This window comes from Lontra canadensis, unplaced genomic scaffold (genome assembly GCF_010015895.1).
Source record: "Lontra canadensis isolate GAN:19392208 unplaced genomic scaffold, GSC_riverotter_1.0 scaffold6, whole genome shotgun sequence".
In the NCBI taxonomy this organism is placed as follows: domain Eukaryota; kingdom Metazoa; phylum Chordata; class Mammalia; order Carnivora; family Mustelidae; genus Lontra; species Lontra canadensis.
The window spans coordinates 33932831-34077009 of NW_022631000.1; the positions used below are offsets into that span (position 1 = coordinate 33932831).

The window sequence follows — 144179 nt, forward strand, 5'->3', positions numbered from 1 at the left end:
TCCTTAAAATGTAACCCTCCTTATCATTAGGGGAAAAAATTCACTATTTCAAAAACAATGAGGCTCCAATTTTTACTTCAGGGTTGTCAAAAGGTAACTGTAAAGTGTTTATAAAGATAGATACATAATATGAAACTCCTATAATGGACTAAGGCTTTAGGAATATTAATTCCAATACCAGCAATATCTTACTATAATTAAATATATATTTCCTCTAGCATAATACCTTTAAAATGTTTTTGGACTATAGAATTAGGACTTTTTTTTTTAAATTAGCATATCTTAAAATAGAAAACATAAAGAGTAAAATAAGAGCTACCAAAATCCCCATTTATTTACTGTATATTTCCTTTCAACATTAAAAAAAATAAGTCAACTCATTTTTAAATAGACTCCTATATTTCCAATTATAATACCTCTGACATTAAATGTACATTCATTATAACAGTAGAGAGCTGTTTTTTTCAAGGCATTCATTTCCATACCAAGCATTAATATCATTCATTAAATTTCACATTTATTAGAATTTTTCTAATTTACTTAATTCTTTTCAAGATTCCAAGATGTTTAGATTACTTTGAAATCAGATTTGATATCATCACACCTTTTAAAACAAATTTCATAAACAGAAAGTACTGTTTTTTATCGTTACATACTAATAGTAGTGGAAAGGAACTTATGATATGAAAAGGCAATCGAAGTATTTCATGATATTGGTAATTATAACAGGGTGGTACATTTGCTTTATAATAAATCTCTTACCTTTGCAGTTAGAATCAGAAGGCAAAATGTCAGAACTGCTGGCATTTTTATAATTGCAAAAAGCAACTTGTAAGTATCAGTGATTCCTTGGGTTTCTTCTTTTCCTACTGATACTTCTTTGTTTTCTTTTTTCAGAAGGGCAACTAGAGTTGTTGTTATCAAAAATACAGTTCCCCAGAAAAAAAGGAAATCTGAAATTAAAAATGTTAACATCTATAACTAACTTTTGAAATGACATATCTGCATCGATACCAAATTTTGTATAAACAACTTTTCTTCCACTAAATCTGTTAGAAGATCAAATCATGTTCAAGGGAACATACTGAGCATACTAGATGAACAAGACAGTCCTGCCTCTGTTAAACATATACTACATAGACAGGGATACTTAACAAGGAAAAAGAAAAGGAATACAGACATTTGTGGGGTGAATGAAACAAGTCTGTCGTGTCATTTTCTTCAAGGAAAGTGCTAGGGATGACCCATGATTTTCATATCCCATCAGATCTATCAGTCATACTTCTTTTTTTTTATAAGTTTGTTTATGTAATGTCTACACCCTATCCATCTATTTACTTATTTACTTATATGTGTAATCTCTACACCCAGTGTAGGACTCAAACTCACAACCCTCCGCTCTTCTCCATCAGTGATACTTAAGCATATAAACCATTTCAGTTCTTTATTAAATTATAACTTAAACAGATGCTCATTTATATTAGATCTTCCAGCTTTTATTTTTAAAACTTTTTAATGTTTCTAATCTGTTTAGAATAGGCCTCAGTAGGGGCACCTGGATGGCTCAGTCGTTAGGTGTCTGCCTTCTGCTCGGGTCATGATCCCGGGATCCTGGGATTGAGCCCCTCATTGGGTTCACTGCTCAGCAGGGAGCCTGCTTCTCCCTCTCCCTCTCACCCTGCTTGTGTTCCCTCTCTCGCTGTGTCTCTGTAAACTAAATAAATAAAACCTTAAAAAAAAAAGAAAAAGAATAGGCTTCAATAGTGTGACACAGAAGGAATTTCCTCATACTTGTACATGCACAACGGGGACACATGAAGAGTACTGTTTGGGTTGTTTCAGTGAAAGAGAGCTTGGCCATTAGCCATTTTTTTGAACAAATCAAGCAGAGGGAGTGAATAATGTTAGAAAGGTTCTGTGCAATAATTAAAAGTGATAGTAATATTAGAGGCACCACTTATTGAGTGTATATCTCCTTTACTACAACAATCCAATAGATTTAGTTAACTAAGCCCCAATTTACAGATAAAGAAATAGGCTTAGGTTACATTGCCTGAAGCTACATTCTAAGTCGGTGGTAAAACTCTGATTTCAAACTTTTATACAACTACTTTCAAAACCTGTATCTCCTTAACCACCCTAAGAATTGCATCTTTGTTTGCCACTACAAAGCTTATTGGATAACCCTGTCTTAGTTTCTTCATCTGTAAAATAAGAGGACTTGGCTAGAAAATCCCAGATGCTTGTTAGTTCTAACATTCTAGAACTGTAGTCAGTTTTATATTTGTTTACTTTTCATTCTCATGCTCATATAGCATGACTAACTGTTCATGGAGCCTATTCACCTTTTTTCAAAAACAAGGAGAGCGAGCATTCTACACTCAGGGTTATTCCTATTTAATGGTCTTGCTCTGTTGCTGTGCTAACTGCAAGCTAACCGCTGTGTTCACTACAACTTGAACCTCACTTATGATGGAGGCAAATGAATTGTTTAGACCAATTACTTTAGACCACCTTACTATTTTTTTTTTTAGGTTTTATTTTTAAGCAATCTTTATACCCAACATGGGGCTTGAACTTACAACCCCAAGATCAAGAGTTCCTTTCCTTGCTCTACCAAATAAGCCAGCTAGATGCCCCTCAACTTACTGTTTAAATGCTTCCTTTTTTGTGTTATCTCATTGGATTTTCATAGCAAACATGTGAGACAGGTATTATTACTATGCAGTTAGAAGGAAAAGAAGCTCAGAATATTTAAATCTTTGCCAAAGGTCAAATAATTAGAGGCAGAATTTGAACCTAAATCTTCTAAATTTGGGTTTCATATTTTTTCCATTATTTTATACTGCTTATATAATGATTATTTTAAGTTAATGTTGAAGACTCTACTAGAATTGGCTAATTATTTAGTCTCCACAAGCCTAACCAAAACGGAAGTCTCTGCTATTCAAATTATGCAAATTAAAGAAGCTCAAAGTCTTCAAATATATATGGGCTCCTCGCTCAGCAGGGACGGTGGTCTGCTTCTCCCTCTGACCTTCCCCCTCTCATGCTCACTCTCTCTCATTCTCTGTCTCTCAGATAAATAAATAACATCTTTAAAAAAATATAGAAACTTGTGTTCTGGAGTGAATTCTCCACCATAAGAAATCTGTAATTAATTTTATTTTTTATTTTTAAAAAATATTTTATTTATTTATTTGACAGACAGAGACCACAAGTAGGCAGAGAGGCAGGCAGAGAGAGAGGGGGAAGCAGGCTCCCTGCTGAGCAGAGAGCCAGATGCGGGACTCGATCCCAAGACCCTAGGATCATGACCTGAGCTGAAGGTAGAGGCTTAACCCACTGAACCACCCAGGCATCCCTATTTTTATTTTTTAAATTAATTTTAGTTACAAAAAGAAAAATATGATTCTTAAACACAAAGATATCCATTTAAAAAAAATGCAGCCATATATATAAGTCTTATGCTTAAGGTTCATCAAAATAACATAATTTCTAGTTTATGTTAATGTAGTGTTTTACAATCTGGTTCAAAAGGAATGAACAACAATTTAAGGTTATTCTTTTAAGTGAGGCTAATTTTCGTTATTTTTGCATTCTTAATTCTGTGAATGTGACAAATAATGGCTTGTTTACAGTATTTCATCTACAATACTATTCTCATTCAGACATTTTTTATTCATCATTTGGTTTAAATTAGCAATTTAAGAAATCCTGAGGGGGACCTGGGTGGCTCAGTCAGTTAAGAGTCTGACTCCTGATCTCAGCTCAGGTCTTAATTTCAGGGTCTTGAGTTTAAGCCCTCTGTTGGGTTCCACACTGGGCATAGAATCTACTATAAAAAAAAAAAGAAAGAAAGAAAGAAATGCTGGAAAAAAAAAAGAACTATGCTACTTCCACGGTCACTAGAAATTTCAATTAATGGTCTCTAATTAAATGTGAAATTAATTAAAAATTTTTATTTTAATTTTAAGTTATATGCTACTTCAAGAGTTCCAATTCACTAAGCAAAACATTTTTAAGTTTGCTTAGTATATTCTCCCAATTTTCATGAACAAAATATTCACCTAGAATCTAAACTTCAATACCAGGAGAAAAACATAAGAACAAGTTAAACAGGTTTCAATGCTGTTTGCAGGTAAGATTATTTCTAATTTCTTTGTGCTCTTTGGATAAAGTAACAGTACACGTAAAAAGAAGGCGTTGACAATGCATCACTTCAGAGCTCTCATTCAAAGGCTTTCCCAACGGCCCACACAGAGAGAAGAATGAAGCTAATAGCTCAGAAAAAGAGACTTGACTACTGCCAGAAAATATATTAATAGGTTTTCTGAACACAATTACCAAAAACAGTAATAATCACTAGATTGCTGGTTATTATTAACACTACTTTGATGCTAGAGAATATCCATAGGCTGATATACCAACCATTGTAAAGATATTGTTACCAAAAATGATCTAAGTATTTCACTACTAACATTTTAATTAATTTTGATTTACGTGTTTCATCTGTAAAAGCAGTATGATGTGTGTGTGTGTGTGTGTATGTGTGTGTGTGTGTATTAAGATGTCAAAGCTGATGTGCAAGTTTCATATATATGATTTTTAGGCAAAGACCATAGGTCAAACTAAATATTCATAAGTGGCTACTAGATTTTATCTAGTACTTCCATGAATGCAAAATTTAAAAGCATGTGCCAATTCACCAGTAACCAAGAAGAATATAATAGCTAGCACCTGAGTGCCTATTATGTCAAAGCGAAACAGAAACATAGGACAGTGCACTAAATCTCACTCTCCAAATATTATTATTTCACTTTATACACAATGAAACAGTATTACAGTTCACAAAGTGCCAGAGGTGGGTCTAAACTCAGATCTGATCCTAAAGCAATAATGTTTTCCAATGTACTACCCAGATGCTCAGACGACACCTATCTGTAGCAAGCAGGCTCTCTTTCCTATCAAGCAGATATGCCTGAGAAGATACCCATTTTATTTCCAACCACAAAGTCTGGGACACAGATACTTCAGCATACGTGTACTCCCCTTCCCCACATCCATCTCCCCATACAGTAGTATGCCAAAGGGTACGCAAACCCACAGGATAAATAAACATGGTGCATCTTCTTAAAGAGTTCACTTTACTCAACAGTTTAGAGGGAAGCCTTGTTAATGAAAAAAAAATATACATAGAGGGAAGGCAAAATTTCCAAGAATTTTTAAAGATAAAACATCAGACTACAAAAAGCTTTCATGACTTTTAAGGCTTTGGACTAGGTCCCCAGACCCTTTAATTAGGTATAGGTTCACTCTCTGCCACCACCATAAGAGACAGATTAGGAAGCATTGTCTGATATCCTTGACTCAGATCAAATTCTCTCTCCCTGGACCTCTCACACTACGGAAATTAACTTTAGTCCTTCAGAAGTCAGTGACAGGAAAGCAAACTTTCAGTTTGTTCTCAATGTTAGGTCTTCCTTTCACCTTCTTGCTTTTGGCACAGCAATCTATTTCACAAGTTAGAGCATGAAGGGACTTTAGACACCCATCATCCAGTCCTACACTCTCACTTTCACAGTGGAGGAAACTGAAAGAGAAACAGTGTGACTGGCCCTGGGTCACTGGCTGAGTCTTAAAAGAAATAGACTTTTCTGTGCCACAAATCTCTCTCTGAAGCATTTACTCAAAATATCCATGCTGTTGTACAGCCCTCACAGAAAAAGCTATTTGACTATATAATATATATAGTCATATCTGATTTGGGGATTAGGATGTTAAAAGATAGCATATAATGCAAAAATCAAGTAAATATAAAGCGAATTTTGAAACCTTTCTAATCTCTTATTTTTCCTAACCCCTTAGGAAGATAAAGCTATGTTTGAGATCACATACCTTTTCTTTTCTTTTTTTTTTTTTTTTTTAAGATTTTATGTATTTATCTGACAGAGAGAAAGACAGCAAGAGAGGGAATACAAGCAGGGGGAGTGGGAGAGGGAGAAGCAGGCTTCTCATTGAGCTGGGAGCCCATTGCAGGCTCGATCCCTGGACCCTGGGATCATGACCTGAGCTGAAGGCAGACACTTAACGATTGAGTCACCCAGGCATCCTGAGATCACATACCTTTTCATTAACTCCAACAATGTTAGGTTTTCCTCTGGGGTAGAAGTGATTGTTTCTTCAATCAAGGACTGGATTAAGCAGCTATCTTACTATTAAGGACCATCTTGTCTGAAAATTTGGGCTCAAATTCTGCCCAAGATGCAAGGCTGAGAAATCAATAGATTTAGAGTTCCCATCTTATGCTAACACTGCGCCTCCATCACCGGATAAAAGTAAATCACTCTTTAATTTTTTAAAATATGTTCTGGCCAGGCACAAAATCCTAAAATGGATTTTAATTAAAATATTAAACATATATCATATATCTCTACTCTGATGCTATGATAGGTTCTTGCATTCAGCTTTTGTATAACCTATATCCTGACACTCCTATATCATTTTTTGTGAGCTGAATTTAGACTTTTATAAAACAGCAGACAAACGTTCCAAACCAGCCCATGAAGATGAAGAGTACATCAGAAGAGTTAACATGAAAAATGATGGTAACATCAAATGCTGACAAGGATGCAGAGAAAATTGATCATTTATATATTTCTGATAGGAAGATAAAATGGTATATCCATTCCATTCTGGAGAAAAGATTGGCAGTTCTTTTTAAAACTAAAAATGGACTTACTAGAAACCAGCCTTTGCACACTCAGGCATTCATCTCAGAGAAATGAAGACTTATTTTCACATTAAATAGCCAAAAACTGGAAACTACTCAGATTCCCTCCAATGGAAGGGTGGTGAAATAAACCATGGTATGTCTAAGAAGTGGAATACTTCTCAGCAATAAAAAGCAACAGATCATTGATAGATGCAACAACCTGGATGAACCTCAAAGAAATTACGCTAACTGAAAAGAGCTAATCTCCAAAGGATACATACTGCATGATTTCAATCCTGTAACATTTCTGAAAAAACATAATTATAAAGATGGCAAACAGATCAGAAGCTCCCAGTGGTTAGGGATGGAAGAAGTGGGTATAGCTATAAACAGGCAACAAAAAAAGTAGCCTTGTGGTGATGATACAGTTGAGTATCATCATTGTGATAATGGTTATACAAGTACTTGTATAATACAAGGCTACACATAGGATAAAATTACATAGAGCTATTCACATGCACTCACACATACAAGTATAAATGAGTACATGTAATAATTTGGTGAAATCTAAATAACTGTATGAATGGTACCCACATCAGTTTCTTGGTTTTGAGATTGTACTATACTTATGTAAGAGGTTAACAGTGGAGGAGCCTAGGGAAGGGTGCATGGGATATCACTCAACATTTCACTGCCCTACTGTGAATCCATAATTATTTTAAAATAAAAGTTAAAAAAATTAATGGGAAATTTAAGAATGCAAAGGTTCCTTTTTTTTTTTTTTTTTTTCTTTTTTCTTTTTTAAGAACACAAAAATTCTAGGGACGCCTGGGTGGCTCAGTGGGTTAAAGCCTCTGCCTTTGGCTCAGGTCATGATCCCAGGGTCCTGGGATGGAGCCCTGCTTCTGGCTCTCTGCTTGGCAGGGAGCCTGCTTCTGCCTCTCTCTCTCTGCCTGCCGCTCTGCCTACTTGTGATCTCGGTCTGTCAAATAAATAAATAAAAATCTTAAAAAAAAAAAACAACACAAAAATTCTAAAACTGTGTGAGGAGTAAGAAATGTAGGTCTCAAATGTAAGATAATATAAAGCAACCAAAAAAGATAAAAGTCTTTAGGTATTTTTGAAATCACCTATTCTATAGCTTTAATTGATCACCACTGGACTTCGGCCAGCAAGGACTGTGATCAAAAGAGAGGAGAAAGAACGATTAAAAAAAAAAAAAAAATTCTTAGATAACACCAAACCAAGGAATAGAAATGGTGGACGAGAATATCATCTTGCTTTTTGTATGTGTACCCCATCCATAAAAAAGTTATAGCATGCACAGTCATATATAAATTATATATTTGTTACCACCTACACTAATACAGTATATACAATGTAAAATATAAACCCACATTTAAAAATATGATGTAATTTTTTAGAAGAATGAAATTGAGGAACACATATGGGGCACATGGCTCGCTCAGTCAGTAGAGCCTATGACTCTTCATCTCAGGGTTGTGAGTTTGGATCCTACACTGGATGTAGAAATTACTTAAAAATAGATTCTATAAAAAAACATATAAAGAACATGTATAAAATGCCAGATATATCTAAGATTGTATCTTTAAAAAATAGGTACAATAAGAGTTTTATATTCCTTATTTCTAGTTTTCTAGGAACAGAACATCTCCTTTTATAAGGTAAGTCTATTTTGCTTTCTCAAATTAGTTTTCAGGAAGACTATAAATGAAAAGTAGGAGACTGCCTGTAATTAGAGAGGTTCTATGATTCTATCATTCATAACTGTATAATAAAGGCCAATTTAATTGGCCTCTACATAAATTTCAATAAAAGCAGAAGTGAAATTCAGAGTAAAATATATGCCAAATAAAATCAAATAATTTTTTGGTTTAGAGTATATCTTATAAATTGACTTTTCCAAACAAAAGCAATCCCACAGTTCTTTACTGGACAAAGAAAGCACATAGTATCATTTCTCCTTTGCCTTGTTCTAAAAACAAAAAAGGCTTTAAGACCTTCTTTAGGGATGTGAGCTCCAGTTTTTAATATCTAATCCTTCCTGAATCTTCTAGGCCTAGTATTCCTCTACTTTTCTCACTTTACTACTAGGGTCCCAACATTTGAAAATAAGTTCTAGACAAATGTGTGTCTAGAGATGTAAGATCCACCAGATTTATGAACTTGTCCTATTCAAAGCAAAATGATAGCTAAATTCAAGGATTTCATATCACATACTTTGTATGATATTTACCCAGAGATTGGCTTTTAAGGCAATGGATTATAATGTTGGTTTTTTTTATTTTTATAAAGACTCCTAAAATTATTATACAGTAAAACTAATTTTTTTTTGGTTTGCAGTTCTATGAATTTTAACACATACATAAATTTCAAATCACCACCCCTTAAGCAAGATACAGAACAGTTCCATCACTTCCCAAAACTCCCTCATGCTACCATCCAAACTCACCTTCTCCTCATCCAATCTCTAGCAACTGCCCATCTGTTATCTACCTCTATAATTTTACCTTCTGAGAATGCAGGAGAATATTTTAAGTCTAAATGTACATGCTAAAGAATATATTACAGCCTATTTAAAAATACCTGGTCTATCTAGAAATGGGTTAGTCCTTGCCACCTTCTAAAGAGCATTTCTGGTCATGCAAAAAATATATTGAGTCCTGCTTCAGGAAGCAGGACAAAGAAAGTTGTCACTAAGTAAGAATTAATTGGTCCTGCTCTCTTCTGAGTTCTAAGAATACCTTACAAATACTGTATTAAGTATATTCATTGCCAGTTTAATTAGCTTTTCTTTCAACATCAGTTTTTTTCAAAATAGTTCCTTTTTTCCTGATTGACTCTTATATGTTCATGCCTACCTATGTGACAAACAAATTCTTAAGGTCTAATACGTTTAGCTCTCTTCTCCAGTATCAGACTAACCTGCCCCCAACCCAAATACCCCACTCCTTACCCTATTCATTACTGTTATCACTGCTTCTAGAAGAGTAGGCCTTAATTACCAGTTCAGAGATTAGATCTAGACTAAAGACCTATTTCATCTGAGTCTAATAATGTTTTAAAAATTACAAAATCAACAAAAAAAGGAAGCTCCGGCTTCTCTTGAATACTGGTAAGATTTGGCAATCCTAGGATCCTACTGCCACAAGACACCAATTTATTGAAAACCGAAGCTCCCCACCCTTAGATGGGCATGAGCTTTTCATTCATCACTGTCCCCTCCAAACCCTACAGTCCTCTACCAAATCACGTGATTCCTTTACATTGTTCATCTACCTACTCCAGCATTTTTTTTTGTTTTTTTTTTTAAAGATTTTATTTATTTATTTTATAGAGAGAGATCACAAGTAGGCAGAGAGGCAGGCAGAGAGAGAGAGAGAGGGAAGCAGGCTCCCCGCCGAGCAGAGAGCCAGATGCGGGACTCGATCCCAGGACCCTGAGATCATGACCTGAGCTGAAAGCAGCGGCTTAACCCACTGAGCCACACAGGTGCCCCTACTCCAGCATTTTGGTTTGCCAAGTCCCATTATAAATTCCTTGGGAGCAGAAAATTCTCAAATTTTAACACCTATCACATGGCTAGAACCAAACAGGCACTAAGTGAATAAATGCCACTGGTCACTTAAAAAACAGAACAAAAAAATTCTTGTCATTTTTAGGCCATCAGGTATTCCAGAAGTGGGCTGATGTTTTTAGACATCAGCAGTTAAGAGTGCTACTTTTCTCTGGTAGAAAAGCCCAATCAGCACAAATTATATTTAGGTTTCAAGGTTTTCCCTAGTTTCCTACGAACCATTAGAAAGATACTAGTAGGTCTTTTGTAAAATAAAGTGTGGATACTCTTTGCTTTATGCCATTTTAGCTTACAAGTTTTCTAAGAATGCTCTACTTTCAGATAGTGGGGGGAATCCTATATCTCTACCTCCAACTAGGCACTGGACCTCAGTTTCTTCACCTATAAGAATGAATTGAGATGGCTGGGGTGCTTGGGTGGCTCAGCTGGTTTGGCATCCGACTCTTGATTTAGCTTGTGTCATGATCTTGGGGTCATGGGATCAAGCCCCATGACAAGCTTCAGCCTAAGTGGGGAGTCTGCTTGAGATTCTCTCCCTGTCTCCCCCTCCCCTCAGTTTGTGTGTGTACGCTCAAGATCTCTCTCTAAATAAATAAAATATTTGAAAAAGAAAAGAATGAATTGAGACGGTAACTAGACTTACTGTGGTGACCACTTTATATTGTATACAAAACCTGAATTATGTTGTACAACTGAAACTAATACTATTAATACCAATGTTACCTCAATTAAAAAAAAATCAACTCCCAAAAATACAAATCAGAATCTAAATTATTAAAAAAAAAAAAGGAATATATTATCTTTCCAAGTCATAAAACTATGTTCTAATATCTGTGTTCTTCTGGGTTACTTTCATCACCTCTTGCAGCTCAAAAGGTTGTCTTTTTTTTTTTTAAGGTTTTATTTATTTGACACACAGAGATCACAAGTAGGCAGAGAGGCAGACAGAGAGAGAGGAGGAAACAGGCTCCCTGCTGAGCAGAGAGCCCAATGCAGTGCTTGATCCCAGGATCCTGAGATCATGACCTTAGCGGAAGGCAGAGGCTTTAACCCACTGAGCCACCCAGGTGCCCCAAAAGGTCGTCTCTTTTTGCTCATAAGATCCCTGAAAACCAAAGGGGGCAGGATAGAAAAAGCTCCCTTCTGAGTTCAGGACTGCCTTGGATCCCTGACGTACCAAAAAGCCAATCTCAGCATAATCAAGGTTTTGTTTCTAAGGGATTTTTCTCATCTTATCCTTCATGTTCTAAATTTATTATTTAGATTACTGCTTTCTGAATGGCAAAACTGTCTTTTCTCAATACATTCCATTTCTATTTATCTGTAACTCAAAACAAACTGTTAATCAGACAATATATTTTACAGTTCTAAAATATGCCATAATTCATTTTTATAATTCATAATTAGGCTTATAATTTTCTGATTTTTCTAAACATCTGCCTCAGTGTTTGAGCTCTTCTTTTACTACCTAAACAATTTTACTTCCTTCATGATTCCTTCTGTGCTCTTAAAATTCCTAAAAACTGCTGTTCTTTCCTTCCTTCCTTTCCTCTTATTCCTTTCTTTCTTTCTTTTTTGTTATACTGCTACTAAGTTCCAGAAAGATCAAAGCTATAAATATAATATGTACTATCATAAAGAAGAAAATGAAAACTCTTCAACTCTTAACTTACTAAAATGTCTGAACTAAAAACAGCAGCCTACTACACACAGAAAAAACTAAATAGTAAGCTATTTTTACAATTTCTGGAAACAAAGTTCAAATTTCACAGAACAAACAGCTATTCAAAAGGACAAATCAGTGTAAATAAAAATCCAACATGGCACAATTTTGATCTTCCCATTGGGGAACAGTTGTGACTAAGAAAGGATATAATTAACATGGCTACTGGAATGCATAATGGCATTCTGTGGAATGATGTTTTATCAATCATTCTTGTAGAGAAAGCTCTAATTTACCTAGTCACTAATTTAGTTTCCACAACCTCTTAAATCTTGACATCTGCTGTGAGGCTTTCCCATGTTAAATAATACATCATTTCATTAGTCCTTCCTGGTGACATCAATAGTCACAGTACAAAATGAAAAGTTGCATCAAAAGCAGTAAGATGCTAATACAATGCATTCACAAAATATTTCTAGGCAGAGAATTATCCATAGAGCAGGAGTGGGGCTCCAGAACACTTTGAGACCAATCTATTTAAGTGCAAAGCAGTATCTCTCAACCATTTTCAGCCAATTAAGGAAATTATAATCATCATTTCTTCAGTAGCAGTAGCTCAACAGCAGTTTGAGGAGGTAGATAAGGGGGTCCCTTACAGGGCATTTCAAGAGATGAGTAGTGCAGGTGTGAACCCTCCATCCTCCACACCACTGAAATATTATATAACCCTCATACTTCCCTCACCACACAGCTACCCCTGACATTTACCCTGTCTGGAATCCCCAAGCTAGTACTGGGAAGATGGGAGAAAGCTGAACTGCTTAAATTTCAAGAGAATCACTTAAATACATCATTATCAGAATAAAGAATTCTACCACATTCCTGATGTTGATTATTCCTGATATTGTTAATTTTTACTTTTGTTTCCTAATTGTTAGGAAAGCTTTTAAAAAAAAAACAACTCAGAAAACCTTCCAAGGACATATATTTTACTCATTCAGAAAAAGGAGAAATTTTGCAGAACTTACACAAACTTGCTTACTGGATAAACTTCAAACTTCTTCTCATAGCAATTCAAGAAAATCTTACTAACTGGGTCACAACTTTTCTTTCATCACTGTTTCCCAAACCTGGTCCGCACAATTACTGCTTCAGGCACTCTGAACACAGTAGGTACTGTCCTGTACCTTTTTGTACTTTTCAGCTTCAGCGCACTTTCACCTGGCATTGTGCATTCTAGAATTCCACTTATTCAGTTCACAGAATTTTATAATTCAACAAGGTCAAATGTTATCTGCAGTGTGAGGCCTGGCTCTCACAAGCTAGCAACACTGAGCTCCCCAAAAATGTTCATTTCTCCTATTTCTTGAGGGTTGGACTCTGCTTTATTCATAGGAGGCCCTTAGAACTCTGTCACTCTGTCAACTCATTAATGCTGAATAAATTAACCCTATTCTATTCACCAGAAGGCTAGAAGAGGCCTCTTGGTATACCAGCAGAGGCAGAAATGAACCAGAATTAGAAATATCAATCCAATAAAAGGAAAATGTAAACCACAGGAGTTGGGCTGGATACATGTCTTCACACTCACCAGACTTCTAAAAAATGTGCATCTATGTATAAAGCAAATGTCAACAGCTTCCTAGACTGGCAGTTTTGTTTGTCATCACACAACAATGTTACTGGATGAGCTGTCTCTCCCTGCTCACTGCAGGGTACTCATCAATTATGACTGCTTTCCTGTACTCATTCTGGCTGAAGCTCATCTTAGCAGAAAACTTAACCTCGGATAATCTCCCACAAAATAATTCCCAGCAAATTAAATTACGAGATTGCCTTCAACGTCCCACACTCTGTCAATAGGATTCATAAACGTAAAATAAACCTGACCGCATAATAGCTTAAATACACTACCTGAGAGAGTAACGATTCCCTTGGGTTGAGGCTGAAATCGCAAATATTTGTTACAAAAATCGGCAGATTCAAGGGCCAAAAACAAAACATTGCCCAAAAAATAGCCCGCTGTCTGGCCCACTGAATTGCAAGTAGAAGCATAACCCACGTTTTCCCGGGATAACATAGTTAAAGCCCAGCCATCCACAGCGATGTCCTGAGTGGCGGCCAGGAATTCAAACAAAAAGAATGTCACAGTGAGAGCAATCACATCGGGCGTTCTGCCATTAGTGTTCCCGAGCAAACGGTCCACTTGAGTGGATAAATAGATCATAAACAGTCCCAGTATATACTGTGTAGGGACAAGCCAAGATTTGCGACGACCGAAGTTCCTAAAGTAAACTGCATCAACCAGCGGGGCCCAGAGTAATTTGAGGCTGAAGGGCCAAAAGACGAAGCTGAAGAAAGCTTGATCTGTATAGCTAACGTTTTTGCTCTGCAAAATGAGTGGGATGCTTCCCGCCAGGCCCAGTGGAATGCCCTGAAGCACGTAAAGAAAAAGCAACAGCAAAATGCTGCTTAATTCGGCCCGGCAGCTCCGTGGGGGTTTTGAGACGTCACCCGTGCCGGTATCCCGCAGAAAAGCTTCTCTGTCCCCTTCCCCGCCCACCAATTCTTGATGACTGTCATCCCAGCCGCCTGGTGGCAGAGGACCGCTCTTCATATCCAGTGAGTGACTGAAATTCCCTGGTCGTCGTTGCCGACTGTTGTCCTTGTGGGAGACGGTGGGTGACATATCAGAGACGATGCAGAGCCCCGTTTGTGGGGTGCCGGGGCTGAGCGTCTTGGAGCGCCTAGTCCCAGGTCCAAGGCTATCGCTCTGGACCAGGGTCTCGATGGTTCAGGGAGGAGGAGGACAGGGCGAGGGGTGATAAGGGCACTTCTTACAGTGGCCCGGGGAGCTGAAGCCGGGAGTCAGTCCCCCGGCTGGAGGCCCAGGCGATGCCCAGGTAGATGCCCCTTGGAACGGCGTCAAGGAGCCTGAAGGAGCCCGCCGGGCAGCCGCACCGGGCTCGGGGCTGGAGAAGAGGGCCGTGGTGCTACGATGGAAACGGGCCCTTGGCTGCGGCGAGACCGAACGGCCAGTCTCCCGACCCACCTCCAGTTCTCGCCGCCACCACTGCAGCAGACAGCACTTTCTCCACAGGACTCCAGAGAGACCAGATAACTTCCTGCCTCGCGCTTCAGGAAGTGGTCCTAGACTCAAATGAGTCCTGTCCCCGCCTCCAGAGCGAGCCAATCAGGGCATGCTCCCGAGGCCGCCTTTCGAAACAACGCTTACTAGGAACCCCAACTCCGGTGATCGGGACCTCATGGGAGGATTAACGCGGAAGCACCGTGCGGCCTGGGCGGGGCGCCGCGCGAGTTTTGGCTCTATGAGCGCATGCGGCCGTCTGGAAAGCGTGGGCCTCGGTGATTGGGACCCTGAGGCCACGTGAGGGCTGGTTGAGGCAGGCCTGCGCCGGTTGCCGAGTGATCACACCGTGCAGCTTCTGCCGGCGCTTGTTGCTACTTTGGGGAAGGGCAGTGCCCAACCTCAGGGTCAGGAATTGTGTGATGCCACTGCTTTCGTGGACAAGACAGAAGCGGGGAGGAGGAGGGTTGAAGTTTACGCAGTGGCTTTATCAGCAGGCAAGGGTGTCCCAAAAGGGTAGGGAGAGACCTGGCTAAATGGAGAATTGCGTGCCTCACAGTGCCTGTCTATTTATGGAATGATTGAAACTGCTTAGAGGGGCTAGGTTTCTCTGTAGTCCGTTTTTTGTTGTTTTTTCTCCAGCGTGGTTGAAGAAATGTGGAACTGGGGTCTGGATAACTAATACGTTAGAATGGGTAGATTGGTTCCTTCCATCCCTCTTACTGTTGAGCCACCTAAAAGGTCTTGTAAGAGCCAAATATTAAAATTTTGTTTCATGTTAACTGGATATATATGCAGCATTGAAATGATAAGAGAAAATAACGTTAGGGAACCAATAGCATTAATTGTAATGTGTAGGAAATATATATATATATATATATATATATATATATATATATATAATGTTTATTTATATTGCATACTGTTTTCCATTGGATAACGAATACTAAAAACAACCTATGCTTAAAAGTTAAACATACCAGGGGCGCCCGGGTGGCTCAGTGGGTTAAGCCTCTGCCTTCCGCTTTGGTTATGATCCCAGAATCCTGGGATCTAACCCCGCATCGAGCCGCGCATGGGGCTCCTTGCTCAGCGAGGAGCCTGCTTCCTCCTTGCTCTCTACCTGCCTCTTTGCCTACTTGTGATATCTGCCTGTCAAATAAACAAAATCTTAAAAAAAAAAAAAAAAGTTAAACATACCAAACCTCACATCATTTAGAAGATAAAACATGTTATTGCTGGCTTTTCCCAAATAGTCACAAGTTGTAATAACTTACTCATCTCAAAATTAATAAGAAGGAAAAGGTTGGTTTCCTGAAGATGGACATTAAAATTTGAATGCAAAAAGTTACGCATTTATGGGGCACCTGGGTAGGTCAGTGGTTAAGCATCCAACTCTTGAGCTCCCCTGTGGTCACCATATCAGGGTGAGGAGGTCAAGCCCCCTTTGGAGCTCCACACTCAGTGCTCAAGATTCTCTCTCTCCATCTCCCGCTACTCCCCTACTGGTGCACACACTGTCTCTCTCAAATAAATAAAAAATTTTTTTAAGTTACACCTTAGTTAAATGTAGTGTAGATTTTGGACAGGAAACCAAATTAATACAAATACTACACTTCTGAAAACTAATTTTATGCAATGCTTCAGGAAATGCTTTGCAACTCTTTAAGGACTGGTCTTGAACCTGTGTTCATTCTTTCTTCATTTTGAGCAAGAGAGAGAGAGACCAAGTGGTGAGGAGGGGCAGAGGAAGAGAGAATTTTAAGCTGGCTCCAGGCCCAGGAGGGCTTGATCGTATGAGCCTGAGAGATCATGATCTGAGCTGAAATCAAGAATTTGGTGCTTAACTGGTTGAGCAACCCTTGAGCAAAGCTGAGCAAGGCCTTGAACCTTCATTCTTAAAAAATGTCTTCAAAGTACACAGACTTGCTGAAATGTCTTTTTAAAGTACATGGGCATGATAAGTTTTAGCAAATACTTGTTGAATGATGTATTATGTATTAGAAAGTTTACTACTATGCTATGTAGGTGGAAATTATTTTTATTTCAAAACTCATATTACAAATTATTCATACTGTTTCCAACCACTTAAATATTGTAAAATAGCTTTTTCTGTATTCTTTATCTTTCCCTAGGATCTTCAAGGTGGTCATGATTAAATTCTATTCCATTTTTATATAATTTGAAAATTTCTTCATTATTTTTGAAAAGAGGATATAGTGGCAAACTGAATCTTTGCTTATCCAAATGTCGTTGTTGACTTACAACTTTAATTATTACCATCAAGATGTTTTCATCAGATTTTATTTCTAAGTAGCTTGTTCTCTCTGGTGTTTGTTTGCTTTTTTTTTTTTCTAATTTCTAGATGTGCCCTTATTTTTTAAAATCTTCATCCTTCTTGGGTATATTTATGATCTACTGCTGGGTTACATATTATTCCAAAATTTAGCACCTTAAAACAATGATCATTTTATCCCATAATTGCTATTGGCTAGGAATTCAGATATGACTTAGCTGGATGGTTCTGGCTAAGTATTTCTCATGAGGTTTCTGTGAAAATGTGAGCTGGGGCTTTAGTCATCTGAATGCTTGGCTGGAGCTAGAGGATCGACTTCTAACATGGCTCAATCACATGGATGTTGGCAGGAGGCCTCAGTTCCTTGTCATGTGAGTCTCTGTAGAGATGCTTAGTGTCTTTCTGAAATGGCAGCTGGCTTCCCTCAGAGCAAGTGATTTATGGGAAGGAAGAAGGAAGAAGTTACAATGCTTTTCAGACACAGTGTCAAGAGTTACATACTTCATCATATTCTATTAACTACAAGCAAGTCACTAAGCCCATCCTACCTTTAAGGGAAGGAGAATAAAGTTTTACTTCTTGAAGGGAGGAGTATCAAGGAACTTGTAGATATACTTTAAATTTGTCGTACTGGGTATCAGTGAATCATTTCAATCTAAATATAAAAGTTTCTCAAGTTCAAGGAAGTTTTCTATTATTTTAAGAATTGTGTGTAATTTTTATTTTATTTTTATTTTATTTTTTAAATTTATTATTTTTTAAAGATTTTATTTATTCATTTGACAGACAGAGATCACAAGTAGGCAGAGAGGCAGGCAGAGAAAGAGAGAGAGAGGGCGAAGCAGGCTCCCTGCCAGTCAGCAGCATCAACTCGGTTGCCATGTACAAGAGCTACACTGAAAATGAATCCTCCAGCCCCAAATTAAGCTCTGCTTGCTGATGCCACATGGAGCAGAAATAAGTCTTCACTGCTAAGTGATGCCCAAATAGCGATTTCTTTCTCAGAAGACCTCCTAGTACTCTTGTGGGACAGACTGAAACACATCCCTATAAACAGGCATGCTCTCCCACTAGGCTCTCAGGGTACCTCCGCAAACGTGGAGCAACTCTCACTATGAAAACCAGACTGACGCTGCATGGAAACTTTAGCCACTACTATTACAAACAGCTGTTCCTTTTGCATACTTAATGCCCCTCACTCACTTCTGGTAATACCGTTCTTTTTCCTGGTCTTCCCTGATTGAGGTGTTCTGGTGAAGCTGGTGCAACTGCCAAAGCACCCCTCCTGGTGGTAGCCACAATCCCTTCTTGCTTTCAATTGCTCCACTCTGTACTTTCCCATTCTCCCTTGCACATGCTCCAGTGACCAGAATGATGAACACAGGGTCCATCCTAGGCCTATCAGAGTCCATTGTATGAATTTGCTAAAATTCACCGACAAATCTCATATTGATGATATGACGTATCATATTGATGATACGGTCCATTTAGGTTCTTTCATGTTTGATGGTTTGTTTTCACTATCCCTCACACATACATATATTTTAGAAGTATTTTAGAAGTAAAATTTCTGGGTGAAAATGTATATTTAAAATGTGATAATAGTGTCAATAGACCTGCAAAAATTTTTGTGCCAATTTACACTTTAACTGTGATTAATCACATCTGCTTGGCCACATTAACCCTTTATATATCAAATCTGTCAGTCTATACCAGTTGATAAGTACGAATGTGATGTTATTTTAGTTTGTATTCTTTTTTTTTTTAAGATTTTATTTATTTATTTGACAGACAGAGATCACAAGTAGACAGAGAGGCAGGCAGAGAGAGAGAGAAGCAGGCTCCCTGATGAGCAGAGAGCCCGATGCGGGACTCGATCCCAGGACCCTGAGATCATGACCTGAGCCGAAGGCAGCGGCTCAACCCACTGAGCCACCCAGGCGCCCCAGTTTGTATTCTTTTAATGATAAAAACATATGTTTACATTTATATGTATACATATTTTTAAAAAAACTTCATATATTTTTCTTGCAATCTGAGCCTGAAGCTCTCAAAAGTAAGATATGAACTACATCAGAAAAGTTCTGAATGGAGAAAGAAGATGTGGTTTATATATACAGTGGAATATTACTCAGCCATCAGAAAGGATGAATACCTACCATTTACATAGATGTGGATGGAACTAGAGGATATTAGGCTAAGTGAACTAAGTCAGTCAAAGAAACACAATTATCATATGGTTTCACTCATATATGGATTATAAGACATAGCGCAGAGGACCATAGGGGAAGGGAGGGAAAACTGAATGAGAAGAAATCAGAGAGGGAGACAAACCATAAAAGACTCTTGACTGGGAAACAAACAGGGTTGCAGAAGGGGAGGTGGATGAGGGATGGGGTAACTGGGTGATGGGCATTAAGGAGGGCACGTGATGTGATGAACACAATTTATACATAACTAATGAATCAATGAACACTTCATTAAAAACTTATGATGTACTGTATGTTGGCTAATTGAATTTTAATAAAAGAAAAGTTCTTATCACATACTATTATATTATGGTTAGTTAATATCAACCCAATTTTTGATCCTTTGCTGGTATCTTGTTTTTCCACCTCGAGGCTTTCCACCTCTTTCCTTTTCTTAGAGTTCAAAATTTTTATCACAACTGGATTTCTCTCTTTTCTCTCATAACTATCTTTTTTTCTTTTTGGTCTACGTTATTGGGAACTTCCAGACTAAGTCCTTCAAAGACAAATCGGAATTCTTTTTTTAAATTTCTTTTTTAAGATTTTTTATTTATTCATTTGATAGAGAGAGATCAGTAGGCAGAGAGAGATGGAGAAGCAGTCTCCCTGCTTGTGGAGCAGAAAGCCCGATGCGGGGCTCGATCCCAGAACCCTGAGACCATGACCTGAGCCAAAGGCAGAGGCTTTAACCCAGGTGCCCCGTCTTTTTTTGAATTTTTAAGTCATCACTACACCCAACCTGGGACTCAGACTCACAACCCCAAAATCCAGCGTCACGTGTTCTACCAACTGAGCTAGCCAGGCGCCCTGATAAATTGTAATTGTACAGTTAAAATTTCTGCACTTTGGCAGGACTTAGGGGAAGGTAGGGGTGAATAGATGGAGAACAGAGGAGGTTTAGGGGACTGAAACTGGTCTGTATACTAAAATGGTAATTACATGTCATAATGTATTTGTCCAACCTGTAGAAGGTACACCAGCAAGAGTCAGCCCCGATATAACCTATGGGCTTTGGGTGATAATGATGTGTCAGTGCAGGTTGTGGGGGATGTGCATGAGTGGGGACAGGAGTATATGGGAAATCTCTGTACTTTCTGCTCAATTTTGCTATGAACCTAAAACTGCTTTAAAAATAAGGCTATTTTAACATATGTAAATTTTATCCCATTAAAAAGAAGGACTGTAGAAAATTATTTGTATGAGGATTGGAGATGGTGGAAGCTTGCTGAATTAAGAACAGCAGATTATCAATGACTCAGAATTGATGGGTTTATTGGGGGATTATTTTACCAGTCTGTTTATTCTGTACATACTCAAAACTCTCCATAATGAAGAAAAACAAACAAAAAATAAATTGGTTAATGACTGTTATTAGTTCTTCTATTCAGTCAGTTTTAGAAAACAAAAACAGAAGCAGGGAGACAGAGTTTTACTGGAAGGATATTGACGGTGTCCCAGAATCAGCAGAAGGCTGGGAGAACTGGCTTAGCGAAGACTCAGAAACTATAGCTCAAGGCTAGACAGAAGGAGCTGTGGATTACAGGCAATCTGCCAAAAAACTGCTCCTCTGGCAGGCCTGTGATCTCTTGAGCTTCCAAGTTTTTCCTGGGCTCTGTTACAAAAATGAACACCACCATCTAGTGGCCCCTTTTACATCTATGTGTGGTTGCAGATTTCTTGACTGGTTTTCCAGCTCACTGTCATCTGACTGTTATCTTTTATACATCCTTCAGAATTTTTTCATTGCTTTTTTGGCAATGTTGTTTGTGGAGAAATCAGGTTTATTGTGGTATAATTTAGAAAAGTAAAATTTTACTTTCCAGTTCTATACGCTTAGATAAATACAACCTATTTTGACAAATAGTTATGTAACCAACACCACAATCAAAATATGGAAGATTTATCACTCCAAAAAGTCTCTTGCCCTATTTTGAAGACCATCTCTCCATCTATCCTCCAGCTCCCAAAGCCCCACTGACCTGTTTTCTCTCCCTATAGTTTTGCTTTTCTAAAATGTCATATAAATGGAATCATACAATACATAGCCTTTTGAGTCTGGCCTCTTTCAGTTAGCAAAGCGCATTGAGATTCATCTATGTTGTCACTTGTATTGATAGTCCTCCCCCACTCCTCACCCCCTTTCTTTGTTTTGGCTGAGTAGTACTTTGCTGTATGGACATGCCAGCATGTGTTTATTATTCATTCACTAGTCCAAGGACATTTGAATTTTTTCCAGTTTTGGCAGTTATGAATAAAGTCACTATAAATACTGTGTACAGGTGTTTATGTAAACATGTTTTCATTTCTTTTCTTTTTTAAAAGATTTTTAATATTTATTTATTTATTTCACAGAGAGAGACATAGTGAGAGAGGGAACACAAGCAGGGGGAGTGGAAGAGGGAGAAGCAGGCTTCCTGCTGAGAAGGGAGCCTGATGTGGGGCTCGATCCCAGGACCCTGGGATCATGATCTGAGCGGAAGGGAGACGCTTAGCAACTGAACCACCCAGGTACCCCAGTGTTTTCAGTTCTCTTGGGCAATTACCTTGAATAGGGGATTGCTGAGTTGTGTGATATATGTATATTTAACTTTCTAAGAAACTGCCAGAATGCTTTCTAAAGTGGTTATGCCATTTCACACTCCAACTACCAACATTTTTTTTTTCAGCTTGTGACCTCCTACATGATTTTCCAATATTGCCATGTTTGACTCCTAAATTTTTTTTTCTGTTATATTTTGCGATTTTTAGATTGGGAAGATGATACCAAAATATTTTAAGTAGCACATTATGTTTATTAACTATTTGTAAGGACTAATTTTTGAATTTTATCTCCCCCTTTCATGACTGGGGTCTTGATGTTGTTTGTTTTCATTTTAATATTGTTTTAGAGATTCACATATCTTTTATTTTTCTGTAAAAATTTCCCCATATCGCGCCTGGGTGGCTCAGTGGGTTAAGCCTCTGCCTTCAGCTCAGGTCGTGATCTCAGGGTCCTGGGATTGAGCCCTGCATCAGACTCTCTGCTCAGCAGGGAGCCTGCTTCCCCCCACTCTCTCTCTGCCTGCCTCTCTGTCTACTTGTGATCTCTCTCTGTCAAGTAAATAAATAAAATCTTTAAATAAAATTTCCCCATATCTTGCCATGTTTTAATGTACACGGTTTTCAAAATAAGGACAGAGTATATAATCCTTTAGTGAAACATTTCACAATCGTATGTTGTATATTTACAATGTGTTAGTCATGACACCATATTCTGAAAATAACTAATATTTTTATGGTGCTTTATCATTTAGAAAAAGTGTTTTCATATACCTATTTAATTCTCTGAAAGTTAAAATACAACCACCCCAAACCAAACATTCTTTGTGTGTGTTTGTGTGTTTGTGTGTATGTGTGTGTGTGTGTGTGTGTGTGTGTGTAAAATAGCAGGCAGTTAAAGGGCAGAGAGAAATATGAGAATGAATGATAGGACAGACAAAAGATGAGTTTAATTGGTTAAGAGATGAAGTAAGTTGGAGAAAGAGGTAACAAATGTGTGAGGGGGAGGTTGGGAAGTGACTACCAGATTGTTTTACCATGTTTGTCCCACCCTGAAATTCCCTTGGGTATCCTTAGGAAGTACCTTCACACTTTTTATAGACTTTTGAAATACTAATTAACTGGTTACCTACCTTTTCCAACAAGCGAGTCGCAGAGAAAGAATTTTACTTTGGGCAACTAACACTACCAATAAGGAAAGACATCTTAGATAAAACAGGAATAGGTATGGAAATGCAAACTTTGTGAAGTTTCTCCTTTTAGGAAAAGCAGCTATTCTTATAACATGTCCTAAGAAAAGTGGGGTCATGCTGCTTTTTTCTAGTCACCTAAGATTTGTGGTATCTGGGTTGAAATGAGGCTCTGAATGCGCAGCTGATTCCTAGGAAAAGGTAAAAATAAAAACTTCAAACCAGGGGCACCTGGGTGGCTCAGTGGGTTAAAGCCTCTGCCTTTGGCTCAGGTCATGATCTCAGGGTTCTGGGATTGAGCCTCACATCGGGCTCTCTGCTCAGCAGGGAGCCTGCTTCCCCCTCTCTCTCTGCCTGCCTGCCTCTCTGCCTACTTGTGATTTCTGTCAAATAAGTAAAATCTTAAAAAACAAAAACAAAACCAAAACATCAAACCATTGTTTGCAAATCGAGCCTGGTATTTGTATGAATATTATGATGCCTACTGCCAGTATATTAAATTCATGGATGTTATGTGAAGATAAGTGATTTTAACATATGAAAACAGCTTAAAGTCCTAAGTTTAAAAATTCCATGCAGGGGCTCCTGAATGGCTCAGTCAGTTAAGCACCTGCTTCCAGTTCAGGTCATGATCCCAGAGTCCTGGGTTCCAGCATCACATCCTGCATTTGGTTCCCTGCTCAGCAGGGAGTCTGCTTCTCCCTCTCCCTCTGCTCCTGCCTTCCACTCATGCTCTCTCTCTCTCACTCACAGTCTCTCTTAACTAAATATTTTTTAAAAAATTAAAAAATAGTGGGGCCTGGGTGGCTAAGTCGGTTAAGAGTCTGCCTTGGGCTCAGGTCATGATCTCAGGGTCCTGGGATGGAGTCCCACGTCAGACTCTCTGCTCAGCAGGGAGTCTGCTTCTTCCTCTCCCTTTGCCCCCTCCCCTGTTCATGTGCTCTCTCTCTGAAAAATAAATAAATAAATTAATTAATTAATTAAAAAATAAATAAAAATTCCACAGAAAGCATTATCATTATTTGTGCAAAAACAGAAAGCATACTGCATTTCAAAACCTGAAGGACTTAATTTTCTTCACCCTCACTGCAAGTTGTTTTATGAGTCACTGTGTTTCATTCCTATATTTTTTATTTTTAATATACAAATCCTCCAACAGCAATATTATTCACAACAGCCAAAAGGTGGCAGCCATCCAAATGTCCACGGACAGATAGATGGATAAATAAAATGTGGTATACACACACATACACTCAGTAGAATATTATTCAGCCTTAAAATGGAAGGAAGTCCTGTCTCATGTTATAGCATGGATGAAACCTGAGGACATTATGCTAAGTGAAATAAATCAGTTATTAAAAGATGAATACTAAAAAAAAAAAAGACGAATACTGTATGATTTCACTTATATGAGGTATCTAAAGCTGTCACATTCATAGAAACAAAAAATGGAATGGTGGCCACCAGGGCTAAGAGAAGAGGGAAATGGGGAATTGTTCATTGGGTAGAGTTTTAGTTTTCAAGATAAAATATGGAAATCTGCTGTACACAATGTGAATATACTTAGCACTACTGAACTATTCACTTAAAAATGGCTCAGATGGTAAATTTTCCATTACATATTTTTACTATATATATATATATATCTATATATATATATATATCTATATCTCCCCCATTGAATTTATACCCATGAGTTTTATAAAGGATAACCAGTTAAAAAATCCATCAAAATTATAGCACTGCAAATAGATGGAAGAAACAGTGGTAATAGGGCCATTAGTCTGCTTAAATATATACCCAGTGATACTTGTGGCTTTAAAGAATATTTTGCAAAGTGTATTTTGAATGCTTAATGAACAATAAAAAGGCTAGAGTCAGTTGGCCTGTTTTGAATCTCAGTTTTCTGGTTTACTGACTGTATAACCTTATGCTAGTTAATTTGTCTCTCAGTTTTCTCAATCACAAATTAAGAGGACAAGGAGATAATGATAGTACCCATGTCATAAGATCGTTGTATTAAATGTGCTCATATATATAATAATTTATAATAGTGCCTCAGCATATGAAGTGTTCTAGCAGGTTTATTCAATGGTCTTCTGCTTTAACAAAACAGTACGTTTAAAGATAGGGATGTCTCATATATCTGTGGTTATTTTTATCATAATTATTCCTTTGTGAAAAGATTAACTGCAAGATTAAAAAAATTATTAATTTATTAATTAGAGAGAACACAGAGAGAGAGAGGAAGAAGCAGAATCCCTACTGAACAGGGAGTCTGACATAGGTCTCGATCCCAGGACCCTGGGATCATGACCTGAGATGAAGGCAGACCCTTAACTGACTAACCACCCAGGCACTTCTAACCGCAAGATTTTTAAACAGTGAGATTCTATGGTGTGTGTTGTCTTTTAAAATTTTGAAGTGATTTCAAACTTATAGCAAAGTTGCAATAATAGTACAAAGAGCTCGCATATATCCTTCACTTACAGAGGGCCTTTAAGTTTTGCCAGTTATCCTACAATACCCTTTGTAGCAAGAAGATTCAATCCAGGAGCATGTATTTACTCAGTTGTCATTTCTCTACTCTCCTTCAATCTAGAACAGTTCCTTAGCCCTCCCATGACCTTCATTTTCTAAGATGACTGTGCTAATTGTATTTTTCTGAGCATTGCACCACATTTCCAGTTCCACATGCTCTTCTAGAATTCTGTCTCTTAATCTAGACAATTGCTGTGCCTCAGTCTATGAACAAAATATAGAGCAGTAGACCTGTGTAACTTATGAGGCTAGGTTAAAAAGGCCATATAACCTTCTATCTGGCTCTCTCTTTCACACAGACACATATACACACTCCCTGGGAGTCCTGAGCTGACATGCAGAAAATCCAGTTACCCTAAAGCTGTGATGATGAAGAGACCATAGAGAAGTAGACATGTCAGAGGGGCTGCAACTGTTCCAACCCTCAGTTGTGTGAGTCTTCCAGATCAGGTGTCACAGGTGTGAGTGCAAAAACTTTCACATGATTCTAGCTCCCAGCCTTTAAGCCACTTTAAGGCCGAGCAGAGCCAGGCTCTGGGCTGTACCAGATGACAGCTTAGAACTGAGAAGGCTATCCCTGCTGAACCTTGTCCAAATTGTAGCAAAATAAATAGTGTTGTTTTAAGCCACTAGGTTTTAGGGTGTTTGTTACAAACCCAATAGATAACTGGAATAACTGTAGACTCATTATTTTGTGGAATGTCCCTCCAATTGGATTTGCTTGATGTTTACTCACAGTTGGGTTATGTATTATAGACAAGACCACTGAAGTGATTCGGTGCTTGGTTCACTGCATCCATCGGATAATGTATGATGTTTATTTGTTCCACTACTGTTGATGTTAACTTCAATCACTTAAATAAGGACATACCTTCAGGTTTCTCCACAATAAAGTTACTCTTTTTCCATGTATGATTATTTTGTAGGGAGATACTTTGAAACAATGTAAATAAACCCTGTTCTTGATCCATCTTTCTTTTTTCTTTCTTTTTTTCTTTTTTAAAGATTTTATTTATTGATTTGAGAGAGAGACAGTGAGAGAGAGCATGAGCAAGGAGAAGGTCAGAGAGAGAGAAGCAGACTCCCTGCGGAGCCGGGAGCCCGATGCGGGACTCGATCCGGAGACTCCAGGATCATGACCTGAGCCGAAGGCAGTCGTCCAACCAACTAAGCCACCCAGGGGTCCCTTGATCCATCTTTCATCCATTAATTTTGCCATCCACTGATGTTTCTTGCCTGAATTTATTATTTCTATGAAGGTTGAAAATGATTTTTTAAAAGATTTTATTTATTTATTTGTCAGAGAGAGAGCACACACGAGCGCACAAGCAGGCAGAGTGGCAGACGAGGCAGAGAGAGAAGCGGGCTCCCTGCCGAGCAAGAAGCCTGATGTGGGACTCGATTCCAGGACCCCGGGATTATGACCTGAGCCGAAGGCAGTGGCTTAACCAACTGTGCCACCCAGGCATCCCCAAAATGATGATTTTATAATTCAATTATTCCTTTGACTTTTATTAGTCGACGTTGTTCCTTGTATTACAAGAAAGCGTTTCTATTTAATCAACCATCCAAGGAAGGGTTTTCTGTCTATTTAATCATCCATTTATTTATATCATCATACACTGATGGGCCCCTAATCTAATCAGTGGATGTAATTTGTTTACCAATCTTTTATTTTGATATATTATCCCAGATTTGGCTAGTAAAAGTCCTTTCAAACTGACTTCTGTATCCCTCCAACATGGCCCCATTATTCTCTGAGCAGGTCCTTACTTTCTGGCCCCAAAAGATGTTCCTGGTCATCCTATCCCTCCTCTGCCCCTGAAATCAGCCTTTTCTCCAAGAAGACACGGTTCCTCTTGTTGAATAGTATTTAGAAACCAGTATCTGGTGGCTTGGTTAGCTCATTGCTACTGGGATCATACTACTTCCTGGACTTTTCTGTGCACAGAGACAAGTAAATATAGTAGAGGGTAGTGAGTACTAACGAAAGGGAAAGGGATATGAGAGCACAAAAAAGGAAAAGACAGAGTTTTGGGGACGGGAACAGAAATATTCTAGACAGAAGATATTTATGTGCAGAAGGCCTAAGTCAAGAGAAAATATGTAATTTTTAAGGAACTAAAGCACTATGGCTAGAGTAGAGAGAAGGGGTAATGATAAGAGAGAAGGAAACAAGGTAAACAGGGGATAGCCAAAGCTCAAGACAAAGACCAAATGAGCAATGCTTAGAAGTTTTAAGTTCATCCTGAGAGCGATGGAGAACTATTAAGAAGATTCCAAGCAAGGGATATATGATCAAAATAATTTTTAAAAAGATTTTATTTATTTATTTATTTATTTGAGACAGAGAGAGAGAATGAGAGAGACAGCATGAGCAGGAAGGGCAGAGAGAGAGGGAGAGAGAGAATCTCAAGCAGACTCCACACAGCATAGAACCCAATGCAGGGCTCAATCCCATGACCCCAAGATCAGGACCTGAGCCGAAACCAAGACTTAGATGCTTAACTGACTGAGCCACCCAGGTGCTCCCCAAAATTATTTTAAAACAGTTGTCTTTAATTACAAAACAAACAATTCACATATCATCCTAAAAGGATTTTGAAATACTAAATACTTTCTTCCATATTTTAAGTTGGCATCTAATATTTTTTATAAACATTAAAGTTAATTTTTGTAATGGAAGGTTTAAAATATTTCAGTTTGAGAGATGAAATGACCTTGGATTATACCTGAAGTAAGTATTTTATGATATGATACTCACCAAATCTGAAAAGTCATGTGAAATTTCTATCTGTGGATTTTATCAAATGTTATCTAAAAAATGTGTTAGTTTCAGAGACTACAAAATTACATTTAGAAGTATCAACATCACTAGTCTTTGTTGCCTATGTTGTTCTGAATTCCGGACAATTTTCACCCTTAACAAAACTATGTATGAGACAGGTAAAGGACTTATATGTTCAAGATACTTCAACTACTCATTAAAAGAGGTTTCCAGACTTCCCCCTTTTGCCAAAGATGGAGTATCAGGAACTGGATTTACCCTCCTGCTGAAACAACAACAATAACAATAAAAAGTCAGACAAAATAAATGAAACAATGGTTTTGAAATACTGAATATCAAGCATTAAAGGACAGTGAACCCTGAGAGACAGGAAACAAGAGATGAGCCCTTCCATTGTCCCAGCTTACTGTCTTGAGAATCTCTAAACTATAGACATAACTTAACTATTAATAGTCACATTAAATGTAAATAGTCTAAATGCTCTAATTAAAAGAAATTAGCAGATCAGACAAAAAAACAAGATCCCGTTATTTGCTGCCTTTAAAAAAACGCTTTAAAACATAACATAAATACAGAAACAGGTTAAAGAGTTGCAAAAGATAGATCATACAAATAACCAGTCAAGAAAGCAGGTATGCTATTTTATTTTATTTATTTCTTTTAAAAAGTAAGTTCTAGGCCCAATGTAACACTTGAACTCCTGACCTTGAGATCAAGAGTCACATGTTCTACCAACTGAACCAGCCAGGTACCCCAGGCATGCTCTTTTAATATTGGACAAATGTCAGAATAAAGAATATACCAGGGATACAGAATGTCATTTCATAATAATAAAGTAATCAATAACAATTCTGAACATTTACGACCCTAATAATAGTATTTCAAAATGCATGAAGCACAAACTGATCGAAGTATAAAAAGTTGATAAAATCACAATTATAGAGATTTTAGAACCCCTCTCTCAATAACTGATAGAATAAATGAACAGAAAATCATCAAGAATAGTCTTGAACAATATTATCAACCAACTTAACCTATTTGCCATATATACAACACTCTACACAACAGCAGAATACACATTCTTTTCAAGTACCCACAGAACATTCACCAAGACAGACTATATTCTGAGCCATAAAACAAACCTCAATACATTTAAAAGGATTCAGATCATGCAAAATATATTCTCTAATCACAATGGAATTAACTTAGAAGCCAATAACAGAAAGAGCTCTGAAAAATCCTGAAATATTTGGAAATTGAATAACACACTTTTAGATAACCCCTGGATCACAGAAGAAATCAAAAGAGAAATTAGACACTGTCTAGAATCAAATGGAAATGAAAATATGATATATCAGAATCTGTGGGATATCAGTAAAGTAGTTCTTAGGGGGAAAATTATAGAGCTAAATACCTATAATAACAGAGGAGAAAGATCTCAAATTGATGATCTCAGATTCCAACTTAAAAAACTAGAAAAAGAGCAAACTAAACACAAAGTAAGAAGAAGAAAGGAAATAAAGATTAAAGTGGAAATCAATGAAATAGAAAACAGAAAACAGTAAATAAAACTAAGAGCTGTTCTTTGAATCAATAAAATTGGTAAACTTCTTTCTAGACAGACTGTTGAGGAAAAACAGAAAGCAAAATTACCAATATCAGGAATGAGAAATTTGATATCACTACAAAATCTAGATATTAAAAGGATAATAAGAGAATATTATGAATAACACTTTGTCTATGAATTTGACAACTTAGACAAAACTGACAAATTCTTTGAAAGACACAAATTGCCAAAGCTCAGTCAAGAAAAAATAGATAACCTGAAGAGCCCTATATCTTTTAAAAATTTACTTTGAGTTAAAAACCTTATTACAAAGAAAACCTTAGGCTCAGATGGCCTCATTGGTGAATTTTACCTGACATTTAAGAAAGAAAGAACAATTCTATACTAACTCTTCTGGAAAGAATAATTCTACACAAACTTTTAACTTTATTCTTTGAGGCCAGCATTGCCCTGATAACAAATCTAGTTAAAGACATTACAACAAAATGGCAAGCTAATATCCCTCATGATCATAGATGCAAAAATTTGAAAGCAAGATTTAGCGAATCAAATTCAGTATATAAAAAGGAAAATATATAGGGATGCCTGGGTGGCTCTGTTGGTTGAGCATCTGACTCTTGGTTTTGGCTCAGGTGATGATCTCAGGACTGTGACACTGGACTGAGTCAGGCTCCACACTCAGCATGGAGTCTGCTTGAGGATTCTCTCCCTCTGCCCTTCCCCCCACTCACTTGTGCACGTGCACGCACTTGCTGGCAGGTGCTCTCCCCCTCTCTAAAATAAATATCGCTTAAAAAGTGAAGAGGAAAATATATCATGATTACTTGAAGCTTATTCCAAGAATGTAGGGCTAGCTTGACATTTAAAAGTCAACCAATCAATATAAATTACCACATTAACAAACTGAAAAAAGAAAAACCATATAATAATCTCAACAGACACAGAAAAAGCATTTGACAACATCCATTCCTGATCAAAACTCTCAGCAGAACAGGAATAGCGGAGAACTTCAACTTGATAAAGGGAATCTATGAAAAACCTACAGCTTATGGATGAAAGACTGAATGTTTTCCCTCTAATGTCATTGTTTCAGTGAAACTGGGTACAGAAATTTGAGAAATTTTGTTTTGGACTTGTTGAATTTAGGGCCCAACATGCCGTTGAGCATTTGACTGGGGATTTGCAGAGTAATATGTATCTGGAACTCAGAGGAGAGAGCTGTCATAGAGCCTATTAAAAGATATTTTAAAACTAGTTTTTATTTTTATTTTATTTTTTAAAGATTTTATTTATTTGAGAGAAAGAGAGAGCACAGAGAGCGAAGCAGACTCCCCACCAAGCAGGGAGCCAGATGTAGGACTCCATCCCAGGACCCAGAGATCACGACCTAAGCCAAAGGCAGATTCTCAAGCAACTGAGCCACCCAGGCGCCCCTAGTTTTGATTTTTAAACAAGTACCCCAAAGAAACACAGCTGAAGAGTAAGATGAGAAGAGGGTAGGGAATGGAAATATTGAGGAAAAGTGATACATAAGCTTCCTCTTGTAGGACAGATACAGAAAGAGGGGGAAGAAAAGGTGACTGAAACAATATCAATTATCATTAAAAACAAAACAAAACAAAAAGACCAAGAACAATCTTACAGGTGAAAAGACACTTCTATGATATACTAAGAGAAATCCAGTTTCAAGAACAAGGGAGGGGTCAATAGAGTCAAAAGCTGCAGAAGAACTTTAGATATAAGGATCCTGGTACCTTAGCAACAAACACAGGTGACCACTAGAATATATTTAAAATAGGTATTATCTAGTATAGATGGGCTTTAGCCAATCCTTAACGCTGGCACATCACATTCCATTCCATTCCATTCTGCGTGGATATTGATGTAAGCTGAGTCTCTCCTATTGGTTACTACACTGGTCTCTTGACGCTCATGCAGACCTACCAAGAGAGCACAGTATCCATGGCGTTAGAAACTTCAAGTATCCCCTTTTCAGCCCAAAAAAGGGTAAGTGAAATACATTGACTCAGTGGTCAATGGATTTTGGAACTTTTGTTCCCAATGGTAATAAATTGTCTATCCTTTTCCAGATCAAGTACCCCCTACCTCCTATTCCGAGAGGCAGAGAGGCACATTACCTCACTAAGCCTCAATTTCTTTATTATTTAAAAGCAGAGGGGCGCCTGGGTGGTTTAGTAGGTTAAGCCTCTGCCTTCCGTTCAGGTCATGATCTCAGGGTCCTGGGATCGAGCCCTGCATCGGGCTCTCTGCTCAGCTGGGAGCCTGCTTCCCTCTCTCAGCCTGCCTCTCTGCCTACTTGTGATCTCTCTGTAACTAACAAAATAAAATCTAAAAAAAAAAAAAAAAAAAAAAAGTGGGCAAGAACGTAAATCCTACCTCACTACCTTCATGAAATAGCTTAGAATAAAAAGAGTTCTTGTAAGTCAGGGTTGTCTTACTCTAGCTCCTTGATACTTGGACCCTGACCCAGAGCATGAGCTCAGCAAATGGCTGTATCGTAGTAATTGAATATTTGTTAAAAGGCTTTGTGAATTTGGAAGCTGTTCCAAGTGTTATTTATTCTCCAACCCCGATTTAGTTTCCCAGGTGACCAAATTTAAAGTAATACCTGATCTTGCCGGTAGCCAAGGAGTGGCTGGAAGGACTGTAGCCTCTTTCCCACAAACCATCTGGATAAAAATACTGGGCGCTGTGCAGAGTTTCATGGCCAGTTCCCTGGCCCAGCATCCCACCAGATTGCTGCTCGCAAACCTCTTCCTTTTGGAAATTCTGCACCCCATGTAGAACTTTTGCGGACCCACATGATCAAATTTCACTTTGACATCCCTTGAGAGGTCACGACGAAACCCTTCCCAGTAGCCTTGGCTGCCCCATCCATGCCCCACAACCTGAGATGGGGCCGCGACAATGGCTAAGAGTTCCCCCAGGGGCCCAGCTCTCGGGAGGCTTCCTACTCCGCTCCCCCAGCCTCTAACAGAGGTCCAAGGCTGCCGGCCCGCAAGCCTACTGAAAGCTTTCTGAGGCTCGGGTTTTCCTCAGAGGAGGGCCTTCGCGGCGGAGGAGGGGCCGACAGTCTTGGGCTCCTCCTCCTCCTCGCCAGGCCCCTTGCCGGGTGCGGGGGCGGGACACGAGCAGGGCTGTTGGGTGCGGGCTCCTCCCCGCCAAGGGCGGACTAGAGGAGGCGAAGGCGGGTGGGGTTCCTACTGGGGGGCGGACTTTGGCGGCGGAGGCGGGGCCGGGCGGCAAAGGCCCTACTTCCCAGGGCCGGGAGGGCCGGAGAAGCAGCGGGTTTATTTTCCCGGAGGCTGACCTCGGCGGCGGGAAAGGACTTGGGGGCGGGGCCGGACCCGAAGGCCCCTCCTCCCGAGGCGGGCTTATCTGGCCTCCGCGGCCGCTGCCGGGTGTCCGCGGTTTGGCTACTTAACCGAACGGGCTCTGGCTCCTCCCAGTGGCCGGCCGGGGCGGAAGCAGGAGGCGGGGGCAGCGTGCGTGCTGCTGGTCTTCTCTCCCGCGGCGCTGGGGCCCGCGCTCGGCGGCTGCTGCTAGATTCGGCGCCTCGCAGTCGGCTAGCTCCTCTCCGCGCCCTCCCGCTTCTAAAACCAGGCCTCCTGCTCAAGCCCCAGCCCGCGGCGTCGACCCCGCCGGCCCTCTCCCGCCCCGTCTCATACTGTGGCCACCGCTGCCGCGGCCCCGGCCCCGGCCCCGATGGCTCTGTGCAACGGAGACTCCAAGGTCAGTTCTTTGGCGCGGGGCTCCCTGCCCCACCGCCTCCGGGCGTAGGCGAGGCTTCGGGGCCAGGGAACCACCGCTCGACCCCCCTCCCCCCAGCCGTCTGCGCAGCCCTGCGGCCCGGGCAGCTGCGCGTCGGAGAGTCCCCGGTCGGGGCCTGTGGCGTGTTTTCTCTTCGGGAGCGGCAGGTGCTTTGTTGATTTTTGTCTGCGTGTCGGGGTTCCTGCGCCCGCTCGTCTCCCGGCGTCGGGGAGGGCGTCAGCTGCAGCGGCCGCGCCGCTAGCCCTCGCCTCCCCCGCTCCGCTGTGGGGCTGGGAGCCCGAGGAGCGCGGCCGGAGGGCGGAGGTTGGGAGGCAAGCGGGTGTGTGTGTTTGCTTCCTCAGCCCTCACCCCGTCCCTTCGGAGGCTGGGGGCCTTCTGTGGACCTCCTGGGGTCCGCGGAAGGCAAGGCAGGGTCGGGGCCTCGCGTGCGGCGTTTAAGCTGTGCTGGCCTCCAGTCTTCCCGCCTCCCCATTTCCCGCCTGCCCTCGGTGAGGCCCTCCGCGTTCCCCAACGCCGGCCTTGGGGTCCGCGGCGGCGAGGCCGGCCCTCGGCGAAGCCGCGTGATTGGAGCCCTCCCTCCTCTCCCCCGCTCCCCGGTCCTCCGGTCAGTCCCTGGTCAGGGCCGGTGACCCGAGGGTCGCTCCCTCCGCTGCACCCCCCCCCATCCTTCTCCGAGGGCAGCAGCGTGGGTCTAACCCCGCCCCTAGCTGCTAGCTGCTGCTTTGGCACGTTTGTTTGCGGTGGATCCGCTCCCCGCGGTGGCGAGCCCTCTCCCGGACGTGAGCCGCGGCCACCGCGTTGCGAGGGCTGGGGCACTGGGGAGTCCCGGGGTGTTGGAAAAGTTGCCAACTTGATGTGGGGAGAGCACGTTTGGGTCGCCGCTGCGCTTCTCATCGCTTCCAACTCACTTTTTTCTATAGACCCTCCTGTTTGGTCTCGCTTCTGAATGGAGCACCTTCGCTTTCACTTCTGTATTGAAATTTTCGTTGGCTTGGAGTTTTCAGACCCTCACAAAGTCGATTTTGTCTGCGATAAATGCATAGTTTTGAACTGGAGATTAACTTGAGCAAGATGTATCTCCTGCACACTGTTTAGAGCCTGGCTTTAAGAGATTACTTAAATTTTATTCATGTGTGTGGGATTTTAAAAGTCAGGTGGGAGTTGGTGTTCCAAGTCAGTTACCTTATTCAGGTGGTGGTCTCTTTAAACGGTGCTAAGTGTCACATTATTAGTAGGTTCTCTCCTACTAAGATTGCTTAGTACTTTCCAAACATTAAAAAACCTTTGTTGAACAAATGAGAAAAGATAAGGTACCGATATGTTCTTTTATTTATTTATTTGTTTATTTTTAAAGATTTTGTTTATTTGAGAGAGAGAGAGATCACAGGTAGGCAGAGAGGTAGAGAGAGGGGGAAGCAGGCCCCCTGCCGAGCAGAGAGCCTGATGCGGGGCTCAATCCCAGGACCCTGAGATCATGACCTTAGCGGAAGGCAGAGGCTTAACACACTGAGCCACCCAGGTGCCCCTGATATGTTCTTTCAAATCGAGAAAATGCGTAGACTACGTGAAGCTCTTTTCTCAGGATTATAAAGGGAAATGAAGACAGTCAAACTTGGCGTTTTGGACCTCAGAAGCTAATGTAAACCTCATTGTACAGCTTTTTCCTGTACATTAGCTCACTTGCAAAGCATTTTTCTATTTTGAGACTTAAAACTTATCTTTGTGCTAGTGGAGGAAATGACTGTACTAATAGGAGGACTCAATCCTAATTTATAGACTTTGAAAAATATATGGTGATTTGAGAAGGGTATTTTCACAAAATTAAGTTCAAGACTCAGTTTCCAAATTTGTTTGTCCCAGGAGTATAAACATCATTTTTTTTTTCCTAGTTGATGTTTTTGTTTTAATTTGCTTTTTAAGGAGAGTCTAAAAAGCCTCAAGTGAATTGCTGATTAATTTTATTTCAAGGTCCTTTATGTTTTATAGCATACTCAAGCATGGTTTTTTTTGTTGTTGTTGTTGTTTAGTTTTTGTGTTTGGGAGTAACAATTAGATGTGAACTGAATTGGAAGCACTTTGAGGAGGGGTCATCAGGGAAATAACGTATTTCATCAAATCTATTATTATTTCATGTACTCTTAAGGAGGAAAAAACTCCAGTTAAACTATGATACGTCATTGATCATAAGAAACATTTCAAGTAAAGAGATGTGTAAACATGAGATAATATGCATAATAAATTAGGTGAAATAAGATATTTTTAAGAGATCCACTTGGAAATCTGAGTAGGCATCTCTCTTCCATAGTTTACCGCTGAACCACCTTTCCCTCTGGAGTGAAATATAAGTACTGTGCCCAGGCTTGCTTTGTACATCAATTTGACTCTGAAAGTTCTGTGTAAATCCTGGTTCATAAATTAAAGTGGGAAGAAAGAGCTGATTTTGATTCCTATTCTGGTACATTTCAATTCGTATTAGGATTTTCTAAAATGACACTTTTGCACGATAGAAATTAGGGAGAGACCTAAAATCTATAAAAACATTTGGGCTGATTAATTATCCAAAGTAGAGGTTATAGTTTTCTTAGTTAAGGAGTTGAGATAATGTAATTAAGAAGTTAAGATTTTATGTAATGGTTTATTTAAAACGTTTTTTTATAGCTACTCCGTGTTATATATGAATAATATATAGGTCAAGTATCAGACATAGTAACTATTTTCTGTTTTATTAAGGTAGGATTATCAGAATTTTGTTCTGGGCTACTTGGACTACTTGTCAAGTTTCCCACTTTTTGGCCTTATCTAAGCCTCAGACTCTGGAGGGACCTGCTGTATCACCTTTACTGAAATGTTGACTGGGGTAAATCATACTTGAATTAAAGGTGTTTTATAAATTGTGTGTGATATAGAATCTTTAACGACATCTGTTAAACTTTTAAAATTGGCATTTTTAAATTTTTTTTTTTTAAATAAGACAAACCAAATTTTATTTTTTTGTTAAGATTTTATTTATTTGAGAAAGTGAGACAGAGGGGTGCCTGGGTGGCTCAGTGGGTTAAAGCCTCGGCCTTTCGGCTCTGGTGGTGATCCCTGGTTCTGGGATACAGCCCCTTATCAGGGGCTCTGCTCAGCGGGGAGCCTGCTTCCCTTTCTCTGTCTCTGCCTGCCTCTCTGCCTACTTGTGATCTCTGTCAAATAAATAAATAAATAAATCTTTAAAAAAAAAAAAAAAAAGAAAAAGAAAGAAGTGAGACAGAGAGAGAGCATGAGCTGCGCGAGGGGTAAGGCTGGATCCCAAGACTCTGGGATCATGACCTGAGCCAAAGGCAGATGCTTAAATGAGTGAGCCACCCAGGCGCCCCTTTAAAGTTTTTGAATTGAATTGAGAGATAACATTTTTTACCTGGGTTGCATGAGTATTAAACAACTGTCCTTTTATGATAACTTTATAGAACGTTTATTTAAAGGTCAAAGGTTTTTGTTTTTGTTTTTTTCCTGCTTCAGATTTTGTTCAGATATTAAGATATTTATCTAGGTGCTCAGTTGGTTAAGCATCTGGCTCTTGATTTCGGTTCAGGTCATGATCTCAGTGTTGTGAGATTGAGCCCCTCATCAGGCTCTGCGCTGGGGAGGGAGCCTGCTTAAGAGAGTATGTCCCTTTCCCCTTCACACTTACCTCCCTGTCTTTTTTCCCTTCCCCCACCTTAAAAAAAAAAATCTTCATCTAGAATGTAAGAGCTGTTACAGACAGAAGAAATAGTTTTTTTTTTGTTTCCTGTTAGACTTGGAAGGTTTTGAAATTCCTCCAGGAACCTCAGATAGCCTTGTCTTTATCTGGGCCAACTTGTTACTTAGGGAAGATAATTGTCTTTTAAGTATTTTTTTTTTAAATGTAGACTTGTTCAAATGTATTTGATACTTTTAAAAGGCTGTTTAATGATTCCTATTTCAAAGGATGCTATTTAATGTAATGAATACTTATTTGCTATACAGAAGAATAAAATTTACCTCTGTCATGGTGCTTACAGTGTGTCTTCATGTTTCCTACTAACCTAGACTGTTTAGATACTCAAAATGAATAAAGTCCTTAGGGATAAAACATAATTCTGAAGATCTTTGTGAATCAACAGAAAAGTAATCATTTCATAGAAATTTGAATTTTTGTATAGCATGTATAATTCTGGGTTGTGTAGAATACCTTTTTCATTCTTATTGTGAAATAGAAAAGTTTCTGTATTTTCTTAAGAATCACAGTGATTCAAAAAAATAGCTCTGCTATAGTAGTAATGTGGTGTTAGTTGGTTTTCTAGTGGTGGACCCTTGCCACGGCTTCGCGGTCATTGTTTTGAGGACCAAGGAGATGGTTTATATAGTTGTGTGTGCATTCCCTAATATGGTACATTATAATGTCATAGGGAGCAAGGGGTTTGGTTATAGTAGTGTGACCTTATAATTCTTTGTCTAAACTGGGGCACTTAAACATAAAAGGAATTGCTAAAAATTGATAATTGATGTAAAATAAAATATTACCAAAGAAAAGAAATACTTGTGGTTTTATACAATAAAGTAAATAAATGGCAAAACTCTTTTAGCAAGAATGCTCAAATTACTCTCTCTGGACATCATGCACAGGAACATATATATCTCTTCCCTGCATATACTTTACAGATGCCTTATTCATATTTCCCAGTGACCAGATGATGGTGGCCTGAGGTTTGGTGCAACTTGCAAGCTGAGCAATGGCTGTGGCACTCAAGGCTGGATAGAGTTGTCTACCCTTAGATGTCCCTGTCCAAGTGTACTTCATTTTATTAGGAAAGGATCTGGAAAAAGAAATGGGGTATCAGTGGTTGGCTTTCAGATTGAACCTGAAGTTAGAAGTGAGAACTCTGTGTTCATTGTACCTGTACTCCGCAGAACTAGAAGGTAGGGAGTATAAAGTGAAAGTGTAACAAACCCCATCCTATGTTACTTTAATGCAGTTATTCATAGGTTAAAAATTAACATGTTAAAAAATTAAGACTGAGATAATGGATAGGTGTGGGAATAACTTGTAAATTAGGACAGTCCTGGCAAACTGGGCCATATGGTCACTCCAGTTATAGAGCACATATTGCCCTGAGTTTGGATCTTGATTTCAACAGTGACATCCTGTTTAAAATTTGGCTAAAATTTAATCCTAATGTGTATATTAGAATAATTATTTCTGAATTAGTAACTATACTAAGAGTTTATGAAATTCTTAAAAACTGAGTGTCAAGTTACTTGTTTTCTAAAAGGTAAGAACCAGCACTGTTGAAATTGACCAACAGGTAAAATAATCTGCTCTAAGCTACCATAACATTTGCAGGGGATATTTCCCCAAACTTAAAGCTGCTTGGACCTGCAAAATTCTGTTATTCTTGTTTGTCACAGGAGGACAGAATTCTTTTTGTCTCTTAAAACTTAACTGAGATCTATGTAAATTTAAATCGCTTTCACCTTGTCTGTAATTGGGGAGAACTAGTTTTAAGTAATTTTTATCCTCTAAGTCTAATTATGAATATAAATCTAAGACTCCAGTATTGTAAAATGCAGCTTTGAACAAATTTTGGATGAAGAATCCCTAACTAATTTGGGAAAATTTAGATGAATATAAAAATACTTACGGGGGGGTGCCTGGGTGGCTCAGTTTGTTAAGCATCTGCCTTGGGCTCAGGTCATGATCTCACGGTCCTGGGGATCAAGCCCCACATTGGGCTCCTTACTCAGCGGGGAGTCTGCCTCTCCCTCTCCCCCTACCCCCCCAACTCTTGCATTCTCTCTCTCATTCTATCTCTCTCAAATAAATAAATTAAAAATAATTAAAAAAAATACTTACAGGGGTGCCTGGGTGGCTCAGTGGATTAAGCCTCTGCCTTCAGCTCAGGTCATGATCTTGGAGTCCCGGAATCGAGTCCCATATCGGGCTCCCTGCTCAGCGGGGAGCCTGCTTCCCCCGCTCTCTCTCTCTGCCTGCCTCTACACTTACTTGTGATCTCTGTCTGTCAAATAAATAAACAAAAAATCTTAAAAAAAAATACTTACAGATAAATCATTGTTTTTGTTTGTTTATTGGTAAGAGTGAAACTTTTTAATGCTGTAATTTTTCCCCTTTAACATTTTCTGAAAAATTTCAAACTGACAAGTTAAAAGAAATTTTAGTCAGCATTTAGGTATACCACCTAGATTCTACTCTTTACTTTTCTTAAAAAAATATTTTTATAACTGCTTTATTGAGATACTCATATATCATAAAATTGTGCTGTATAAAGGGCACCGTTCAGTTGTTTTTAATGTACTCATAGATTTGTACAACCATCAACCACAGTTAATTTTAGAACATTCTCATCACCCCCAAAATAAATCCCTGTACCTTTTAGCAATCAGTCCTCCTGTTACCTGGCCTGCCTTTCTCTCCCAGCCCTAGGCAACTACTAATATATTTTGTCTCTACAGATTTGCCTATTCTGAACATTTTATATGACTAGAATCTTGCAGTATGTAGTCTTTTGTGACTGGCTTCTTTTATGTAGTGCAGTGCTTTCAAAGTTCATCTTTCTTTTGCATGTGTTAAGTACCTTATTTATTACCAAATAATATTCTGTTGTATGGATATATCACCTTTTACTTATCCATTCATCATTTGATGGACACTGGGTTTTTATACTCTTTGCGTATTATGGATAATGCTGCTATGAATTTTTTTTTTTTTTTTAAGATTTTATTTATCCATTTGACAGACAGAGATCACAAGTAGGCAGAGAGGCAGGCAGAGAGGGGGGAAGCAGGCTCCCTGCCGAGCAGAGAGTCTGATGTGGGTCTCAATCCTAGGACCCCGGGATCATGACCCGAGCTGAAGGCAGAGGCTTTAACCCACTGAGCCACCCAGGCGCCCCTGCTATCAATATTCTTGTACAAGTTTTTGTGTAGACATAAGTTTTCATTTCTTTTTGGTATATACTAGGTATATAATTGCTGGGTCATGTAGTAATTCTATATTTAACCTTTTGGTGAATAGTCAAACTGTTTTCCAAAGCAGCTGCAGTATTTTACATTTCTGTCAGGAGTGCATGAGGTTCTAATTTCTCCACATTTTTGCAACGCTTGTCTTTTGGATTATAGCCATCATAGTGGGTATTAAGTGGTATCTCATTGTGATTTTGATTTGCATTTCCCTAATGACCAATGATGTTGAACATCTTTTCTGAAGATTTCTATTTATTTATTTGACAGAGGGAGAGATCACAAGTAGGCAGAGAGGCAGGCAGAGAGAGAGGAAGGGAAGCAGACTCCCTGCTGAGCAGAGAGCCGGATGCGGGGCTCTATCCCAGGACCTTGGGATCATGACCCGAGCTGAAGGCAGGGGATTTAACCCACTGAGCCACCCAGGCTCCCCTAGTGACAAGTTTCTTAACAGAAATGTGCTTTGCAGATACTTTCTGCCATTCTCTGGGTTTTTACTTTCTTAATGGTGTCTTCTGAAACATAAAAGCTTATAATTTTGATGTTCAACTTATTTTCTTTTGTCATTTATCTTTTAGTATCTCATTTAAAGAGCGTTTCCTCCCACTCCCCCCCCAAGTTCTTTTTTTTTTTTTTTTTTAATTCCAGCTAACATATAGCCTAATATTAGTTTCAGGAGTAGAATTTAGTGTTTTATCACTTATGTATAATTCCCAGTGCTCATCACAAGTGCCTCCTTAATACCCATCACTCATTTAGCTCATCCTTCACCCTCCCATCTAGCAATCCTTTTTGTTCTTTATAGGTAAGAGTCTGTTTTATAGTTTGCCTCCTAGGAGCATTTACTGATGACCTTAAATCTTGTATAATTGTCTGTTTTCTTCTAAAAGCTTTGTAGCTTCAGCTCTTATGTTTAAGTCTTTGATCCATTTTTGTTGTGAGATCCTAAGTTATAATTTATATATATTATAATTTATGTAAGTTATAGCATTTTCATGTTGTTGCATTATTGTCATGAACTGTGAGATATGGTCCTCCCAACTCCTGACATCTGATTGGGTGAAATAAGGCACCAGACTTACAGTGTTAGTCTGAGGAGATAACCTTTTAAAAGGAAATTAAAGGTAATTAGGAATAAAAGTATAAACTTTTAATGGACGGTTAATTGGATGCTTAATTCACTTAAGTGGATTTAACCTGGTAGATTTTGGTTTTGTAATGGAGTGGCTCTTAGATTTGAAGTTTGGCCTTGTTTTTGACACCATGGCTGGGCTCGACCATCTGGTGCTCCTGAAGGCTGAGGGTAAACAATTGCTTATTGTAACATTGTTTTTCAGTTTGTGGAGACACATGGTTTGAAAAAGGTCACTAGTAAGTATTTTGTTTTGTTTGTTTTTATTGAGGTAAAATGTTCATATGCAAATTGTTTGTTTTTATTGAGGTAAAATGTTCATATGCAAATTGTATAGATCTTTAAGTGTACAATTTGAATTTTGACAAATGTATATACCTGTGTAACCACTACCCCAGTCAAGATAAAAACCATTTCTGTCACTCCCAAGTTCTTGCATGTTCCTTGGTTCCTTCAGCAGCAACCACTGTTCCAATTTCTATAGTCAGACATTAGTTTTGTCTGCTTTGAACTTTATATAAATGGAGCCATCTAGTGATTTTTGGCTTCTTTCACACAGCATAATGTTTTTGAGATTGATCTATGTTATTGTATCAGTAGTTCATTTTTATTGTTGTGTAGTATTCCACTATAGGATATGCTAGAATTATTCCATTCACATGTTGATGGCCATGTGGACTGTTTCCAGATTTTGTGGACATAGATGTTCATTACTTTTGGATAAACCTAGAAGTGGAATTACTGGGTCAGAGGATAGACCCTAATAGGTTTTGGTATTTTTATTTTGTACAGTTTAGAATATTTAGGTTATAATAATCTTGATGCCCAGAAGTTGGTAGAGTAAAATAAACTTAAAAAAAATTGCATCATAATATTTTGTCCTTAAGGGTATTTTGAAAAGTACCTTGTTCAGCTGTATTTTAATGGAAGTAGGATGTGGTTTGTGGGCAGACAGGCTACTTTTAGATTGGCTTTTTAAACCTGTACCAGTAGGAATGAACAACTTCTTTATTTAATAATAGCAATCTGAATTTTAAATTCAAAAATAATTTGAGGGTGGCTGGGTGGCTCAGTCAGTTAAACGTCTCTTGATTTCTGCTCAGGTCCTGATCTCAGGGTCATGAGATTGAGCCCTGTGTTGGACTCCATGCATAGTGGATAGTCTGCTTGAGATTCGCTCTCTCCCTCTTCCTCCGTCCCTCCCCCTGCTTGCATGCAAGCCTGTGCACTCTCTCTCTCTGGAATAAATAAAATAAAAAAAATAATTTGACAGTAAAGCTGATGAAAACAGAATTGGAAGCACTCGGGATTTAATAAGGCTAGGTTTTAATTTCTTTTTTTTTTTTTTAAAGATTTTATTTATTTATTTGACAGAGATGACAAGTAGGCAGAGAGGCAGGCAGAGAGAGAGGAAGGGAAGCAGGTTCCCTGCTGAGCAGAGAGCCCGATACGGGGCTCGATCCCAGGACCCTGGGATCATGACCTGAGCCGAAAGCAGAGGCTTTAACCCACTGAGCCACCCAGGTGCCCCCTGGGTTTTATTTCTTTCTTTCTTAATGCAGCCTTGGCATTAGTGCAGTATTTGCATATGTTTTATAAGAACTTTTCTGTCTGTTCGTGAGGCATATTATCCTGGTATGGTAAATCTTGGGTTCACCAGGCCTACCTCTCCAGAGGTTAATTAATAGTGGTTCCTTTTCCCTGATGTCTTTCCTTCATTAGTTACCCCCTTAAAAAAAGATAAGTATGCATTTATATTTTAAATTTCTAAAGCTAGAGAATCAGTATAATGTGTATCTTAAGGACAAGGTCATAGAGAGCTAAGCATGATTATAGCCATTTTGAATAATTTTGCCTTGTATTCTTATGTATTTCTACTATATATGACTAGGGAAAGCAGAATCATAGTATGTTACAGATTGAGAACCTGCCATGGATGCTTTGGTGTTAAACAGTTTTTGTAAAATTTTACTTTAGGTGGTATTAAAAATTTTCAGAAGGACATGTGAATTAATTTAGTGCTGATGAGTTTGTGGGTCAGCTCAGCATTGCTGAGCTCCACTACTGTCACCTGTCTATTGGACTACTAGGTTGATGGTGTTTTCATAATGGCAGACTCACAGGATGCAAGTAGAATCACCATTTCAGCCGTTATTATAGTGGTCAAAACAAATCTCATGGTTGAGCCCAATGTCAAGAGTGAGGAAATACATTCTGCCTAAAACAAGATAAACTGCAAAGTCATATGAGGAATGGCATGGATATAGGGAATGGTGAAGAATTAGGGCCAATGATACAATGTTACATATAGAATATTAAAAACATGCATAAGTTGGGGTACCTGGGTGGCTTAGTGGGTTAAAGCCTCTGCCTTCGGCTCGGGTCATGATCCCAGGGTCCTGGGATCAAGCCCTGCGTTGGGCTCTTTGCTCAGCAGGGAGCTTGCTTCCCTTTCTCTCTCTCTGCCTGCCTCTCTGTCTACTTGTGATCTCTGTCTGTCAAATAAATAAAAATAAAATCTTTAAAAAAAAAAGTTGTTTAAAAAACATGACTAAGTAGAGCAAAGGCTTTAAATATAAAGCTCCTAATCAGGGGCGCCTGGGTGGCTCAGTGGGTTGAGCTGCTGCCTTCGGCTCAGGTCATGATCTCAGGGTCCCAGGATCGAGCCCCGCATCGGGCTCTCTGCTCGGCGGGGAGCCTGCTTCCTCCTCTCTTTCTGCCTGCCTCTCTGCCTACTTCTGATCTCTCTCTGTGTCAAATAAATAAATAAAATCTTAAAAAAAAAAAAAAAAAGCTCCTAATCAGCTAAACAGATGTAAGCATGTGGTCAAACTTCTTTCCTATACATATACGTAAAATGAACTGCTACATAACTGTCACCTGTATTCAATAATTGCACCTAGAATTTTTTATATATATCATAAAAGATTTAGACTTTTTTGAGAATTATATACCATTTACAATTAAAAAGATATGAACTAAATTAGTTTTGATATTTTTTAAGCTTTCTGCATGTTTAGTCTGACACTTTTAAGTTAGTTTTTGATCTGAGTTGTCTAAAATCTGTTTTTCCACACATCTATGCCATCAAGAATTTTGATGATTCACCATTTCTTGAGAGTGCTCAGTTACTTCTGGAATTTTTTTCCAGGCCATTGATGACTCATTCTGCAAGTTTTGATGCTTCCTTGATCTTACCAAAAGATGTCAATGGAAGTTTTTTAGGTAGTAACCAGAATTCAGTCCTCCTTCAAGTGGTTTTTAAATGTTAAAGGGGTGCATTTGTCCAGCGATACTACTAGGGTAAGAGGCCACTGTACTCTCCAGGGGTCTTGCTCAGTGTTTATAGAATACATAGAGAAATGACATACTTGGTGAGTTATATAAAGCTTCAGAATGTCTATTCTAGATGAATTTCAGCCAAGCTCAGCTATATATTTTTTTTGCTTAATCCTTGGGGCATCTTTCTGCTTTAAGGGAAGTTTTCTGAGACTCCAGGGAATCTCTTTCTCTTGAGGGATTTTATGTCAAATTGTACATAACTATGGCCATGGCAGTGACAGCTGTGTCACTGAGCTAATAGAAAATTTAAGATATAGTGTGATTTTAGAGATGTCTGGCTTTCAGTTGGCATGTCTGAGATTGATTTATCCATGTTGGGATTTTTCAGCTAAAGAGGACATTACCCTCTGTTGGATCATGGGGGTGTTTAAATAGCAATTTAGGTTCAAGATTAGATCAAGGCTTTATAGGGCTTGGAAGGTATTTTGGACTTAATTGAACTTTTTTCTGAGGGGGAATCATTGTAGGATTTTTAAGCAGGGGGAGGACTTAAAATCAGATTTTTTTTTTTTTTTTTTTTTAACTTTTAAGCACATAGACTTGTTAATGAACTGATCAAAGTCTGGATCATCAATAGTGGAACAAAATGACATTGTGTCCTTGCCATTGTGTTTTATTAGGAAGAGGCATAGTTACATCACCAGTGTAAGATTGTTGCCAAAAGTTTATCTGGAATCTAATAATAAGGCAACAAATAGATCCTGGTTGAGGCATATTCTACAAAAAGCTGATTTGAATATTTAAAAAAATGTCCATGTCCTAAAAGACTGTAAAAAGGTGGATAGATAGTTCTAGATTAAAGGAGACAATGACATGACAGTGTGAGTATAGAGTCTGTGGTTTTTGATAGGGTTGTGGAATTCAAAACAAAACAAAAAAGCCAGGGACACCTGGGTGGCTCAGTTGGTTGAGTGGCAGACTTTGATTTGGGCTCAGGTCATGATCTCAAGGTCCTAGGATCAGGCTCCACCCTCAGTGGATGGGGATATCTGCTTCCGGATTTTCTCTCTCTCCGTGTGCTCCTCCCCACACTTGCTTGTGTGCTCTCGCTCTACAGTCTGCAAAATGAAACAAAACCAAACCATAAAGGACATTAGTGGTGACATTTAAGGAAATTCGTGTGTAGATACCATTAGTGTTAAATTTATTGGGTGTGATTGTGTATTGTAATATAAGGGAATGTCTCTGTTAGTAGGAAGTAAGTACATGCTGCGAAAGTTTTTTGGAAGAGAGGTATCTATAATTTATTTCCTAGTAATTCAGAGGAAGAAGTATATATAGATAGAAATAATGCAAATGTGGCAGAACGTTACTACTGTTGAATTTAGGTGGACGGGGGGGTTATTGTGCCATAGCTTTTTTTAAAGTTTATTTAAATCTAAAATTTTTTTGAGTTTATTTTATTTTATGATTATTATGATTATTATTATTTTTTGTAATCTCTACAGCTAGGGTGGGGCTTGAACTCACAACCCCAAGATCAAGAGTTACATGCTCCTCTGACTGAGCCAGCCAGGCACCCTATACCATATTTTCAACCTTTCTGTAGGTTTCTGTAGGTTTAGAATTTCTCAAAAATAAAAAAAGGAGGGGAGAACACAAGCATATGATAAGGTCAAGAGCTGGAGAGTCTAACTCTTTGACTTAGCCCTTTAACTGAAGGCTCCAACTTCATTCAATGTTGTATGTGAGATGATAGTTTCTTAAGAAAAACCTTCAGTGGAGGGTATTATGCTAAGTGAAATAAGTCAATCAGAGAAAGACAATTATATGATCTCACTGATGCCAGGAATTTGAGAAACAAGATAGAGGGTCATAGGGAAAGGGAGGGAAAAATGAAACAAGATGAAACCAGAGAGGGAGAAAAACCATAAAGAAGACTCTTAATCTCAGGAAGCAAACTGAGGGTTGCTGGAGTGAAAGGGGGTGGGAGGAAATAGGGTGGCTGGGTGATGGACATTGGTGAGGGTATGTGCTGTGGTGAGTGCTGTGAGTTGTGTAAGACTGATGATTTGCAGACCTGTACCCCTGAAGCAAATAATACATTATATGTTAAAAAAAAAAAAAGCCTCCAGTGAAGTTTGTTGACGTTTCTAAAGTACCTAAGGTGTTAGATAATTCTGTGAAGAAAATGTAATTTTTCCTGAGTTATAGGTGTGGTGAGATTAAATAAGTAAATATGCTACTTCCAGTCGCCTTCTGGAAATGAAATGATTATTCTCGGTAGTTGAGTATTTCAGATGACTAAAATGTCTGTGTGTGTGTGGTGGTGGTGGTGGTGGGGTCTTAAAAATCTCTTTTAATCCTAAAACTTATTTTGGCAACTGAAGTTTACTCAAGTGTCTTTTTGAAGAGCAAATACCTGAATAAGTTTAGTACTGATGAAATTCAACTTCCAAAATCATTTATATAGTGTAATACTACTTTTCTCAGACATCAACAGAATATTATTTCATTCATGTAAGCAAACTTTCTAAAGTATTAAAGCTTACTTCTTTTAAGTACCAAAATATTAGAAATTAAGATAACTTTGAAGGTAGTCTTCCAATATAGTGAATATTTACCCACTTTAATTCTATAGTGTTAATTCTTTTGGGGTTTGAAAGGCCTGCATTTACCTTTTGCTTCTGCCATCGTGTCCCTAGGCAAGGGATACAGTGAGTCTCATTTTCTTCATCTGTAAAATAGAAATACATATCATGAATAAGATAATATGTAAAGCACACGAAATACTAGGTGTGAAGTAAATGTTCCTTTTTGTTTTATTTTAAAAATCTTATTATAAAATAAAATATGGATACAGAAAAGTACACACAACAAATGTATAGTTGAGTGAATTATGAGTCATGTGTGCTTTTTATCCAAAATATTGTAAGGTTTGTTTTCTTTAAAGCCCAGTAATTTGTTAAGGATATATGTTGGTACAGGGAAGATTAGCATGGTCCCTGTGCAAGGATGACCCTCAAATTTGTGAAGCAGTCCATATTTTTCCATTTGCAGCTATGTGGATGACGCTAGAGAGTATTATGCTAAGCAAAATAAGAGAAGACAAATACATACATATGATTTCACTCTTACGTGGAATTTAAGAAACAAAACAAATGAGCGAAAGGGGAAAAAAGAAAGGCAAACCAAGAAACAGACTCTTAGACTTTTGAGATTGGTGATTCTGGGTTCATAGTCTAATTTTGATTCATAATCTTTTATGCCTCGTATAATTTTCGTAATATCTTTTAGTTCATTTAGAAATTATACTTTCCAGTTTTGATCTGTTGTTTCCCTTTTTGGCTTGCTCTTGTAGAGATGTTTTTATTCCTTATTCTCTCTTTTTTTATTTTGAGTAACTTTGAATGGGATTTGACTTCTAAAAATTTTTTTCTCTTGTATGTGAATATAATTTTCCTGAGTTTTTAGAAGCAATTTCAATTCAGATAACTTTTATGGCTTTATAGAGCCCCCCTCCTCCGTTAAAGTTACGGCAGCTTGTTTTCTGAGGATTCCTTGCTCTGATTCTTCCCCCTATTTTAATTAATTAATTAAAAAAAGATTTTATTTATTTATTTGATAGAGAACTAGCCAGGGAGAGCGGGAACACAAACAGGGCGAGTAGGAGAGGGAGAAGCAGGCCTCTCATTGATCAGGGAGCCCCATGCTGGGCTCAATCCCAGGACCCTGGGATCATGACCTGAGCTGAAGGCAGATCCTTAGTGACTGAGCACCCAAGCGCCCCTCATCCAGCTATTTTAGTTTGACCCTTCTATTTCCTTCTTCCTTGCCCTTGTCCTGCTTAATTTTGATTCTGCTCCTAGCAGTTGGTCCTCATTTGTGAGCCTTGTTCTAGAAGGGAACCTGGTCCATTAGTTGAGTAGGTTCATGGGGATTAAACTCCTTCCATCCCTTTAAACCTTACCTTGGGTCTCCTGCTACCCATTGTACTATTCGGTATGCACACCTTCTCCCAGTGCAACTGCTATAGTCGAATGGGCCCCTGTGCTTTCTTTTCTTTTTTAAAAATAAAGATTTATTTATTTATTTATTTGAGAGAGTGTGCATGTGTAGGGGGAGGGGCAGAGTGAGAAAATCTTTGAGCAGACTCCCCACTTGAGTCTGTATCCCAAATTGGGACTTAATCTTAGGGCCCTGAGATCATGACCTGAGCTGAAAACAAAAGTCAAGCACTTAACTGACTGAGCCACCTGCCGCCCTGACCCCTGTGCTTTCTACTGAGTACCTGTTTGACTATCTTGGAATTCTTTTCTCAGAGTTATTCAGTGAAACTGGGTTGTTTTCCACCCAAATGCTGTTACACTGCAGTTTGTGATAATGGTAATTTATTCCAACCAGATTGATTTGGGGAGATAAATTGTCATTTAGTTTTTGGTTTTGCTGTCTAGTTGTTCAGTGATACATGGAAATTCAGGAATATCCCAAAATGATTCCATCTTAGGATAATCTATCAGATTCTTTTGCCTTATTTGTTAAATTAGGGTACTGATGTGGTTTGTTTTCTTAATATTGTTTATTAATGTCTTAAAAGTTACGTTTATGAACATCTTTTACTTTTTAAAAAAATTTAAAAAAATATTTACGATTTTATTTATTTATTTGACAGAGAGACCGCGGGAGAGGGAACACAAGCAGGGCGAGTGGGAGAGGGAGAAGCAAGCTCTTGGCTGAGCAGAGAGACAGATGCAAGGCTCATCTCAGGACCCTGGGCAGACACCTAGCGACTGAGCCACCCAGGCACCCCCATTATTTACTTTATTATGATGACTTGAGTCAGTTGAGAGGGGTGTGAACCTTTTAGGCTTTTGTGTTTCTTTTTCTTTTAAGGATTTTATTTTTAGGTAACCTCTACAACCTAAGACCAAGAGTTGTGTACCCTACAGATTGAGCCAGCCAGGTATCCCTGTGTTTACTTTTTAATTGTATACATAGATAATAGATTTTTCTGTTGTGTAGTATTGAATTTTGTTTATCTCTACTATTGAAGTGACTAACAGTTTCTTTTCTCATTAGGGTCCTTTTTCTAATCTGTTAAGGTTTGGAAGTCTATCAAACTTTATAACTCTGAAGTAGGAGTAAATGGAGCCTAGGTTTTGAGGGAAAGGAACTTTTGCTTACGTTACGGGTGACCTTTTTGCTTTTTCCCCCTGAGTCATTGAAGTTTCTGCCAGTTAAGCAGGTTGATGGCTGAGGTAGAAATAATGTGCCAAGGATTTCCTCAATGACCTCTGATGTCATATGATTGAACATTTTCAAAAACTGGTGAGAAAACAGTATGTTTTTCTTTAAAAATTCAATTAAGTAAAAATAAGTTGATTCAAAGAAATACAGACAACAGTCTTCACTATATAATAGTAGAATGACCATAAAAATGATTGTGCAAGCTGAAACCAGGAGAAGTAATTTCTTTCTTTCTTTTTAGAGAGAGAGAGAGAGAGAGCGCATGTGCATGTGCACACGTGCATTTGCACACATGCAGAAGAGTTGGGGGAGGGGCAGAGGGAGAATCTTCCAGCAGAACCCTTGCTGAGTGTGGAGCCTGATGCAGGCTTGATCTCATGACGGGCGCTGACACTAGGAGTCCGACGTGTAACTGACTGAGCCACCCAGGCACCCTGAAAATCTTAAACAGGCTCCCTGCCCAGCACAGAGCACGTTGCAGGATTCAGTCTCACCACCTTGACATCATGACATCGTGAGGTGAAATTAAGATTTGGATGCATAGAGGCACCTGGGTGACTCAGTCGGTTGAACATCTGCCTTTGGCTCCGATCTGGGATCAAGTTCCACATTGGGCTGCCTGCTCCACGGGGAGCCTGCTTCTCCCTCTCCCTCTGCCTGCTGCTCCCCCTGCTTTTGTGCACTCTCTCTCTCAAATAAATAAAATCTTAAAAAAGTCTCTGATGACTAACTGAGCCACCCGGGTGCTCATCATGCAAAGCAATTTTAATCAGTGGAAAGATTACGATGTTTGGGACCTTTCAAATATTTCATTAAAACATCAAATCTTCCTGTTAATTATACAAGTATAGAGAAATAAAATACTGTAACTGTTTAGTATAAGTTAAAACACAGTGAGAATTGTTATTTTTGTGAAATATGAATCAAGAGTAGTTTGAATCGTGCTTTCCTTTGCATCTTTTCTATGCCTTGTTGGCTTTTGACTTTTTATTCTTTACGATTGAAATGTCATGAAATATGTCCAAGAAGTTTTTTTTTTTTTTTTTTTTTAAGATTTTATTTATTTACTTTTGATAGAGAGAGAGCACAAGTGGGGTCAGGGGCAGAGGGAGAAGCAGGCTCCCAACTGTGGGAACTGATCCCAGACCCTGAGATTATGACCCGAGTCAAAGGCAGACACTTAACCAACTGAGTCACCCAGGCGCCCTTCCAAGAGTTTCTTTAATGTGAAGGATTTTCCTGGAGTTACTTTCTCTGGGACATTGTAATCCTTTTCATCACAGTTGCTTTGCCCATTGATAATTGGTAAATTAACGAAGTTCCTCTGGCTGCACATTTAGAGGCACTCAAACCACAGCAGTGTCAGCACTGCCATGGCCAGCAATTTCTTCTGTAACTGCATTCACAGTGGATTCATATTTCACTTCCAGTGTAAAAGTTTTCATTTCTTTGCTGTACTTTCATTTTTGTTGGTCTACCCCCACTTTGGATTATCCGTAGGTGTAAAATGTCATGTGGATTTATCACTGGGCAACAAGTACGTAATACAGCTGTTCTCTGGCTATTTATTTTCTAGTATCCAATTGCATTAAACTCTAAAAGAAAGGACACATTGATCATTGACCATCATATTTGTTATTTATGTGATGATTTTTGGATTGAAGAGCTGATAGCGAAATTTGTACTTAGTGTAATTACAGCTAATATATGGTAACTGAAATTTGAGCCTTGTTGCAGACTGATGTTAGTTAACTAACCTTGATATAAACTGTGATAACTGAAATTTATTCATGTCAGAATCATGCAAAGTGAGAACTCTGCCTACAATGTAAAAAAAACAAACAGGTTGTACTGATTTGGCAAAAACTTTGACAGTAATAAAGGAACTGAAATCTGAGAAATTTACATACTAACAAAGTAGTCCTTCAAAAACACTCTTCAAAAATTTTTAAGTAATCTCTATAGCCAACATGGGGCTCAAACTACAACTATGAGATCAAGAGTCATGTGCTTCATCGATCAAGCCAACCAGGCTCCCCAAAACCTTCCTTTCTTTTTTTGCTCTGCTCCCCACTTCTCCTCCTGCCTTCTTTTCCTCCACTAGACATGGAGCTCCCTGTAGGACTTGAACTCCCTATCCTGATATCAAGACCTGAGCTGAGATTAAGAGTTGGACACTTAACTGACTGAGCCATCCAGGCACCCCAACACTTTCTATTCTTTATAAAAAAAAAATAGATTAAGATTAAGGAATTTTAGATAAATTCTTTAAAGAGTAGTATGTGCGTTTGTGTGTAGACTAAGGACAAAGGTTTGAAAGGAAAAAGATTTAGCATTTCTTGTACTCTAATATATTTAATGGACTTCTTTCTGTGATCTGATTTTTCTACACTGTTCAGTATTCATATGGTTGTGATCAGAGTAGTTCTTTCTGGCCTGTGGTTCGGATCTTCTCACAAATCGTCCTCTATAAGATAGCTGTGATTGTTGCTTTTTTCATTACTGTAGCAGAAATGTTAGTGATGTTGTGAGGTCTGCATTTATTTTTTCTTATAAATAGAAAAGGAAGAGGCATGGATACAGATACATAATTTCAGATTTCAGATTTCATAATATATAATTTCAGATTTCCGATACGTAAGTATCTGAAAGACAGGTTTACTCTTTTTTATGTGCAAATTTTACAGCTGGAGGGGGGATCCCCAAAAATGTTTATTGTAAACATTTAAAACATACTGAAGAGTATGAGAAGGAAAAATTGTAGGTTGACCTGTAACTCATTGCTTAGACACAACTGCTGTTAATATTTTTGTGTATATCTGTTTATATGTTTTTTCTTCATACTTGTATATACATTGTTGATGAAATATTTTAAAATGGGATTAGATTATATGCTTCCTGCAAGTGTTTTTCCAGAGTACATACATGTTTTTAAAGTTTTGTCTTATGTAAAATGTACAAAAACAGAGTAGAAGCTAGCTGAAATGAAGACTGTATGTATCATCCAGCTTTGGTGATTTCAGTGCATAGGCAAACAGTCTTGTTTCATCCACATCTACCTACTCTTACAATAATTTGAAGCTAGTTCCAGGTAACTATTCCAGCACACATAGTTAAAAATTTTACATTTTGCCAAATTGCTTTCCAGAAAAGCCTTATCGATGTATAGGTGACAGAGATAAGATTTAAAAACCTTTTTAAAATTCTAATGTTATGGGTTGGATATATAGATATAGATATATACACACACACACACACATATATGTATGTGTGTGTGTGTATATATATCTGTATATATATAGCCTTTTCCTCTGGCAAAGCAAAAAAATCCCGATGAAGTGAATTTGAGCATGCTTATATTCTGGCAGCAAACTTCAGTTCCTCATCAGTATATCCCTCATAGGAATGCTGTGACTGTTATATAGGGTGACCATATATAATTCATGGTTCAAGTTAGGTTGCTTTTGAGATTCAAAGGAGGCCCTGTTAGTAATAATGCCAGTATATCAGGCATAAACTAGGACTATATTTTGGCATAGCTGGGTTGTATGCCTACCATGTTAGATAATATATCTAAGATGCTTTTATACATAAAGTGACTATATTACATAGTCAGTAAACGCTGGCTTTCATTAAAGTGTTTGTGTATGCCCACGAACGGATATGTATAAGTTAATAGTTTTTTGGTTCTGTATGTTTTTGGAGCTGACAGTGACCACTTTTTTTAAAAGGGACTCTAATTTTTATAACTAAGAGGACATTTTCTTTAATATTTGCAGCTGGAGAATGCTGGAGGAGACCTTAAGGATGGCTGCCACCACTATGAAGGAGCTGTTGTCATTCTGGATGCTGGTGCCCAGTATGGGAAAGTCATAGATCGAAGAGTGAGAGAACTGTTTGTGCAGTCAGAAATCTTTCCCTTGGAAACCCCAGCATTTGCCATAAAAGAGCAAGGATTCCGGTAGCCCTTTCACTTCTATTTACTATGAGATTGAGCTTAGATTGTGGAATTTTTTATTTATTTGCTTGAGCACTGAATTTTTTTTTTTTTTTTAAAGATCTATTTTGAGAGAGAGGGTGCGTTTGAGGTAGGAATGGGGAGCGGTGGTGGGGCAGAGAGGGAGAGAGAGTCTTAAGCCAGCTCCATGCTGAGTGTGGAGCCTGACCTGGGGCTTTTTCTCAGGACCATTAGATCACTACCTGAGCTGAAACCAAGAGTCAGACACTTAAATAACTGTACCATCAAGGTGCCCTGGGCACTGAATTTTTAAATGAAAATAAGACATGAGATGGTTTTACAAAAAATTTTCTTCTATAGTTCTGATTAAAACAAAATTAAAGGAAAATTTTTTTAGTTAAAAAGATTGCCTTAGTTTTAATTGCATAGTTTTAAGAACTTCTCATTTGAATATTTTATATTTTTTTGGATTTTTGGGTCAGACTTGTATTTGGCTATTATGGTCATTCATTCATCCCAGAACATTTGACCAAAGGAATATATACAGTGGCCAGAATACCTAAATGAGAAGAATTCTGTGTTCACTTTGTCTCTTTTGCCTCTTATCCCAAGAGACTAAGTTTCTTTTTTTCTTCTTGTAAAAGTTTGTATTTATTTATTTGACAGAGACACAGCAAGAGAAGGAACACAAGCAGGGGGAGTGGTAGAGGGAGAAGCAGGCTCCCCACTGAGCAGGATGCCCAATGATGCAGGGCTCAGTCTCAGGACCCTGGGCTCATGACCTGAACCGAAGGCAGAGGCTTAAGGACCGAGCCACCCAGGCATCCCCCAGGAGACTAAGTTTCTAAAATTATGAAGGTTTCTCAAGTCTAATATAAGTTCTAATTCAATAACTTACATACTCAGAACTAGTCAAAATGATAGCCACCTTATATTAGTTTCTTCCTTTAACAATTTCTGGTTAATGCTATGCATTTTCTCATGGAATTGATGCTCTTTGTTTATTAGAGTGTTATCAAAAGCAAACAACTGCAGTTTGTAACTTTAATTGGGTCTTAAACATTAATGCTCTATTTCTTCCCAAATATAGTATATTTAATTTTTCTCAAAAACATAATTTTTTTCCATTAGAGAAATGGTTAACATTTAAAGGCTTCATAGACCTGTTTATCCTGTGATTCTTGTTTCTAAAATAGAGTGAATTGGAAAGCAGAAAAGACAGGTTGAAATTTAACTGTGTCGTAGACTTAAGATACAGTTAAAAACAGTCCTCTCTTTTAAACTGTAGATTCTTTAAAGTAAGAAGGGACCCTTGAGCTTCTCTAATGCGACTGTCTCATGTTTGCCAGTGAGAACCAGTTTTAGGGAATCAAACTGAGAATTCTGAATGGCCTTGTCATACCTAAGCTCTTTCATTCCTTTCACTCAAAAAAAAAAAAAAAAAAAAAAAAAAAGTCTTCAGCAGACTAAGCCAGGCTAAATGTTTACGACTAAGGAAGCCAAAGGGCGCCTGGGTGGTTCAGATGGTTAAGCCTCTGCTTTCGGCTCAGGTCATGATCCCAGGGTCCTGGGATCGAGTCTTGCTCAGCAGGGAACCTGCTTCTCCCTCTCCCTCTCCTGCTTGTGCTCTCTCTCTCTGTCAAATAAATAAAATCTTTAAAAAAAAAAAAAAAGAATAAAGTAGTCAAATACTTGGCAATAGAATGCTAATTGTTTTTCCTACCACCTGATTATAAACAATTCCTAGGTCCTGCTTGTGTCTTTCTGTGTTCTGCTTGGGTTCTTTCTGTGTAGGAGTGTAGGAACTATAGCCCTGTGGCTTTGCTTACTATAATTCTGCCTGCTAAGATACCTAGTTGATCATCCTTTTCCTAGAATATTAGTATTAGGAGAGACCTCTTAACCTACTTGTTTTTAGAAGTTTGACCTGCTTAAAATTCCTACCTGGAATGCCTTGTGGCTTTATTGGCTTTGTAATTGCAAGTTAGTTTCAAAATAATTGCAGGGTAGAACTAGAAGACTCAGAAAGAGTGATTAGCTCTCCTTGAGAGTTACTGAGATAAGAATTTTCATAATTGGCTTAAGTACTGCTTGAGTTTCATCCTTCACTAAGTCCATTCCCTTTTCTTTTTAATAGTCTTAAGAATCTTGCAGTCCTGGGGCTCCTGGGTGGCTCAGTGGGTTAAGCCGCTGCCTTCGGCTCAGGTCATGATCTCAGGGTCCTGGGATCGAATCCCGCATCAGGCTCTCTGCTCAGCGGGGAGCCTGCTTCCCCCTCTCTCTCTCTGCCTGCCTCTCTGTCTACTTGTGATCTCTCTCTGTCAAATAAATAAAGTCTTAAAAAAAAAAAAAAGAATCTTGCAGTCTTGAGTTGTTTAGCAGATTAATGAGGGATGCTGGGCAGTCCCATGGTGGTTATCTTTTATAAAACTAAGTATAATATACTGAAATTCAGAGGTCTTGTTTATTAGGTATGTTTTAGGGAATTTAGGTTATGCATTTTTAAAGACCTGAGTTGCATATCTACCCTTAAGGCTAACTACACCCTTTTAGGATTGTTATCTTAAAGATGTTACATTTATCATCTGAGTTGGTTGTCTTTAGTTTCTTTTGCAGGAGATAGACTAACATGATGAATAGCATAATTCAAGTTAGCAATACAAAGTTCAAAGAGTGGGGCCTTTGAGCTCACTTGAATTGTTAATATTTTTTTTAAAATGTCAAATCTTGCTGAATAATTTTTATGAATTTGACTAGTACATCATTCTTCTGGATGTATTATAAGCTTGTAGTTTGTGCATGTGTGTGTGCTTTTTTAAAGGTTTTATTTATTTATTTGACAGAGAAAGAGAGACAGTAAGAGAGAGGAGTGGGGAGTGGGAGAGGAAGAAGCAGGCTTTCCGCAGAACAGCGAGCCCGATGCTGGGTTTGATTCCAGCACCCCGGGATCGTGACTAGAGCCGAAGGCAACCACTTAACAACTGAGCCACCTAGGCGCCCCTAGTTTGTGCGTTTTTATATGGCAAGCAGCTGCTAATTATAAAGTGAATTGCCTAAATTTGTAAGATTTTGGTTAGATATTAAAATGCGTTGTCCTTTAGGAATGTAGATAAATCAGGATTCCTGCAAAACTCAAATCTCAAATGAGTTCGAAGATACTTTAGATTAAGTGATGAGCATAGGTATGCCTCTATTGTATAAGAGGGCATGTGTGGCAGACTGGGGAGCAGTAGTCTGAAGGTTCAGGTCTCTCATTGATTCCAGTTGTTTGTAGCCATGAGTGAAGGTCAAGTGCTGCTAGATATTTTCCCCATCTTCCTAAAGAAAACCCAGAAATCTGGATTTTTATGTAAAATTCGTAATATTAAAATGTTCTCAATCCTTTGAGTGTATGCTGAGGACCAGATTAGATCTGTCAGTGGCCACGTGAAGAGCATAGGCCTCAGTTTGGAGACTTTTCCGTAATAACAGTTCGACTCCCAAGTTAACCCATAGAATGCTCTATAAATTATAATCTTAGTGAAGTTAGAATACCGATCTGGGTTCTGAGAGAATGCCATATGGGCAAAATTCATATATTAACTTCTTTTCCTGGGTCTCAGGTACACCTGTTGGAAGTGCTGGATAGGTTTTCAAAGACAAAGTTAGGTTATTTATATTCTGTGTCATCCAGGGCCTTTCTTAGACCTGCTCTACTCCTTGCTTCCCGGAAGATCTATGTTTTCTCTGTCTCCGTTTAGAATTTTCATTTCTCCTTTGTTAATGCAGAGGACAAAACAAATTCATGCTAAACCTTTACAGCTAGAAACATTAGTGTTTATGTATTTGAAGTTTGTACTTATTAACAAGCAAATGTTGAATTGATGGACTTTCACATATTGCAGTGAAGCAGAGTACAGGTGATTGAGTTGTGTAGGAGGCTGGATCTGCTACAGGATACTGAAAACATAACAGAATCTTTGCATCTGTACTGAGTCTCCCTCAGTGCTTCAAGGGAGAGAGGGCATGGACTTAGGGATAAAAGTGAGCAGTTAGCGGATTCTTCACTGACTCTCTTCCTTAAATCCACAGTGCAATTATCATCTCTGGAGGACCTAATTCTGTGTATGCAGAAGATGCTCCCTGGTTTGACCCAGCGATATTCACTATTGGCAAGCCTGTACTTGGGATTTGCTATGGCATGCAGGTACATCTGTGAATTCGCCTTAAGAGTTGACCTGATTATTCTGTTTGTGATTCTTATTGTATTAATATTTTCTGTCTTTAGAGTACTTCGGATAATGGATGAGCTAATTTGTGCATGTTGCAATTGTTTACAAATTGTTATAGCAGTATGGCAGAACTGACCTGGGTGGTAATCTGTTTTTAGAGAATTTAACTATATTCTGCATACAACATAACACTGTCCTTTAAAAAAAACTTAGACATTCAAATTTACATGTTACAGAAATAGTGCACAGAGCTCCTCTATATTTTTACTCAACTCTCTTACTGTTGACATTTTAAAAAAGATTTATTTATTTACTTTAGAGAGAGCATGCCTGCATGTGTGCATGAGCCAGGGGAGGGGCAGAGGGGAGAGTGAGAGAATTTCAAGCTGACTCCGTGCTGAGTGCAGAGTCCCAAAGGTTGGGGGGCGGGGGGTTTGATTCCATGACCCCACACCCTGAGATCATCACCTGAGGCAAAATCAAGAGTTGGATGCTTAACCGACTGAGCCACCCAGGTGCCCTCCTTGCTGTTGACATTTTTAACTATTTGAAGATAAGTTGCACACATGATGTCCTGTCACTTGTTGTATTTCCCAAGAACTAGGACTCTCTCCCATGTAACCACAGTCCAGATATCAAAATCAGGAAGTTAACATTGATTCAGTTTTGCCTCTAATCCACAGGCAGCATTCACATTTCACTGTTTGTCTCCTTAATGTCCCTTGTAGATACTGTGTCCAGTCTAGGATCATGTGTTATATTTAGTTGTCATGTCTCTTTATTAGACTTCTTTATTTTTATTTTATTTTATTCCTCAGTCGTTTCTTCTTTCATGATCTTGACATTAAAAAAAAAAAACATTCTAGTTAACAGATTATCCTTCGGTTTTGATTTATTTGATGTTTCCTCCTTGTTAGGTTCAGGTAATGGATTTTTGGCAGGGGTAGCTCAGAAGCGAGGCTGTGCTCTTCTCAGAGCAGCTCATTAGGAGGCACGTGATGTCAGTGTGTGCCATGACAGGTGATGTTAGTTTTGATTAGTTGGTTACGGTGGTGTCTGCCAGGTGTCTCCACTGTATCATTAATGAGTATGAATACCTTAGAATTGTATCAAAAACAAGAATAAATAGGGACTGAGGTCTAGGTATAAAACTATTCTTCTCTAAGTGAAGTGTTTAGAAATCTGTTTTGGCTGCTTTGTTACCTTTTTAGAGGAGTATAGGTTTATTTGACAAGTAGAATGTGATTACTGAGTAAGATGATAGAAAGATAATACTGAGCCAGTAATATGCTAAGTTCTTGCTTAGAATGATTTGTTTAGTAAGATCTGTTTCCTAAGGAGGTGGTAATAGAAATAAGTACATTTAAGAAAAGTTATCCCTAGTGATTGTTAAAAGTTATCTCAACTAGAAAATCATTTTGCTTACAATATATCTTACTTAACCATATCGTCTGAAAATTGAGCTAGCTGGGATAGTATTCCCTGAGTAATATAATTATTGATTGACATGTTATAGTATTTTGCCTTTTCTAGTGTCAGAAGCAAGGTAGTTTTATTTTTTTAAACTCAGAATTCTCTGCTGTGACAAGAATAGCCAAATAAATGTAGTGACTGGATTCGTTTGTTTGTGAATGATCTTGATCTCTTTCCTTTTGCCTACCTTTTTGCTTTAGCCTGTACTAAATCAGAAGGGAAGACAGGGTCAGAATACAAGTGGGATATCTAATTGTAAGATCCTAACTGACCAAATGGAATTGGTGTTAATTAAAATATCACCTTTTTAATTTCATCATGATACTCTGGTCCTCCCTAATTGATTATAGAGAATTGTTCATTAACTTTTGATTTCAGATATATGTGGCTTAAGATGATGTGTTCTTTTTCCCAATGACTAAGTTGTTTCAAGTCCTCGGATTGAAGATAATCTGAAATTTTAGTAAGCGAGCAAAACGGAGTCTTTTTTTTTTTTTTTAAACAATATGGTTGAAATTGCTGAGCTTTAATATGAATATTGTACAGAAGGAGGCTGTTTAAAAGGTAGAAAGTGAGCAGACTGGTATATTTTCTTTTATCTGGCTCTGGAGCATTCAGCAAAGAAAAAAAATAAAGATCAATGTTTGCTTAGGAATGAATATTTTTATTGTTCTAATACATGATACAAAAGCAGAATATTAGGAATCACCCCTCTGTGAAACAGCTTTACCAGATTTCATTTCTTGCTAATTGTTCATTATAGTTTTCCACTTTGATTTAGAGGAAAATACTGATCATATGTGATGTATGAAGTACAAAAGCTACAACAATGGCTATTTTCTTCTCTAGGCAACAAGCATTTTCTAGTAAAAGACTCTTTTTCTCCTGGTAAAGTTCTCTGAAAAGTGAAGTGGTGGGATTATGAATTTGACTTGGATAATAACTTATTTTTGGATATTCTTATATAGTATTCTAAAGAATACATTTTCTTAGAAGAGCCTACATCTTGATTGAGTTGAACATTGGAAACTGGTTGGCTTTTTTTTTTTTTTCCTTAAATATACCTTTGCCCTAGGATGTAAAGTTTTTACATAATTTATTGATCTCCCATGCCAGAGTAGTCAGTATTAATCATGTAGCACAACTTAAGTTAAATGATGTTTGGTGTACTGAAAGGTATTATAAACATTCTGTAAGGAAGAGTCTCACATATCTTTTTTTATGACCCCTTATAGTGAAATATGTCTGGAAAATGATGCTTAATTTAAGTGCTAGTGACTGACTGTTTCTCCCTTTTTCCAGTCCCCTATGTAATTGTAAGGCCTCCCTCTTCTGTCATTCAGTAGAGATCTTATGGTAGCCCTAGGTAGGCCTACTCATGTTAAATACGTAAAACTGTTTGCCTTCTGTCCTGTGAATTTACATATGTTAGGACAATAAAATAGGCTGATCTTGGTCCTTTAGATAATAATTGTCTTTCCATGAAATATTGGTGTAGAGGATACCCTCTAGCTAATATGCTGTTTTTAAAGGCCATTTCTTAGTGACTGTTAGTTGGGTAAGTTTAGCACCAAAGGTTTCATTCTAGTGTTTGCTTTTACTTCCAGTAGCATCCTGAAATTTTAGTATATTTCAATTTCTTATGTACCATCTTTCCCATTCACTGGTGAGAGCCTTTTTAATAGCTTTCTGGTAATTCTTTTCTTTAGAAGAAAAAAGTCTGTCTTGCCCATTGCTCCTTTTATCTCTATATCCCCTCACGCAGAGTGAGAAATAGAGTATTAGTAGAACTTTTGAAACTCTTTATATTTTTCTCCATTCATGTTGTTCTCTTTTCTTACCAGAGGCAGCACTTTCCCTGAATTTTGTTATTCATTCCCTTTTTTTCCCTTTACAGCTTTATACATAAGTTTATATCTCTAAGTAACGTATTTAGTTTTGCCCATTGACCTTTTTATAAATGAAATCCTGCATGTATTATTACGAGCTTTGGGATTTGTTTTTTTTTTTTTTTTTAAGAATTTATTTATTTATTTGACACAAAGAGAGGAAAAAGCAGGGAGAGTGGAAGAGGGAGAAGCAGGCTCCCCGCTGAGCAGGGACCCTGATGTGGGTCTCGATCCCATGGCCCCAAGATCATGACCTGAGCGAAAAGTAATTGCTTAACCAACTGAGCCACCCAGGCACCCCATGAGCTTTGGTTTTAAGATTCACTCATGTTAATACATTTAATTTTAAGTTACTCATTTTCACTATTGAATTTATTGTTCAAATAGCACAGATTAATTATATATTTCACTGTTAGTATTGCTGATCTTTTTCATTTTTTGCTATCACAGACAATATTGCCATGAATATTTTTGTATTTGTCTTCTGGTGTTATACATACTCAAACTTTTCTCCAGGGTAACCTTGAGTTAAAATGCTGAATCTTGGCTTCACTAGGTTATATTTTCCTCTAATTTACATTGCCACAACTGTCTATAAAAATTCCTTGTGCTCCGTATCCCTGTCAAATCTTAACATTGTCAGATTTCTTTTTGTGTTTGCCTCTCTGAAGAGGTGTTAAATGGGATCACATTGTACTCTTAATGTTCGTTTTCCTGCTTATTGTAGAATTTGTATGTTTATTTGCCAGTAATACTGCTTTACTGTAAAGGCATGTTTAAGAGTTTTGCTCATTTTTCTGTTACACGGTCTTACTGTGTTTGTATATGCTAGATGCCAGTCGTTAGCCAATTATATATAGCAGATACCTTTTAGATTGTGACTTGTCTCTTCATTGTTGTAATTTTTTTTTTTTTTTTTGCTTTCTACGAAAGCATAAGTGTTTATCATAAGTGTTTGGTTTCTTTTCACACTGTCTTACAAGATTTTTGTCAAATTACTTTTATTTAAAAGGGAATTTCTTTCCATTCTTCATTCCGAAATCTAAACCTTATTGTAAAACTGACAAGACAGAGGAGCTGATCTGATTGGGATGGTGGATCTGGAGTACTACATGCGTTTTCTTTTGAGGCATTTAGGACATTGGGTTTATGAGGAATCCATACTGAGAACCATTTCCTTAGGTTAAAGTAGAATATTAAAACAAAAATTTGAGAAGGCAAATTGTTTCATTATATATAAAGTTATCCCTTCCTCCCACAAACACAAGCTTAGCTGGTTGTTCAGCTCTTTGCATTTCAACCATAAGTAGTAGTTAAGAACCGGAAATACACAGGAAAGCCTTCTTTTTTGGGGGTTGTTATTTATATATTTATTTATTTACTTATTTATTTTAAATTAACATGTAATGTATTACTTGTTTCAAGGGTATAGGTCTGCGATTCATCAGTCTTCTACACTTCACAGCCCTCACCATAGCACATACCCTCCCCAGTGTCCATCACCCAGCCACCCTATGCCTCCCACCCCCTTCTCCAGCAACCTCAGTTTGTTTCCTGAGACTAAGAGTCTCTTATGGTTCTGAACAGGTGAAATAGCTTTAAATTTTATTGCAAGCCCTTGGCTTTGTAAAAGCATTTAGTTTAGATTTTGTGGACTTTTAAATTGTATTGAGTTCCAACAGTTTTACTTATCTTGATCATTCAGCTGTCTTCTAATTAAGAACCGCAAATTAAGGGAGGTAGAGTTACATAGGGTTCACTGAGTATATAGGAGAAAGCACTTAATTTTTTTTTTTTTTTTAATTTTGTTTATTTGTTTGACGGAGATCACAAGTAGAAAGAGAGGAGGAAGCAGGCTCCCCGTGGAGCAGAGAGCCCAATGTGGGGCTCGATTCCAGCACTCTGGGATCATGACCTGAGCCGAAGGCAGAGGCTCTAACCCACTGAGCCACCCAGGCGCCCCACTTAATTTTTCATTTAGTAACTTTTAGTAACTACTTTGGGCCACATACTTTGTTAGGCCTCTGGGACTGTGAAGAGACCTGAAGACAAGGGGGAGAGAACATGGTCTGTTTTGGCAATTACACTAGCTTGAATGGCTGGAGTACAGAATAGGGGGGAAGAAGAGAAGTGACTAGAGGCAGGGGGACTGGTTAGTCTGTAGCAGTGTTCCTAAAATGTGCTTCAGAAAGTATTTGATAACCTGAGTTTGGGTTTTTTGTTTGGGAAGTACTGGGCTAAATGGGTTAACAGGTTTTTTCCCTGCTGAACTTAACCCAACCTTTATTGCAGTAAGCTTTATTGTCAATGTCTTTTTTTTTTTTTTAAGATTTTATTTATTTGACAGAGAGGTCACAAGTAGGCAGAGAGGCAGAGAGAGAGGGGGAAGCAGGATCCCCATGGAGCAGAGAGCCTGATGTGGGGCTTGATCCCAGGACCCTGGGATCAGGACCTGAGCCGAAGGCAGAGGCTTTAACCCACTGAGCCACCAGGCGCCCCTTTATTGTCAGTATCTTAAGAGGAGAATGTAGAGGGCAGCATTTGCTGATGATTTGAAGGATATTCCACTGTGCATTATAAGAATGAACACTTATTTAGCCCTGTGCCTGCCTGTTTGTTGGAAGCTTGGTCAACCTGTATCCTGCACGGTTATGGCAGGTATCTTATGATGTGGAACAGATATACCAAGATGAGTTGTGGTGATTATATCAAGGCAGAATTAACGACTGTAGAAATTTTGTGTGTGTTTATTTGGTGTTGGATGGGGCGTGTCGGGCACATGTGAATGATAAATAAGAAGGTTGATTGGCACAAGGAGGGGCAGAATGAAGAGATAATTTGATATAAGTGTCTGTAGGTATATGGAATTTGTACAGATGAGTTTAATTGAAAGACCAGATTTTCTTGCCAATGCTCTCTCCATAGCATAGCCTCTGCAGACTTTCAGACTGTTCCTTTGTGGCCAAAGGGTGGATTACTTGGAGAAATTTGTACCTGCCTAGTTTTAATACCACAGCTCTTCCTATCACCTGCTCTAGCTTTTTCTAAGCTCAGAGTACCTTTTAAAAGGTTTTTAAATTAAACCCAGGTGTAAGTATTAAATACCTATTTTTCACAGATGAATTAAAGTACACTAAATGGAAAATCTGCCAGTGTTTAATAGAAATTAACCTCAGGTCAGATTTCTAATCTAGTTTTGTTTTAAAACTATTCCTCTTAATAACTATATAATTACATTTAATAATACCAAGCTATCTACATTTATCTAACTCTTTATTTTGGGGGCATGAACATTAGCAGATATCCTGCAAACAGGAATATAAATTATTAAATTAGCATAATAAAATGATTGGGTAATTCTTTTTGGTTCATATTAATGTCAATTTATTTTCTCTTTGAACAGATGATGAATAAGGTATTTGGAGGTACTGTGCACAAAAAAAGTGTTAGAGAAGACGGAGTCTTCAGTATTAGTGTGGACAACACGTGCTCATTGTTCAGGTATTATAAATATTTTTAGATGTGTAAGAACAGTTAGAGTGACTGACTTAAAGTTGGGATTGTTATTCTTAAGAATTAGAGATTCATAATTCCTAGACAAATTAAGACCACACTAGTGGCCAGAGGTGTAACTGTCATATTTGTTTTCCGTTTGAGTGTCAAGGTGGCAGAGGATGGTGGTGATGCTAAGTAGGGATAAGGAAAGCACTTACGACATAACTTAAAAGCACCTGTGCATTCTTGGATCCCTGTTTGGGATTGCATACCATGATGCCAGCATTTGTAGTTTTTCCTTTTCACTCTTTGGAGTGTGATTCTAAACATTAATGTGCCAGAAGTGGCAAATGGGTAATGTTTTAAACTCTTGGATATACCAAATGTGTGTATATCTCTTCCCTCATATTTTGCTCGGTACTTAGCAAACAGCCAATTTGTTGGAGTCATTGTTGAATATATGTTTCCCTCCTTCTCACTTTCTCTGTGTTGAGCATAACTATACCTAGTGTACTATCTTTTAATAAAGTGAATGTATTAATTGATTTTTTGTTCTAGGTAACAACAGATTAGGTGCTTTAGCTCTAATCTATTTAAAAATTGGTGGATGGGAGGGAGATAAATCATCCACCAATTTTTAAATAGATTAGAGCTAAAGCACCTAAATCTGTTGTTACCTAGAACAAAAAATCAATTAATACATTCACTTTATTAAAAGATAGTACACTAGGTATAGTTATGCTCAACACAGAGAAAGTGAGAAGGAGGGAAACATATATTCAACAATGACTCCAACAAATTGGCTGTTTGCTAAGTACCGAGCTCTTAATCTCACAAAACAAACTGAGGGTTGCTGGGGGGAGGGGGGTTGGGAGACGGGGGGTGGGGTTATGGACATTGGGGAGGGTATGTGCTATGGTGAGTGCTGTGAAGTGTGTAAACCTGGCGATTCACAGACCTGTACCCCTGGGGAAAAAAAATATATGTTTATAAAAAATAAAATTAAAAAAAAATAACTTACATAAGTCAAACAGAGGAAAAAAAAAATTGGTGGATGAGCTAATCACTAGTTTCCTGGAAACATTTATCTTCTGCTTGACTTTAAAAAAAAAAAAAAAAAAAAAAAAAAAAAAGGCTGCATTTTCATTCAGTTTTCCAGAGGACCAGAAGCTTTTTTGGTGGTGGTGGTGGTGGGAGGGTTTCCGTGTTTTGGGTAAAGCTCATTTTACTGGCCTATTGATAGGATTACTCACTTGCCTTTTTTTTTTTTTTTTTTTTTAATTAATTTCTGTGTCCAGTGTGGGGCTCAAACTCACACCCCAGAATCAAGAGTTGTTTGCTCTGTTGACTGAGTCAGTCAGATATCCCCTGTCTTGCTTCATTTTGACTTAAATTTCATTTTTAATCATTTTTTTTTAAAGATTTTATTTATCCATTTGACAGAGATCACAAGTAGGCAGAGAGGCAGGCAGAGAGAGGGGGAAGCAGGCTCCCCGCCGAGCAGAGAGTCTGATGTGGGGCTCAATCCCAGGACCCCGGGATCATGACCCGAGCTGAAGGTAGAGGCTTTAACCCACTGAGCCACCCAGGCGTCCCATAATTTTTGTTTTTTAAAATATTTCAAGTAATCCTACACCTAAGGTGGGGCTCAAGCTTAGAACCCTGAGATCAAGAGTTGCATGTTCTACTGGCAGACCCAGCCAGGGACCCCTTAAATTTCATTTTTACTTTAAAATTACATTTCCCTCTAACTGCATTAAATGCAAGGTGATGTCAAGTTAGTGAGCCAGTTACCCCTTTGTGTGTTAATCCAAGAAATTTACTTTTATCTATTAATAACTGAATTAGAGTTGATACAATGTTAGCATTAGTTTCAAGTGTACAGCATAGTGATTCCTAAAGTCTGTCTATTATACAGTTACTTACTGTTATCATTTCTTTTAATTGAGCTAATTATTTTTAGTTATAGGTATGTTTTGTTTATTAACATACTTGTACCTAAATTAATTCTTAATGAATAGTTTCCTCCAAGTTGGACAGATCAGAAATTTTAAAAGCCAAGTTATAAACTTAATATCTGAAATGGAGATATCCCAGTTTATACACAAAACTGGCTGTGACTGGCTTCTCTTTCATTTTGAGGTAGAGCAAAAATAAATATATCTGTTCAAAGATTCTTGTTTTTCAAGATTAATAAAGATGAATAAAAGAGCCATGGTGGCTCAAAATAATCTTATGAACTGAAGCTACTCATTACCAAAATGAACTTGAAATCCAGTGCTTCTTCCATTTCATAATGGAGAGGTTCTGCTTACATTCTTCTGTATCTAAAGTGACTAGTCTTGAAAACCATTTTAGGAATCATGGTGGTATGATACTGCAGAAGCTTTATATCTAAAGATCTGGTTAAAATTTAAAGTTTTTTTCTGTCTTCCTAGTTGTAAAATTCTGGAACTCATTCACAACCTGCATTAATCCTAAGCAACAATGATGACAACACTAGTAAACATGAAACATCCATTTGGCTTTAATGTAGTTTATCTTCTTGCTTTATTTTTAACTTACTTTTTTTTTTTTTTTTTTACTTCTCAATATTTAATATTCAGTCCTCTGTCAGATTTTCTCATAATGTAAGAAATATCTTTTTATAGTTGATTTGTTTAAATCAGGATCGAGAGAAAGTCCACATGTTGCATTTGATAAATGTTACTTATATCATCTTTAAACCATGCCTTTAACTCATTTGGCATGAGAAGTAGAGGTCCACATTGCTACTGGATTGTCTTTGTTTCTAGGCCTTTTTAGTGAGTAAAGTTAGTCAGTATATATTCTTACAGAGAAAACAAAATCTGTGTATACTCTTAATTCCATTTAAAATGAAAGTTTATGGGTTTTTATCTTATAACTTTGATTTTTTTATCTCCTTACTCTAAGGCTGAAAAATCCTCAATTCCTAATTATTTAATATTTGTTTTAACCTGTAACATGCATATATTTATCCTATATATAGGTGTAAAATAACATCAGTGTTGGTACTATCACTTTCTGATACAAAACTACCGACTGTTTAGATCTCTGAAATGCCTTCTGTTCTTAAGATAAATCCTAGTAGAGATAAAATGTTGAAATTATTATTTTGTAGCTTCTTGAAATAATTTTTTATGCGTGTGGTTATACCACCAACTTTTAAATATATATTTTTTCAGTTTTCAATTTTTACAGATTGCCTTTTTTGAGATTTAGTACTCCTATTGGCTTTATTTATAATGCATAGAATAAATTTAAATTCTAACAGTGTTGCACTCCTACATTATTTCTGCACTCCTACATTATTTCTATTTTTTTGATTTACACATATGGTGAGTTAGTATTTTAAAGGAAAAGAACAAATTTTAGTTATAAGATGAATAAATTCTGGGGATCTAATAATCAGGCATGGTGACTAAAGTTAACAGCACTGTCTTGTATACTTAATAGTTGCTGAGAGTAGGTCTTAAATGTTCTTCCATATACATAAAAAAATAGTAACTATGTGATGTGTAAGGTATGTGTTAACTAACTTTATTGTGGTAATTATTTCATTATCCATAGCAAAATATCATATTGTACATCTTTAACTTACACGGTGGTATATATCAATTATATTTCAATAAAGTTGGAAAAAATAAAGCATAAGATCCCATTGACCATGTTTTTAAGATATTTCTGTATTGTGTTTTATTTTTTGTATGTTTAGGGGTCTTCAGAAGGAAGAAATTGTTTTGCTTACCCATGGAGATAGTGTAGACAAAGTGGCTGATGGATTCAAGGTTGTGGCGCGTTCTGGGAACATTGTGGCAGGTGAAAATTTTAAAACTTTTGCAGATTTCATTTTAAAAAACTTACCTGAAGAGTCTAAGAATATGTTTCTCTTTGAGGTGCTGTTTCCTACTTTTTTTATTTCTAAAAGTTATTGTTAATGTCATAGGATCAAATATTAATTTATGAAGAGAATTTAATATTAGATTATTTAGAAGTCACTGGTTTGCTCCGAAATACTTTAAAAAATGTTCATTCTAATAAAAGTTCTCTTGATGTAAAAGACTACTTTTATGGCCCAGGAAAAATTTGAGAATTGTCTGTTTTTCTAGTGTGCTTTATTCATAATTGGGTTTTTAAATGCCTTTCTTAGGTATACATAGGCATATATCTTAGACATCTGTGAAACACCAGACTAAGCATTCAGGATGTTTCTCTGATGCAGGGTTGGCAAACTGTGAGCTGTTGTTCAAATCTAGCTTATAGACTGTTATGTTATTAAAGGGTTATAATAAAAGACAGGAACTGTATGCATGTGTCCCACAGAGCCTAAAATTTGTACGATTTAGTCCTTTGTAGAAATTTTGCCAATCTGTACTTTATTATTTTTTTATTTTTTATTTTTTAAAGATTTTATTTATTTATTTGACAGAGAGAGATCACAAGTAGACAGAGAGGCAGGCAGAGAGAGGAGGAAGCAGGCTTCCCACCAAGGAGAGAGCTCGATGTGGGGCTCGATCCCAGGATGCTGGGATCATGACTTGAGCCGAAGGCAGAGGCTTTAACCCTCTGAGCCACCCAGGCACCCCGCCAATCTGTACTTTAAAGCCATTTTTATTCTCTTTTTTGAGGAAGAGGAATTGATTTTATGGCTTGCTTATTTGAATAGTTATGTAAATAATAACCAATAATCCTGGAAGTCAGTAAAAAAAAAATGGATTTATCAATAAAGTTCTTTTTGTTTGAAACACCACTAAACAGTAAGTCGAAATGTTTTTACTTAAGATTAACAGTGGTAGAGGGCTTACGTATTTGTATTCATTCAGCCAATATTTGTGTGCCTACTTTGTGCCAGTAATATTTCCAGGTGCCAAGGGTAAAGAAATGAACAAAGTGGACAGAAATCTCTGTTCAGCATTCTAGTTGGAGGGAGTGGTGGGACAGCTAATACACAAATACAGAATATGTCAAGTGTCAGATAGCATTTAAGTGCATTGAAAAGAAATACAGGAAGAGAATAGTGTTGCAGACAGAGTATGTATGATTAAGGTTGTTATTGTTTTATATAGGATATTCAGGGAAGGTATTCCTATAAAATGATACTGAACATGAAGGAAGTAAGTGCTGACCCTTCTAGATATTTGGGGGAAGAAGAAATAGCAGTACAAAGCTCCTGGGATGGGACCGTGTTTGAGGAACAGCAAGGAAGTCTGCATGGTTGGAGGAGAGTAGTAGAAGATGAAGTTAGAGAGGTTATCACAGGGGCCAGGACACAGGCCATTTGAGGCCACTATGAAATTGTTGGCTTTACTCATCATTGATTTCAGGATGACCTTGGCCATAGTGAGGAGAAAAGAGAAAGGGTCAAATGTAGAAGTAGGGAGGTCAGCTAGGAGTCTCCTGCAGCAACCAGGAGAGGGGACAGTAGTGTAAAGAATAGTGTGGTAGAGGTGGAAGTGGTCAAGAGTGATTGTTTTCTCATATAGATCTTGTACATATTTTGTCAGATTTATGCCTTCATATTTCATTTATTTGAAATTGTTTTTAATTTCAAATCCCACTTGTTCTTTGCTGGTATGTAGGAAAGTTGTGAGCTTTTGTGTATTAACCTTACATCCTACAACCCTGCTGTAATCACATACTAGTTGCTGGAGTTTTTCTGTTGATTTTTTTTTCTTTCCTTCAGATTTTCTATACAGATGATTATGTCATCTGTGAACAAAGCTTTATTTCTTCTTTCTCAGCCTGCATACCTTTTACTTCCTTTTCTTATTGCGTCAGTTAGGACTTTTATTTGGTGTTGAAAAGCAGTGGGGAGAGGGAACATCCTTGCCTAGTTCCTGATTTTAGTGGGAAAATTTTCAGTTTCTCTTCAGTATGATTTTAGCTGTAGGATTTTAGAAGATATTCTTTATCCCGTTAAGGAAGTTCCCCTATATTCCTAGTTTACAGGGAGTTTTTATCGTGAATGGGTGTTGGATTTTTTTTCAGATGCCTTTCTGCATCTATTGAATCAGATCATGTAACTTTTAAAATTGATAGAGGCTTATTGAAATTATCTATTTCTTATGTGAGTTTTGGTAAGTTGTGTCTTTTCAAAGAATTGGTCCATTTCATCTGTGGTATAAAATTTGTGGACATGGAGTTATTCATAGTATTCCTTTATTATTTTAATGTTCACGGGACCTGTAGTGATGTCTCCTCTTTCATTTCTGACATTAGTAATTTGTGTCCTCTCCCTTTTTCTTAGTTAACCTAGCTAGAGGCTTATCAATTTTATTGATCTTTTCAAAGAACCAGCTTGTGCTGCTGGTGGTGGTGGTGGTGGTGGTGGTTGCTGTTGATTTCCTGTTTTCAGTTTCATTGATTTCTGTTTAACTTTTATTATTTCTTTTGGTTACCTTAGATTTAATTTGCCCCTCTTCTCTCCTTTCTTAAAGTAGAAGTTTAGGCTATTGTGTTTAAATCTCTTTTTTCCTAATATATGTATTTAGTGCTGAAAATTTCCCTCTAAGCACTGTTTTTGTTGGTCTTTTGGTGTTCTGAGAGCAATTTCCAGAGTGTGGGGAGGGTTGGGGAGGGTTTCCTCACCACCAAGCAGTTCTTATACACCAGTATGGTATTTGAGCAGTCACTTCAGCTCATCTCAGTTTTGACATTCTGTACCCAGAGGTAGCATTAGATTGCATGGATTGAGGGCTGCGTTCCACGAGATCGTCTCCCCTTCCCTACCCACATACTTTTCATACACTAGTTGCAAGCCCAGGCTATCACCTGTGCCTCTGACTGAGCAGCTGTTGATTGGAAGTTCCAGTGACCCCCTACTTGGATTTCAGACACCAGTCAGAGGTCCAACTTACTTATATTCTTACTGACTGGCTGTAAATCAGAGGTTCGCATCACCTCTTTCTCGGTTCAGTTAACTTTCTAGAGTGGCTCACAGAACTCAGAGAAACATTTACCACTAGATCCCTGCTTTATCATAGAAGGATACAACTCAGGAACAGCCAGATGGAAGAGAATGGAGAAAGACATGGAGCTTCCATCCCCTCTCCAGGTGCACCATTCTCCCCAAACTCCACGTGTTCACTAACCTGGAAGCTCTCCAAACATCATCCTTTTGGGTTTTTATGAAGGCTTTATTACATAAGCATGATTGATTAAATCATTGCTTCCTGGTAATTGATTCATCCTCCAGCACCTCTCCCCTCCATGTAGGCCAGGAGGTTGAGACTGAAAGTTCCAAGCCTCTAATCACATGGTTTTCTCCCCTGGCAACCAGCCCCTATTCTTAGGTGCTTTCCAAAAGTCACCTTACTAATATGAGAGATACTGTTACGCTCTCATCTCTTAGAAATTCCAAAGGTTTTGGGATCTGTGAGCCAGGAACTTTGAGTGATGTTCTTTATGTAGACTAAAGTTTCCGACCCTTATCATTTTCCTTCTCTCTAAAGAAATTCTTTTGTCGTTTCTTGCAAGTCCGGTGTGCTGACTAGAAACAGCTTCAATATTTGCTTGTCTGAGAAAGTCTTTATTTTTCTTCACTTTTGAAGGATAATTTCTCAGGGTACAGAATTCTAGGTTGCTAGTTTTATTTTTCCCCCCTCTCTCAACCTTTTAAAAAATTTTTTAGCTTTATTAAGGTTAATTGACAACATTGTAAGGTATTAAGTATACAATGTGATTTGATATAGGTACACAATTCCCTCATGGAATTAATTAATTAACTAATTAACATCCATCTCCTCACATATTTGCCCTTTTTGTGTATGATAACATTTAAGTTCTGTTTTCTCAGCAAATTTAGATTACCCAATACAGTGTTATCAATTACAGTCACCATAGTATTAATTAGGTCCTCAGACTTTATTCTCACTCATCTTACAACGGAAAGTTTGTACCCTTTTACCACCTCTCCCTATCTCCCCCAGCCAGGCCCTAGTGATCACTTTTCTATTCTCTCTTTCTGAGTCCAACTTTCTATTTTTTTTTTAAGATTCCACATATAAGCAATGCTGTACAGTATTTGTCTTTGGCTAATTTCACTTAGCCTAATACTCTCCAGGTTCTTCTGTGTTGTTGCAAAGGACAGGGTTTCCTTCTTTTTAAAAGCTGAATAATACTCCATTTTGTGTATGTATGTTATGTGTGTGTTTATGTATATAAATTTTCTTTATCCATTCATCCATTGATATACACTTAGCTTGTTTCCATGTCATGTCTGTTGTGAGTAATGCTGCAGTGAACATACAGACATCTATTTGAGATAACGGGTTCATATCCTTTGGGTGTATACATAGAAGCAGAATTGCTGGATCACATGGTAATTCTAGTTTTAATTTTTTTGTGGGACCTCCATACTTTTTTCTTTAGTGACTATACCAGTTTATATATATCCCACCAGCAGTTTACAAGGAGTTCCTTTTCTCTGCCTCTTTGCTAGCATTGATCATCTTCTTCTTCTTTTTTTTTTTTTAATAGACGTCCTAACAGGTGGGAGAGGACATCATTGTAGATTTAATTTCCATTTCCTGATGCCTAGTGATATTGAGCATTTTTACCTATGTGTTGGCCATTTGTAGGTCTTCCAAGTTTTTGTAGATCTATTCAAGTCTTTTGCCCATTTTTAAATTGGGCCATGGGTTGTTGGTTTGTTTTTTTTTTTTTTAAGTTTTAGGAGTTCCTTATTTATTTTGTATATTGACCTTTTAGTGGCTTGCAAAGATTTTTTTTCCATTCCATAGGTTGCCTTTTCATTTTGTTGATGGTTTCCTTTCCTATACAGAAGCTTTTTAATTCGATACAGTCCCACTTATTTTTGCTTCTTTTGCCTTTGCTTTTGGTGTCAAATCCAAAAATCATTGCTAAGACATGCTAAGTCAAGGAGCTTTTCCCCTGTGATTTCTTCTAGGAGTTTTGTGAGTTCAGGTTTCGTGTTTAAGTCTTTAATCATTTTAAGTTGATTTTTGTATATGGTATAAGGTAGGGATCCAGTTTCATTCTTTTGTATGTGGCTGTCTGGTTTGCACCATTGTTGAAGAATTACCCTTTCTTCATTGTGTATACTTGGCTTCTTGGTTGTAAATTGCTCATACATACAGGGGTTTATTTCTGGGCTCTTGATTCTGTTTCTTTGGTTTCTGTGTCTGTATTTATGCCGATATTGTACTGTTTTGATTACTATTGTTTTGTAATATTTGAAATCAGGACATGTGATGCCTCTTGCTTTTTTTTCTCAAGATCGCTTTGGCTCTTTGAGGTCTTTTGTGGTTTGATACAAATTTTAGGATTCCTTTTTTCTATTTCTATGAAAAAGCCATTGGAATTTTGATAGAGATTGAATTGAATCTGTATATAGCTTTGGGTAGAATGGACATTTTAGCAGTTTCTTCTAATCTATGAACATAGGATATTACTTCATTGATTTGTGCCTTCAGTCTCTTTCATCATTGTCTTAGAGTTTTGAGTATCTTTCACCTACTTGGTTAAGTTTGTTCCTAAATATTCTATTGTTTTGGTGCTATTGAAAATGGGAAGGTTTTCTTAATTTCTCTGGTAGTTTAACTTACAGAAACACAACTGACTTTGTTATGTTGATTTTCTATTCCACAACCTTACTGAAATTGTTTATTTGTTATAAAAGTTCTTTTGGTGAAGTCTAGGTTTATTTGAGATCTTTTGTTCGTGGTGTAATTATTAATTGCCATAAACTTCCCTCCTAGAATTGTTTTTGCTGCATCCCATAAGTTTTGGGTGTTATGTTTCCATTTTTATTTGCCTTTTTTTTCCTCTTTTGATTTATCCTTTGACCCATTCCTTTGTCAGGAGCGTGTTTTTTAATCTCTGTGGGTTTGTGAATTTTCTAGTTTTGTTTTTGTAATTTCTAGTTTTTTACCATTGTGGTTGGAAAAGATGTTGGATAGGATTTTAATCTTCCTTTTTTTTTTTTTTTAAAGATTTTATTTATTTATTTGAGAGAGAAAGAGAGAGCATGAGAGGGGGGAGGGTCAAAGGGAGAAATAGACTCCCCTCTGAGTGGGGAGCCCAGTGCGGGAATTGATCCCGGGACTCCAGGATCCTGACTTGAGCTGAAGGCAGTTGCTTAACCAACTGAGCCACCCAGGTGCCTGGATTTTAGTCTTAAATGAGATTGGATTCTGATATCTTTTGAAAGCAGAGACAAAGAAATTGCTGTTGGATTGCATTTGGAATGGGGACAGAAGGGTATAATTGAGTTTTAACTCCCAGGTTTTTTTGTACAACCATCCAGAAAGTTTAAATTTCTGTTTACCTGAAGGGAAAGAATGCAGTCATGCAAGTTTGTGGATTAAATTCAAGATGCCTTATTACACATAGGAAAAAAGGTATGAGTAAGCAGTTGTATATAGGAGTCTAGACTGTAGAGTAGAAAATTGGGCTGGAGGTATAAATTTGGGGGTGTACCATCATATGGGTAGAATGTAAAGTTATGAGAGTTGCAGATCACTCAATGTATAGAGAAGAGATTTAAGGGCTGAGTGAGTACTGGGCAACTTTCATGAGATGAGTAAGATGAGAAGGAAACAACAAAGATTAAGAAGGAGCAGACAGTGAAATAAATGAACCGAGAGAGGTATCCTAGAACCCAAGTAAAGAAAATGTGAGGGCGCATGGGTGGCTCAGTGGGTTAAAGCCTCTGCCTTTGGCTCAGGTCATGGTCCCAGGGTCCTGGGATCGAGCCCTACATCGGGCTCTCTATTTAGTGGGGAGTCTGCTTCCCCCTCTGCCTCTCTGCCTACTTGTGATCTCTGTCTGTCGGGTAAATAAATAAAATCTTTAAAAAAGAAAACATGAGATTCCTTTGTATAGTAGAATGGGTATGAATTTGGGAGCTTGCTCGGCCTGGTTTAACTACCTAACCAGTTGTAAGTTTCTTGACACCTCAGAGCCATAAACAGGGGTAATGCATATATAGGTAAAACATCTAGTCTATCCTCTTTTGCTTAGTAAATAATCCATAATTTGTCAGAAACACATTAGTCAAATCCATGAAGTTACTTTTGTGGTTAATAGTATCTAAGAAAGGAATATGTAGAATATTCTGACAGGCCTAATACATGAGGATTTTCTAATACATAAAATTGATAGTTGCATATTGCATATGGAAGCCCTGTGGGACTGAGAGCCAAAATTGAGTTATCATTGTATTAAATAAACAAAGTAATCATGGTGGAGAAGTGAAAGGACTATGAGGTAATCCCTGTAGAACCTAGTTCACTGTCCTATATAGTTCACTAATCGGTACCCAAAGACCTTTAAAGAAAAATTGTGGCTATGTAGTTTTTGTTTGTTTTACGTTTTTTTGTTTTGTTTTGTTTTTTCCTGTAGCTAAAAATGCACTAAGTTGTATCAGTTTTTACATTTATAGAGAAAGAAATTGTGAGGAATTAATATGGGTACTTAGCTGAGTCTTCCACATGAAAACATTTTTAATTTGTGATTATTTTCTCTATAAAGGTATAGCAAATGAATCTAAAAAATTATATGGAGCACAGTTCCACCCTGAAGTTGGCCTTACAGAAAATGGGAAAGTAATCCTGAAGAACTTCCTGTATGATATAGCGGGGTGCAGTGGGACCTTCACTGTGCAGAACAGAGAACTCGAGTGCATTCGAGAGATCAAAGAAAGAGTAGGCACATCAAAAGTTTTGGTAAGGAATTTACATCTGAAAGTCTACAAATTTATGTCAATAATGTTAGAACTCAGAGCTAGGTTCATCACCATAATCCTTAAATGCTGGCGGGGTGATCGGATGTTTTGTGAGTTGCACTGTTTCGGAGCGATTTTTCAATTACTACATCTACTTTCGATAAAAACGATGTTTTTAAAGGTACTGATTTAAGCTGATAGTTTTTATTTTACTTTCTTGTTTATTGTATTCAACATGATTTTTCTTTTAATTTCACCTTGTAGGTTTTACTCAGCGGTGGAGTAGACTCAACAGTTTGTACAGCTTTGCTGAATCGTGCTTTGAACCAAGATCAAGTCATTGCTGTGCATATTGATAATGGCTTTATGAGGAAACGAGAAAGCCAGTCTGTAGAAGAGGCCCTCAAAAAGCTTGGAATTCAGGTCAAAGGTATTGATGAGCGCCAGAAAAGTCTATATGTGAGGACTTACTTGACAAATCATATCTAGCCTATGGTTTGAGTGAGCTCGTTGTCTTAACCAAGTACAGGTTTCAAAGGGTGCCTGGGTGCTCCAGTTAGCTCTTGATTTTGGCTCGGGTCATGATCTCAGGGGTGTGGGAACAAGCCTTGTCTCCTCTTCCACAATCAGTGGGGAGTCTGTTTGAGATTCTCTCTCTCTCTGCCTTTCATCCCTCCACCCCAACCCCTGCCCTTGTGTGCGCTCACATAGGCACGCACACACTCTCAAATCTTAAAAACAACAACAACAACAACAAAAAACACCCAAAGAAGCACAGGTTTTCCAATAAACTTATAATTATTTTTTTACTTTTACATTTTAATTATCTGTTTCAAGAGGGGGTCCCAGTATAAATTTAAAAAATGAAATCAGTAGAAATTCCAAAATATCAAATCAATAAAAAAAATCAATAAAATTACAGCTATCATTCTGTTCTCTTCTATGCATTCATTCTTTTTTGAGTACTCTTTTCCTATTCATAATATTATTTATGTATGAGAATTTCTAAGTCTTCCTACAACAGCTGTGGATGTATAGATTACTTTACAATCTGAAAGGCTTATACAGAGAAGAGAGGTGAAGAGCTAGTCACTTTTTTTTTTCTAGTTTTCTTGAGAAATAATTGACATACATCACCATATAAATTTAAGGGTACTTAAAGCATGATGATTAGCTTTTGCAATATATTTTGAAAGGATTATCCCAACAGTGTCAGTTAACATCCATCTTATAAAAAAACATTTTCTTTTTATGATGTGAACTCTTAGGATTCACTCTTAACTTTTCTGTGAATCAACCAGCAGTATTAGCTGTAATTGTCATGTTGTACAATACAGCCTTAGTACTTATTTATCTTGTAACTGGAAGTTTGTACCTTTTAACCACCTTCTTCCAATTCTCCTTCTCCTCACCCTCCACTTCTGATAAGTCTGATCTCTTTCTGTGAGTTTGATTTTTTAGATTCTATATATAAGTGAGGTCATACAGTATTTGTCTGACATATTTCATTTGACATAATGCCTTTAAGATCCATGCATTTTATCACAAAGAGTAGGTTTCCTTGTTTTTTATGGGAAAATAATTTTCCCGTGTGTGTGTGTGTATCATCTTTATTCATACATGGATGGACACTTAGGTTGTTTCCATATCTTAGATATTGCAAATAATGCCACTAAGAATATGGGAGTGCAGTTATCTTTTTGTGTGTTTTCATTTTCTTTGGATATATCTCCAGAAGTGGAATTGTGGATCACATGGCAGTTTTATTTGTAATTTTTTGAGGATCCTCCAAAAACTCCTTTTTTTTTTTTTTTTTTTTTTTAAAGATTGAGTGAGTGTGAGCTGGGGTGGAGGGGTTGGTGGGGACACAGAGGGAGAGAGAGAATCTCACGCAAACTCCAAACTCCACGCTGAGCATGGAGATCAATGCAGGACTCTATCTCATAACACTGAGATCATGACCTGAGCTGAAATCAAGTTGGACACTTAACTGAGCCCCCCAGGAGGCCTCCAGAACTCTTCTGTAGTGGCTGTATCAATTGACAATCTTACTAACATTGCACATGGATTCCCTTTTTTCCACATCGTCGTCTGTGTTTATTATCTCATCATTTTGGTGATGGCCATTCTAACAGGTATGAGGTGTTATCTCACTGCAGTTTTAATTTGCATTTCCCTAATAAGTAGTGATATTGAGCATCTTTCTATGCGCCTGTGTTGGCCTTTGTATATCTTCTTTGGAGATAAGTGTATTCAGGTACTCTGTCCATTTTTTGATTGGGTTATTTGTGTTTTTGCTGTTGAGTTGTATAAATTCCTTATATATTTTGGATATTAATCCCTTGTCAGATACATCCTTTGCAATATCCTCCCATTTAGTCGATTGCCTTTTCATTTTGTTGATGGGTTCCTTTGTTGTGCAAAAGCTTTTTATTTTGTTGTAGTCCCAGTAGTTTATTTTTGCTTTCCTTCACCTTGTCTTAGGAGACATATCTGGTAATATGTTGCTAAGGGGAGGAAACTAACAAAAGCAGGACTTGTGGGGAGGCTCAAGATTTGGAAACATTGGCTTCCCTGTGTGATGTGGTCCTCTGGGTGAGCCTAAAACAGATTGGTTGAAAATCTGAGGAGATTCTTTTCCTTAACAGAGGACTAAATTGCTGCTATCCCTCCCTATTGGAAGACTGTGGATTTATTCTCTAAAGAGGCTACATAAAAGAAACTTGGGATTTGGGCATAGCAATACCAGGCATAATTGAGGAGAGGAATAAGATTCTACATTAAAAAAAGTAGGAGTAAGCAAAAATCTGTATAATGAATGATGACTCTCTCCCTGCCACTTCTGGTGTTTCCTTATCAGATGCTGATAGGCAGAAGATTGGAGGTGTCTTTTCTGGGGTAATTGACCAGTTTAAGAGAAACTACAAATTCACTGGTGTCCCCCAGTGAAATAGCCCTCTGTATTTCAGTGAAGTTCATCAGTTGTTCAGCCTTATTACCAAGTAGAGATCTTAGTAAGTTTTTAAGTACCTTGCTCTTAAAAAATAAAAGGATAGCCAGTGATTGCTAGTGCAGTTTGGAGGACTTCGATCCCACTGTATGTACCACTACTTTCAGTTCCCTTGGGGCTATGGTTCTTCCTTTGGTTTTTGCTTTTTGTTCTTGTGGGGCACTGAATACAGGGAAAGCAACGGCATAATGTATGATATCATGGCCTTAGATTACCAAATGCTACAGGATTCTCAAAAAAACCCACAAAATTAGTGAGTTTCTGTGTCTGGACTCTATTAATCGTGGTTTATTGGTAGTTCTCAAATAGTAGCCAAGGTAAGGGGTGATCAAAGCATCCATCTAGGTTTTCTTTCTGTAGCTTAACCCATTATTTATGTTATTTAAAATCTTCTATTAGTTTTAAAATGTGCTTCTCTTCTCTTCCTCAGTGATAAATGCTGCTCATTCTTTCTACAACGGAACAACAACTCTACCAATATCAGATGAAGATAGAACTCCACGAAAAAGAATTAGCAAAACATTAAATATGACAACAAGTCCTGAAGAGAAAAGAAAAATTATTGGGGATACTTTTGTTAAGGTGCCTTTATAATATCCACAATTTGTACTGTTTTTGATGTGAATTTTAGTGTGTTTTTTTCTTGTCCTTATATCAAATAATCATTTGCTAATTTTGATTTTTTTTTTTTTTTTATTAAGTACTTTAGTGCGTGTTACTGTTATACTGACTGGTTTTAAAAAACACGTATACTTATGTTGTCAGGCTTTTATTTAACTATTTAAGAATAGATATTTCAGTTGATACTAGACTTTTTAATTCTTTGGGTATTTCAGTGGCTAGTTTTCAGGCTCTTGAATGTTTGTCTATCTTTTTGAATCTTTCTAAAGTATATGTTCTTGAAAGAGTTTACTTTGGGAGTTGGTATGGATTTTATCTCTTGGTCAATATTGCAAAAGGATTTTGAGAAATCTTTTGAAAGTATAAAAAAAGACTATGCTATCTTTTTTAAAGATTCATCTCTTAAAAGACTGTTTTACTCCTCTTGGTTATAGATTGCTAATGAAGTAATTGGAGAAATGAACCTGAAACCAGAGGAGGTTTTCCTTGCCCAAGGTACTTTACGGCCTGATTTAATTGAAAGTGCATCCCTTGTTGCAAGTGGCAAAGCTGAACTCATCAAAACCCATCACAATGACACAGAGCTTATCAGAAAGTTGAGAGAAGAGGTAAAAGCTTATGAGAACTTTGCCATAAAGCCTTTCTTCCCCACCCCCTGCCCCGAACCATTTTTAAATGTATAGTTCAGTAATGTTAAGTATATTTGTATTGTTGTGAGACAGATCTCCATAACTTATTCATCTTATAAAACTGAAACTTTATATCCCTTGAACAACAGGTACTCTCTTTTCCTTCTTCCCAACCCCTGGTAACCACCATTCTACTTTCTGTTTCCATGAATTTGACTACTTTAGATACCCTATAAAAGTGAAATCATTTGTCTTTTTGTGACTGGCTTATTTCATTTAGCATAGGTCCTCAAGGTTCATCCATGTTGTAACATGTGACAGGATTTTCTTCTTCTTAAGGCTAAATAATATTTTATTATATGTGTATACACATTCTGTATATCCATTTATCTGTCAGTGGACATTTGGGTTGCTTCTACTTTTTCGCTATTGTGAATTCTGCTGTGGACATGAGTTGACAAATATCCTTGAAGACCCTGTTTTCAGGTTTTGTTTGTTTGTTATATACAAGAAGCAGTATTGCTGGATCATACGATAGTTTTTTGTTTGTTTGTTTGTTTTTGTAAGATTTTAAGTAATCTCTCTGCTCATTATGGGGCTTGAGAACTTAAAACCCCAAGATTAAGAGTTGTATGCTCTACTGACTGAGTCAGCCAGGCACCCCATGGTTGTTCTATTTTTAATTTTTAAAAGGGACTTCTTAATGTTTCCATAGCAGTTGTATCTTATTACCATCCACCAGCAATATACTATACCTTAAGAACAACTGTTATTTTCTGTCTTTTTTTTGTAATTCACATTCATGAAGATGGCTACATCTGTCTTTATTTTAGGCATCTTAGTGGATGGGAAGTGGTATCTCATTGTGATTTTGATTTGCATTTCCTTAATAACTAATGATGTTGAGCATCTTTTCATGTGCTTATTGGCCATTTGTATATTTTCTTAGAAATATCTGTTCAGATTTTTTGCACATTTTTAATTGATTTATTTACCTTTTTATTACTGAATTATAAGTGTTCTTTATACACTCTATAGATCCTTTATCAAATAGGAATAGGTGTCTTTTCACTTAATGGTATCATTTGGAGAGCTTTAATTTTGAGACACTAGTATGATTTCTAATTGCCTTGTATTCTAATGAGAACTAGATCAGAGATGGTGGGTAGGACTGCTCTGATTTACTTATATTTGAAAGGTTTATGTTTAAAATGTGTTTCAGAGAGAAGTACGAAGGTCAGTAAAATGTTCATCTAATTCCTTATGAACAGTAAGAGAACATACTTTAAGATATGAAATTTTAAAAAATATCTTTCACCTTAGTTAAAAAATCAACAGGAGAGATCAATAATATATTATTCTTTATTTACCATGTCTTTTTCATTACCCATTTGATTAATTGGCTTTTCCCTCTGTAGGGAAAAGTAATAGAACCTCTGAAAGATTTTCATAAGGATGAAGTAAGAATTTTAGGCAGAGAACTTGGACTTCCGGAAGAGTTAGTTTCCAGGCATCCATTTCCAGGTAAAAAAAAAAAAAAAAAAAAAATTAGAATTGAATTGCTCGATTTGTCATTAGACTTCCATGTTGAGGAAAAATCAATTCAGACAATTTTGAAGCAATTACCTCAGGGAATATGTAACTTTAGAAAAAGGAAAGGGTGGGTAGGGAACAAAATTCTTAGTACTTATTGTGTATACTTCATTTTTTTACATAATTATTTTCCATTGTATTTGTATTTGTATTTGTATTTGTATTGTATCAGTGAGTCTGGCCTATAATGTTGCCATCAAATGAGAAAAACAAAGCATAGAGAAATTTTAATAACATTGCCACACAAGTCTTTTTTTTTTTTTTTTTTAAGATTTTATTTATTTATTTTAGAGTGAGCAGGGGGAGGGGCAGGGGGATAGGGAGAGAGAGAATTTTAAGCAAGCTCCACACCCAGTGCGGATCCCAACATGGGGCTTGATATGACAACCCTGAGATCATGATCTGAGCCGAAATCAGTCAGATGCTTAACAAACTGAGCCACCTAGGTGCCCCGCATTGCCATACAATTCTTAGTGTTAGAGCTGCAATTTTTTTTTTTTTAAAGATTTTATTTATTTATTTGACAGACAGAGATCACAAGCAGGCAGAGAGGCAGGCAGAGAGAGAGAGGAGGAAGCAGGCTTCTTGCTGAGCAGAGAGCCCGATGCGGGGCTCGATCCCAGGACCCTGAGATCATGACCTGAGCCGAAGGCAGCGGCTTAGCCACCCAGGTGCCCCAGAGCTGCAATTTATATGTTCTTTCTACTATACCATGATGCCTTTCATGGAAGACAAGGTTAAAGACAAGGTGGTTCTCTGAAATCCTAATCTATGGTTGATTTATCTGAATGGAGGAATTACTTCTTTGCATAGGGCTGTATGTAACTTGTTCATGAACAAATAAAAAATAATTAAAATAGTCATTTGCTGCTATCATATAGAAAAATAACTTATTAGAGGTGGTATTTATTTAAAGTTAGGACTGAGAGTCTTAGATTGTTTTTGTTATAAATTCTTGAGCTTGGGTTCATCTTGTACCTCAGTTTCTGGCTCTTTATAATAGTCATTAGGTGATGAGTTGAGTGAATGGTCTAATTAAGCATAGTAAAAGTTAACAATTTTTAAGTACTAGTATGTGCTAGACATTCTGTGAAACATTTTACACATACTGTCTTATTTGATCCTCAAAATAAAACTAGGATGATTCTGCTTTATAGATAGGGAAATTTGGGGGAAAAAGCCCAGTTCTCCAAAAGTTAATGCAGATTAGGTTTGGAACTGGGATTCTAGCACTGAAAGTCTCACCTCAGAGCTTGTACTCTTAAATATCATATTGGTCCTATAAGCAGTGTTACAAAGGTGATTAGTGCTGTTTGTATCAATAAACTTCAAATCTGGGAATTCAAGATGTTCAGTCTCTAATCTGTGTGTCGGCAAAAGATTGTGTATGAATGTAATGCAGGGAGCCAAGTGGTCCTTTGGTCATCATTGCACTCGGGTTACTTGACTTTTAAAAGTCTTTTTACATATTGGATTTTTTTTTTTCTTATGTAAGATTTCTTTGGAAAAAATTTTGGTGCTTTAAAAAAAATAAGTATACTACTTACCTTTACTAAGCTGTTTATCCTACAGATAAAGAATGAAACTGAGGAATTAATGGAACATGGCTAAGGTTTTATCTGTAACCAGGTATCTCACAGGATATCTTTTCTGTTATAGTAAAGAAGTACAGTCCACTTTTTTTTTAGACCCATGCATACCTTATGTTTTCATCCTTTTAAGTATTTGGTAAAATAGAAATACCAGTTCACATTTTTGGAATTAGACACTCTGTTGTAATTTTTTTTTTTTTTTTTTAAATAAAACCACAGTCTTCTTCCTAAAATTAGGTTGGTAGTTGAACCTGGGTGATGAGTAATAAGGTGATTCATTTACACTGTCCTCTTTACTTTTCTATATATTTAAAAATTCTTTTAATAAGTTTTAAAAAGAAAAAAATAAGTTGTAAAAAGATGGGTGCATATATTGTGAATTAATATTTATTGGAGAATTTGTGACACTTAATACATGGACTACCAAAAATAGGACATAGAAATTATTGTTGTAAAAAGAGCTAAAGCATTCTAAAATATGGTGAGTTGGATGGAAAACTATTTGAAGTAAAATACTTAAAAAAAAAAAAAAAAGCAAAGTGGAGGGGCTCAGTTGGTTGGACCTCCCATTTTTGGTTTCAGCTCAGGTCATAGTCTCAGGATGGTAGAATCAGCCCCCCAGTTGGGTTCTGCTCTTGGAAGGGGGTCTGCTTGGGGTCCTCTCCCTCTGCCCCTCCCCCTCTCTCAAATAGATAAATAAATCTTTAAAAAAAACTTAAAATGGTTATGTGTCAATTATATCTCAGTAAAACTAGAAAAAACTTAAAATGGCCAATGGATTTTAATTTTTGGAAGGATTTCATATTTGGAAACTGGTATTTTTATATTAAATATGTAATTTATTTATATTAAATATCATTGTTATTCTCTTTAGGTCCTGGCCTGGCAATCAGAGTAATATGTGCTGAAGAACCTTATATTTGTAAGGACTTTCCTGAAACCAACAATATTTTGAAAATAGTAGCTGATTTTTCTGCAAGTGTTAAGAAGGTAATAATTTGCACTGAATTTATATATTATAAGAGCTTTAAATAGTCACAGTTCATCAGTATAAGGAATTGAGTAAATAAGGATTCTTGTAGCGCTCTAGTATTTACAATGAATTCTTTTAGTTTCCTTTTTTGAAAATTCAGGGTAATTTAACAAGTTAAATGAATATAAAGAAAATATTCTACAGAGACTTGGAAATGTAGACTTATTTTTTTAGCCTTATAACAGATAAGCCTTGAATCCCTAAAAATTCTAGATATGAAGTGGAGTTTAAAAGTATTTTAGGGGTCCCTGGTTGGCTCAGTTGGTAGAGCTTGTGACTCTTGATCTTGGGGTCATGAGTTTGAGCCCCATGTTGGGTGTGGAAATTACTTAAAATCATTAAAAAATGTATTTTATATATATTGCAAGAAAATAAGGGGTAGCATTTTTACTCCAAACTAAGGATGAATGTAAAAGTCTCCTAGTCCTGTAGATTTCGTGCTGAAATTCATTTGTGGTCTGAAAAACTTCAGGCTAAGAATCGAAAGTGGACCTTGGTTGGTAGTGCTTCCAGGTGTCAGGCTTAGGAATGTAGCAAGATCCCCACATATAGAGTTCCAATAAGTATATATGAACTTAAAAATTTGCAAATATATATAGAAGTAAGGTAAATGAAAATAATTCTGAATAAGGAACGGATGAACCGTTCTTTAACTTATTTAAAGTTAGGACTGAGAGTCTTAAGGTAAACGAATGAGAGCTAGTGGAAGAAAAAACTGGCAGAACAACGCCCTCAAACACTTCAGATACTGGAGTTAGTGTAAGGTATGTAGAATTAAGAGAAGCAGTTGATAGTAAGAATGAGATATATGGTAAAAGACTATCAAAATGACTTGGGCAGCTTCGAAAAAAATTAAGTTCTAGTAATGAAAATAACTGAAATTAAAAACAGCTAAAGAGGGGCATCTGGGTGGCTCAGAGGGTTAAACCTCTGCCTTTGGCTCAGGTCATGATCTCAGGGTCCTGGAATTGAGCCCCTCGTCGGGCTCTCTGCTCAGCGGAGAGCCTGCTTCCCCCTCTCTTTCTCTGCCTGCCTCTCTGCCTACTTGTGATCTCTGTCAAATAAATAAATAAAATCTTTAAAAAAAATAAAAAAATAAAAACAGCTAAAGAAAGAAGTAATGAACTCAAAGACAGGTGTTAAGAAATTATCCAGAAATCGGAATAAAGCATCAAAGAGAAAATATATAGAGAAGAGGTTAAAATAGAATGAAAAGGTCAATATTAACATATGTCCAGGAGGAGATAATAGGCAGTTGTCCACACTGGTGAAGACACCATGCCTCAGATTCAGGAAATGTAACACATCTCCCTACTTCATATACCTAGCAAAACTGCTGACTGCCAAAGACAAAACAGCTGCAGGAGAAAGGTTGTTTATCCTTTGAAGGAAAGACGATTATACTGAAAGCACAGTAAAAACATGAAGATTTCAGAGTGCCATGAGAAAATAATTCTGAATAAGGAACGGATGAACCATCTTCTAAGAACTAGGGCAAACGAAAACATTTGTAGATAAACAGAATTTACTATCAACAGCCCATTACTTAAGGAACTAAGGGCAGTGGTTCTCAGCCCGAAACAAACACGGGCTGTATAATAAAAGTAATCTCAAATTTTGTGTGTTTAAAAATATTATAACAATATACAGCTAAAATAACATGTAAGCCACAGGAAATTGATTGGAGTTAAAGTATTCAAAATGCTTTTATTGTGTGCTGGGAGGACAGAGAGGTTGATTCTCTTCTGTTACGTATCCATGTTAACACTTAGAGGGAACTACTGAAAAAAGAAAAATACAGGGTTTAACTTCAAAACCAGTAGAAGAAAAATAAATGAGCTGGGAGAAATAGTTTAGAAAAATGTGGGGAAAAAAGCCCTACAAACTGGGACAAATAGAAACTACTGAATAAAATGGTAGAATGAAGTCCAATCATATTATTAACTTACAGTTAGTTAAACGGTCTGACATCTCTAGTTATGACATAGATTGTCAAACTGGTTTGAGAAGTAAAATCTAATTATAGTCTGTTTACCTAAGGATAGACTCAAAAGAATGGGAGAGCATATACCAGGTTAATACAGCAAAAAAAAAAGGAAGTTGGTGGAGATATATTAATTTTTTTTTATTTTTTAAAAAATTTTAAAGAAGATTTTACTTATTAATTTGACAGATAGCGATCAGGCAGAGAGAGGGGGGGAAGCAGGCTCCCCGCTGAGTAGAGTGCCTGATGTGGGGCTTGATCCCAGGACCCTGAGACATGACCTGAGCCGAAGGCAGAAGCTTAACCCACTGAGCCACCCAGGCACCCCATATATTAATTTTTTGACAGAGTGATTTTATGGTAAGAAGTTTTATTATAAGGAAAAGGTTTAACTCATGTGAGTTATGTCCCTTGCCTTTGATAGGATTAAATCCCTGAAGTATACACATATAATCTGTGTTTCTTATCCTGATACTTGACTTCTCATAGCCCTGCCTCTCAGGAGTGAAATTTTGATGTACTGCATAGCACACACAAGTCAGAGAAAATATCAGATAGGATCTACTGCTGTAAACCAGTAAGTGTAGATACATGAGACAGTAACAGATACCTAAAGAATACCTTATCTTTTGAAACCTTAAGAAGTGTCTGTTTGGTTTTCTCAGCCGCATACACTGTTACAAAGAGTCAAAGCTTGTACAACGGAAGAGGATCAGGAGAAGCTGATGCAAATTACAAGTTTGCATTCATTGAATGCCTTCCTGCTGCCGATTAAAACTGTAGGTGTGCAGGTGAGTTCGGTGAATTCATTGATCTATGACATAACTTTTTGCAGTTTATTCTTTCCACTAATATTGAAATAGGAGTGACTTAGGAAAATGAAATATGAAAGTATATACACCAAATTTAGAAATGTGAAAAGGTGGTACTTTATAGAGTGTTTATGGAGTGAATAGGGTTATAGAAACTACATATTGAGGCTGAGATTTTGTAGTTGGGGAACATTGTCATCTCTAACCAAAAGCAGATACTAAAATAGTGGTTTACTATGGGCTTGACTTGCTTGCTTCTGCCTTGAAGGGCAGGTACCAAGAAGTCATGTCCTCATGTATGCTTCTTGGTGTGAAAATGTACTGTGACTTTAGAAGTCTTAAGTGCAAGAATGCCCCCAGTTGAACATGTTACACTATTTAGGTCTTACTCTCAGCTTGTGTATTCCTTAAACCAGTGCTCTCTGCCTCTTCAACATGTTCTCTCTTAGCTGTGATCATGTATAACTAACATTTTTGTATTTATGGTTCTGTCTGTCTTAATTGTAAAAGCATGTGTGGATAATAATAGTTTTTACTTTTAAAATGTTATTTATAAATAGATTATATTAAATTCTCCTTTATATGATCCTCAGGTGAGTTTCTGGGGAGAGGCTTGGGTGGGTAGGGAAGAGGAAAGTTTCTATTCCCTTAGGGTTTTTAGTTAAATGAAAACTAGAAAAGGTTTCAGTAATTCAACTTAAAATGGTATGAATACTAGTTACTGGGCCTTCCTTATGTATGGGAAGAAATTAGCTCTGTTTTAGAGATTATTCATCTGAAATTTAATAAGTATACTTTTTTTCTTAAATACATGAAGTTGAGTCATCAGTTTAAATTCTTTCTTCTCCTGAATCCATGTAGCTCTTTTGTAAATGAGACAATAAAAATTCGTCGTTGCCTTTAAGGTATTTTGATAGGTCCACTTATTTTGAACTTGTTTCCTCTTCCCCTCTTTTTAAAGGCCAGATGTGAAAGCTACGTATATTCTTTTTAAATCACTATTAAAATAACCCTTTCTGGAATTGTAGAAATAATTTTCTTTCAGTGGTGTTTGGTTATCTCATTATATGCAGATTCATTTTGAAGTTTATGCTGTGATACTTACAGGCAGCTATTACCCTACTGTATAAAAATAGAAGAACAGATAAGGTATTTGATGTGTAAAAGTTTTTCCAGTCCTAAGTAGATCTCTTACAGAAAACTTCCAACTGTATATTAACTCCTGCTAGGCAGGATGTTGAATTAGTTGCCTATTCCCCCTTTTAGGTAATTATTATAGATAATAATGTTAGAAGAATAGATGTTTGAAGCAATATGTTAGGTGAATGATTTCTTTAAAAATGAAGCTTATTTACTTTTACCATCAAAACAAAAGTTTCTTTTGTTGTTAGGTATCTTAGTTTATTCTAGTCTTATGCTTTTGAAGGTGAGACCCTTGGAAGCCCAGTGGGGGAAAAAAAAATAATTCCTGATTAGTGTAGCAATGAACCTTATTTTCTAAATACCAAAATAAACCATACTTATAAAAAAAATAAGTAAAAATTCAGTACATTTAGAGTAATTTTCCCTCACCTATTCTCCAGTTGTGTTATATGTGTCCTTCCAGAAACATTAATTTTAAAAAGAAAATAAAGGAATTATAGATGTGCATTGTCATCTTTTTTCATTTAAATTTGACATTACGAATTTCTTATCTTTGCATGCCATTACAAGTAGATTATTCTTTTTTTTAAAGATTTTATTTATTTATTTGACAGAGATTAGTAGTAGGTAGTAGTAGTTAATAAGTTAACTTATTTTTAAGTTAACTTTCAGTGGTTCATTTTTAAAGAAATTTATAGTAAATGTTTATGAAATTATTTTTATCTCTGACTTAAGAATACTTAAGAATATCCACCTAATAAACATGGGTAGATCTTTTTTCATTTTAATAGTTTTTTGTGTGTGTGTGAGTATAGTTGACACACAATATTATGTTATTTTCAGGTGTACAACATAGTGATTCAACCTCTCTGTGTTGTGCTTGTTACTGCAAGTGTAGCTATCATCTGTCACAATATATCCCTATTATAATATCATTGACTGTATTCCCTATGTTGTGGCTTTTATTCCTGTGCTTAGTCATCTTCTAATTGGAAAACTGTATCTCTCCCTCTTCACCCATTTTGCCCGTCATCCCACCCCCCCTTTCCTGTGATAATCATCAGTTTATTCCTGTGTTCATGGTCTGATTTAGCTGTTTATTTGATTTTTAGGTTTCATATATGAGTGAAATCATATGGTATTTGTCTTTCTCAGACTTACCTCACATAGCATAATATCCTCTAGCTCCATCTGTGTTTTGCAAATGGCAAAACAAAAAACAAAAAACAAAAACCCCCCCTCATCCTTTTTAATGGGTGCATAGTATTCTCTCTGTGTGTATGTGTGTATCTACCACATCTTCCTTATTCATTCATTTATTGATGAACATTTAAATTTCTTCCATATCTTAGTTATTGTAAATAATGCTGCAGTAAACATAGAGGTGCATATATCTTTTTGACTTAATGTTTTTACTTTTATTTTCTTTGGGTATATACCCATTAGTAGAATTGTAGAATTATGGGATCATACAGCATTTCTATTTTTAATTTTTTGAGAAACTGTTTTCCACAGTGGCTGTACATTCCCACCAACAGTACACGAGGGTTCCTTTTTCTCCACGTCCTTGCCAACACTTAATTTCTTGTCTTTTTGATACTAATCATTCTAACAGGTATAAGGGGATATCTCATTGTGGTTTTGATTTGCATGTCCCTGATGATTAGTGATACAGAGCATCTTTTCATGAGTCTTTTGGCCATCTGTAGGTCTTTGAAAAAGTATCTGTTGAGATCCTCTATTTTTTAATTCAGTTGTTTGGGTTTTTTGGTGTTGTGTGAGTTCTTTACATATTTTAGATATTACCCCTTATTGGGTATATCATTTTGCAAATACTTCTTTCACTAGGTTGCCCGATTTTGTTGATGGTTTCCTTCACTGTGCAAAAACTATTTTGATGTAGTTCCAATAGTTTAATTTTGCTTTTTTCCTTGCCTCAGAAATATCTAGAAAAATGTTTACTCTGGCGAATATCAGAGAAATTACTGTCTGTGTTCTCTTCTAGAGTTTTTGTGGTTTCAGGTCTCACATTTAGATCTTTAATCCATTTTGAGTTTGTTTTTGTATATGGTGTTAGAAAGTCGTCCACTTTTATTCTTCTACATGTAGCTGTCCACCTTCCCTAGTACCATTTACTGAAAAGACTGCTTTTTTCCCCATTGCATATTCTTCCCTCCTTAGTCATAGATTAATTAATCATATAAGTGTGGGTTTATTTCTGGCTTCTCTGTTCTTTTCCACTGATGTATGTGCCTGTTTTTGTGCCAGCATCATACTGTTTTGATTACTGTGGTCTTGCAGTTTATCTTGAATTCTGGAATTGTAATACCATAGTTTTGTTCTTCTTTCTCAAGGTTGTTTTGGCTATCCAAGATCTTTTGTGGTTCCATACAGATTTTAGTATTATTTGTTCTAGTTCTGTGAAAAATGCTGGTGGTATTTTGGTAAGGATTGCATTGAATGCGTAGATTGCTTTGGGTAGTATGGACATTTTAACAGTAGTAATTCCTCTAATCCATGAGCATGGAGTATCTTTCCATTTGTGTCCTCTTCAATTTCTTCCATCAGTGTTCTATAGTTCTCATAGTTACAGTTCTTTCACTTCTTTGTTAAGTTTATCCTTAGGTGTAATTCTTTCTGGTATAGTTGTAAATGGTATTATTTTCTTAATTTCTCTTTCTGCTTTTTCATTTTAAGTGTATAGAAATGTTGTTGATTTCTGCGTATTAATTTTGTATCCTGCAACTTTACTGAAATTATTTATTACTGCTAGTAGTTTTGGTGGAGTCCTTAGGATTTCCTCTGTGTAACATCATGTTGTCTTCAAATAGTGACAGCTTAACTTCTTTACCACTATTGATACCTCTTATTTTTTTTCTTTCTCCGATTGCTGTAGTCAGGACTTCCAGTACAACATTGAATAAAAGTGGCAGGGGTGGACATCATTGTCTTGTTCCTGCTCTCAGAGGAAAAGCTGTCAGTTTTCACTATTGAGCATGATGTTAGCTGTGGTTTTTTTCATATATAACCTTTATTATGTTGAGGTAGAACATGGGCAGATCTTATCTGCCAAATTAAGTGTGCTGGCTATATACATTTGGGCAGATACTTGGAATGAAATCCCAGTGCACCTCTGGCATGTTTGAATAAAGTTTTAATATTACCACGACACTTTCTTTGTATCTGAACTGATTTAGGTAGAATTTAATATGGGATTTTAATTTAGGGTTTATATCATTAGAGAAATATTCATATATACTTATATATTATATATTCAAACAGGTTTTCGTTTAAAAAAAACAACAACCAAAAAAATTGTCAGTGGTGTTACCATGCATGAAATATTTTCCAGCCCCATCTTTTGGCTTTAGAAAACCATTAAAAATTATTGACCGTATTTTTATTTTCAGGGTGACTGTCGTTCCTACAGTTACGTGTGTGGAATCTCCAGTAAAGACGAGCCTGACTGGGAATCTCTTATTTTCCTGGCTAGACTTATACCTCGCATGTGTCACAACATTAACAGGTATGTTCTACAGGGCAAAAGGTGAAGTGAAACAGAAGGGTGTATTTTTTAAGATGTTCCCATTATGGAGAGACCAGAAGACTCAAAGTATAGATACAGGTATGCACACAAGTAACAATTGAGCTGATACTTAATAATACCTTGTGTTCTGTTCCTTTATCACCAGTCATCTGCTTAATAAAAAACTTTGCTTTTGTTTAAACAAAAAATAGGAAAAATTTTTAAAAAATTAAGTATTAAATATTAAAGACACTTTAAAAACCTTTCTTCCAAATTAGGTGCTTATGCTAGCTATTGGTTTTATGGTAATATGTTTTCTTCCACTGGAAGGAATATGTATGGGTGATAGAATTACCAATAGAGACTTGGTTAATTTAATAATAACCCCAGGGGAAATCAAAGAAAAGAAAAAGGCATATGACTCTACTACGTGTAGAATTTATCTTTTCTGATCCAGTTTTTCTTTCACTTGCGTGGTAATTTCTAATGTTGGATGTGTCTATAGCTGATTTATAATCTATGTGTAATGCTCCATTGCACTGTCCCATATAGAATTCAAAAAATCTCACACCAGATTGCTGATTAGATGTTCTCATTTCACCATTGTCTACTTTTTTATTTTCCTCAAGAATATTAAACAATTAACCAAAAATAGTTACTTGAGGTTTCAGTTTACTCAAGTTTGCTACAGGAATTAGGAACCTACTTATTTGTGTTCACCCAGCAGGGTGTGTATAGTTTGTCCTTTGAGACAAGGAGTCAGAGGGAAGTCAGTTTTTTACTGGTAGTAACATGCCCACTGAAAGACTTAATTACTGTGATGAATCTAAGGCCTACACAAGCACCATCAATACACTGAGAAGAGTGAATTATTAATAAATAATGGTAAATTTGTAATTGCCTATTTTGAATGGAATTCATTGCCTTGGTTAAAATAATGGTTTATTATTGATCTTCTAGGGAATGTGTGATATCTAAATAAACTTTTTAGGTCATACAGAACATTCCCTTTCCCTCAGTTTGACTCACCTGCTTCTGTTTTTCATTTCACAACATTTTTACATTTTCATCTCTCTATTTTTCTTTTGCCACAGGTCCTTCACCCTTGTTTAAACTTTCTCTGTCCTTTTATATGCTGGTTTTTCTGCCTGTTTTCTTTTTTCTCACATTTGTTCCTCCCTACTTTCCCAAATATCCCTACCCCCTGCAAAAAAATAAAGTCTAACAACCAACAAACAAAAAAATAGATTTACGAACCTAGCAAGCCTTAAGAGTCTTTAGATTTCTTTGCTAGGGTCTGTTTTGGGAATTGGAATTTAAACAAAAACATTTTTTTCTATTTTTGCCAAGTTTTGTCCTAATTTGCATTGTGGAATCTTTGTGTAGAGAAAAGGTCTGCTGCAGTTTTATTGTCCTGTACAATGTGAAAGATAACTTATTCATGTGCATTCTATGAACATGAGAGCAAGTTCGTGGCATTCTTTTTCCAAGTTGCTTTTTCCTTGAAGGATCATTTATGAAATCCAGGGACTGTATTGTTTAGTAGAAGTATAGCATTTGGTACATGGGACAAAAACTTGCTATATAGTATGTTTGGGAGGAGGCAATGAATTAGTTGGTGGTAGTGTGGTTTTTATCTGATGCTGTTTTCTTTAGGATTTTATTCCAAGTACATATTAAGAAAAAAGAAAAAAAATTAAACTTCACTATGGAACTTGCCAAGAGACATGTATTTTCTTTGGTTAAGACAGAAAGGACTAGAGAAAGGGGACGATTGTGTGCTGGCTGGAGTCCAAGTCGGGAGCGCTAGGATGCATTCATATCTATATCCTGACTGCCCCTTGTTTTCTGGGGGAAGGTTGTGGAACAGATCCTCCCTACCAGCGGTAGGATTCCTCTTGAGTTGTAATTATCTGATCATAATTTCCTCAAGTTGTGTTCTTTTAAACGTTACTTTTATTAACACCTGCAGTATATCTTCCTACCTTTCAAACAGATGTTAAAGAAGTATGAGTTACTCCTTTTAGAATCAAATAGTAGGATACCAAGTTCTGTTTTGGTAACATTTTAAATAATGGGGAAAAGAGAATCAATCTTTGAGATCAGTGTTTCACAAAGCGAAAAAAAAATTAGTCAAATTGGGAAATGCATTGTAGCCTTATCTTGGAGGTTTCTAGTACATATAGTTTCTGAAGTTCTGGCATAAAACAACCTACTTACTTGTTCAACTCAGTGTTTCCCCAGGCTTATGTGTGTTTATTTCTTAGGGGTACTATATCAAATTGCCACACACCAGGAGGCTTAAGACAAATTTATTTCCCCATGGTTCTAGAGGCTAGAAGTCTGAAGTCATGGTGTTAGCAGGGCCATGCTCTCTAGGGCATAAAGCTCTGGGGAAGGATCCTTCCTTCACTCTTCCTAGTTTCTGGCATTTACTGGCAATCTTTGGCTTGTGGCAATATAACTCCAGTCTCTGTTTTCACCTTCACATGGCCCTCCCTATTTTGACTGTTTCCAAATTTCTCTTCTTAGAAGGACACCTTCATAGATTTATGCCTCCCTGATCCATTATGACCTTATCTTAACTTGACTACATCTGCAAAGACCCTATTTTTAACCTATAGATTCCAGATGGACATGAAGTTTGGGGGATACACATCAGCCCAGGATATCATATGAAAAGAGAATTGTGATAATCCTATATATCTTTGTATATTCTGAGATACTATTATTCCGAAGAATACACTTTCAGGAAGGTACATAGAACATAGAACCTTCTATAATCTTATATCCCGGGGCAGCTGGGTGGCTTAGTCAGTTCAGTGTCTGACTCTTGATTTCGGTCCAGGTCATTATCTCAGGGTCGTGGGATCGAGCTCTGTGTTGGACTTTTTGCTGGGTGTGGAGCCTGCTTAAGATTCTCTCCCTCTGTACCGCCCCCACAATGTGTGCATGCTCTCTTTCAAAAAAAAAAAGTATATCATTCTTTTTTTTTTTTTTTTTTTAATTTGAGAGAGAGACAGAGTATGAGTGGGGGGTGGGGTAGAGGGACAAGCAGACTCCCCCCTGAGCATGGAGCCTGATGCAGGACTCGATGCCAGGACCCTGAGATCATAAGCTGAGCCAAAGTAAGATGCCAGAGCCACTCAGGTACCCCTGTATATATAATCTTACATCCTATCCTACCCATGTGGTGATTTGAAGTGGGTGAGAGAGGGGCCGCAGAATCAACAGAAAGAATGATATATTTTTTTAAAAGATCATTTATTTATTTATTTGACAGACGGAGATCACAAGTAGGCAGAGAGGCAGGCAGAGAGAGAGAGGAGGAAGCAGGCTCCCTGCTGATAAGAGAGCCCAATGCGGGGCTCGATCCCAGGACCCTGGGATCATGACCTGAGCCGAAGGCAGAGGTTTTAACCCACTGAGCCACCTAGGTACCCCAAGAATGATATTCTATGTTCCTTGCTTTTTCTACTAAAATGTCATTTCTCTATAATTTTTACCTCCTCCCCTTCTAGAGTTGTCTATATATTTGGCCCACCAGTTAAAGAACCTCCTACAGATGTTACTCCCACTTTCTTGACAACAGGGGTGCTCAGTACTTTACGCCAAGCTGACTTTGAGGCCCATACTATTCTCCGGGAGTCTGGTAAGTTGTTCATTTTGTTTATTACTACATGCTCTAACTCGAATTTGGAAATGTGGCACTATGATTTCTAGTTAGGAGGATGCGAGTTTGAATTTTGGATGCTTTTATTTTTATTATTCATTTCTATGGATTGGTCTGTGATATTGCCTGCTGTTATAAAAATTTTCACCTTTATGGTCATTTGTGGATATGTACATATAAGCAAAAAATTTGAGTCACCTGACTCCCATTGTTTCCAGCTGAGGTTATATATATATTCTCTTTGTTCACTCGTACTATAAACAAGTGTCTTTTTTGTAGTCTATTTAGTACCATATGTTTTTGCATGTCTGTGCTTTTTGTTCCTGATTTTACTGTTTGAAATGTCCCCCAGGGGTAGTGCTGAGGTGCTGTCTAGTTTTCTCGGCACAGGAGGGCTGTCATGTGCCTTACAAAGAAAATATGTGGGTTAGATAAGCTTTATTCATGTATGAATTATAGTGCTGTTGGCTGTGAGTTCAATGTTAATGAATCCAGAATAAATAATAGGGTGTCTTTAAACAGAAATACGTATAAAACAAGGTTATGTATTGATTGGTTGATGAAAATGTGACCAGAGGCTTGGCAGGAATCTTTTTATTTCTCGTAGGGACAGTGGTTTACAATTTGCTAATTCAGTGTTTGCATTGTAGGCCATAACTTCCTTGAGTAACAAGAATGGACTTACATATATATCTCATCACTGTAACATCACTGTAATTATCAAATTCTGTTGTTTATATTTGTGGTTGAGTTTACTTACAAATATGACAGTAGTTGAAAACATGCATGATGACAGTCTTAACTGGTATGTTTATGTATGTGATTTTAGATATTATCTGGGAGGATTTAATGGAACTGGGTTAAAGAGTGCTTTTTCCATGGTGTGATCATTGGTTCTACACGTTTACTTCCTTTTATAGGGTATGCTGGGAAAATTAGCCAGATGCCAGTGATTTTGACACCATTGCATTTTGATCGGGACCCACTTCAGAAGCAGCCTTCATGCCAGAGATCTGTGGTTATTCGAACCTTTATTACTAGTGATTTCATGACTGGTATACCTGCAACACCTGGCAATGAAATCCCTGTAGAGGTAACTTACATATTTTTCTCATGTACATTTTATAATATGGTGAATGGAATAGGCTGTGATAGAATTGTTATTTCTGGGGTTGGTTTTCTGTTTATAAGATAGGCTTTTTCATTTTATTTTTCAAAGATTTATTGGAGAGCATATGTGTGTGTGGTGGGGGGAGGGGCACAGCGAGGGGGAGAGGAGCAGACTCTCCACTGAGCATAGAGCCTGAAAGGGGTGTGTTGGGGGTGCGGGGGTGCTTAAGGCAGGGCTCTATCCCACAACCCTGGGATCCCGACCTGAACCAGAATCAAGAGTAGGACACTCAACTGACTGAGCCACCAGGCTCCTGTAGGCTTTTATTATTTTTTTTATTCTCCACATGATTATTATTTTTTTTAATCTCCACAAATAAATAAAGCACTAGGTGTTATACTCAACTAGTGAGTCATTGAAAATTATATTAAAAACTAATGAGGTACTTTAACTTGGCTAATTGAATTAAAATTAAAAAAAAATAATTATAGTTTTCTAGAAAAGACCTTAAATTTATTATACTCCTCTAAATGTGTGATTACTGTGTGCAGTAACCACTTCTAATGTACATTTCTATCTAATCTTGCCAACCTCTACTTTATAAATAGTATTTTCCAAGTAAAGGAGAAAACCCTGGTAGTGAAGAAGAGTTATATGGGTGAGATTTGATACCATGATGGCTAGACATCCATGAATTACTTAATGCTCTGCTTGCTACCAACTTTTTTTTTTCTTAAAGATTTTTTTTTTAAATTTGAGAGCAGAGAAAGAGCAAGCTTGAGCAGTGGGCAGAGGTAGAGGGAGAGGGAGAAGCAGGCTTTTTATTGAGCAGGTAGCCCAATATAGGGCTCCATCCCAGGACTGGGATCATGATGTGAGCGGAAGGCAGATGCTTAACTGACTTAGCCACCCAGGTGCTCCAACTGCCAACTGTTTTGATCACCATCTCCGTCTCCTGTTCTCTGTCCCCTGGAGTGTTCCAGAGAGCTATTTGCATAGTAGCAAATGAAAATGAAAGTGAGACTTTATTAGGTGGACCTCTGCTCTGTTCTCTAATGCAAGGCGCTGGTTATAGCTACACAGCTAGGTTGAGGAGTGGGGCTTACTTAGAGTTTGTTTCCCCTTAAGCTCAAATTTGCCATATCTCTGTCCATTCAAGTGACCGGGCCTTCTCCTCTTTGACACTTGGTAGTGATTGTTATTAAAGTGCATTATGTGCCCCTGTGCTGACCTCAGACTTGTATGTTTCAGGCACAGAATATATGTGAAGCACTGGCTTTTAATACATAGTATAAGGTGTTTGGATGTCACAGCAGTTTCAAATTGCTGTAAATGTTTCTAAACACTTGTTATGGACTAGTAATAAACATAAAATGCATACTGGCAACTGCAGACTACACTTTGAGTAGTACTGAGTTAATTCACTTAAATCTATAGAAGGAAGTTAGGTTCACTACATAATATTAATCAGAGACCATACCATATACATAGAAAACGATAATAAAAATCACATTTTAATTGTAAATGGAAGCTTTCTAGGTCTGTTGGACATGCCCTGGATCCCGGCTCTTCTATTTATGATCTTTGTTTTATAACAGGTGGTGTTAAAGATGGTCACTGAGATTAAGAAGATTCCTGGTATTTCTCGAATTATGTATGACTTAACATCAAAGCCCCCAGGAACTACCGAGTGGGAGTAATAAACTTCTTGTTCTATTAAAGTATTGTGTTCAGTTTAAATTGATTAAAAACCATTCCCAGTATTGACATGCGGTACTGTGAAAGGAGTTACTGAGCGGCTGCATCACATCTGAGTTCTCTACAGCAAAAATCTACGGCTTAAGAGCTGAGTTGGGGATGACTAAAAGGAACTGAAGCACTTGTACGGGTATAATCAAAGCACCATTGCCTACACTCAGATCGGCACTGCTTTTGCCTTTGCCTCACTTGTTCTTTATGTATAAATTCATTGTTGCTATTAATGTCTCTGTCAATGAAGATGTATGAAGGTGGGTGACTTTGGGGGTAGTAATAGGCTTCTGTCCCCTTGCCAGTTTCTAAGAGCTGTTAGAAAACACCCATTATTTACGAGTGTGAGTTAGTATGTATGTCTTTCAGAGAATCTGAATTTTCTTATAAGTAACCTTACTCCTCTGAAGATAGGGGTGAGGGATGGACATAGGAGATAAGGTGTAGGTGGGCTGTTCCAGCCCCTTTTGCAGGACACTGTGGCTATCAAATGTAAGCTCTCTTAAGATGGAAAACACTGGGAATTTGTTGAAGTACTTTCGAATTTGTAACATCACAGCTGTGGGAGAAAGAAGCTATGATTGGTCTTAGTTTAAAATGTTTTCAAGTCCTGTCCCACATAGATGCCATAGTGTTCACTGTCAGCCTGTTCACTCATGAGGAGCTTTATCGCCCCCACCACCCATGGTGCCAGTTCCTGTGGCCTTGTGACGAAGTTTCTGTTCTCTTCCCCAGAAGAGGCTGTCTCTGGTGTAGCATAAAGTCAGTGTTTTGATCTCGTTTGGGCAGAGGGCCAGCTCTGAGACCACAGAAACCATTACACATGCCTGCAGCTTAGACTATCTAGTAAAGAGTTGTAAAATGAACTCTTAGATGTAATCTGTAAGTGGATTTATTACCCACTGCTCAGAAGACTGTCACCAGTTTCAGTCCATGCAAGATATCGCCACACGATTGTAATCTTCTATCATTTGTAAGATTCAAGAACTTGACTAGGACTCTTTGCCATTGCCACTGGTGTCTACCAGATCCTTTATTACATTCATATAAGCACTATAAAAATAGTACTAGACTTAAATTCTACAACCATTTTTCAATATTTTAGTTGTTGCTATTTAAGAACATTAATGAGTTTTTCTTCCTTTTTTAAAAAAGTTGAGGTGTGATTGACCTATAGCAGATTAATTTCTGGTGTCATACCAAACCCATCTCAGGTTGCTGCCTTTTATTTTCAAGATCCTTTGTATTGATCAGGTACAAAATTTTGTTTGGGATTCAGTATTAGCTAAACAGTAAAATTCTGCATGCCAGAAGTCTACTTTTTATTTTGGCTGGCCTAGAGGACATAAACACTGTATTTCCAGACCGGCAAGGGAAGAGCTTCTGTCTGTTTTAACGGATATCTGTACCTGAAACAAAGGAGTATTTGACTTCTACAGAACTTGAAGGGTTCATTTTCTGTCCTGAGGATGAGATACTCATACTGGCCTTTTGGAAAGAAGATATGTAAGCTGTAACAGATTTGGAGTCATGTAGCTTTAGAGCTGGAATAGATAACCTCTAAAAGGCTTACAAATACATTTATGTGAAAAAATTCCTCTTCTAGCAGAAGTTTCTTGCGATTTTGTGTTTGAGCAAATTGGAAAGTAGGAAGAATATATAGTAAGAATGTTTTCTTTCCAGTGTGTGTTCTGTGGAACACTGCTCCACCGAGCTGATCCTTGTCAGAAGGGTTAGATGGTCATGGAAGTTGGGAAAGTGCTGTTCCCCTTGTCCTTCTGTCTTGGAAAGTCATGGTGTACATTATATTCAAACTGAGAAATTTTGATGTGAAAAACAGTTGTTAAACTTTCTTAACCTGATGTTTTCCTGATCTTTGTGTGCTAAACTCTTTTTATAATCCTTAATTCTGGGAAAAAATGGTCTCTCCAGAACACATCCTGGTATGACATAGTAAAAAATGTTAATTTTTTTACTTTGTAAATTCCCTAAAATTTGGAACCCCCTCTTCCTTTGCAAAAGTACTTTTTGCTTTGTGTTGTACAGTATTACTGTGAATCTTCACAGTATGTCATCCAAGCAACTGAGGGAAGATTATAGTCCATTTTACTTTTAGGAAACAAGCTCAGCTTAGTAATGGTTACCTAATGAAATTCAGAATGAAATATGATCCTTGGTAGATTATGACTGCATTCCCATCAAATTAAACATGTTTTGTTTCTTCATATTGATTAGGAGTAGGTAGGGCAGGTCAAAACATCATTTATTCCCCAAATTGGCAGACACAAAGGAATTTTCAAGGACCCAGTTTCACCTTAATGATGCCATCTATAATCATCAGCTGTTTTGGAAATAACATAGCCTGGCATAATTTCTGAAGGTAGGTCTTTAGATGTACCTGGGAGATGTGTTACATTGTTTTCCCGTCTTTTGCTGCCCCTTTATCCTGAGGTAGCTGCCTGCGTGTACCCAAACAAGCATCATTAAAGTTTTTTCCCTCACTGTTTGGGCTTATCGCCTGATAGCCTATTTTACTGTATAATTGAATCAAGGCCCTCAAGAATGAGGGCATTCAGATTAGGTAGGCGGGACTGTCCATCCTCAGTGCTTTTGTTCTGCCGTTAAACAGCTGTGGGAACGGTTAAATGATTTCTGTTTCTTTATCTGTAAGAGGAGACAGTTGGATTAAATTGACATCAAATCCAGCCATAATTTTTTCTTAAACAACAAAAGCATAGCAGGAGACAGAATGGAGAAATTGAGGGTTTTATGTTTCAAGTTCTTTCAACATCAGATACAACCTTACCCTGTCAAAGGTAAACATCAGAATACATTGTAAAGTCAAATATTAATTACCTTGTTTTTTTGAAGACGTAATATAGATCTGCAAAATTGGACTACTTGAGAATCTTACTGTTGTGACCATGACACTAGGACAATATCCATTAATAGAATGCAAAGTCTCCCACTGTCAGTTATCTGTAGCTAATTGTTGGCAGCACTGGAGCTAGAATCTAGGCTTTTCTGTTTCTCTCTGTTGAAGAGGTAGTACTCTAAGGCCTTTCGAGGTGAGGCTTAACAGGAGGCTCTCCTTGTATAATTGACCCATCAGGGCTAAATTATTTCCAAAGTGTAAATCATCTCCTTACATAAAATAAGAGAGTAGTAGTTTCTGTCATGCCCAATATTGTACCCCTGGTTTTTTTTTTTTTTTTTTTTTCTTATTATTCCTCTCCACTGCTCTCCATATCCACCTCCTCTCTCCTACTGTTCCCTGAATTTTCATTGGAGTGTGGTAAGGACACACCTTTGCTATTACCTCAGTGGGTATTCCCTTCATTGGCCCAAATTCAGAAAGTAATAGAAAACTGAATATAAGCTGATGTCTCTACCCTTGGAAAGGGCCCCTGCCTTGTTCCTACTGAAGTAGGTTAGCCGTGCAGGTGATACAGGGAACAGGGTATCCGTTTTTGTTTTTGTTTTTTACCACTTCAGGACTTTGACAACAATAATGGTGGTATCCTTGGCTCTTATATTCCTGACCATTTCATTTAATGACTGGTGAAGAGATTTGGAATCCCCTCTCCCCTTCAAAGAGTGCCAAAATGCCAACTCTCAAACTTAGTCTTCTATGTTGAAGACACCCAGGTAGTTGACCCAACTCTGATCTTTTGTCAGTGGTTCTCAACCCTGGATGCCTGTTATTACTACCTGAGGAATTAAGTCTGTGTAATGTCTAGACCCCACAGTTTTAAATCAATTAAATTAGAATCTTGACAGGTGCCAATTATTGATAGTTTTAAATCTCTCCACTCCAAAAAAATTACTGAGGAATATACCTGGCCTATCTAGTTATGGCTTAAAAATCTTAGGTCTTTAAGAGAAATAGAAGAGAAGGCCACAGATAATGTTTTGCTGAAGATGTCCTAGCTAAATTACTTCAGACCTAGGGGCCAGACTGGAATTGATTCTGTGTATACTATATTGTAGGTCAGATACTCCCAGGGCCTGTTTGGTAATATTTAGGACAGCTGACATTAATGTTGCTCCTGTTGAGGTCTGTGCAACAACTACGTGGGTATCTCTCAACCTCTTCTTACTCTTTTTGCTTTTTGTCACAGGAGAGTAACCTACTCCTATGCCATACGTAGCCACCTCTTTGAATTTGACTCTAGCTAGATCATGAAACAGACTGAGCTCTTACTGAGAAAACCTTCTGGAGCTGTGTCATTTGGATATAATTTGTTAGCTAGAGAGTACCTACCTGTAACCCAAGTTGCCTGAATGACAACTTTTTGAATAGCCCCATTTTAAGTGACTGACCCATTAGAGTCTTTGATAACTGGTGGATCCCATGGCATCTTTTGATCTTGGTAAGGGCTCCTTGAATGGCAAAACTGTGAGACTTTGGGGAGAGTTTGGCTATTTCTTGGGTATTCTAAGTTCAGTAGCTCTGACACCTTCTAAGTTGTTCAGGAAGCCTGAACCTTAAATAATCCAAGTGGAGTAAGGCCTTTGGAGAATACAGATATATAAGGTAAGTAGTTTCCTGTCTTTGAACCTACTGTGACATTGTTACAACCTTATGGTATTAAATGAAGAAGTGAATGTAATGTCCTTTCAAACAGATTTTTTATAAAGAAGTATTTTGTTAATTAGAATAAGTAGTATAGTTGTGAAATCACTATGTAATTGTTCATGGTATATTGATACAACTTGTATTTTGTGGTAATGTTGGCAAAAAAATAGCTATGCCAAATTAATGTGAAATGACTTTAATCTCTTTTGTTTCCAGTATACTTCATAAAGGAAGAAATGACTTTCATAACTTGTCTTTAAGCCTCAGTGTTTATGAGAAAGTCAGTGAAGGAAGAACAAAGAGGACAGACATTATCAGGGAAGGGAAATAAGAAATTGGATATACTGTCAGGTGTTTCTGGATAATAAGTTTAATCTACTTCTCTTATATATAAGGAAAGGTATCAGAGTTTTGTGCAGAGTGTAACAGTGGACATGGTGGAAATAAAATACTGGGTATTTTAAGTGAATAGCTAAAAGGGTGTGTGTATGGGTTTCCAGAATTAAAGTTCTATACACACGCACACTTATTTGACTTCTTGCATATTTATTTATATTTAACTCTGTCCTCAATTTCTTAAAACCTATACTGCCTTTATTAATTTGATGCAAAAGTTGGATCCTATTTGTTTGGAAGTATGTTATGAGAGTTGATCAAGCCCATCAAAGTATAAGTGTTTTAAGTCACTAATATGATGAGAGGAATTAACCATGTTCAGAAACTGCACTCGGTAATTTCAGGTAGCTACATTGCTGTAGTATGATTTTTTACAGATCAATCACCTTGTCCAACCTTCTGCTATTTGAGAAAACTGTATTTTGAATATTCAACTGTAAAGGTTTTGCTGTTTTAACATGGCTCAAAAAAAATATTACTGAGTTTTTATCTTGAACTCTCAAAAATCTGTCATTCTGCATTAAAAAAATACTGTTATCAAAAGCTGTATCTCACACCATAGCTAACTTTTTTTTTTTTTTTTGGGTAGATTGTTAGTGAATTATACTGAGTTATAGACATTAGATTCTGAGAAACAGCTAAAAATCTCACTTAAACCTTACTGTTATCCAAATAATATGTCAAATTTTAATTAAATCCTTTTTTCATATTTTAGAATGCTATTTGATATACAATTGCATACTAAAACTGTTTTTTAAGACAATACCTAACCTGCCCACATGTTGTTGTTATTCTTTTTTTTTTATTTTAAATTAACACCATAGAGAAAACGCTATTTTAAAAATTCCTTCTTAATGTGGCTACATTATACAGTGGGGAACATGAGGGCCTTTTGTCAAGGTGCCTTTATCTAATTGCATTAGGATGATTGATACTTGTTCTTAAGAAAAAAGTTTCAACAGACTAAAAAATATTTACCTAAGTGCAAGAAAATCCCATCTTCTGGTTCTTTTCAAAAGCAACTTCTATTACCGTGGGTGATGAGGATGTAATGAACTTGCTTATAGTGCTTAGTATATAGTTTTGGGGGAATAAATTACCAAGAATTATATATAGCATGACTGTTTTGTGTTAAAGAATCTCCTAAAAAAATTTCAGCAACACAAAAGTGAAGTTGTACAGCTAGCACCCTCTACATATTCTTACTTCTCAGATTTAAGAATTAAAAAGAGTGTTTCCTTAATTACTGAGTAAATCATATGCCACATGTTGAAATTACCCCAAAGTTGATAATAAGTAACTGGAGATTTTTAAGTAAGTACAGTATCTTGGAATATTTACAAATAATTTAATGTTTCTGTTATGGGTCTTAGCCTGTTTTCAGATGTTTGCTTAAAGAGAAATGTAAGGATTTACCATTGAATAGGAAACATTTTGAAAGATCTTTTTAATTTTTTAATTTTTTTCTTTTCTGGTCAGGCTCTTAAAGCACCTGATGTGAATTTAGTGCAGAGTTTTTCAAACTTTCTCCTTTCACAGTTCAATTAGTGTTACTTTGGTCTAGGGTTGCTATAAAATATATATATATATATATAAAATATATATATCATATATATATGATATATATATATATCATATATATATATTTTTTTTCAAGTAGTCCCATTTTTTAAAGTGATGGTTCTGTTCAAACAACTTAAATATTTTGCCCTAACAACATAGTAGCCACTTGAAACACTATTATCTTTTGAAAGAATATATTTCATTCTTGAATAACTAGAGTTAGTTACTAATGGGATCTGTTGGGGACTTGCAACTTACTGAACTGTGGTATACATTGAACACTGCAGTCTTCATTTTCTATTCCAAGCTGATGTTTGCACAGTACTTTTTAAATCACAGCAGCCACCGAAAAGTCAGCTTTGCAAAGATAGGACATCATTGAAGGAAATGGTGCATGATGTTATGTTGAAACTGACCTGCCACAAGCTAGTAGTTCTTCTTGTGTGTATGCGAGTTTGCTGTGATGGTTCGGAGTGCCTCAGTGAACAGTTTGAGAACCATTGTGTCGGAGTATTTTTATTTTTGTTTTTTTTTCCCCTTCTCAACTTCAAAGGATACATCTAAAATACACGTGTGCCCTTAATATTGATTATCTTTCTTGGTTTTGATGTTAAGAGTTGGAATATTTTGCAAAAAGAGATATTTTAAAATCTCAACATCTTTCTAGGAGTGGAGAAATAAGATTTGCCATATGTTACATGAAGTATACATGCATAGAATCTGCCGAGACCCAAGTTTGATGTATACTTAATTTGGAGTTTGCTTTGTTTAGTAACAGTTGTTACTACAAAGACTTATGATGAGGATATATACCCTTTATACTGTTTGAAGTGAATATTTTAATGTACTGGATTTAAACCATGCCAAATATGCTACCTACACATTTGTTACTATATTTATTTCTCTTTGTAAAACGGGGAAATAGTCACATACCACACACACTTTTTAAAATTTTTAAAGTAAATAGTGATGGCCATACCTTAAATGTTTTTAGAGTTTAGAGATTTGACTAGTTAAGGCAGAGAGAGGGAATTAACATTAATCACATTAGTTTGGGAATAAATTGAATTTAAAGCTTAGTGACAGAACATGGCTGTCTTATATATAGTTTCACCTTTCTGTGACTTCTTTGCTTTAGATCTCAGGAGAAAACCATTGCAGAAAGTGTAAAAGTTTTCTGAGAATTGGGAATTGTAATCTATTATAACATGTTAGAGTATTAATGACATAGAATAAAATTCCTAGTTCTATTATTAGGTGTAATTTTGGGAATTTATTTTAGAAATATTTATTCCTATTTCTGCTGATAAAACATTGGCCTGAAATTCAATAAACTTGATATATTTCTGACTCCACATAGCTGTGTTACCTTGGGCAAGGCCACAATCTCCTGGGAGGTGGTTAACTTCAATGTAGGAATAATATTACCTGGGTGGATCAAGTGAAAGAATGTAGGAAAAGTGAATACATTATGAAAAAATGCTATATCTATAAAATGCTAGTGTAAGCATAGACTGTTATTTGAAACAGATGGCAGTGCAGATGAAACAAATGATGTGGGTTTAATAGTCCCATTGTGCTGAATTAGCTGGGACAATTCAGATAAATTTATACCATGTCAGATCTCCGGATTGTGAGGGTGGGAGGATATTGGGATAGCTGCTTTCAACTACGCAAGGGCTATGTATGCATCTTTATGAAATTTATGCATCTTTATGAAATTTATACCACTTTAAAGAAGAGAGGGAACAAAACTTGTCTCCCAGTCTCCAGCCCTGCACTTGAAAAGTACAAAAACTGGGTGTCTAGTTTTCTTTCTGTTCTGATTCTAGCGGTGTATGCAATAATGTAATATTTGTCCCCTCTCTCAATCTCATAGTTTGTGAAAGAAGTTTGGAACAAAAAAGAAGTGGTGAGTCAGCATGTGAGTAACTACAGAATTAAACATTCAGGTAGTACTTTCCATAAAATGTGAGCGGCACGGGAGAACAGCTAAAGCTCATGTGACATTCAAGTGTTTTATGTCACGCCCTGGATTGGAGCAGAGTCTGGGTGGTAGATTCCAGACAGGTAGAAAGTATGGACTCTTCCAGGTAGATGGAGGCCAAGAGGAGCCACAAGTGAAGAAGCTTGGACTAGTATGGGTTGCTTGGGAGGGTAGAACTGGAGAGTTGGTGCAAAATTGTGGAGGACTATGATTCAGCCAAGGGATTGAGTTGTGTCCAGTTAGGGCTGTGGGCTGGATAAGCCAGAAGAGCTAGTAAAAGCTCCGCTCTGTGGTGGCCCAGCTACCTCTTGAGAGTGTCACACCAGCCCTTTTCCTTCTCTCTGTGCTCCACTGTAGTCAGCTCGTCAGCCATACAGACTTCACCCAGGTGACCTGCTGTGTGTTTGAGACCATCCACAGCCTAACTCTTGCCCCCCAATCTGGCCAAACTGCCTTCTGTAGCCCCGCTGATCACTTGTGAGTCTCTCATGTCCCTTGCTGTTCCACCCCTTACCTTTGCCCCTACTGCTCTCCCTGCCAGGAGTGCCAGCCACAGCTTCGTCCCCAACTCTGCAAACACTGAGTCAGCTCTCAGTACTCCGGAGGATTTACGAAAACTTAGTTCATTCCCATGTCTGTAGAATGGAGAACTCCTTTTCTAAGTTCCCACTACCTGTTGAGGAATCCCATGACTAATTTCTTATTTCTGTTCTCCTTGTTGATATTTATTGTCTACAACCAGACAATAAACTTCTTGAAGGCAGGATCAGTGATTTACTCATCTTTGAAGTCTTAGAGCTTGGTTCATAAAATCTAAAAGTGGAATGCTTTTTAGAGACCTGCAAGAGGTAAGTAAGGCTTACTTCGAAGGAATGAATGTCTAATAGTAGAATTCCAAGCCTCAGATACCTAAGTGGAGAAACAACTCAACCAGGGACCTAGCCTGTACCCCCACTTTCATACTTGAAATCACCAAATAGGAAACTACTTCTATTTTAACCTATGTGTAGCTTCAGCTGTTGGTTCTACAGCCCTAAGTACAGTGGCTGTGCTTTTTAAAAATTACTATTTTAACTTTAGGCAGACAGTCTGGTTTTTTGACAAATTCTGTTTGAGTTGTAAATTAGAAGATGAATGCTTGGAGAATAGCATGGAGTCGCTAGGGATTTGTTCAAGCTTTTCTTTTAATGAAGTTCGGTGGTTAAGGGCCTGCCTGTGTGGGAAGCAGAAAACCACAGAATTCAAAGAAGTGGGGTGGCAGTGTTGACGTTAGGTGGTCTCAACAGTTCCCACAGTGCTTACGGTTAAACCGGCCAGCTGGGAGTTCAGGTTTCTCTTAGAAACTGTTCTTCCCTTTCTGTCTCCTTTGGACATCTTGTAAGTATTCTTTTTGACCAAGCTAAAAGAGTTTGAGAAGATTACGCAAGTCTGAGGATTTCAGTGTTGTTTTTCAGCTTTGTTGTAGCAGGGGACACATAGTTCATTATTCACAAAATAATGTATTAATCTTACAAGGTTTATTTTTGAGTCCTGAAGCTGCTGAGGGGCCGGGCAAATGTGAAGCAGCCATGGGCTGCATTGATTTTGTAGTTTAATGGCAGAAGAGCGAGTAAGATGGATTATCCATCATCATATTACCTTAAACGTTCTGGAATTATTTAGCAAGAGGAAGGTGTATGTAACTTGACATTTGCTATCTTCCCAGTGAACAGGAGTTCATTCATGGCAGTAACTATGGCTTGAGCACCTGTTTCTGTGCCTGACACTGTGCCAGACTCCAGAGAACAAGGCTCCGAAGCTGGAGGAGGTCTTGTCCTATTCGATTGTCCTGGTTCCTCACCATACCCGACCCTCCACGTGTATATCCAGTTTGCTCTTAAGTGACCTCCTCCTTCAAGAACGGCTCTTCAGTCTGCTCCTTTCCATTCCCGGCTTCCACTGCAGTCCAGCCCTCTGTTGTTGATGAACTGTGTTATTGCAGTGGCAGCCCAGGGCTTTTCTCTACCTTTGACACTTCTCTCTCTCAGCTGGTACCTTCTTTTCAAAACACGGATCATGGACTCATAGTCCATGGTCACCTTACTTGTTCACAACACATCAGTAACCTCTGTGTCCAGGGAATAACACCTCTGGCACTTCACCTACCACATTATCGTTTTTCCAACTATATCTTCTTAAACTGTCTTCTAGCCATTCCTCAAGCTTGAGACATCTTTCTGCTCCTGTGTGTGTGTCCCAAGTCGTGCTCTACCCAGGCCAGTGTGACCATCAAATGACAGGAAGCTAGCTCATGCTTAGGGAATAGCTCAGGTCATCTCTAGAAGCCTGCCTTGGTTAAAGTCAGCATTTGTGTTCTCATCACTCCTGTAGGACATTATGTGCATCTGTTATGGCTTTCGTTCCACCTGTTTTGCTTTGCAGGTGTTTGCTTATTTCCCATACTTGGTTGTGAACTTTTTGAGGGGGAGATGATTGGTCTTGATTTTTGTGTCCCATCAACACCCATCCTGGTGTTTGGCCTGTAGCGGGGATGCGCAGCAAATACTTGGTCAGTGTTATGTTGTATGCTTTATGTGTGTTTTTAATTGCTTGAAGTTTGGTCAGTAAACTCTTAGTTTTCATAAATTGTCATCTGTGCTTAAGAGATGAGCGGGACTATGATCAGTCAGACTTACAGGGGCTGGGTAAAGAAGGTCAAAGATAGCTTATGGGTGACAAGCAGGTCGGCAGCAGAGTAGAAGCAACAGGGCATAGGGAGATTTTTTTGAGGTGGTTTCTCCAGCTATATAATCTTGGGGCAAGTCACTTAATCTTTCTGAACGTGTTTCCTCACTTATAATGAGATGCAAATATTACCCACCTACTGGGTAGGTTGTTGTCAGGACTAAATAAGATGTTTGAAACGCAGCACCTGTGCAGTGCGGATGGGGGATTGGTCATGTGCACACATTGCCAGTTCTGCCCACAGCCTCTTCTGCTTTGGTAGACTGGTTTAGTTTTGTATGACCTTACACATGCCAAGCTACAACTGACAGGAACAGAGCCAGGCAGCCTCTTCGAAGACCAGCCAGTGACCTGAGATGGCCTGGCACAAAGGGCCCCTCCTGGTGGTTGATCATTTTCCAGGCTGAATCAGAAACTAAGCTGGTAAAGAGTGTTGTGCCTCAACTTGGGTGTTGGAGGGAAAGGGGAGCTGGAGATTTGGGGTGTGATTAACCTTTACTGAGCAAAGAGGACCGTTGGTAAATCTCATTATTTCTGAACTGTTGGACTAGAATGGATGGATTGTATTAGCCCATAATTTCACTGCCTAAAATGCAAAACTGAACTAAGATTTTTTTTCCCCTTGTTCAAATTTTCAACATTTGTGGCGTTTAACTTTGGTTGTAAATGATGTAGTTTGTGGATTCCTACTGTTTCGGTCAGTTCTGTTGGCTCCTGATGCCAAGCTCGTATCACAGGGGTCATAAGTGGGCTCTACCTGCCCAGTGCCCTGTACCCTTGTGCCACAAGTGACCACCTTTAAGCCTCCCAGGGAAAACAAAGACTGCTCCTGTCATGCCTCGCCAGGGCTGAAAGGACCCAGAGGCCAGGGAGCAAGTGGACCCAGAGAGGCCACTGCAGATAATTTCTCAGTAATTCTATCTGGAGAAGCGCACCAGGCATCAACTGTGCAGCTCCCATGTGAGCCTGCCTGAGCAGCTTGCCTGCCACAGCCCTAGGAGGACAGGAGGTAAGAGCAACAAAGCCCAGATGCCACATGATGCCAGCCCTTCTGTCTTCTGTGGCAAGATATAGAGGGCCACTCACACCCCCCAGAAAGCTACTCACAATGAGTCTGCCATCTCTTCCCACCCTCCTCCCCCAACTTCTGCCCTAGCACAGGATCCCTACTCTCTGCATCTCTCTGTCCTTACCTGACCACCTTCCCCTGCTTACTTGTAACTGCACCAAGCTTGCACAGGGCCAACACAGCCTCTCAAAATCCAACTTTAATTTACCTTAAGTTCCCACATCTCTACATAACTCATTCTTTCAGAATCCCCTACTTTATTAAGGCAGGAAACAATGATCAGTTGGTTCCTTTCCATTTTCATCCTTTAGCACCAGAAGTCAGCATGTCTCAAATACATTTGCAACCAGATGTCTGGGGAAAAAAATGAAGTCAGTTTTTCTTTGTTTCAAGCAATTAATCAGTTATCATTCTTCTGGAGCTTTTTGGCCTCTAGGAAAAACACAAATAAGATGTATAAATTGAGGGGTGCCTGGGTGGCTCAGTGGTTAAAGCCTCTGCCTTCGGCTCAGGTCATGATTCTGCTCAGCGGGGAGCCTGCCTCCTCCTCCTGTCTCTCTCTGCCTGCCTCTCTGCCTACTTGTGATCTGTCTGTCAAAAAAAAAAATCTTTAAAAGATGTATAAATTGGTGGGTGTAAGCTGTTGGAGCTCATATAGTGTGACTTGATACAGTTGTAATTTATTTTTATTTTAATTTTTAAAAAATATTTTATTTATTTGACAGAGACATAGTGATAGAAGGAACACAAGCAAGAGGAGTGGGAGAAGGAGAAGCAGGCTTCCTGCCAAGCAGAGAGCCCGATACAGGGTTTGATCCCAGGACCCTGAGATCATGACCTGAGCTGAAGGCAGGTGCCCAACGACTGAGCCACCCAGGCACCCCAGTCTATTATTTTTTAAAGATTTTATTTATTTGAGAGAGACAGCAACAGAGCACAAGTGGAGAGGAGAGGGAGAAGCAGGTTCCTACTGAGCAGGGAGCCCAATGTAGGGCTCGATGCCAGGACTCTGGGATCATGACCTGAGCTAAAGGCAGATGCTTAGCTGACTGAGCCACCCAGGTGCCACATAATTTAAGTTTAAAATGCTTATTGAGACCTATCCATCCTCAGCTATGCAAGCCTAATTATTTATGCTCTCTACTTCCTGTCGTCTTAATGCCTGACATTATATAGTTACTGAACTGCTTCTTACCATCTTGGTAATTGGGAAGGAAAGAAAAGAAAAGGGAAAGGCATAGAAACACAAACTGCTGAATTTTATTTCTTTTCTTTTTCTTTTTTAAAAAAGATATTATTTATTTATTTAACAGAGAGCACAAGCAAGGGGAGTGGGAGAGGGAGAAGCAGGCTCCCTGCTAATGTGGGACTTGATCTCAGGACCCTTAGATCATGACCTGAGCCTAAGGCAGACACCCAACTGACTGAGCCACTCAGGCACCAGATTAATTTTATTTCTTCATAACTTAAGCCTGTGAAGAGGTTTTGTGGGAGAGGAAATGCCATTGGCCTCAAGGTTATATGAGACTTGTCCTTAGTTCATCCTAGTTTATAGAAAGTGAGAATTTTAAGGCTCTAGGAAAACTGTTGTATTTTACCCCAAAGTGCAACCCAAGCTCCAGCAGTGGGAAGATAGTGTACATGGTTAGAGGTGGAGCTGCACAGAGAATTCTAATTTGGGGAGCATTTCCCTCTATATCAGACTGCTTTTCAGGCCTGCAGATCCTAATGGTCAGGGACAGACCTCCCAGCCCCACACTGCCACAGTTGGCAGCCCCTGCCTCTTCCCATTAGTCTTGTCCTTGTCTTGGGTCACGAAGGTATTGTTTGGGCAGTCCCTGTCAAGTTTAGCCTAAAAATAGAAACCACCCTGCTTCCTTCTTGGAGGCAGGACCAGAGTTCTAGCAGAGAGAGAACCACCACCTGCAGAACTTTTCCTCTTACAAGCTAACTTGTATCAGATCATAGAAATGATTTTTCAATCATTAGAGGTCTTCTGGGAAAGCAGAATTTAACTTTTTAAATGTTATTTAATGCCTTCAAAAGCTAATTCATTTAATTATTTATTCAACTATTCAGTATTTGAATGCCTACTCCATGGTGAATCATCTCATTACACTTGAACAGAAGAGAATCATAATTGGTTCATAGTTACTTTGATTCTGCTTCATATTTTGATTTCTCTAGAGCTATGAAGAAAGTGATATTTCTGTTTTAAACTTATAGGTTTTTTAAAAAAATTTCTTCTTTTTAAAAAGATTTTACTTATTTGACCGAGAGACAGCGAGAGAGGGAATACAAGCAGGGAGAGCGGCAGGCAGAAGGAGAAGCAGGCTTCCCACTGAGCAGGAAGCCTGACTCAGGGCTCTATCCCAGGACCCTGGGATCACTACCTGAGCTGAAGGCAGACGCTTACCAATTGAGCCACCCAGGTACCGCACAGCTTTTTCTGATGATGACTTCTGGGATCTTAGTGGTAGGCTTGGATGGGACAGAGATGAACTTCCACTATGAGGGCCTGGGTGAGTACACCTAACATGGTTTAGGGTTATCCCCAATCTCCATGTGTCCATGGATCCCGACCTCAGAATGGGAGGTGATTCCAGACTGAAGTGGCACCCAAGCAGGAACAAGGCTCAGCTCCCATAAGTAGGACTACAAGAGAGACAGGGTGTCCAGTGGTTAAAAACACCTAACTCTGGAGAGTCACACCTGAGTGCATTACTAAGTGCTACATTTATCGTGACGAAGGAACAAACATTGGTACATCACTACTAACATTTTTTATTCCAGTTTCACTGGTCTGTCCCTAATGTCCTTTTTCTGTTTCAAGATCCTATTCAGGATTCCACTGTACAGTTAGTTTCATATTTCCTCAGATGCCTCTTGTCTGTGACAATATGTAAGACTTTGTTTTTGATTACTTTGATGATTTTGAGGTGTGCTTGTCAGGTATTTTGTTGAATATACCTCCTTTTTTTTTTTTTTTTAAATACTGGCTTTATTGTTACAGACTTCATATACCATAAGATCCACCCATTTAAAGTGAAAATTTAATGGTTTTAAGTATATCCTCTAAGTAGTACAACAATTTCATAGTCAATTGTTTTTTAAAGATTTTATTCATTTATTTGACAGATCACAAGTAGGCATAAACACAGGCAGAGAGGGGCGGGAAGCAGGCTCTCTGAGACCTGAGCTGAAGGCAGAGGCTTTAACCCACTGAGCTACCCAGTCAATTTTGAAACATTTTAATCATCCCTAAAACCAGCCCTAGAATCAGCCATTTCTTCAAAGAGTCTGGTTTCTTTTGTTGGAGAATGGTATTAGAAACCAAGATCTGGGTGCTGGGTGTGGTTGTTGCTATTGGGGTGTGTGTCGCTGTTTCTAGGCCTCCTCAGTGGACAAACTTAGGAAATGTGTATATGTAGTTTAGCCCATGTATATACTCGTATCTATAATTATTTTGGTATCTATGCCCAATCTTGAACATGACTTTGAAGTTAAGATCACTTTTAAAGAAATATACTGAGATGGGCAAATGCCTCAAGAGAGGTTTAATGTTTAAATGTTACAACTTTTTTTTTTTTTTAATGTTACAACTTCTTAGTATAGGCTAGAACCATCTGTTCCATAAGTGGAAATAGTGGTAAAGAATCCTCTACCCGACATTTAACACATTTAACCCCACATTTAACCACAAATGCAGTCGTGTCCCACCCATCAGAAGACCACTCCCTTCATACTGTGTAGCTTTTTTTCTCAGGGTCTCTGGTGGTTCATTCTCTTCTAGGTGTGAGTCTTCCGGGCAGCCTGAGGGCAATAACATACTGGCTAAATGAATTAAAGCACATCCATGTTATTAAAATTGGTGTTACATAAGATTGTAATCATAAGAACTTTAAAAATATTTCTGTATATAAAACATTGCTACTAAAGGAAACTATTTCTGCAAAAATATGCATACAGAAATATTATAAGGATATTCACTAGTGGTGTGATTGGTATTTAATTCAGCACAGTGAGATTGGAGGGGACTTGGTTTCCCACTTTTTGTCTGAATTTTCTAAATTCCCCACAATTAACACTGCTACTTTCATAGTAAGAAAAAAAGCTTCCAAAAAGTAGATGCTTTTCTTACAGGAAGGCCTAACAATACTTTAATTAGACCATAATTTTGCTTCAATGTAAACTGGAGAAACCAGGAATAGGACTTTCAAATGAGGACTCAAATGAGACTAATGGGTTAAAAGTGACTTTCAGAGCCTGGGAGGATGTGAGAAAGGACAAGTCACGATAAAAGCAAAACTTTCTAATCCTTGACAAGGGAGTTTGAGTTCTCTGAAGGTCCAAGAAAAAGTTGGGGAAAAAACAAAACAAAACACTACAGGAAAGCATTGCCTAACAGGAAACCTCCAGCTTGTGGTATGGCTAATGCCCTTGTTGAACTGGGTCTTTGAAACCAAGTGTGCTTTAGGGAACCTGGGCACTGTGTAAGGTGAGATGAGCACCATGTTATTTAACTTGCTTAAATCTAAACCCACAGGTAGAAGCCACACAGCTGGAGCCCTGGACTGGAGAAGGGAAAGAAAGCTCTCAAACACCCACCTGTGGGAGCAGCTGCTCCATCCATTTCATAGAACATAAAAGCAGTGACCCCAGAAAGTAGAATGAGTATGGGGGCTTCTATGTAATGACCTACTTGGACATGCATTGTTCTTTTCTCTGGTTAGTTTATTTCTTAAATTTTAATGTTGGATCACTGTCACTAATTAACATGTGGCTGGTTATTGCCCAAACCAGGGAAGTTTATTTAGGAAAACACAAACTGATTTATAATTCATCCAAACTGACCTATGCCTGGACAAATTCCTTTTCTATTCCAAATACTGAATTTGGTTGTCACATAACAGTTAAAAGGAGGAAGATTTCATAATTTCTCTAAGTTATTAAAAATGTCTTAGTTTATTCATTTAGATTTTGTCTTTATGATGAGATTTTAAACAAAGATTTAAATGAATATTTAAAAAAACATTTTTCTATATCATAAATTTCAGCTGAGCACCCATTAAGAAAAGTACTAAAAATTTTGTGGATGAGTAAAAAGGATATTAAACAGAACTGTTAGGTCACATCCTACCTCCACTGTTCTTTGCTGTAAATTGGGAGAATGAACCTGTAGTGCAGGGAAGCAGATACTGAGCCAACTGTAAAGCAGAAGAAACATGACATGAGATATACGGCCACAGACAAGTTATTAGGCTCCTATAACCTGACAACTCCATGAAGTAGGTGTTATTATCCCTGGTTTACAGATGAGGGGCAGACAGAGTGCAAAGAACTTAGAGCCTGGGCTGTATAAAGTCCTGTGTTAAGTTGGTTAAATAAATGCATATGTTAAAAAGAGGACTGAAAGACCAAGCCATGCCTTGATAACCTCTGAGAAATCAAAGATGATTAATGTCAAGTTACTTTCCAGACTAAGAATTAAAATTCCAATCCTCAGTTGCTTCTTGATCACTCAATACTACACCTTCTTGATAAACAGTCTTAAAAGAACTCTCAGCTTTTGGTGACTAGGACGGCTGGAGAGAGGATGAACTCACCCCCGTTTGATTTCTACCTTGGCTTAATATGAGCTGGTCAGTGTATGTAGACAAAAATGCAGTTCCCAGAGTATTTTTAATAACATTCTAGAATTGAGGGGATTGCAGGACAAGGGTGTTATTCTTTGAAACTCAACTTCTGGTTCCCAAAATCTGTAAAGACATTTTTTTGTGGTCCACAGAGGTATTTCTTTTCATTACAAATTAGGAAAATAGGGGATCTCAGGAAAGCTTCTGCTTTTACATTTTAAGTAGGAATTCTTAAACTTGGCAAATTTATCAATATTTTTTAACTTTCAAAAGTTGAGAAGCTTTGTTTTAAAAAATGTGGTGGCAAGTATATTATTAATTCCTTGCCCATTGAGCTTCAGAAAGAGTAAAGATTATATCTGTCTCTTCCTTTATCTCTCAAGACTCTTGTCCTGTTTCTCCCTTCCTGGACTTTCTTCCCTATGCATGCTAGAGAAATTACATTTATTTTTAAAATTACATATATTTAATAAAATTGTTCTTTTTAGGTCTTTTTTTTGGTCTTAATTCTATCAAAACATTTCACAATTCTCTTTATAAAGGAAAACTATTAAGTTGACTTTATACTTCAGCTTGTATAATAATACATGGCATACAGATCCTTATACAAGGATTATCATGGCAGAAAGATATTTAATAATACAAGATAGGAAAAAAAAACTTACTGTCCATCCAGAATATGTCAAAACAAAATAGGGTTCATACATAATCTAGTATTCATGTAGCTGTTAAAAGAATAAAACGCTCTGTGTGCTAATATGCAAAACTCACATATGGCTTAGTGATGCTTATATTTGAAAAAAGTATAATTATGTAAATGCATAAAAAAGAACTGTAAACTGTAAAGTAGTTACCTTTGAGGCAGGTCAGTAGAGGGGGGAGGGAAATTGGAATTTCAACATTTAACTCTGTATTCTGTATGCTAGAATCTTTAAAGAGAATCATGTATTACTTCTATTTATTATTATTTAAGTTCACATTAGAGATACAATGTTTTTTACCGTTTGTGTAGGTGGGTAGAATATTGCAGATCTCTGAAAAGTGTTTCTTCTTAAAATCCTTTACACATTCTTCTTTCTGAGTACATATGCTCCTCTTCTCCCTAGCCAGTAGCTTCTGAAGAGTCTCCACTGTGATGATAATACTTAAGAGTTGTGGCATTTGTTCCCATTAAAGTTTCTCTCTCTCTCCTGGACTTTCCTTCCTATAAGTGAAAATGGGAATCTAGTAGCAACCAAAAACTATCTCAAAATTCTTTCGGAAGCAAAGCATCATTCAATAATATGTTGAAGAATGACCACATATTAGCTGATAATGCCTAAAAAATATGAACTTTTCTCAGTCTACCAAACAATCCATGCAACACATACGTTTGGTTCAGATTGGGGCTTGGTGATACTCTAGTTGGCTCAGTCCAAACTCCAAACCCAAATACAGTTACGGAATCTCCTCTTTGCCCCCCACACTCTGCAGTGTCGAGTGATCCTCTTGGCCTTCCCCATGTCTAAAGGCTTTTGGACAGCAGCATCTTCCGGAGATAGCCAAGCCGCTCGATGCAGGGGGATGTGAGTCAGTTACTCCCGTGATGATGGAAGGTTGGTGGCCAGATGTGTGAGCACAGGCCATCTGATTTTTTTTTTTACTCCATAAATGGCAGTCACTAACAAAGTGATCTCGGAGCGTGGGGTTGGGACAACAGGAGTCTGTGGCCCCTCAGAGCCTCTAGGTCCTGGAAGGTGGCTCTCACAGCTGCCCACCTATCCCTTTCACTTGGCTGTTCTCCACAGTAGACTCACTCCTCCATCTTCATCAGGGGTGGGGATCCCTGGTAGGCAAATTCTTGAATGTGTGCTCTGTCCTCACTCCATGACTGTCCTTAATTCCTTTTAAAAGCTTGACGTCCACTTTACTAGTAATGTACTGTTGTAATCTCCCAAGTATTGGCCCTAAGCAATGACCGAAAGAGCAGAGGTGGAGTTCTATTTATCTCCAGCACCTAGCTTGACAGGTAGTAGGAATGCCATAATTGTGAAAAGAGGAAAGCAAAGGAGTGATACTCAGGGGTACAACTAAGACCCTTGTTAAATATCTGTTGTCCAGCAGCTTCTCCCCTTCCTTGTACCCTCCTATCTCCTCTCATTGCTTTTTGATATTTTCATCTCTTTCCCTTTGTCTACATGATTTTAGAAGTGACACCAGAGACTCTCTCATATTGGAGTGAAACAAGGGCATTCTCAAATTCAACAGAGCAGTTTCTCATGTAATGGTCCCAGCCTCACAATAGGAAGTGGCCACATTTCCTTAGCAGTGTTAGACTGCCTCATGCTTCAACTGTTTCTTATGGTTTTGATGGCTATGTGTGTCCCCTGTCCCCTTACCTTCTCTCTATCATGAGCAAAGAAAAAAACAACACTCCATCTTCCCGTCCAGCCCAGCCTACTTCATGAATCTGCAATTATCCTGTGGCCCTTGCATTCCACACCTCTACCCCAGACACTTGAGAAGAGCTGCCTTAAGAAGAAGCCTTGAGATTCTGGAGCACCAATCCCCATTACCCTGTCCTAAGACTGCCAGTACCTTCCTTTCTAAGGAGAGAGAACTCCTTAACTTCACCCTGTGCGGCGTCTCCTTTTTCTTTGTCTTGATACCCAGCTCAGCCCTCAGGATTTTTCTTTCCTGCATAGAGAACAAGCACCTGGAAACCTCAGATCGCAAAGGTAAATATCTTTTCACAGCAGCCAGAGCCAAAGCAGCCTGTTAAGAAACTGGCCATCACATACATACATACCCAGATTATGAAGCAGAGATTAGGATATATCGCAATGAGTTCAATACTTTCTGTGAATCTCCATCCCCCTGAAAACAGTCTTCGTGTTACTTTGTGGGTCTGGGTTGGCCTCATGCTGCATCTAGCTCCAACCACCTTCATCAGCCAAACCCCACAGTTTTTTAGTTGATTGGATATGCTGCCTGCCGCCTCCCCACTGGTATCTACTGATTAAAAAAAAAAAATTCGGTCTCTACCTTTTCTGTTCTCCCAGTAGGAAATACGACTAAGACGCTCACCAGTGGTCTCAAGACCTGCCCTGCTTCAGTCCCGAAGCCTGTAGAGTTCCTCCTGTCAGTAGTTCCCCGGCTTCCTAGCAGAGACTACAAGCTGTCTGGCAGGGTTTCCAGAGTTTCCAGGCAGAGGACCAAGGACTTTCTGTCAGAGTTCCCAAGGGTATCGTATCAGCAGGTGGTGCTGGGAGCAGCAGCTCATTCTTCAAGGAAGCTAATTTTGGTCCTGCCCTTAGTAGTGCTTTCCTCAGCCAGCTGGGTCAGTTTCAGCCATTCAGCAAACATTTAAGAGGACCCTAACAAGCTCAGTTCTGGAAGATGATTATGAGACATGGTATCAGCCCCCAGACACCTCACAGTCCCCTCGGGGAGGACTTTCTCTTGAGAAGTTGATTTCCAAAACACAAGCCTGTCTTCAGGTCTCAGGGGGCAATGTTTCTCTGGCTACTGGATTCCAGCAGACCCCACCACTCTGTATCCCACTTTGACCTTCACATGGCCGAGGCAGCTCCTAGGTGAGTTCCGCGCCAGTGGTCCTAGTGCAAGCTCCATCAGAGTTCAGTCTCTTCTTGGTTGCTGTTGAGGAACCAATCATCTTTTAGGTGTCCCTTTAAGGATTTTTTTGTTTGTTTGGTTTGTGTGTGTGCTGGTCTCTGAGACAGGAGAAAAGATCCTCAGATTATCTTTGCCTCTCGGGAGAGCTTGGATTCCCACTGAAGTGCTCCAGGATCCATAGGGTAGAGCTCAAGGAAATATTTATGGACTCTTAGGATCTGCAGTGATCTCTGAAGTGTGGAAATGTGGAGGTCATTTAGCCCATCAGCAGCCCCGTTTACCCCTACCCATACCACCAATTTACTTTCTGCCTCATTCCCCATGAATTTCAAATCAGCTTACGTTCTGAGAGTTAGGGCTCCAACATCTTTTTGGGGGAACACAGTTCAACACATCACAGCATCTAAGGGAATAGGTATGTGGTAATCAGGTGTCTAAATGGTTTCGATAAAGTAATTACTAATGTTATTGAGCATTTACTAGGCTGGGTGCTTTGTGCAAGTTAATCTTCTTAAAGTAATGAGATTGGTGTTATGTTGATGCTCATTTCACAGACAAAGTGAGGCTTAGAATGAATGACTTGCTCAAGGTCACACAGATAAGATGTGGCAATGTCAGGTTTTAAGCTTAGGCCTCCATCTCCGGCATCTGAACTTAAAGCCGTTATGTATCCTCCCTCCAGGATGGACCACTGGACCCAGGAAAGAAAAACACTCCATTCTCCTGATTTCATTTTTATTAAGGAAAACCTGTTCCTCTCTTTCTCCATTTCTGCCGATAAAGTTGAACTCTACAGGCCAGTTCTCCCCCTCCCCGTTGTTTAAGGTATTATTTTGATGGATTTTTGTAATTATACAAAATCCTATGACCATCAGCACAATTGAGATATAGAACAGACCCTTAACCTAAGGAGTTTCCTCCTGGCCCTTTACAGCTAATCGCTGCCCTCCAACCCCCAGGGCCAGGCAGCCCCTGATCTGCTTTTTTCTTATTATAGTTTTGTACAGGCCTGGTTTTAGTCTATAAGTGCTAAGATCCTAAAGAAACAAAGAACCAGTCTTCATTATTAACTAAAGGAATTTGAAAAAGAGAAGCAGCAAATGGTTTTCTCTCCTATAGTTAAAGAGGGAGAAATATTTTTTTGTTAAAGTTATTAAAATAATTTGACTTGGTAAAAGTTAATTTGATCATATTCACAAGATTATTAATTTTCCTACTCTGTTTAAATACTTCATTCTTCTATTTTGTGGTTTGAATTCACCTTTTACCCATGCATAATTTTATAACTTCATGCATCGGTCACTTGGGAAATACTGGCTTATTCTTATGCGGGTCTTCCAAATGTGGCACATTTCATTATACAATAAAAGAAAATCACAAATGTTAACGTAACCACTGATCTCATCAGAAAAGTCTTTGGGTTTGAGAAATTGTCAAGTTCGTGGTGATGATCACAAGTTTTCGAAAGTCCAAATTTCACCTTTGAAACCTGAATTTTATTATTAGCCACAAATACTGTCAGTTGTTGGTCTTGAAGTGACAGGCTGACTGTTCATTTATGAGAAAATGTCTGCCAAACTCAAATGTGGAAAACCTAGTTTATCTATCAGCTATTTTTTTCCCCAGATTTATTTATTTATTTAAGAGAGAGAGAATGAGAGAGAAAGAGGAAGCACACATGGAGAAAGGCAGAGAGGGAGGAAGAGAGACAGGCTGAGCATGGAGCCCTGGGATAATGACCAGAGCAGAAATCAAGAGCCAGATGCTTAACCTATCGAACCACCCAGCTATTCTTTCAAATGAAAATGGTAGGGATGCCTGGGTGGCTTAGTCAGTTAAGCATCTGCCTTTGGCTCAGGTCATGATCCCAGGGTCCTGGGATCAAAGGCTCCTTGTGCAGTGGGGAATCTGCTTCTCCCTCTGTCTGCCACTCCCCCCGCTTGTGTGCTCTCTCTCTCTCTGATAAATAAATAAAATCTTGAAATAAAAATGGTATTCTGTGTGGGAAGTAATTCATCTTGCTCATCAGGTTGATGCACAAGTGTTTTCCCTGGAGACAAGAATCAACCTTGGGTATGAGGCAGAAGACCTGTATGTGTAGTTCCATTTCATGCCAAAGAACACATAAGAGACATATACTCAAGGAATGAGAAACAATAACATGTAATTGTATTTAACTCCTGCCTCCAGGGCATTTGTAAGTGGGACTGGCTCTTCCCCACACACCTTCATTCCCTGGTGGTGATGACTGCAGTGACTACCAGAATAGTTAGTTCTGTGCCTCTTGCCTAATTCATGCTCAAGAGCCAGTGGTTTTATTCACCATTGCTTTTGCACCATCACTGCAAATGTTAACACACTTGAAAAAATGCAAATAGTGTTTTAATGTTATTATGAAACTAGTTTCGCCCTCATGAAATTCTTGAAAGGGTCTGGTCCTCCCAGTGATATTTAAACCAAATTTTAAGAATTATTCTTCTAGTGGAAAAAGCAAAAACCAGAGCAAACCTCTAATCAAACAATATATTCTCAGACCAGTAACATACATGTGATAGGCTACAGTGTTATATAACGTAGCTATATCAAAATCCTCTGAACTCAGAAGAGAGAAAACATCAACAAATTCACTCTATATCCATGAAAATATAATTAATTGAAATAGAATTTTCAAAGAAAGAATCAGAACTTCTTACCCTAGCAGTAGAACTTAACCTCAGGAATCAGAATTGATTGCACATAGTACATGACTTGTCTTATATAAGACATCTGTATTTAAGAGTTAAGACTCTTAAGACATGTTAAGACTCTTAAGGTTTCCTATGTAATGAGAGACTAAGGAGCTTCCATGCTCTGTGAGGATCTCCTAGAACTTAAGGTTATGGCCAATCAGAAATCAGTTTAATATTCTAAAATTTTACTTAAAAGTTATTTAATATTTTATTTATATACAACATAGATGCAAGTTATAAGGCATAATAATAAAAGGAACACTGACGAATCCACAAGCCAATTTGAGAGCTAGAGCTTTGACAATGCCTTTTAACCCACCAGTGTTAAATTGTCTATCCCTCTGCCTTTCCCTTTAGTGGTCAACATTATCCTATATTTTAATTTATCACTCCCTTGCTTTTAAAAAAAAAAGTCATTTTATTACATCTATATGTATCACTAAATCATATTTTTGTGCTTTATAAAATTGTTTTTGTATTACATATATTCTTTTATTTATTTTTAAAAGATTATTTATTTATTTGAAAGAGATAAAGAGAGCATAAGCAGGGGGATCAGCAGAGGGATAGGGAGCAATAGGCTCTGCACTGAGCAAGGAGCCCAATGTGAGGCTTGATCCCAGAACTCTGGGATCATGACCTGAGCTGAAGGTACACGCTTAACCAACTGAGCCAACCAGGCACCCTATGTGTATTCTTTTAACATTTTTTTTTTCAGTCAACTTTATGTTTCTAAGATTCATCCATGTTGCCTCAATCATTGTTCATTTTTAACTGCTGTATAGTATTCCATTATATGAATACAGAATTTATTTACCCATTCTTTCGTCATTAGTTCTTTGGGTGCCCCTAGTTTTTTGCTGCCATTAATGCTACTTATATAAAAATAGTTGTGCATGTCTCCTGGTACATATGTGTAAGAATTTCTCTTGGGTTTATACCAAGGGGTGGAATTGTTGGTTTAAAAGATACATACACACTTATTTTTACAAGATAATGTCAAATTACTTTCTATAGTTTTAGTACCAATTTATAGTTTCATATAGTTTTAGGTATACATGTGGTATATTTACTCATATGCATATAGGGGTATAGGATTTCCCATTGATCTACTTCCTTCTCAATACTTGCTGTTGCCAGTCAATGTGGTGGGTATACAGTGGTGTCTTGATCTTACTTTCTATTTTCTTGAGAAGACTGAACACCTTTATATATTTATATTCACCATTTTGCCTCCTCTTCCTTGAAATACCTGCTCATGTCCTTAGCACATTTTTCTACTGTATCCTTTTGTATTGATTTGTAAGAATTCTCTATTGATTCTTGGTATTGATTCTTTGTTAGATATACATGTTACTAATGTGTGTTGATGAGTCACATAGCTAGTAATTCTTAGGTACTGTGAGAATAACTTGGTGATGCAGCCTGTGGGTCTGTATTGCCCAAACTCAAATTTCTTTTCAGAAGTCTTCAAATGATAAGGTCTATTACATGAGAAGCTAGAAAATAATGTGCTTATAAGTTTTTAAAAAACCAGGTACTACTCACTATCAAATGATATTACAGGCTATGATCCCAAAGTCCTATATTTTCTCAGTGTTTCCTTTTCATCACAAATGTAGCTTATAAACCTTAGAAATATCAGTGTCAAAATGTGGACATAATCCAGTATCTTGATAAAAGAGCTCTGGAATGTTAAAATATTTATTGTAACCACTGGATGCCCATAGGATTCCCTTTCTTCCCAGGGAGCAAGATGGGAAGTAAATAAGAATTTTCAGAAATAAAAATAAAAGAAAGAAACCTGTAGCTATTGACATGGACTTCCCTTGTGTATACCTTGTATTTCTCTAGCTGTCTCCTTTATTGGCAGGATTGTCCTCAGAGCATCAGTACTAGATTGATGTTGGGGATGGAATCATAAGATACTGACTGGTGTTTCAGTGCCTCCTTTTCACTGTGCTGCTGGCTCCTCTACTTTACCCTTGAAGGTGACCAATACAATAGCCAGGGGAAACCTAACTTCTCTGATGGCAGGAACAGATGTTGGAGCATTCTGAGCTGTAATTGCTTACGGTTTTTTTGTAGTTGTTTTTTTGTTTTTGTTTTGTTTTGTTTTGTTTTCAGATTCTTCCATCTCATAATTTTGAATGATGCCCAAAGGGAAACTGTCCTATAAAGCTAACACTGTGAAATTCAAAGATTTCAAGTACAGATGTTTCTATGTTTTTTAAAATTTACATTTTTATATTTAAAGCCCCACATAATAAGAACTCTTGCTATACCCTCAAGCTCAGCAATTCTTTCTTCAGGCTTGTTTGGTCTACTGACAAGTCTATCAAAGGCCTTCTTTATTCTGTTAAGTGTTCAGTCTTTAGCATTTCTTTTTGATTCTTCTTTTAGAATATCCATCTCTGTGCTTACTTTACCCATTTGTTCTTTTTCCATGACAGCCCTTAGCATATTAGTCACAGTTGTTTTAAATTCATAGTCTGATAATTCAGACATCCTTGCCATATCCAAGTCTGGTTCTGATGCTCAATAGTTTCAAACTGTGTTGTTTGCCTTTTGGTATGCCTGGTACTTTGGTTGAAAGCCAGACAGGATGAACTGAGTGAAAGGAATGCCAACAAATAAGCCTTTAGTGACAGGGTGATGAGGTGTGGGGGTAAGGAAGTGTTCTACAGTCCTAAAATTAGGTTTTCATATTTTAGTGAGCGTGTGGCCCTGGGCTGTGAACACCACAAGTGCTTCTTAGTTTCAGATCTACTGCTCCTGGCTTACAGGGGACAGGAGGGCTAGAGTGGCCAGGATTGGCTATTTCCCTTTCCCCAGTAAAGTAGTTTTTCTTGAGGGCAGGCCTTGTTAAGAACAGGATGTTCTGGTGTATTTCAAAATGGTTCCTTTTCCTCTCCTACTGTTGGAAGCACAAGGAGATTTTTCTCTGATATTCACTATAAGAAGTAGGTTTAGCTCCAGGAAGTAAAACTCACAAAACTATGACTCTCCTCCCTGGAGTTTTTAAGCTCTTGTGTTTGTCCACACTCAGCCTCCAACAATTACAGGTTAGGTTTTTCTACCCTTGCACTGGTTTCCATACAGTCTTCTGCTCTTGTAAGTTGAGATTCTTTGTATCTACCGACCCACAATTTTGCCCTGTGACCTCTCTTTTCTGACATACCTAAAAAGAATTGTTGATTTTTTGTTTGTCTGGTTTCCCACATGTTAGTTAGCACCTTACATACCAGACTGGAAACAAAGTTGGTACATCAGAGAACTCTTTAAGAAAAATTTTTAAGTTTAACTCACTTCTAAGTTCTCAAAGCACTTTTCAGGAACAGTAAGCAGCGGGCTTAGATTACTCGGTGTTAAGGGACAGAAGCCACACAATAGTAATTATATTTATTAACAGATAATTAAAAAAAAAACCAAAATTACCCACTAATTTGAAGAGAATTAGCAAGAGAACATAAAGCATGATGAATAGTTTAGAAGGAAAGTGTCCAAGATGCAAGTAATGTGAATTTCTTGTAAGAAATTTTATCTGTTAGCTTAGGCTTAGTTATGCTGTGGTAACAAATAACCCCACGATCTCAGTAGCATATGACCACAGGCCGATTGCACTCATGCTACATATCCATTGCAGCAGGATCTTTACTCTGCAGCTTCATTTGAAGGAGCAGACACTTCTCTGGGATATGCCAGCCAAAGGAAAAGAGATTTTGCTTCAGAGAGGCACACAATCCTTCTGTTCACCTTTCTTTGCTCAAAGCAAGTCATCTGGTTGCTCCTGAGATCAATAAGATGGGTTTCAGAAAAGGGTACCATAAATCACGTGGCCACGCATGACATCAATGTGGTGGAAAGTATCTTTCCTACAGAAAGGGGTAAAGATATTTTGAGTATATAATACAATTAACTATATAGTTTCTACCAAGTTTGCCCCAGGAATAAGTGAGTTGGCTATGTAGAATTCTCTTACCCAAGTTGTTACAGGACTGTGATACTACTGTGTAGTTGTTATTGGTCACCTCCATACTTTGAGGCTGAATTTTTTACATTCCTTTGCTAGAGAATGAGGGGACAAAGAAATCCATCAGATAAATACTTTCGTGAGGCACCCTTGGGCATTGCATGTGATTGAAGATGAAGCACTTGCTCTCAGTCCTTGCTGTAAACGTATACTTCTGGAATCTGCATTGCGAGTTGGTAGAAAAATAACTCCTCTTGGGGCAGGCACCTGGGTGGTTCAGTTGGTTGAGTGTCTGACTCTTGATTTCAGCTCAGGTCATGATCTCAGGGTCATGAGATTGAGCCTGGCAGCAACGGGCTCTGCCCTTGATGGGGAGTTGGCTTGTCCCCCTGCCTCTACCCTGCTTGTGTTCTCTCTCTCTCTTAAATAAGTAAATAAATAAATACTAAAAAAAATAAAGGGAAAGAAAAATATTAAAGAGATATTTTGTGATTCAAAGGTTGCAAGCTGGCAGTTCACAGGTTGTCTCAGCCATATATACCTTTTATTTGGGCAACAGAATGTTTTAAATATCAGGAGATGTCACAATGAAAGAATCCAGATTCCTGGCTTCTCATGAAAAAAAAAAAAAAAAAAAAAGGAAAGGGTTGTCAACTTTTGCTGACATCCCTGTTTGGCAATATTAGCTGGAGCTGCATTGCTGTTGTCCCCTGGGGAAGCAAGGTGAATCTAGGTGGACTAAACACTAATAGGAAAAATAAAACTTTGAAGTTTGTGGAAGAATATGTAGGAGACTCTCTTGGTCATGCTGTTTGGGTCCCGCATCTGACTCCCTGCTCAGCAGGGGGTCTGCTTCTCCCTCCAACCTTCCCCCTCTCATGCTCGCTCACTCTCCTCTCTCTCTCAAATGAATGGATAAAATCTTTAAAAAAAATGAAGATAGATTTCTTAAAGAAGAGTCCAGGTAGTCACCACTATACATTAAAAAATTATTTTAATCAAAATTAAGGATTCTTATTCCAATTTCTGAATATAATTAGAAAAATGCAATTTATAATAAAATGACTCCATTTTACAATAATCCAGTTGGCAAAAAGTGTGAAATCAGGTAACATGAAATACTGGCCAAAGATGTGGAGATGTGAGGTTGCTTTTATGTTGCTGGGGAAGTATGAACAGGTGTTCAGGAAGCTGCCTTGGCAGTCCAGAGTGAAATTAAGAATGCTTACACTATGCCTAGAAAGTCCATGCCTGGAGAAATCTCAATAGAGAACCACTTGCCTAGAGTTTTGCGAAAAGGGGGAAAAATGACCGCGAAAGACCTATGCAAATGTTCATGGCAATATTACATGTTCTGACAGACAAAAGTTCAGAAATAACACAGGCGTCCATCTTTAGGGAAATGTGAGTAGACTGTGGCAATGCACCTTCATAGAGTACTATGTAGCAGGCAGCAGCTCGATATAAATGAGATATACATGCCAGTACAGATACATATTCTTAATGAATATGTGTGAAAATGGTGCAAAAGATCAGACTCTAAATACACTAGAGTGGGTGTCTATAACTGGGGAGAGATTGGGATTGGGAATAAAGAGAATTAATACAAACAGAAATAGAATAAAATAGCCTTGCAGGTGCCACCTCTGGTAGCACTCTACTGAAGAATATGATCATTCCATTCTGTAAACCTAGAGTTATAGAAAATATTAACAGAAAAATTACTGCTTCTTTATATTTTAGTCAAAGATAACCCTTTCAATCTTCTTCTTTTTTTTTTTTTTTAACTTGTGTGGGTGGAATGGATTCATGATTTGCCGTGGACTTGAGCAGCTCCGCGACCACACACTAACCGGGTGGCTGTGGTTCCCTGTCGCGCGGCACACATCAGTGGTCTTCCTGTTCATTTCTCCACACTCAGTAAGGTCCCCCTGCACATAACTGCCAGACGACCTGCACCACTTTTGCCTAAGCAGTGCAAAAGGGAAAATTCTTGCAAATTAAACCACCTTAGGGCTGCCAGACTCGAAGTGGCAGATGGTGGTTGGATTTTACAAAACCCCTTTGCCCTCTTCCTTCATTTTCTGCCTGTTTTTACATTAATCTTCTCCATGCAGATCTGGCGAGGTGTGTGAAACACCACCCTCCAAGGAGCTGCGTTAAGGATAAGCCCAAAGCTGGGTCTCCAAAGATTCATACTGCCTTTCATTTGCAGAGTCTGGGGACCCCCTTCTGGCCTTTCCCGTATTAAGGTTTTCAGCAACTGTGATATTTACAGAGAACACACATGCAGGATGGGGAGGCAGGGCTTGCCAGTCTTCTCAGCAGAGGGCCTCCTCGCAGCCTGGATTTATTGGATTTTTTGCTCCCTTTCACCATTTGGATTTCCAAATACTTTTTACTAGTTCAGCTTTAAAGCTGAGAAATTCAGCCAAATAGTAATAAAACACTGCAGGCTTAGTGCCCCAGGGTCTAAGAACCATTGCTGAACTTTTCTGATGTGACTGCAAGGCAACATCTGCTTAAGTGTCCTGCCTTACCTCCCCAGCCAAAGGGGCAACACATCCAGTGCTGAAATTTTTGTGATAAACAATTAAATCAGTATATCTTATACCTCAGTTTTTTTTACTGTCTTAGGCTTCGTGTTGCTGTTTCTAGTTTAGGAGTAACTGAAGTGATTTCACAATGCTTAACAAAGCAAGATTTTGTTCTTTAGTTTTGAGACATCCATCCATCCACCATCCATCCATCCATCCATCCATCCATCCATCCATCCATTCTGTTTTGAACATACGCATCAGATATGTGGCTCTAACTCTAGCCAGGTAATTGTTAGGTTGTCTTCTTTCTTTGGTGATGAGATATGTATTGCAGTTATTGGACTGATCTGATCATAGTTCTGTGAGGTATGTGCTGGGAATTAAATTTCCAGTCTCTTGTCAATTTACAACATGGCTTTCAAACTTTTAAATAGAGAGTTGATGTTCTTGGAAACAAAAGGAAGAAATATGAGTATCTTATAACTCTGACTTAAATTTTCATTCAGCTGTAAGCTTCACAATTAGCTTTTTAGTAAATATCACCTGCTTTCATGCTGTGCTAGAGTGAGACATAGTATCGTGTGGTATTGTAAGCTGTGGTCTGGTGGGGTATGGTTTGGTATGGTGGATAGCACAGTACAGTGTGGTGGGTGGATTGAGATTCAAATAATAGCTTAAGCATCAACTTTTCCATTAATTTCCCTTGTGATCTTGGGTAAATGTCTTAAATTTCTGGAACTCAGCTTACTTAAAATTATATGTTTGTTTGCAATTAGAGTTATTGAAAAAATTAAGTGAGGTCTATTTGTTCTCAGCACATAGTAGATGCTCATTAAATGTCAGCCTCTCCTATGGCATTCTAAGAGGAACGTACAGTGGGTAGAGAGCCCAGCCCTAATCCTCAGGAACTAATAGTCTAGTTAGGGAAAGGAGACATAGACCCTATGTAAAATCACCAGAGAAAGTGCCTCTGAGAAAAACCTTAAATAGCATGAGTTACCTTACTCTTCCCCATCAGGACCGCTAATTCTAGAAATGAATTGTGGACTTTTCTTTAAAAAATGTATTTGTATTTGAGGGGTGCCTGGGTGGCTCAGTGGGTTAAGCCTCTGCCTTCGGCTCAGGTCATGATCTCAGGGATTGGGATTGAGTCCCGCATTGGGCTCTCTGCTCAGCAGGGAGCCTGCTTCCCCCTGCCTGCCTCTCTGCCTACTTGTAATCTCTCGCTCTGTCAAATAAACAAATAAAATCTTTAAAAAAATTATAAAAAATGTGTTTGTATTTGATACCCAGAAGCCTTTCTAGAAGCCAACAACCCTTTTACTTGGGGGCAGTGAAATGCTACAGTTTTATATGAATATTAGTGACTTAAAGTTGACATTCAGCTGAAAGTTGTGTAAATCTTTGATCCATCTGGTGACAGCTCGTAGAATGTGTTATTTCTTTTTTTTTTAAAGATTTTATTTATTTATTTGACAGACAAAGATCACAAGTAGGCAGAGAGGCAGGCAGAGAGTGCTGAGCAGAGAGCCCGATGCGGGGCTCTATCCCAGGACCCAGGACCCAGGCGCCCCGAATGTGTTATTTCTAATGTTTGCAAATAATTATCTAAATAGAAATTGGCTTGAAGAGAGTTTATTTAATGTGTATACCCTGAAAAGCTATTTCCTTTGCCACATTATATATTAAAATAATTGAAAATATTCCCAACATTTACATATCTTCATCTATTTGACTGCAGGTCATGGCAGCCGAGCTTGAATGTGTCATTTGCTAGGTTAATGTGGGCGTGATCTCTAGCAGGGTCCCCTTTTGGAAGCAGTTATTTTAAATTCTCATTGGTCTTATGCAGCAGGGTCAGTGGAAAAAGCAAGGGCTTTGAAGCTAAAGAGGTGTGGGTTCTAATCTATATACTTTAGAATGAGGTATTCAAAATTTGCTGGGTTGGTGTTAGTCACATTTGGATAGGAGACATGGAACCAGCTGGAATCAAGGCTTGATACTTTCCCCTTATCATGTTAACTGTTATTAGAACATCTCAAATGATTTAAATGGTGAGCAGTGTAAGAAAGGCCATTTGAGATCCCCCTAGGGGGCATTTACTAGGAAGGTGACCCCACCCTCCTGCCAGTACCTCCGTTCTCTTGGGGACTGAGATGGTTCTCGACACAGCTTGTGTCTGAAGTTGGGACGTCCAGACTTATTCTTTGGAGGTGAGCTTAGTGATGCTTTGGAGGAAGTCTTAATGACCAGCCATGTGTCTGCTGACTTGACATCTCAGAGTTGCTGGTGTCACACACGGGGGCAGTGTCACTGGAGATTCTTTGGTGATCACCTTCTGGGGAAGCTTGTGCTGGTCTGAAGATTTGAGGTGGCGCTTAGGGGCTTCAACTCCATTAGTGAAGTTGGGTGGGGGGAGGATGTGAGAGTGTGACGACAGAGGGTTGGAAATAAGGTGATTCCAGGTGTGTGTGACAGAGAAGGGGACTGATGGAGTATTTAAAGGAGTTAGGGATGGGGAAGTGCTCATCACTCCTCCTCTTGGAGAAGAAATGAATAAATTAAGTAACAGCAGAGTCAGGACTGGAAGGCAGGTCTTGTTCTTCTTCCGGTTCTGACCGTCCCTAATGAGATGTCCTCGGTGTTCTAGGGGAAAGAGGAGTAGCTTATTTGGGTGGGCTTCCGCTCTCTGCTGGATTGTTCATGGCGCAGATGTCAGTGGCCGTTCTTCCCGAACCTCTGCACGGTGGGATTGGAACGCCTCTCCAGGAGCTCCTGCAGCCCCCAGTGTATTTTTTGAGGAGATAAATTTAAACATTTGGGCCTTTCCTTGGCTACTTTCCCATCTTCGAGTATTCTTGGGTAGAGAATTCAGAGATCCACATGCATTTTTCATAACTTCCCGAATGCACTTGCCCAAGTCTCAACCTCAGTGCGTGTTGGGGACTAAAATAGTTATTATATTTGCTTTACATGTTGGATGCTAGGTTACAGTGAGAAAATGCATATGGAAGTGCGTTTTAGTAAGATCATTATTAGAAGTGGAAAACTGCAAAGCAGGCAGACAGAAGCATTTTTAAGGATTCCTCTAAAATCAGAATGAAATTTAATATTGCTTTCAAGTAAGTCAGTCATTCCCTATTAAAGCCCACCAACAAAAGATCATCAGGAACACACTTGCTGTAGTAAAAAGACATGAGGTTTATTTTTCTTGCTGTAACCAAACAGAGCACTCCAAAAGAACAACGAGGAGCTGGGAGAAGCTTCTTACAAAATATGGGTGTGTGTTGGATGATTCAAGAGGAGTTTAAGGAAGTGGAGGCCAGTTCTGGGTTGGCTGTTCCAGGAAGCAGGAGCAATTTTGTGATTGTGTATCTTCACAGCGTTTCCTGATCAGATAGGAGGACCACAGTGGGACGGCCGTTCTTGTTGGAGAAGCCAAAGAGAAGCAGTCGCTGCTGTTAGACAGAAGAGGGGGATGTTTCATCATTTTTGTACTTGCAGAGAGGCCTTATCTCGGTCTCCTTCCAAATATGGTTAAGGAGTGGCCTTGTTTAGACCTGGTTTCTATCCTGTGAGTGTGGCTTATATTCAGTTGGCAACAGCGCGGGGACCTAGCTGCGAGCAGGGCCGCTTCCTCTCCTTGCTTGGGGTCTATTGATTCACCCCCTTTCCCAGAAGGAAGTCATATTCGAGGGAGTGCCAAGGCTCAGCCCAAGGCAGACTGTTCCAAACTGGGTTTTGGAGGCTGTATAAACAACAAGAATTAAGTCACACAAACAAAAGGGGCAGGGACCACCGCCACAAAACTCCAGGAGTGGAGCCTCTCAGGGAGGGTAAATGAATGGGCTGTGAGCTTGAAGCAGTTCCAGAGCCAGGGGGCAGCTTCTCCTTGGGCACCCCTCTCTTCACAGGTACATGTGAGGAGTCCACAAAAGCAGTACAGGAGTCCTATTTCCTGACTTTGTATTTTTTTTTTTTTTTTAGATATTATTCATTTATTTATTTGAGAGAGAGAGAGCACAGGAGGGAGCAGGAGGAGGAGCAGAGGGCAAGGGACAGGGAGGGGGAAAGACTCTCAGGCAGTCAGTCTCTGCACTGAGTATAGAGCCCAAGACCCAGGGCTTGACCCCACAATCCTGAGATCATGCCCTGAGATCATGACCTGGAGACCAGGACCTGAGCTGAAACCAAGGGCCAGAGCTCAACCAGCTGAGCTACCCAGATGCCCCAACCTATCTCCTGACTTTAAATCCAGTGACCAGACTTCCTCCCCATCCCCAAGGCAAAGTTTATCCCTTTTTCCTCCCTATTACCTTCCTATGATCCTTTTCTATATAGTCTAGATCTAGGTACATAGTCTTAATTTTAATCTTTATTTTATCTAGATAAAAATGGGAGTGGTAAACTGTTAACTTCCGGGTTACTTCTAGGAAGTGATACCTAAAGGTTCAGGAAGAAGTTGTCACTTTTTGCTTTATATACTTATTTATTATTTAAATTTTATGGGTTAATTTACTTTTTAATTAAGTTGTTAAAAACAAAAATAAAACAATAAAAATGGTGGTGATGGTGGGATGTGTGATTTGCCACTGATGATACTTTCCGAGGGGTGATTTTAGGATTAATATTTCCTTTTTTTTGGAAGGGAAATTCAAAATTCCCCTTTGTCAAGGAGATGGCATAGATGTCTTGGATCTATTTAAGACATAATTTTAGTAAAAAGCTAACAATCATGGCTCTCATACAAATATACAATGAAAAATGGCTCTGATTTTATTTGATTTGCTAATTAATGTAAAACCAGTGAGATGTATAACCAGTTCAAAAGAATTCAAAGGGCAGACATGCCAGGAATGGTGAAATGAATTTGCTTAATAAATGTAAAACTGGCTTCTTGGAGAGAGAAGAATACCAATTTGTACCTTGACCTGACAAAATTCATTTGCAGCATCTAGACAAGAGCCATTTGCTTCTGGAAACTTACAGGTTAAGAAGGACATATTGGAGGTATCATCACTCTGATTCTTCCTATTCATTGACCTGGGAGCAGTACCCATCCCCATGTCCCTGTAGAGGAAGGAAGTATTGCCCCTCAAGGTGGGGGGTAAAGTTTCTTTAAGTCCTCTGGTTTGCTTTAGAAGACCCCCCCCCAATTCGAAAAAATTAGAATACTGTACATGCTTCCTTAAATGCAAACTCTGCTAAGCAAATGAAGTAGACAGTATTATTTCTAAAGACAGATACCCTCCAGGGGAGCAACTCTGGCTCTGGTTCTAAATGCTATGACGTTTCCTAGTTCAAACTCCACATAGTTTAAATTCCACAGGGACTAGTCCGAAGTTTGCTCTGCAAACCCTTTCTTCATAGATGTGAAAATTAATACTATAAACTAGATTCTGGTAGTGTCTGGGGTGGGTGTGACGTATATTTATAAGAGCAACTATATCCCCGGCATCTAAGAAATATCATTAAAATATTTAGTTAAATTAAACACATATTTATTAGACTGCTAGGTTCCACGAGGAAAATGGAAAAATTGTACATTCTGGTACGGGTTATTGAAATTGCTAATCTGGCTTATTTTGAAGCTCTCTCTCAACATGGTTTGAATGAACCAATGAACAAAGGAGTATCATAACCTGATTTGAGTTATTATATATATCTCGCTAAACTAAATACTATTTATTTTATGCCCCAAATATCTTTATAACAATGATTTCTTTTTCCTTCCTGTTTTTGTTTGTTTGTTTGTTTATTTGTTTGTTTTTGGAGAGAGAGAGAGAGCTGGAGCAGGGGGAGGGGCAGCAGAGGGAGAGGGAGAAGCAGGCTCCCCACTGAGCAGGGAGTCCAATGCAAGGGCTGGATCCCAGGACCCTGGATCCCAGGACCCTGGGATCATGACCTGAGCCAAAGCCAGATGCTTAACCGACCAAGTCACCCAGGTACCCCCGTAACAGTGATTTCTAAAAAAATTACGTTTGGTTCAAGGCAGCTGTATAATAACCTTTTGGTATTCAAGAAACTTTGAGAGTGCATGAGTGTGAGCCAAGTAAATTTATTAGATTGTTTCATTTAACTGTATTTGCTCCATGAGATCAATTGTTTAGCTAGGTTTCAAAGTGTTTCTGATCCATTCAGAAGTGGCTTGGACAGTAAAGCCAGAATAATCAGATATTACTGAACACTTGACAGTTGTATGCAGAAAACTGATAGTAGCACTTACTAAATAGTATAAAAAGAGACATTTTTCAATGCTAATAAAACATATATATTATTGGGTGCCTGGATGGCTTAGTTAAGTGTCTGCCTTCAGCTCAGGTCATGATCTCAGGGTCCTGGGGTCGAGCTGAGCCCCACATCGGGCCCCCTGCTCAGCGGGGAGTTTGCTTCTCCCTCTCGGCTCTGCCCCTCCTGTGCCTTGTGCTCTCGCTCTCTGTCACTCTCTCTCTCAAATAAATAAAATCTTTTAACAAATGGTATAGTATTAAATAGTTAATTTAAAATGTGCTTATACCTTTTATAGATCTATTTTCTGGTTGTTTTTTTTTAAGATTTTTTTTTTTAATTTATTTATTTGACAGAGAGAGATCACAAGTAGGCAGAGAGGCAGGCAGAGAGAGAGGAAGGGAAGCAGGCTCCCTGCTGAGCAGACAGCCCGATGCGAGGCTCCATCCCAGGACCCCAGGATCATGACCTGAGCCGAAGGCAGAGGCTTAACTCACTGAGCCACCCAGGCGCCCCTATTTTCTGGTTGGTTTTAAAGTGCATGTGTATAATATACCCTCCATTTTCACCTAAGATTTTTGTCAGATTTTTCCCTTTTTTTTTCTTCTCTTCTCTCTCTCTCTCTTTTTTAATAGAGAGGGAGAGTAGCGGCAGAGGGGGAGGGAGAGAGAAAATCTTAATCAGCCTCCACACCCAAGCACAGAACCCCATGCGGGACTTGATCCCAGGACCCTGAAATCATGACCTGAGGCAAAATCAAGAGTCAGATGGAAACCCAACCAACTGAGCCACCCAGGCACCCCTCAAGATTTTTGTTGATTTGGACTATGCCCTTTCTCAAAAAGCCAGAATGCACTTTCCAAGGTCTTAATATATAAATTCTATCTAGTGCAACTTTGCCATCCAGGGTTAGTCAGGCATCTCAGCAATGACCTTCTGCAAAGAGATCCAAACACTGGAGGTAGAGATTTATTATTATTGTAAGAAAAGAAAATGATGGGTATCCTTCATTGAGTGTTCCTTTTCTACATATGAAATTCAGTAACATGAGTGAATGGCTACCTTAGTAGCAGAGGAACAAAGAAACACAGTCCTAATGTTAGCTAGGTACTTTGTTGTGTGCCCATGACTATGTTGAGTGCTAAACCTGCTGTTTCACAGTCATGCTTAGTCCTCACCAAGAGTTTAGTATTGTCTTTATTTTTACATATCAGGAAACTGAAGTGTAGAATAATTAAGTGACTTGCTCAAGGTCAAGGTCATGCCATTGGTAAGTGGCACAGCTGGAGTTCCAATTCCTGGAGACAGAGCCTCAGACTTAACCACTGGTATTGTAAGGACATGAATATTTTTGAAATAATTCCTCATGTACTTGCCTTTTGGTCATTAAAAATTTTTTTTTTCTGTAATCTTTCCACCATTAGGGCCAGATCATGAGGCTTTTTGTGCGAAGGAAGGGAAAAGATATCCGCCTATAAAAAAGAAGCTTATAGGGTGAGTAATGTAATAGAGAATTGTCAAATCAATATGTTTACACCTGAAATTAATATAACATTGTATGTTAATTGTACTTTGATAAAAATTTTTGATTAATGAGAAAAAAAGGAAAAGCTCATTGGATAGGGAAGCAGGAGGCTATGACATAGAATTCCTCCTAGAAATAGAAATTCCTTCTGGTGCTATGGGAAGAAAAGAGTTGAGAAAGAGAGGAATTTCTTGGCTTTCCATGTCCTTAGGGTTGAACATGGGGTGGGTGTGGTTAAACATCTATGCAGGTTTGGGGCTGTCAGAGAGTGTCCAGGCTGGGGAGACTATCAGCTGTTGAAGGAAGCCCTGAGTTTGTCATGACACCTTGTTCAACCCAGTGCTATTGCATGGGCTTAGTTTAGAAGTAATGTCAGAGAGAGGTGTTTCTGTGGACAGCCCTAAAATAGTGTTCTTAATTCCCATGGCCTGAACTGTAGTCACTGGAGAGTAGTGAATCCTTCCCAATCTCCTTCCAACTCTACCTCAATGGCCATCAGCAGAAATGGAGTTAAGAGCAAGGTGGAGCCCGATGAGAAGAGTGGTGGAAAATAAAGTTCCACTGAGGACACATTGGAATCATTCAAGATTCTGATTCTGCTATATCCTATTGATTTGTACCATAATAGTGGAAGTCACTTCTGGCAAGCTGAGCAGTAACTTCTTTTAAAAAACACACTGACCAGCATGACCCCTTAGGTACTAGCAATTCCTTGAGCCTGGAGCAGATGTCAGTCAGCAATTTCTGGCCACATTTTCCTCTTCACTGGAAATCCGCAATGGAGTGGGGGATCAACAATGTTTCCTAATTTTTGTCTTTACAGAGAGCTGGGCTGCTGGAATATGTGTACTCCCATGAGCAGGTTGTTGGCTAGAACATTTATCCAAGCCACTAAGGACCTTCGTGACCTTGAGAATATTGTTTCATCTTTCTGAGCTTTAGGTTCTTCATGTATCAAGTGGAACTAATAGTAGAATAGCATTTGCTGCATATAGTTTTTATAAGGGTTGATGAACAGTGAGAATTTTCTTTTGTGAGAATTTTGATAAATAAACTGTGGAATATAACACTATTATTATTGTTTATATTATTATCACTGTTATTACTGTTATTATTTTGAACTAACAATTGGGGGACCTGATATGTATAAAAAATCCAAGCACATACAAAGCTGTGTATATGGTTTTATGAAACATCACATTATCCTTCTTCTAAAATCCAAGTGGTATACCTTAACATGTTACTGCATATTGCCTAATTTTCTATTTCACTTAAGTTTTGCTGAGTCTGTCCATCTAAGTGATCGTTTCTAGGTAGGCACTGTGTCTTATGGCTCATAAGTAGTAGAGATTCTGAGATGATATGTGTAGTACTTCCAAAGGTTTAAAAATTGTGAACTGGAGATTAGAAATATTCATTTTCAACCAATTTATAAGATAGAAATGTTCTTGAAAGCAATGCAGAACAAATAGTACAGGAAAAGCTGGATGCATATAAATTAGAAATTAAACCAAATCCAATAAATCTTTCAAAAATTCCAAATCCTTTCCTTTATTTTCTCATTTTTTTCATTGCTTAAGTTTATTTTATTGCCTTTTCTTCCTTATTATAACAAAACAATGCAGCCTTAGAATCATTGCAGATAAAACAAATAAAAACAAATACAGAGATTAGCATAATGAACACTGATTATTCTGTACACTTTAATAACTTGATAGATAGATAGCCTTCTGGATAGTTTTTAATACATCTTTAAAAGTGATCAAGCCACACCTATTCTTTTGAAAATTATCAGGAGCTATATAACCAATTCCATCCCGTGAACATTTAGGTTGTTTCCAACTAACCCTTTTATTGGATATCATGGTTGTTTCCAACTGGTTCCCCTGACCCCTTTTTTTTAAGGGAGAGAGAGCACAAGTGAGGCAGAGGGGCAGAGGGAGAGGGAAAGGGAGAAGCAGATTCCCCACTGAGCTCAGAGTTTATCTGGGGCTCCATATAGGGCTGGATCCCAGGACCCTGGGATCATGACCTGAGACAAATTTGGACACTTAACTGACTGAGCCACCTAGGAGCCTCTCTAGCTGTTGGATATTAGGTTATTTCCAACTCATTATGTTGTATTACTTAATGCTACTGTAACATATTACTGCAAATTTAGTAGCTTAAAACAAAACTAAGTTATTCTCTTACAGTTCTGCACATCAGAAATCTGAATAATTTTCTTTCTTTTTTTTTAAATTTATTTACTTGACAGACAGAGATCACAAGCAGGCTGAGAGGCAGGCAGAGAGAGAGAGGAGGAAGCAGGCCCCCCCTCCGAGCAGAGAGACCGATGCGGGGCTCGATCCCAGGATGCTGGGATCATGACCTGAGCCCAAGGCAGAGGCCTTAACCCACTGAGCCACCCAGGCACCCCTGAATCATTTTCATTAGGCTAAAGTTGGAATGTCAACAGGTCCGGTTCCTTCTGGAGGTTGTGAGTGGACAATTCATTCCCTTGCCTTTTCCAGCTTCTAGATGCTTCCAGAATTCTAATCTCTGCTTTTGTCACATTGCCGTCACTTTTGTATGGTATCTCCCCCTACTTTCCTGTTATGAGGACATTTGTGATTATATAATTGGGCCCACCTGGTTAATTCAGGATACTTTTTACATCTCAAGGCCCTTAATCACATCTTCGGGCCCATAATCACATCTGCAAATATGTTATATATCATGTAACATATTTCTAGGTGCCGGGGATTAAAATATGCACATCTTCAGGGGCCACTATTCATCCAGACAATAACAACCAGTATAAACGACGTGAGCAGGTTAAACAAATCCTGAAAATGTTATGAAATGTGATAACACACATTCAGGTGTTTAAAGACACCTGAGCAGTTGTAAAACTGCCAAAATTTCTAATACTGTCCAAAAGGGGGGGCCAGTGGTGTCCATTTTAACCAAGACATTTCAAACAGCTTGAGGTCTTGACTAGCTTGTCTTCCATAAATTCCCTGAAGTCCACTATGTAAGGACAAAGAAAAGTAAACCAGGTGGGCTGCGGGGAGTTGTGGGTCTCAGGATATGATTCTCAGGGGGAGTGAAAAATAAGTAGAGTGATGAAGGAAAAGCAGTGGATCAGGTGACGGGGCCTGTTGGAGAAAGGTCCTGACACCCGGGATGTGGTGCATACGTGAGTAAGGAAAGACCTGCAGGTAAAGGAGAGTGTCCTGTGTTTCAGGAACTGACGGCAGGTTTCTGTGGCTGGTAGCATATTTTGAGTTGGCAGTGGGAGGGGGATGCTGCAAAAGAGGAAGCTGGTTAGTGACCTAGGAGCTGGGATCAAAGTAGACCTCGGAAGGCCCGTTGTGTCTAAGTTTTATCCTAAGGCAATTGCAGAGCCCTTGAAAATGATCTGGGTTTTCTGCTATGTGAACTTAATATTGCTAATATAGCAACACTCCCCACACTGCTCTATGTTAGTCTCTCTCTCTTTTTTCAAATAAGCTCTATGCCCAATGTGGGGCCTGAACTCATGACCCTGAGATCAAGTGTCATGTGCTCTACCAGCTGAGCCAGCCAGATGCCCTTCTACATTGATCTACAGCTTTCACAAAATCCCTGTCAAGATTCCTCCTTCTTTTTTCTTCTAAAAGCTAACGAGCTGATGGTCCTAAAATGAAAGGAAAAGGGCCCAGAATTGTTAAAACAATCTTGAAAAAGAATAAAAAGTTTGGAGGACTTAAATTTCCTGATTTTAGAACTTACTTCAAAACTAGAGTCATGAAATAGCACAACAGTGTGAAGCTTCAGGATAGACATAGAGACCAGTGGAATAAAAATCCTTAGCTTTACAGTGAGTTGATTTTTGACAAGGGACCCAAGATAATTTAATGGGGAAAAAATAATCTTTACAATGAATGGTGTCAGGATAGTTGGTTATTTATAATTTAAACAACAACAGCATGAACTTAGACCTCACGATATCATTCATAAAAGTCAACCCAAAGTATATTGTAAACCTAAATTTAAGAGTTAAAATTTAAAAGTATCTAGAAGACAACATTCAGCTTTCTTTGAGTCATTAACTATTAGGGACATGCAATTCAAAACCACAATGAGATACCCTTTCATATTCACATTGTAGTGGCCCACAGTGGCCATGATAAATGAAGACTAATAATAACAAATAGTGGCAAAGATATGGAAATCCTGGGACTGTCATACATTGCTGTGGGAATGTTACAGCTATGTTAGAAAAGAGTTCGGCACTTCCTCAAAATGTTAAACATATAGTTACCCTGAGACTCAGCAACTCCACACAGACATCCACACCAGGCGTTGTATAAGAAAGTTTCCAGCAGCACTGCTCATAACAACCAAAGAGTGGAAGGAACCCAAATGCACATCAACTGATGAATGGACAAGTAAGATGTGGCCTATCCATACAACGGAATGTTACAGGCAATAAAAAGGCTATAAGAAGAAGGAGTAAAATACTCATACATGCTAAAACAAGGATGACCCTTGGAAACACCATGCGAAGTGGAAGAAGCCAGTAAGAATGATCACATATTATATGATTCCATTTATATAAATATCCAGAATAAGGAAAGCTTTGGCAGCAGAAAAGTAGATTAACGATTGATTATCTAGGTTTGAAGGTAGAGGTGACGGAGAGTGGGGAATGATTACTAATGGGAATGGGCTTCTTTTTGTGTGATGAAATGTTCTAAAATTAGATGGTGGTGATGGTTGCACAAGTCAGCAAAGATGCTAAAAATTTGAATTGCACACTCTAAATAGGTGAACTTTATGGTATGGAAATTACATTTCAGTAAGGATGTCTGCATTTTTAAAGACTGTACTGGGGATTGACATAGTCAATTTCCATCATTGTGGGAATGGAAATAGAAGGGACCCAAGATTGGATGCAGGCAAGCTGGTTGAATTTTTCAGGCATGTGTTCAAGCTGGTCAGGTTGTTTTCATTTCAAATTTTATTAAAAATAGATGCTTATTCTCTAGAAGTGTGTGACGATAACAGTTTCCTCTTTCTAGTCAACTGCTGACCGTCTTCACCATCTTTGTTCCGGCACAGCACACCGTGGCTTGGTGGGTCACACAGGACGCAGCCAGGGAGAAAGGATGCTCTAGGTTTTATGTGATAAGAATTTGCTGCTTAGTGCGTCAGTTGACTTAGAGACAGGGGATGAATCAGTCTGTCAGATTGTTCCCCTGAAAATAGATGCAGCACAAGAAATAGTAACCTGTGGCTTTCTCAGTTCAGCAAGGCGCCTGGTTAAAATTTTGTATGCCTGCCGTGTCTGAGTGTCTCTCTCCTTGACTGTAATCAAGGGCTTTCTCTATTTAGATGTACGTGAGGTTCTAACAAGTTGTTAGTATTGACAGGTTTAAAAAACAATCCCAAAGGCTGCTTGTTAATGTATCCCAGGGCCACTCATCAATGATTTGCACTTCACATACTAATATACTTACGAAAACAAATTTATTTTTAGTCTTCCTTTCTTCTCATGATCAAGATACTGACAAACCATAATGTCCTAATGTCACAAAATTCAATACAAGTAGCAATCCTTTAACACTTGGAGACATACATTAAAAAAAACTAGTATATATTTTGTAAAGCAAAAACAGCAATTTAAACATATATAACTAGGGGTCATGTTCATTTCTTGGCTGTTTTAGAAGGACAGCTCTGCATGAGAAATGAGAAAATAAGGTGGATTAG

At 38.1% G+C, this 144179-nt stretch overlaps 2 protein-coding genes and 1 non-coding gene across 6 annotated transcripts in view; 2 read left to right on the forward strand and 1 right to left on the reverse strand.

Annotated features, from left to right (window-relative positions):
* SLC33A1 (solute carrier family 33 member 1) overlaps positions 1-15261 on the reverse strand; it is a 25892-nt gene extending 10631 nt beyond the window's left edge. For 2 of the 3 annotated variants that reach the window (XM_032852573.1, XM_032852571.1), the window contains exons 1-2: positions 13891-15249; positions 763-953 (exon numbers count right to left, since the gene is read on the reverse strand). In XM_032852573.1, the coding sequence (XP_032708464.1) occupies positions 763-953; positions 13891-14665 (966 nt within the window). In that variant the 5' untranslated portion in view covers positions 14666-15249. Of the gene's footprint in view, positions 1-762; positions 954-13890 lie in introns of all 3 variants that reach the window. The other variant, XM_032852574.1, reaches the window with a different exon arrangement.
* A 16882-nt stretch (positions 15262-32143) lies between these two features.
* Positions 32144-101738, forward strand: GMPS (guanine monophosphate synthase). 2 transcript variants are annotated; one of them, XM_032852569.1, is made up of 16 exons: positions 32144-32240; positions 54447-54628; positions 58697-58811; positions 65602-65699; positions 69430-69533; positions 77208-77401; positions 77665-77830; positions 80841-80992; positions 81466-81639; positions 83079-83184; positions 85720-85835; positions 88528-88653; positions 93228-93343; positions 96865-96995; positions 97937-98109; positions 99726-101738. In XM_032852569.1, the coding sequence occupies exons 1-16, from the start codon at positions 32166-32168 to the stop codon at positions 99825-99827; spliced, it is 2130 nt and encodes a 709-aa protein (XP_032708460.1). In that variant the 5' UTR covers positions 32144-32165; the 3' UTR covers positions 99828-101738. The 2 variants fall into 2 exon arrangements, with proteins under 2 accessions (XP_032708460.1, XP_032708461.1); XM_032852570.1 differs by lacking the exon at positions 32144-32240 and adding an exon at positions 33677-33986.
* Positions 48366-48470, forward strand: LOC116864841. The gene has a single exon (XR_004382098.1). It is a non-coding gene; the product is annotated as a U6 spliceosomal RNA (small nuclear RNA).
* Positions 101739-144179: the final 42441 nt, after the last annotated feature.

Coding starts and splice junctions, on each gene's coding strand:
- GMPS (XM_032852569.1), top strand. CDS start 32,166: ATGCAGACCTACCAAGAGAGCACAGTATCCATGGCGTTAGAAACTTCA. Junction 54,629..58,696: donor ATAAAAGAGCAAGGATTCCG/GTAGCCCTTTCA, acceptor TTAAATCCACAG/TGCAATTATCATCTCTGGAG. Junction 77,402..77,664: donor TAGGCACATCAAAAGTTTTG/GTAAGGAATTTA, acceptor TTCACCTTGTAG/GTTTTACTCAGCGGTGGAGT.